General features: G+C 32.3%; 4 protein-coding genes across 6 annotated transcripts; 1 reads left to right on the top strand and 3 right to left on the bottom strand.

Annotated features, from left to right (window-relative positions):
- Window positions 1-7,206: 7,206 nt before the first annotated feature.
- LOC124539794 lies at window positions 7,207-8,433 on the bottom strand. The gene has a single exon (XM_047117150.1). The coding sequence runs from the start codon at window positions 8,421-8,423 to the stop codon at window positions 7,626-7,628; it is 798 nt and encodes a 265-aa protein (XP_046973106.1). The 5' UTR covers window positions 8,424-8,433; the 3' UTR covers window positions 7,207-7,625.
- A 31,196-nt stretch (window positions 8,434-39,629) lies between these two features.
- Window positions 39,630-53,481, bottom strand: LOC124539817. The gene is made up of 3 exons (XM_047117175.1): window positions 52,843-53,481; window positions 46,880-46,995; window positions 39,630-39,850 (listed from the first exon to the last, which is right to left on the bottom strand). Exons 1-3 carry the CDS (start codon window positions 53,129-53,131, stop codon window positions 39,668-39,670), a joined length of 588 nt encoding a protein of 195 aa, XP_046973131.1. The 5' UTR covers window positions 53,132-53,481; the 3' UTR covers window positions 39,630-39,667.
- Window positions 53,482-75,911: 22,430 nt separating this feature from the next.
- Window positions 75,912-97,381, top strand: LOC124539894. 2 transcript variants are annotated; one of them, XM_047117253.1, is made up of 5 exons: window positions 75,912-76,428; window positions 84,337-84,423; window positions 93,732-93,927; window positions 95,104-95,351; window positions 96,787-97,381. In XM_047117253.1, the coding sequence occupies exons 1-5, from the start codon at window positions 76,089-76,091 to the stop codon at window positions 96,864-96,866; spliced, it is 951 nt and encodes a 316-aa protein (XP_046973209.1). In that variant the 5' UTR covers window positions 75,912-76,088; the 3' UTR covers window positions 96,867-97,381. The 2 variants fall into 2 exon arrangements, with proteins under 2 accessions (XP_046973209.1, XP_046973210.1); XM_047117254.1 differs by lacking the exon at window positions 95,104-95,351 and having other exon boundaries at window positions 75,921-76,428.
- An 8,041-nt stretch (window positions 97,382-105,422) lies between these two features.
- LOC124539788 lies at window positions 105,423-130,526 on the bottom strand. 2 transcript variants are annotated; one of them, XM_047117141.1, is made up of 5 exons: window positions 130,350-130,526; window positions 115,762-115,922; window positions 113,683-113,882; window positions 106,704-106,918; window positions 105,423-105,822 (listed from the first exon to the last, which is right to left on the bottom strand). In XM_047117141.1, the coding sequence occupies exons 1-5, from the start codon at window positions 130,413-130,415 to the stop codon at window positions 105,817-105,819; spliced, it is 648 nt and encodes a 215-aa protein (XP_046973097.1). In that variant the 5' UTR covers window positions 130,416-130,526; the 3' UTR covers window positions 105,423-105,816. The 2 variants fall into 2 exon arrangements, with proteins under 2 accessions (XP_046973097.1, XP_046973096.1); XM_047117140.1 differs by having other exon boundaries at window positions 105,423-105,837; window positions 130,350-130,525.
- Window positions 130,527-144,179: the final 13,653 nt, after the last annotated feature.

The raw sequence follows: 144,179 nt of genomic DNA, 5'->3' as shown, positions 1-144,179 counted from the left end.
GCTAAGCCTACCACCAAGTAATAGTTGGTGGTATTACTATGTGCGATTACTCAAAGATAAAATCCATAGAACCTTAAACTCGTTCCCTTGAGTTAATGTATCACAAAGAGTTAAAAGAAATTCAAGCTCAGTGAACATACAGTGTACTTAATTGTAGGTTGAATTAAATAGTCTTGCTTTAGCTAGGGTTGCCATGTTTTCTGTTTTTAAATATATTATATTTTTTATTATTTTGTTGTTTTTTTATTATTCGGATAAGCAAACGAGCACTGTTAATAAGCTGCTGTTCGTCTGAGTATTTATGATTGACGATTAAATAAATGTAATGGCGTCGTTAAATATTTTTTACGTTCTATTGGATAAATTGTATTAAAGAGTTCGTAGCAGGCAAATCTGGAGTGTCCTGTTCACACAAGTCCTTGGTTTTGAGACAAAAGCGACGTGTCAAAGTTTTCACCATCTTCTAGACATTACGATAAAGTTCTATATAGTATATACGATTTTAAATTATGTATTTAATAATTGTAGCAATAAAAAAGAACCATGTTGATTTGGATATACCATATTTATAATTTTATTTGATTGAACTCGACATTTCAACACTATTTACGATTTTAATCATCACTGTATAGTATAAAACTAAGTCGATTTGTCTGTCCATATATCCCTATGTATGCTGAAGTCTTAAAGCTACGTAAGGGATTTTGATGCGGTTTTTTTAATCGAGTTGTTCGAGAGGAAGGTTTTTGTATATAATAAATGGACAACATAGTGAAGAAACACTGATAATTTTAGAAGTTTGTAATGTGATAAAAATAGGATGTAAATAAACAAATTCTGCAGTATGTATACTTAGTATTTTTCAAGATTTTCGTAGATAATGTCGTTATAAATAAAAGTATAGTAGAAAAGTATGACACGTTCGCAAGTAAACTAAGGTTCTCAGGTCAATAGAATTTACTTTCGTTTTCTGGTAGCCCTACTTATAAGCACCACTTACACAGACACAATGGTTTGTGAGATCACACGCGTTCATTAACATCTTTTACTGTGTGAAAATGTATTTTTATTTAAATTCCCTGTGTAGATTTCTAAGATAATGAATTGGTTACTCACGCCATATCCGATCGAATTAGATGTAACATATTCTAGTTGATGTATATGTAGAACTACATACAAAAGGTGTTGGAGTTTTTTATTAATTTAACAAGCTATGCCCGCGAGATTAAATTTTAAAAACGAAAATAATTGTAGCCTAACTTACTCCTTATTATATCAGTTATCTGCCAGTGAAAGTCCCGTCAAAATCGGTCCAGCCGTTCCAGAGATTAGCCGAAACAAACAGACAGACAAAAATTTTAAAAATGTTATTTTGGTATATGTACCGTATATAAATATAAAAAAGCTTATTTTAATATTGCAAACAGACACTCCAATTTTATTAAATGTATAGATGACAAATTAAATTGCTGTTCGCTTTTACTAAATACTTAAAAACAATTTGACCTTTTTTTGTATTGTGCCTTTTTATACTTAGGTGGTTCTAAATAAAAATAAGACACACAAACTCAATATAACAGTTCAAAAGTAATAATTTTGTATGGTAACCGCCACTGTGAATTGCTTTTAATGGATAATGTTCGCAAGTGACATAAAAACATTTAATTTGTGGTAAGGTACACAGTGGGTAACTTTTTTTTCTGTTTCTTTCAATTCTGGTGCGGCTTTCATTGGAATATTGATTTTGATACAAAATTGCAGCGTGTTTATCATAGTTTAAGAGTGAGTGATATTTTATTAAATAGTGTAATAATAATTTACGTACAAGAGCTTTTTTAAAAAAAATGGAAAGTGATCCACTGTGCACCGTGAGACTTCTACAGTGGCTCATCCTAAAGTACCTACTACATTTCATATAATTATTGTTATTCTGAAACAAAAAGAGATACTATGTAGGTATCTACTTTGTTGAAGTTAAGACACATTCCATCGAAAGACTAATATAATGTATTCACTTTAGATACTCTGGGACGTATTTAATCCATGATCAAAAATTTAAGATAAAAAGTTTCATCGAATTCGGTTCACTGTTTTGGCCGTCAATGACAGATAGACAGACTGACATACAAAGCTACTTTTGCGTTTTAAAAGTAGTAGAGATACTCTTGGATCTGTAAGTCTAATTTTAATGTAGAATGTATAAATTCAATACAGTTTCATTGATTATGTATTGATTGTAGTTGCTTTACGTTCTGCGAGCTCCATCTGTGTTTTTTTAATAAGCTAAGCATATGCCGCTTCGTTACTTTTGATAATTATTGTTATAATAATGAATTTCATTATTAACTAGGTCACATGAATTACTACTTATGAATCTAATGAAGCTATAATGACTTAAAAGTAACTTTTTTTTTTGTGAATTACATAACTTATTTAGTATAATTAGATATTCGTTTTGCAAGATTAATTTATTTTAAAACTAATATATAAAAAATAATGGTAATATTCTATCGATAAATATGTTAGACAAAGAGGTTTTAATACATAATTTTAAATAAATTAACAGCGCCATCTATTACAAATATGTGGAACTATAGTCTTGTTTGTTTTGTTTACGTTGGTGTTGCGAAAAATGAATGAACCGCTTGCGATCAAGGTTTTATCAAGGTAACTTGTAAATGCCACGCTTTACGACCGTTCAATGAACTTACATAATAAACAGTTATTTATATACACATATATTCGTTTACACTTGTTTATTGATTTAATTTTTAACCTTGAACAAATATTTCAATCCTTATAAATATTCCAATTATGTTTTTAAGAAATATTTTAAAATGAATTTGCGTAAATTTAAAATTTTGTTTTAATAACTAGAAAATATATTGTCAACTATTATTATACAATTTGATTTACAGTTTTGATCAGCGCCATCTATGATTTTTATCAGTTACTACGTATAAGAAATATACTCGATGGTTTATATGAATGAACTCACGTTATAGTGGCCTTAAGTTCAAGGTTTTGCTTTCCGACGATCTGTCTACTGGCGTTAGTGAGTCATAATATTGTAATGAAGACATTTTAACTACTCCCTTAATTTGTAATTTACACACAAAACATAATCTTAATTTGCATAAATACCTCATTTAAATTTAAAATATATTTTTATAATCTATATCAAAATAATAAGCCAGTTATAAATAAATCACATATCTATAATACAATCTTAATCTCGAATAAAAGATAAAATAAGCTTGATGAATGAACCAATCTTCACAATTGCTTGTAAAACAAAATAAGAGAGTGAAAAAATTATAGTTTTTTATTCATTTTTCACACAATTCGTTTCTTGGTCAAGGTTACGCGCAGCGCCGTGCGGTTTCAACGTAATAGTTTTATTGTGTTTGTCAATAGATGGAGTAACATTCGCTTTGCTTTATTTTGTTGGCGCGGCGCGGTTGCTGAACTTCTTTTTTTTTCTTTTATTATTACATCTTTGCGCTATTAAGTAATAACAGTTTTATTTAGTCTGTAAAAACTTTGTTATTTTTTGTTATCTGTATTCTGTAACAGTGAATCTCTGTAATAATTTTTTTCAGATTAATGATTTGCTGAATTGCTGTTCATAGTGTTTTTTTTCTTTTAATTATTAATATATTTCCTCGTTTCAAATTTGTATGGTGATGATAAATTGTATTAAGTATACTTAATAGCCTTGCTAATTAGTTGGTACTCGAAATAACCGTTTCATTGCACGGCTAGCCCTTTCATTGAACAACACCATTCAACCACGCGCCGGCCGGGTTTTCTAGTTAGTAGTAGACAGCCGTTTGAAACGTTCAACGTCACACCCAAGATCATTATCTTCTTCCTGAGTTGTAGCGTAGAAAATAGCCTTATGACCTAGAGTAGTATATATGTTTAGTGTATATGGAATCAATTCATCAATAGATTTGTTCGTCTAGTTACATTATTAAATTAGATTTATAGCTTCATATTCGCAAAGTAAATTCCCTTTACAAGTAACTCAGTAGTTAGTCTTTTCAAACAAATAAGTTCTATAATTTTATAATATTAGTAAAGACAATATATAAAAGTTTTTGTTTTATTGTTACCATATACCAATAAAAATGTCCGAATACGGTGTGCCAATGTTATTTTTTTTTAATTTAATAGTGTCATATAAACTTGTAAAGTTGTACATACGAAAAGGACGTAAGTTACCAACATTATCAAGGTCAAAGGTTCTAATGGAATGCTAGCGAAATCAAGACTTTGTTGAATACTATTTATTGCGCTTAAGGCGAATGATTTCTCTGAACGACCGACTCAAAAGAGAGATTATAAGGGACGCACGCAACATTTATCTATAATACCTTACTTGGTGATGCTTTGTGTATGTACCACACTCACTCATCAGACATTCTACAGCACTACTTAGTGTTGTTGGTTACCAATTTGAAGAATAATCTTAATAAGTCTTCTTGGTGGTAGGGCTTTGTAAAGCCCGCCTGGGTAGGTACGACCCACTCATCAGATATTCTGCCGCCAAACAACAGTACGCAGTATTGTTGTGTGCCGGTTTGAAGGGTGAGTGAGCCAGTCTAACTAGAGGCACAAGGGACATATCATCTTAGTTTCCAAGGTTGTTGGCACATTGGCAATGTAAGGAATAGTTATTATTTTTTACTGCGTCATTGTCTATGGGTGATGGTGACCACTTTCCATCAGGTGGCCCATATGCTCGTCCACCAACCTATACCATAAAAAAATAAAAAATTATGGAGTCAGTGTAATTACAGGCAAATGTCTATTATATTTACAAAGATTGGTGAATCATTGACAATGTTAGGGATGATATATTATCCTTACGCCAATGTCTACGGGCGATATTTATTACCAGCAGATAACTCATGTGCTCTTCGCTTCTCTTATAAATAAAATCAGTGGTGTAGCTAGGTAAGGAAGGGACCCGGTGCATAGAAAAAAAAAAACGGGCCCTCACTCCTTCTTTCCCATCCCTCTGTAACTAATAATTACCCTTTAAAATTATAGATACCACACGAGAAATCTCGTGCGCAGGGTTTTGTTTTTCTAGCTACAGAAGGTTAAGGTTTAGTTTAGAGGGCCCCCTGAACTCCAGGGCCCTGGTGCACTGCACTTCCTGGCCCTACGATAGCTTTAGCTTTCGATTACGAGAAATGTTTTTTTATATCATTTTACTTTATATTCAGTAAAAATTGTGTTACACACATATTGATGTGATACAGACAAGCATATATTTATTGTTTTGCTTTGATTTTTATTCCAGTTTTCTTGGTGTAGGCGTGTGTAAACTTGTTTAATTAATATATCAAGCCCTAGTATTATTGAGTACTGGTTTGGTGGAGTGAGCCAGTATAACTATAGGCAAAAGCATAGCCGAGAGGAAATAAATATCTCAGATAAGTATGAGAATGACACGTACAATCAAATCATATTTAAATTTTAACGTAGAGTTCAAATAATTTTATTGTAATTAATTAAAATTGAGATAGGTCACTTGTGTACGAATAGAAAATATTTAGGGTTTGGTCGGGAGGTGTGTTGTGTAAAAAGTAGTCTAAGTAAAGTTGCTTTGGGTTTAATCTTGTTATATAAAAATATCATTAAATTTGGTTTCATATTTTAACCGTTAAAGGGCAGTTGCTGGCTTATTGGAGGGGAATATGAGGGTTTATCTTGACATCCCATTTTTTACGTTGGAAAAGGCTCTTATTTATTTCTCCCACGCGAAGTGACCATGAGGGGCGCAAATACCCACTAAAGAAATAGCGATCCCAACTCTGACTACTAGGGGGCTTCACGGGATCGCTTGCGCATGCTGACTCAACGCCCCGACGACTGGGCCACCTTTGGGGGCTTCCAAGTTGGAGGAGTTCCTGTGTATTTCTTAAAGTACCAATGTCTACCCACCATAATATATTTAATATGAATTTGTTATTATATTTATGAAAGTGTTGCTTAAATCGTTAATTGATAGTCTTTTTTATGCTATTGGTTGGCGGACGAGCATATGGGCCACCTGATGGTTAGTGGTCACCATCACCTATACACAATAAAGCTGTAAGAAATATTAACTATTCCTTACATCGTCAATGTGCCACCAAAATTGGGAACTAAGATGTTATGTCCCTTGCGCCTGTATTTACACTGGCTCACTCATCCTTCAAACCAGAAGACAGCAATACCAAGTACTTTTATTTGGCGGTAGAATATCGGATGTGTGGGCAGTACTTATCCAGACGAGTTTGCACAAAGCCCTACCACCAAGTCTCCTCTTCAGGAAACGTATAACGGCCCGTATAATATCAAGCTATTAAGGTAGCCTTAGCCTGTATGTCATTGGAGTTCAGGCTTATTTCATAATAGATTAAATCAAATTTGATTCAATAGTTTGACTGTAAATACTAGTATATATATACCATAACTATTTACAGAATATTTAATGAACCAGTATCGTTCACAGCATCAAAAACCTGTAATTAGACTTTATATCTCAAATGATTTAACTTGTACTATCTTATATATCTTTACGGCTCATATATTTGAAGTGTATTCTACAATTCAATCGACTTTAAGCTTTAATATGAAGTATATAAGTATTACAATTCTATGATGAATCATCAATTATAATACGTTAATTCCTAACAGTAACCCTTGTATAATGAGAGTTACTTTTCTTTACATGGTATAAAAGGCAGTATCGTTATTGGAATGTAGTCTCTATTTTGAATTACCTAAGATATATTTTGCTATGTACGTTGTTAACAAAGATGGAAGGCATATCCGCTTTTCCTATAGCTTTTACCGTACCTTCTCTCATTAATCTCGTGTGCAATTTCTTTTAAATTAGCCTCATTTTTCCATCAACTCTATTAAGACTTATTCAAGGTGTTCTTGTATATAATATGTTATTATTAAAAAAGTACCAAGACCATTCGATTTGACTAAACATGTTTTAATTAACAATAGCATCTTCCTTTAAATATTATGATGAATAAATTTTAATGATAATCATATTATTTGTAACTTTTGTTTCATAATCGTTACTATTATTGTGTAATATTGATGATAACAACATTGTTATTAAAATAAAAAAACAAAACACTCATTTATCATTTATTATTCATAATAATCTCTTTGATTTTTATTAATAAATTAATATAAAGCGAGAAATACTTAAAAATAAAATAAATTATATCTTAAAACGTAGAAATACTGAATCGAAAAGATAAATAACATGAAATAAATGAACGAACGTAATGACTTAGTGTAGATAAAATAAAACTGAAAAAAAGAAAAAAAAAACATAAACAAAGAAGGTCTTACATATAACTTAAATACATTTACATAATTAAAGCCAGGTACGCGTTGAGAAAATTAAAATAAATATTTTCATCTAAATTAACTATGTTTAGTTAAATATATAATACATAAACTATAATATATAGTTACAAATCACCTATAAGGTTTACTTATATATAAATTCAGTCATAAATACGCACATCACATACACAAGAGGAATAAATAATGCAGAGAAATCGTCTTGTAAAGAGGTCGTTATACTAGGTCACGGAAAGCTATTGCTTCTGCGCGGAGTAAGCCAAGCTTTGCGCATCTATGGATCTACCCCACCCCCCGCTGTGCCCGCCACCGCCACCGCCACTGCTGTAACCACCCGCGTCACCACCGTAACCACTGGCACCACCGTAATCGTGACTTGATGTGTGACTCGATGTGTGGTGTGGGTGTGCTACCACTTCGTATGTCACATGCTTCTGTTGTGACAGAAGTTTCTTCAGACCAATAATCGCTGACAGCACTAACGCGAGCTTTCCGATCAGCAGCGCTTTTCCAGCAATCAGCGCGATAGCACCGATCGCGAGCGGCAATAGGGCCATCATTTTCAGCATAACAGCCGCTAGAAGTGGACCGAGGATTTTCTGTGCCTTCTTCTTTTTCCCTCTACCTTCTTCAGATAAATCATCTTCTGTGAACGATGAAACCGTGTCTTCTAACGCTCGACCGACACTCGACACAGTATCAATAACATCAGAACCTTTGACTTCGACTCTTAATGAATGCGTTTCGAGGTAATTCTTCATCTTGGTAACAGGATCTAGAGATCTAGGCGCGCCTGTCTCCGGAGGTAGGTCGTTCGCACGCACGACTGTCACCCCGTCGGTGAGTGAAAACGTTTCCCTTTGTCCTATCATCTTGTCGACGTAAGAGAAGAATTTGTACTTAAGGCATGCTGTCGAGTCTTTCTTGAGGCAGTCGGTGAGGCCATCGAGATCGTTGCTCGAATGGCTCGTATCTTGGGCGGGAAGAGCGAGGCAGGACGCCGCGAGCGTGATTAAAGCGACCGTCTTGAACATCGTAGCGTTAGAAATAGACTGTGCGCCGGCGCAGCTTGTATCACTTTAAATAGTCTCTCTCCGCACCCCTCGCTTTAGCCCCGTAGAAAAAACCGAAATAAGTTGGACTTTCACAGTTCGCTAGTAAAAGTAGAGTCCAGGTTTCATAATGTTGCATGGGCGAAAGCCTGTGCGATCATTGTAAAGGTCTTGAACTTGATCGTTATGACGCTAAACTATTTTAATAACACAGACAATTAGTGCAGTACTGTTATAAGTATTTACAACTATATACGTTACCGTAGAAACGGTTTTACATCACTTGAGTTATTCTAGATTACTTAAGTGATGTTAAATATATGAGGAAAATGAATCATTTAAATTGACGGACAGGTTAAGAGTTCATTCACCGTTATATATAACGTCGAAACAATCAATGTACATACACAATGAACTATTCAATTTATTTTGGGTGACAATTTATCCTGAGCTATGTGATATATTTTCAAATTTAATTTATTGTGGAAGATGAAAATATCTAACAGTGGGGTTATCTTACATTAGTCTAATGGTTAAAATATCACTTATATACATATATAATTGGAATTAGTGCCTTTATTACACTCTTCCCATATAAATCTAGGATCTTTTAAGAAAATTCATATATAAAATTACAGGTAAAAATGTTATGGAAACACAAATTATTATTTTATAGTTATTTAATATAATTAAATTAAGAAATATTTAAAGATAAACTTATTTAGCTTGATTCGAATACAATAAAGGGTTTCAAACCAACTCAAAGTATTACTTGCTGTTTCAATTATTGAAAAGAGTACTTTCACATAAAAAACATTATTCAAATAAACAAAATATAAATAATATGTTTAATAACGATATGAGTAAATGTTATTAGTGGTTGTTGAAAAAAGCCTCGGTAAAGGTTTATTAACGCCTCTAATACGCCTCATTACGCCTCATTATTATACAGCTATATAGATGAGATTAAACGTTATTTAATAACAAAAAAATATTACAATATAATCAAGCAAACCTAAATTAAAAAAAAAAAAAAAATTGTCATTGTATTGTATTATTGAAGAAAGCAAGTACGTTGTAAGCAAGTTTTGAAAAGTCGTGAAGAATCGAATTTGTATAAGACGAACACAGGCAAGGACGATTTTTTTATTATATGAATTTATTAATGGTATATATTACTTATGCAAAAATTTGAATTCTCGGTATAACATAATAAACATAAATTATAATGTCATAATTTTGAGGGATGCCGTTATTTATATATGTGCTAGTGTGTGTGAGTTATGAGGGGGTCAAAGGTGGCTCCAAATGGTTCTTGCTATATAACACGGTGCTGCTCGCCAGTTCTGTTAATTGAACTTGGCTATCGAGTGGCTAGAAGTAAAAACAAAGTACCATACAATGCTTAATCACGAAATCTCAGAAATCATAAGACCTATAGACTGGAAATTTTGCAGTTAGGTCCCTAAAAGGCGTAGAAAACTGCACCCCTAAGGGGGTGGGTTGGAAGTTTATATGTTTTTGAAGTACAAGACTTGAAATTCAAAATGTTTGTTCTACATATAGTGCAGAGGATTAATAATGTATCTGAAGAAATCATACTCTTTCTGGGGTTAAAACCGGCGTTAAAACGAACAATACTAGTTCACATATGTACTTTTTACTGGACTGAATTTTTTGAATGGCAAAATTATTTATTGTAACAAGTTTAAATACAAGTTAATTACTTGTACTACAATACTGTAATTAACGAAAAGTTATTTACACATATATATTATATGCGATCCGTATATAATATCTATCTCTTTCGAGAAACTTATTTTATCCCCTATGATAAATATAACAGAAAAAAATCAGAGGTGGTTTGAATCCACAATCTTCTCTTGAGATTCAAGGATAATTCAAGAGTAACCTATGCTTTGACTCATAAATATTCTTCCGTTTTGATAGTCAAAATCTTGAAACAAGACCAGTTATCCAGAAGGCTGTCTCAATGTCTGTAGTTTAAACTGAAATTACCTCCAACTCGACCTCTATGGTCGAGTGGCGTGCACATCGGTTTTCATGGGTACCCCACTCCGAGGTACCGGGTTCGATTTACGGCCGAGTTGATAAAGATTGTCATTAGTTTTATATGTTGCCTTGGGTCTGGGTGTATGTGGTACCATCGTTACTTCTGACTTTCCATAACACAAGTGCTTAGGCTACTTACATTGGCATCAGAGTAATGTACGTGATGTTGTCTCATATTTATTTATTTATTTTGTCATCCTCACACATCACTTACACATACATCTTGTAAGAAACAAGCAATCAAACAATCTAAATATATTTTATTCAAGTAGGCTTTTACAAGCACTATTAAACCTCATTTTACTAACAATATTAAGTTAAGCTACAACCGGTTCCGGTAGATTCTACCAAGAAGAACTAGCAAAAAACTCAAGTCAATAGTTACTCTTTTTCAAGATTTAAAATAAAAAGTTATATTAGTTAAAAACATATACACATTCTGCCTGTAAGTCAAACCGTTCGACATTTCAAAACTCCTTTATTATAAGGCTTAAGAATATTTTCGAAAGATTAATCGATATCATGAACGCTTGCAGAAACAAGCTGCTCCTATAACATACCGTTGTAATATAGCGTGATTGAAGCGCTTTCTGGAATATATGAATTTGACCAATTAAGCTCCTCAAGCACTGGAACATCAACACCGCAATCTTGAAACTAAATATAGTGCATTTATATTTATTTATAGTTACATAGTTTTGGTTACAATGTTAATGTTACTGTTACTAATTCGTAACATACAACAACATACACAGATTTTAACAAATAAAGTAATTTCAATAGGAAAACAGGAATTAATTAATCATTCTACACAATAATAGATATGACAACACCAAAATAATCTATCAATTAACTTAAATAAGGGCGATAAACCCACAAGACTGTAAACTTAATTTATTTATTCGCAAGTACCAAATTTCATTATTCAAACTTCTTCGAGAAAGTGCTAGAATATAAATTTCGTCTCAAAAAAGTAAGAGTATCCAGTGAACTTAGTCACGGATCGCGGAACTGAGTGCGTATTCGAATCACGCGCGTGTTTCCTTCGATCCGTATTTATATGTCAATTTATTATACTATAGATTCGATACACGTTAATTGAAATGAAAAACTATGTCAAGTGCTTTCCAATTTAAATGAATTAAATTCGATCGTTTGAAACGAGTATTTGAATAAGAATAGTTTTGCAGAAGTACTTGAGACGATACACACGATCAATATAAATAAAAAAAAAACATGTTTCAGCAAATGGACGTCCGTTGAGAAGAAGAAGACCACCACCACTACCACTTGGTGGTAGGGCTTTGTACAAGCCCGTTTGGATAGGTACCACCCACTCATCAATTATTCTACCGCTAAATAATAGTACTCAATATTGTTGTGTTCCGGTTTGAAGGGTTAGTGAGCTAGTGTAATTACAGGCACAAGGGACATAACATCTTAATTCCCAAGGTTGGTGGCATATTGACGATTTAAGGAATAGTTAATATTTCTTACAGCTTCATTGTCTATGGGTGATGGTGACCACTTTCCATCAGGTGGCCCATATGCTCGTCCGCCAACCTATACCATAAAAAAAAAACAGGAAGACAGCGTTTTTGGCACTGGCGATCGTTCCAACTAACCATTCCTGGGTAATATTTCTTACACTACCATTATCTCTCTGGTGACCACTTAGGTAACTCACACGCTTTTTCACCATCATATGCCATGATATATAGCCGCTAGACCAATCGGTCCGTCAATATGTTATCTTGTAAATAATATATGCGACATAACGCAGCAGGTTTCTCGATTATGCATTTAGCCGTAATATTTGTTCCACAAATAAAATACAGTGTCACACAACTTGTTCCAGTTACACTGAACTATTGATCTACATACGGGCACATTTAATGCCTTTATTGCTTTCTTGTTCAACGTTTTATTTAAAGTTTTTCCATGTTTACTATTAGATCAGACATACGGTCTGTCAAAGATAATATTAATTTGAAAATTTGTGTTAATCTAGCTGCTAAATTTATAGATGTTTTTCTTAGAACTACGTGTGCACGCGACTTGATGTTTTCTTTAATTTAGGAAAACAGTTTTTGTTGTTGCATAAGTTACTTATTACATTAGCTGTCTACAAGTGAATGTCCCGTCAAAACCGCTCCACCCGTTTCAGAGATTATCCGTAACAAATAGATGGACAAGCACATTTCAATCTCACTAGTTATACAATCTTTCAAACGATGTAAGTTACTTAATGTCATTTAGTTGACTTTTTATGGGATCTTCATAACTTGTCATGTGTATGTGGTACGATGTCGAAGGTCAGTAAGTTAATGTGATTCAGTAATAAGACACAATCGACATACAAGCCCTGATTCTCATGTTGTGAAGAATTTACAATGTATATCATGGTCAACGTTCTTATTTTTTGAAAATATACTAAGAAACTAGCACTTTTTAGATGTAAGTAGATATATTGGTAAATGATTCGCTTGAAGGTAAATAGCTAGTCGCCAATTCGTTAAACAATGTGAGTTTCAGTGGAGTAGCGCATTGGAAATACAGCAGAAGACTTTGTTGGGCAAGTAATACGCTTGATATTTAATGATCAATACCGTCCATAGACTTTGCTGTAAGATTAATTATCCACTCCTTGCATCATAATTCTCCACCAACCTTGGGAGCTATTATGTTACAACCCTTGTGACTGTAGTTACACTGCCTTACTAACATTTCAACAGAACAATTCAAAGTATTGCTATTTGTTAAGATAATATATGATGAGTAGAGTACCTATCTGAGGAGACTATTCAGGTAGGTATTCTAAAGGCAAACCAATAAAACATACTGTAACTGACACGCTTACAATCTTCTTCTTTATTCCTTCAGGTTAGCTGTATATGCATTTAGTGATAAACGTGTTCCAAAGATTACAGACACGAAACGCTTACCGGGTGCTTACTTATACAGGTGATCTATAAAGAGCCGAGATGGCCATTGGTTTCTTTATGGTATAGGTTGGCGGACGAGCATATGGGCCACCTGAAGGTAAACGGTCACCATCACCCATAGACAATGACGCTGTAAGAAATATTAACTATTCCTTACATCGTCAATTTGCCACCAATCTTGGGAACTAAGATGTTTTGTCCCTTGTGCCTGTAGTTATACTGGCTCACTAAGAACGGGTAAGAACTCTTATTCCAATAATTGCAGGTTCACACTCAGACATAAATTCTAAGACAGTTTCCATGTTTTCTGTGTTCTTAATTTTCGATTCATCTCGTGGTCAGCGGTGAAAACATCGTAAGAAAACTTACATGTGCCTAATTTTAATTGAATTAAAACCGCATTGGATAAAGTTTTTGGAATAAACTCATCAAATCGTAAGATCATTGCCTAGCAAATCAATTAACAAAAAGGTTTCATGTAAAATGTACATCACAGCATAAATGTTAGGTTGTATAGATATGTATGCATTATATATTAATTTCAAAAATGATTCTCATCTGAAACAGTTACGTTGTTATTTTCTTTGAGCGAAATCCTTTCACTTTTCAAGTGTGGGTCATTGACACGGTCATACTTATTGTTGAAGATGATTGGTCGATGTGTGAAGGTAGTGAAGACGCTATTTGTGTATAAAACTTTATTAAACTTTTATATTAACCATTAGAGTTCGAAATAATGTTTTATCATTCTCAGCTGTTATCATTGATTCTGTTTAGTATATAATTTTTGCTCGCGTAGACAATGTGAGCTGAGATGGCCCAGTGGTTAGAACACGTGCGTCTTAACCGATGATTGCGGGTTCAAACCCAGGCAAGCACCACTATATATATGTATGTGCTTAATTTGTATTCATAATGCATCTCGTGCTCGGCGGTGAAGGAAAACATCGTGAGGAAACCTGCATGTGACAAATTTCATAGAAATTCTGCCACATGTGTATTCCATCAACCCGCATCGGAACAGCGTGGTGAAATATGTTCCAAACCCTTTGCTTAATGGAAGAGGAGGCCTTATCTCAGCAGTGAGAAATTTACAGGCTGTTACTTTACTTTACTTTTACTTTAGACAATGTGAATATATTTTTTAATTCACTGAAAATATTACATTGATGTAAGACCTCTTTGTTAACAACATTTTTTTCCAATTAAAAAGTAGTCCATGTCCTTTCTCAAGCTCTAGACTATTTGTGTATCAAATTTCATTTAAATCAGTTCAGTAGTTGAAAACGAGACAGACAGTCAGACAGAGTTACTTTCGCATTTATAATATTAATATGGATAAATATTGTATAATGTGATAGTGCATGGTGAGACTACCTGTAAATAATAGAAGGTTTGCCAAGACTCGAGATGGCCCAGTTATTAGAACGCGTGCATCTTAACCGATGACTGCGGGTTCAAATCCAGGCAAGCACCGCTGATTCATGTGCTTAATTTGTCTTTATAATTCATCTAGTGCTCAGCGGTGAAGGAAAACATCGTGAGGAAACCTGCATGTGACAAATTTCATAGAAATTCTGCCACATGTGTATTCACCAACCCGCATTGGAACAGCGTGGTGGAATATGTTCCAAACCTTCTCCTCAAAGGGAGAGGAGGCCTTCAACCCAGCAGTGGGAATTTACAGGCTGTTGTTGTTGCCAAGATAACTTTGAAATGTATTTTTTATGTAATATACATATTGTATCTACTTGAATAATAAAATAAAATAAAATAATAATATAAAGCAATCTTTTTAATCTCCACAGAGGTCTTATTGTTGTTGACTGTATATTACCATAACGTTTAAAGTAAATATCGTCCGACACTGATTAACTAAGTTTCAGTTATATACCAACAAAATATTATGCAATTCATCATGATCAACTGACAGTTCACATTTGTTACCACTGTGACAGCCCACGATAGATGCAATGGATCCTCAGAGGTGACGTCACTTCCTAGACCACCTATTCCAAACCTCAGTTCTCCTTCTACAATAATATGATATATTTAAACTAGTCACCAGCGGTTTCGTTCGCGTTTTAAGGTGTTGTTATGAGTTAGACAAAAAAATCTTTCTTGGAGTTCAAGTTTGCTTCATACCAAATTTCGTTCAGCGGTTTGGTCGTGAAAGAGCGACAGACATTAATATAGATTACTTTATCGAGCGTGGTAGTTTGGAATTTATATGTATTTTTGAAATAAAGTAAAAAATAAAAGTAGCAAGTAGAGACCAGACTGTTGTTCTTAGAACAACTTTTTCGAGGTTCCACTGATGGACAGAAGCCTCTTTTTTCGAGACCAAAGACGAATGCTGATTGATAGATAATCAACGCATGAAGATATCCTGACGATATTTTCCTTCACCCTTCGAGCACGATTTGATTTACAAACAAGTATTATAGGCCTTAAAGTGCAGCCTTGTTAGGATCGCTGTTTGATATCACTGGTTAAAGACATGGTACCATCTATAAATCTGACGATAAACCTTATCTACATAAATAAAAAAATTAACAAAAAGAAAAATCGACTTCAAACAAAACACTATTTTAAAACAAATGATGTGCACTAAAAATTAATAAAAATAATTTCGTTTTTAAGACATTTTTAAAGTCCTCCTAAGTAAAATGAAATTAAAAAATTTATACTTAAAAGTCGATTTACGATTATATAATGTTGTTATAGTTATTGCAATATTTGGAGACGGTGTCTGGCCAACCATTTACAGACGAGTTGATAACCTCCTCCTTTTTGAAGTCGCTTGAAAAGGAGAGGAAGCTTTACCCAAATATTTAACGATTGTTACTTTTGTTTTCTATACAGTTCATAGTGTATTTTGTTCATAGGTTCAATAACACTGAGTGTTTCCACTTACAAATGTATAAAAAAACATACAGTTTTAACACTTCATACACGTCAACTTAGGACTTAGATAACCGTTATATTCCAATATAATGAGCGAATACTATTTCGAGATCAATGACTGTCGATACAGCGAGCGATCTCATCTCTTTTCACTTGCTCAAATTATTGTCTGAGTTTACTTTTTTTATGATGTAGTTTGGAAGACGAGCTAATGAAAACCTTCAAACCGGAACACAATAATACTGAGTGTTACTGTTTGGCGGTAAAATATCAGATGAGTGAGAGGTACGTTCCCAGGGTTTACTCAACGCCAAGCCACGGGCACGCGTCTCAACAATCAAAAGAAAGAAGCGATACGAGCCCCTTGATCGACCCAGAACATTATCGTATAAAAGGTAATTTGTAAAAAAACATATTTGTTAAAGTATTTTCGTATTGTTTTTTTAGAAATATACTGTAGGTTTTTCTTGGCCAAGGAGTATAAATCCATAAATTAATGTTGAAAGAACTATTTCCTAACTCCTAGTAATTGAGGACTTACAACTTCCATCATCAGCTCAGCAGCATAACATTATGATTGCTAGAAGCAAATGCCAATATAGCTTCAGAAAATATGTAAAATATGTAAAAATATGTAAGCGGTACATATGTCTATAAAATTTGAGGGTTTCCCACGATTTCTCCTGGATCCCATCATCAGACCCTGATACCATTCCAAGAGTATCTTCTTTCTAACTAAAAAATCATCAAAATCGGTTCAAAAATATACGATCGTATTATATACCCTTTTTTTGAAGTCGGTTTAAATATTTTTATATTTGACGAGGTCTGCACTTAACCTTAATGAAATTACTTCAGACAATTCATCTATAAATAGAATTCGTGTGATTAATTTTTTTTTCACTATCTCATGCTTAACAATAACAATGAAATTCTGCAAAACTACCAACCCGGATTGGTTCTAGGTATAATGGAATACTTTCGCTGATTTATATGATTCAGCTTTTGGCTAAGAAGTTTAGCATGTATAAGTTTAATTTTATGAAAATTATTTTTTCGGATAAGTACCGAAATTAATAAAAAAGGATGTTCACTCAAAATTAAAATAAAGAAGCCTCAATCTTAAGAAGAACCGAAAAATATGTAAGAGGATTTCATTTAATAATTATTGATTTCATGAAGTTTCGCTGACAATTTTTTTTTTTTTTTTGCTTAGTATGTTTTAATTTTTGACCCCAATATATTGGAGTGATATTGTAATATTTGGTGCTTAAATATGTGGCGAAAAAAGCAGCATAGGCCGCAAAAACTTACTCGTGCACAATATCAACCAATCGGCATTGAAGTGCCGTGGAGATTTTGATTCAAGTGCACTTTTACAAGAACCTTTGAATAGTAGTTTTACAAAACTACATTAAAGTAAAGCTACCACAGATTTGGAACCGAAAAGAAACCCAGTAGTATCATCAAATAGTAGAATCAGAGATTGTATGTCCACAATCATACTTGATGAACAAACGATTGCCCTTGATGGTCCGGATGCAATCGTATTAAGTAAAAACTTACAACTTATATTCTTAAGAACATTAACCAAGAATATAGGACAAACACACTGACATACACACATTCAAGAACGATGTTTTTATAAGCGTGAAAGTTGTAAGTACGATAGAAATGACGTCAAAGAACCTGACCTTTAAAATGACTTAACTAATGGCTTTTTAAATAATGCAGTTGCTGTTATTGAAATGATCACGTATAATTTAACGACATCGTAATTTGATTCGTTAGTATCCTTTATGTGTGAACACTTACCGTCGGATTAATTAATCTCGCGGCAAATTATTTTTTTATATACAACCATAGATCTCAATTTCTTGGACTCAAACCAGAACTCTATTTAAAATATTAGGTTATAATTAGTATATAAAACCTTTTTTCAGTTTACCTACTTTTAAGACGTCAACCAAACACTTCTAAATTTTTATGTAACAATTTGATATCTTTAAATCATGCTCAGTAATAACCTGTATATTTCTTACTGTTGGGCTAAGGCCTTTTCCTTTGAGAAGATTAGTAAGTTAGAAGAAAGTCCTTTGAAGGATAGGAGCATATTCCAACAAGCAGAATTTCATTGAAATTATTCACATGCAAATTTTTCACGATGTTTTACTTCACCGTCGAGCTTGCGACGAATTTTAAAAACATATTAAGCTCATGGAAATTCAGTGGTGCTTGCCTGGGTATTCTGACGAAAAAATCATAGGTAAGCACGAAACGTTGCTGGTCTCTCTCTTCCTAGCAAGTCATGTTAGATTTGCCGTCTCATCGGATTGTGAGAGAGTGAGGGAATGCACCTGCGTTTGCGCATATACTTTTGTACTTCAGCATGCCATTTATAATTGACTATAAAGTCAAAAAATATAAGTCTCTATAAGATCTCGTGGTCGAAAAAAAATATATATATATATATTTTTTATGGTGTAGGTTGGCGGACGAGCATGTAGGCCACCTGATGGTAAGTGGTCACCATCACCCATAGACAATGACGCTGTAAGAAATATTAACCATTCCTCACATCGTCAATGTGCCGCCAACCCTGGGAACTAAGATACCATGTCCCTTGTGCCTGTAGTTACACTAACTCACTCACCCTTCAAACCGGAACACAACGATACTGAGTACCGTTATTTGGCGGTAGAATAACTGATGAGTGGGTGGTACCTACCCAGACGGGGTTGCACAAAGGCCTACCACCAAATATGATATATAATATTTGGTATAGCAGATTTTATACATCAAGGTCAAATTCAAAAATCTTTATTCAATATTGACGGTTTGTTGAGCATGGTTTAAATTTCAATCACACTTTTACCATCACTTAGAAAATTCATAAAAAACACATTATTGAATGTAACTTTCCTTTATTTGGCTAGAGCATCATTCATCATATTATGTACGTGCTTAAAGCTTTAATAAACATTGGACTTTAAAGGTGAAGCATCAAAATTGTTTGAAGTCAAAAGCTCGTGTTGTTGAGAGAAAGTTTTAATGTGTTGGAGATGTAACATCATTGAAAATTTCATTTTATGATATACTAGCGATCCACCCTGGCTTTGCACGGGTGCAATGCTGGTATGTACTAAATATAAGATAGAATATCTTTATTCACGACATCACATTAGAAACTTGAAATATTATCAGCGTTCCTTTACTTTATTTTCCATGTATTATACAAAAACCTTCCAAAAATCTGTTCCAAAAAAGATATAAGCGTACATAGGGACAGACAGCGGTAAGCGACTTTGTCTTATACTACTTAATTATTATACAGACATCGACTATGGTCGTTGCTTGGTGGTACAAATCGCAAAAATACATAAGCTTTGTTGACGATATACTCATAAATCACATAGCTTTTACAAGTAAATAGTAAGATACTAGTGTACTTCTATAAATAGGTACAGGAAGTGTTTAATATTAACATTAGAATACTACAACAATATTTTTAATCGTGTTTGGTTTTAAAATTGCGACTTGTATTTATACTCGCAATAGTTTAGGTGTGTTTGAGGAGTATAAGATTGTGTGCGTGTGTCTATGAATGTGTGTGTATTATAAGGTGCACGTATTGCCAGTCTGAAAAAAACTTAGATCTTTTTATTTTTTATCTGCACATGATTTTTTATTGTTTCTATTAAACTAGCATGTGGAATTTCTATAACATAACGAAAAATTCAAAATAAAATATTGAAACAATGTTATAAAATGTAATTGATAAAAAAAATGGTACTTATAACATTAAAAAGGTCATTTATTTTTAATTATTCTAAAAGCTCTGTGACATGACTGTGATAATATATTCATAGTTATGTCATATAATTCAAACAAAGGCTTCGTTACTTCACCTCGACCTTGTTACCTTATGTGGACCGAAATATTTTTTAGACTGTCTAGCACTATGTCTAGCGACTGGGGGTCAATTCCACTAATAGTAGTTTTTTGCCCAGAGAATCGCAATTCCGATCCTCTGGGCAAAAAACCGAACCAGCTCTCCTGTCACCAGTGGAGGCAATGAGGCGAGGTATTATACTTGTGATGAAGCTTTTTGCACCACTATTACAAGGGCCAAGCGTTTCGACTTTTTTTGGCTTCAGCTTTTTCCGCAGCGGCACCGGCCCTTAGAATGTTGTAGAATAACTTAAATTTCCATTTGATTGATATATTCACATCCCACTCATCATTATTATATTCTACCTCCAAGCAGCAATACTTAGTATTGTTGTGTTCTAGTTTGAAGGGTGAATAAGTGAAGTGTAACTACAGGCACAAATGACATATGAGGTCTCCTTATTGGCGCATAGGTGACGTTATGTGTGGTTAATACTATATATTAATTACCGTGCTAATGTCTGTGGACAGTGATGACCGCTTACCATCAAATGGATCATTTGCACGCCCGCCACACATTAACATATAAAGTCTATACATTTGTTAGTAGAATTGACCAGATTATTACTTATGTAAATTATTTGTTTGAACGCTGGATTTTCACGAGAGATTTTGTCGTTTAAGGCTCATCTGACTAATTTGACTGCCCTATTTCTTTATTTAACGAATCGAAATGTATATTTTTAACCCGATTTTTTTTTTTAATTACGAGTAACTAGCTATAACATTTATGTACATGTCTTACGAAAAGTTTTATGCACGAACCGCTTATGAGTAACTACTCATAGACAATTCTATCATTCGTAAGGAATTGGAATCGTTTTTCGAAAATTAACAAAATATTAAGTATTTAAATTCAGATTACTATAAAGGTATCATATCGTTTGCAAATTATTTAATGAAGGTAGACGAATAAAAGGCCTCGTTAGTAATAAATCGGCTGTTAATATTGGAATTGCAAGAAATTTTAAACAAATTTGTGACAAATAAACTAAAAAAAAATGTTTTTGAAACTTTTACAATCTTAGTGTATTATATTCACAAAATAATAATTGAATCCAAATTTACTAACACTCAACAACTGAGACATTACGTAAACGTTCTTCATCGAACACAAATTCTTAAGTGAGAAAAGGCAAAGAAAAATTTACTCATTTAAACAAAGGAAATAAAATACATATAATTAGATAACCAGTTGCAGGATTAATAACTTTTAAAATTAATTAATAATCATTAATAGCCCAATTGTTTACGGGCCACTTAGCGGTGAAAAAGACGCAGATTCCACCCAGACTCCTTGGGCTATTGTCGTGCATACTCCTAGAGGGTTAAAATATTATGTAATAGTATAAATATTAAAATTGAAAAATACAATATTTCTTTTTCATAAAAAATATAACAACAACAACAAACAACACAATTCCCACTGCTGGGCTAAAGCCCTCCTCTCCCTTTTTAGGAGCCCAACAGTGGGAATTATACAGGCTGTTATTAAATAGTAATAGTTAAATAGCATACATCGCTCTTGTAATGTATAAAATATTAGTACTGTATTGAAGTTATCTTCCTATACTTATACTTCCTTTCCCTTTTGAGGAGAAGGTTTGAAACATATTCCACCACGTTGTTCCAATGCGGGTCGATGAAATACACATGTGGTAGAATTTTTGTATAAATTGTGGTAATTTTTATAGATGTTTATTTGATTATAAATACAAATTAAACATATGAATATTCAGTGGTGCTGGCCTGATTTTGAACCGGCAATCATCGGTTAAGATGTTGTGTTGATATCATGTTCAAACCACTGAGCTATCTTGGCTTTTGAGTCGCTTCGATTGAAATCAAATGTATCATGTTTGTTTCCAAAGTTCTTACCGTATGTTTGCTAACCAACTGTTGCCGAGTTGTTTGTATTCAGTGGCTTCCTACAACCGTCAACCGTCTTTGGCGACTTCATCTTGTATTTGAGGTCGCCAAACTTTGTCTCCAAATGTAGATATAGCTGAAGCTTGCAAGTATAGATAAAATGCATTTAATTAACATAATTTTAAAAGGGTATAAGATCTTATTCTGGATCAGAATCTATTAGGTTATGACATAAGATTTTATTTTTAAGTTTTCAAATGATGAAATAACAAATAATGATAATATTTTCTCTGGTTTAAAGTGTTAGTGAGCCAGTTAACAACCAGAACAACGTGAATTACAATCTTACATATGGAGTGCTTAAAAATAAATGGTTCATTTACCAAGAAATTGTTACGTCATATCCCAGTTGTTGAGCTGTGTGACGTATTTACCAAACATTTGGACCTAGGAATAGTAGTGCAAAAAGGTTTATCAAAGCAACTCACCTCATTGCTTCCTGGTGACACGAGGGCTTGTTCGTTTTTGCCCTAAAGATCGGATTGCGTTCCGAACGGTGCTGCTTGCGATTTATACAATAAAAATGTAATTAATATTTGTACATATTCGAAGACTTTTTTATGGTATAGGTTGGCGGACGAGCATATGGGCCACCTGATTGTAAGTGGCCACCATCACCCATAGATAATGAAGCTGTAAGAAATATTAACTATTCCATACATCGTCAATGCGCCACCAACCTTGGTAACTAAGATGTTATGTCCCTTGTGCCTGGCTCACTCACCTTTCAAACCGGAACAACAATACTGAGTACTGTTATTCGGCGGCAGAACAACTGATGAGTGGGTGGTACCTACCCAGACGGGCTTGCACAAACTCATCAAACACTATATATTAAAAGGACTTTATTGTTTTGAGACACAACATAGTGATTGGTCAATTCATAAATTTGAAAATCGATCGTGTTCCGATCAACGTTTTCTAAACGATTCGAGATTTAGTTGCAATTAACGTTCAGTTTCTCATAACCCAAGGGCCTAAAGGTGAGTGGTCACGATGAGTCCTCACTTTCGCTCACTTTCGTTCGTTCACAGGTCAGTGGTCACACGTGATAATCCTTCTCGGACATGCACTGTTTGTTCAATCGATTGAAGACGAATGGAAAACTATTTATATATGTGTGAGTATTCAATGTGTGCATTTTTTTTTAATTATAGCCGATTTGAGCAGAGATCGCCTACTACAGGAACGTGGTTTTAAAGAAGATTACAGAGGTTTAATGTTCTTAATTTTGTGTTAAACTAGTACTTGGTGATTAGGCAAATAATCGTAGGGAAAGTTATCTGCTACACAATCCACGACTTCACATTTGAGCTGTGTGGTGAAATGAGCTCGTCAAAAGAATTGAAACTATTAGCATATATATCCTAGGTATCCGTTTCTACAATAAAATTCCGCAGACATTTTTAACTTTGCCGTTTCATAAATTTAAATCCTTCGCTTCCTTCAAATTTTTTTTTACATTGGTATAAAAGCATATTATACAAGATTGCACTTGCAATAAAAAAGCATAGTCATAATTCTATTTAACTAGCGTGACTTTGTATTTTAAATGTTAAAAAAAAGATCTGAGTTTCTTGCCGGTTCTCCTCTGTAAAATTTAAATTTCGAACCGGTGCCAGCTTCACTTAATATAGGTTAAATGACGATTCAAAAATGCTTGTAAAAGCGTACTTGAATAAAGTATATTTTGATTTGATTTGACTCATCATAAACGTTACGTATCAAACGTTTATGATAAGTCTGAATATGAGAGAAAATAGTTTCTAACAAAACGAATAACAACAATATATTATCCAATTAAAGTGTGTATGACTGGCAACAATAACATTTATAAGGTCATTTTAAAAATTATTTACGCTCCGTCAAGTCATATTTGAAGCGATGAAAGTCTTGAGAAATTTCTCACGCACTTGTAACAAGTTTTGTGAACAATTTTTAACGATATTATCATTGAAACAATAAAATCGTCGTTCACGACAACGTGCTAATATATGATCCTATCGAGAAGTACAGATTTCTCTAGAATTGATCATTATCTCTTTAACATCTTACTTGGTGGTAGGGCTTTGTGCAAGCCCGTCTGGGTAGGTACCACCCACTCATCAGTTATTCTACCGCCAAATAACAGTACTCAGTATTGTTGTGTTCCAGTTTGAAGGGTGAGTGAGCCAGTGTAACTACAGGCACAGGGACATAGCATCTTAGTTCCCAATGTTTGTGGCACATTGACGATGTAAGGAATAGTTAATATTTCTTACAGCGTCATTGTCTATAGGTGATGGTGACCACATACCATCAGGTGGCCCATATGCTCGTCCGCCAACCTATACCATAAAAAAAAAACATATTATATATAGAATTAAGTTACAGCTCATTCCACGAAACGAGCTCCCAAAGGAATCTGCCTGTGAGTGCTTATTGGTTAATGTTAGTAACTTCTATTAGCCAAATCATTGTTTTGGATTGTCTAGCACGCCTGATTCGTCTCACTTACATCTAGCCGCACGCGTTGACCAATGATGAGCAAGTTTTTTGTTCCTTAGGAGTTCGATTCGTGGAATGGACTGTGAATGCTTTAGTTAATTTCTTCCAATGTCAGATGATGAAGGCTCTAACGGTGCTCTAGAAAATGTATGATAGGCAAGTGACGTAAGGCAAACTTTTCATTAAGTATTATTTCGTGACATATCTATATTCATAGATCTATAGTTTTTCAAGTATTTTAGCAAATGACACAAGTACTTAAAGACATAAATGTGCTTTAGTACTTTTTAGAGCTGAGCCACAGAGTATATATCGAGCGAAGTTGTCAGGTCTAATTCAAAACAAATGAATTCAATAACATTGTTGTGGCATAAACATACATACGAACATCATAATTAAGGGAACTAATTCTCATTATATTCCAAAAGAAAAATGCGTTTCCTTAAGAAATATGAATGGAAAAGTGGAATGCAAATTTTACATGACTCTTGTTTGATATTCACATGATTAGTATCTGAGATATGAGAATTGTAACAGTGTAGGGTTGCCACAATATAAATATTTGTTACTTTAGAATATTTAACACTTGAAAATAATACTTGGTTATCTGTGGTTATTATTATTGTATAATGTATCCCATAAGAGACGAGTTTAACTCAATTCATCACCGAAACCGCCCTGAATACCCCATTTAACGTAAAACTATTACCTATAGGAAAGTGTATAAAATAATTGTTGTTTTAATTCAAAGTTATTCGATCTATAAGGTTTATTGAGGTGCCGTTTTTATTTTTCAAAAATAATGAATTGTAAAAACTAAACATACTAAAAGCAAAATTTTAATTTGGAAAACATAACTGTCAATATATTATGGTTTGTATGAATGAGCCAAATTAATCACAGGTTCCCTTAGTGATACCTACTGGGTGTAGTTAGTAGTAGTAGTAGTAGTGATAGTTAAAAGCAGAGATGATCGCCATCAAATGGGTAAATGATCTGCAGCCATGGTCAAAGTAATAATTAATATTTCATACAGATAAGAAATATTAAACCACCGCGAATGCACCACCAACCTTGGAAATTACCACTGGCTCAAACACCCTTTAAATCAAACACATGCTGTGTTTGATTGGCGACAGAATATATGATGAATGCTTGGTACATCTCTGGTATTCAGACTAATCACAGTGACTTACCACCAAGTGAATTATTAACAAATTACAAGTCGCGCCAAAATTAACCTTGCTTTCCAAAAACAAAAACAAAAAGCAATGGCGGTTCAATTCAAATTAGCGGGCATTTTTTTTCAAATCAGTTCTACGGGTATCTCCTAAGTATATATTGACAGACAGCCCTGTTTCATTGTCAATGGCGTTTATATGCGTCTGATGGGTTACTGTGTTAGCATGTCGATTGTTTTATTCCGTCCATTGTAATATGAGAAATGTATGACTCGGTTAACATGTGTTATCATGTTATGGAGAGTGTCCGCTCATTGAAAGTTGATAGTTTGTTGAAGATACGATGATGAATCAAGTGTCTCTTCGACAAAGGTTCCCAAATCTCCTGAATTTCGAACAAGATACCCCTTTTTCAAAATGAACTGCTTAAAACCCCACCATTAAATTACTTTACAAGTATCTTATCTCTAGTTTTTTTTTATTTATTGTGTTTTTTAAGTGGACAAACATGAGATCATTGTATTATCAAAATTAATTATTAATACTAATATTTTTTCTACAATAGACACTTACGTAGTCCGTTTTCATTTATGTCAACCAACTCTTATTTATGAAGAATATAATATTCAAATCATTAAGTATCATTTTTAGATTGTACCAGGTTGGATTGTTGGATTAGGTCAATGACCTGAACCGGCAATCCAACCAAAAAAAACCCTTAAACCAATGTATATGGTATTTCTTCTGGTTTCTGCTTAACAATTGTCAATATCAAACCGCAATTAGGAAGCATTATTATATTGTTCTAGAAAGCACGTGAAGCTGTGCCTGTCACTGATCTCTGCGTGCGTGCCGAATTGGATACTCTCTATAAAGTGCACGTATGTTTGGGTGCTATTATAACGAGCCTCGTTAAGTACCATGAGATATTATACTGCAAAATGTAATTTTCATTGCTGCGCTTAACTTTGAAGGGTGGAGACAATACATTTATAAGTATCAATATTTCATAATTTATAGCGTACGTAGAATTTTAGACTAAATAATTTGGGCGCAGTGGTTACAAATTAGATTATACTTAGAAAACTTATCAATAAGTGACAAATCTTTTATATTTATAAAAGGAATAACAACTAATACAAATGCTTCCCATTTGTATTAAAACCTTGACAGCCCTATCACGTATTAAAAAAAAGCATTTACTTGTTGGTAGGGCTTTGTCTCGATAGTTACAGTCCACTATGCCTCAAAAATACTTAGTATGGTAGTATACTAGTTTAAGGATAAACTAGTCAGTGTACCTACAGGCACAAGTTACATAAGATCTCAGTTCAAAATTTTTTTTCATGTTATATGGGGCAAACGAGCAGGAGCCTGATGGTAAGTGATTACCACCGCCCATGGACATCTTCACCACCAGGTGTGTTGCCGGCCTTTAAGAAAGGAGTACGCTCTTTTCTTGAAGGTTCCCAAGTCGTATCGGTTCGGAAAAATCACCTTCGAAAGCTGTTGTGGATTTTGTATTTTATTTTAAAATGTTGGTACAATAAAAAATCCAAAAGCGCCAATGTGGGCATAACTATATGGCTATGGGAAGTAGTGGTCTTATCATAAGGTGAGCAATGTCATTTGTCGTAAATGTCCTAAATAAAAAAAATCACTATAATTGAATAGCAACACTGGCAGTTAGGTCTTAAATGTTAAACCATCATACGTCGAGACTTTTAAAGCTAGTTTCACATAACTTTCTCTCTTTATCAAGTACAATAAATAGTAACGTTTCATAACACAAACCAACGGATAGTTATCTCCGTAGAAAGTAATGGTTGCTCAGTGTGTACAACTCTTTACCTCGAAACACGGATTAAAGAGAATTGAACAAGTGCATAGAGTGATGAAAATTTAGAGGCGATTTATTATTTATATTTTGTATGTTTCACATTTGTACATACAATTTGTCTGGTTTTATATTTTGATTTACTACTGTGTATAAAGAAAAAAATTGTTGTTCAGGTTGAGTCAACGTTGAATAAATTAAACAAATAAATTGCATTATATTACACACATAAGTGTAGTATTCTTTGCAATACATAGAACAGCGTTACGTTATTGATTCTGCATCAGAAATGTTTAGTGTTTTTTGGTTTGTCATCGCATTTAATTATGAGGTACTTGCGAAAATACTTGTCTACGTGCGTTATAAATTCCGCCCCCCCATTCGGTTAGTTGGCAACGGCCGCCTCGAAAGCGATCTGGAGCACAGAATTATATTGCACTCTCTGTATCAAAGTTACTCTATATATTAATGTTATACCCATCTACATTAAACGAGTGAAAACTTCAAAAAGCATGCATGTATTAATCTTAATTTAAATTTGTAATTGTTCTTTACATACATTAGTAATAAATTAACAAAATACCAAACATAATTTATATGTATATGTACTTTTGTTTAAACAAGTAATTATATACGTCACATATACTAATGATAAAGACTTTAAATAAATTTATAGAAAATTTTTAATTTTTTTTAAATAATTATTTAATCTATGTATGTATGTCATATTTAATTCCATAATATGTAGAGCAATTGTTTTTATATGTATAGTGGACATAACAATATATATGTCATATTATATAACAAATAAAAATCATCATAATTATTCCCCTCTAAAGAGAGGGGAATAATTATGATGATTAGGGAAAGCCCTATCACTGTCTCTTTCACACACTATTAATCGGAATTTAAAAAGATATGTTTTATTTTTCGTCAACGGATTTTTTTTAGACAGTTCATTTATATTTTAAAGTTGCCATCTATGTATAATATACGTACTAATAATTAAATCAAAGAATACATCTATCCATACATAGTCAAACTATGTTATTTTCTACTTCCCCTGTGAAATAGGCTAGTTCCGCTGTAAAACCGCGGGATTGCCTAGCTTGTAGTTAATGTCACTATCGGTTACTATTAGTTGTATGTAATAACTCGACGAACGACGTAACGTGCTCTCTGAAGCACGGAGTTAGGACATTATTGTCCTGTAGACCGAAACAATTGTCTATTAAATTGATTAAAAAAAAACTTATATATTTGTCAAATATGTCTAATTTACTAGACAAAATATTTTTCTTAAGTATGTGCAATATATTTGTTACATATCATATATATGTATTTTTATGTACATACTCAAGGCTCCACTGTTGCAATACCTTTGCCCGACTAAATTCAGAAAAAGTTTTTGTTTTTTTTTTTATAGAATTTTGGTCATTTCCTTTTATTTTTGTTTTGATAAAAGTTCTTTATAAGCCTCAGCGGAAATGGCAATTGCCTGATTCGTATAATTCAAACCGAACTTCACTCTTACAGCGATCACCTACTTTTCCGGCTTCGACGTCAATAAATAACGTTTTATTTTTATTTAATAAAACATCAATCAATTCGTTGGTTTTCTGTTTATTCGATACAAATATAACATAAATATGTCATGTTTTTATGGTATAGGTTGGCGGACGAGCATATGGGCCACCTGATGGTAAGTGGTCACCATCACCCATATACAATGACGCTGTAAGAAATATTAACTATTCCTTACATCGTCAATGTGCCACCAACCTTGGGAACTAAGATGTTATGTCCCTTGTGCCTGTAGTTACTCTGGCTCACTCACCCTTCAAACCGGAACACAACAATACTGAGTACTGTTTTTTGCTGGTAGAATAACTGGTAAATGGGTGGTACCTACCCAGACGGGCTTGCACAAAGCCCTACCACCATGTATAATTTAAAAAAAAAGTTTTTCGTTAGACAGTCTTTTGTTTGAGATGGGTGAATCTAAGCGGATCTGTTCGGTATGATTAGAATATTGTTTACAATTATAAATTAAAATGGAAATCAAGTGCATGGATTCTTAGAATCGGATATCCTCAGCCAGTGATTATGGAACGGTGACATTTTCTATACAACCGGACCTTAGTACCGTCGGCAGAAAAAACAAAACAAAATTTTTTATTAAAGATAATTTGTATATGTTACTGAAAATTCTAAGTGCAAATTCGCTATGGTCTATCTAAAAAATACTTCACGTGAATTTTTGACGTTTGATTGGAAACTAATTTGACATAACGATACTAAAATTTGAATGTATGTTTTGTGTGAGAACTTATGTGACATGTGACTTTTGTGAAATGAAACTTATCGAACCGAAAGTTTCACTTTCGTCGCGTGTTTTGTGTTACTCACGCTGTTTTCGTAACATATTATCCTTCTTTGTTAGGTTAGGTTAGATAGTCAACTCTATACGAGTAATATTAATAAGCGTCTCCGTGATGTGACATAATGAGATTAATGGTTAATAATATCGGTAATATGTTAAGCATTCATTCTGGTCTTATCATAGATTGACTGACAATCCAAGTTATCTAGTTATTGTAAAGTTTAGAAAAATAAGCACCAAACCTAAGCTAACAAAAGATATATGTAAAGTACGAATGTGATCCGATGATACAACACTTTTTGCGTCGTGTTTTAACCGTGTAGCAGTTTTTAAGGTTTTTAAATTTTCAATCTTGATTATATCCTTTTTAAAATATTTTTAAAAAGAAAAGATTACTTATATGTAAGAATAAATTATAATATATATAGCTCGAACTAAAATTTTACGTAGTTGACAAATCTAACAGTATTTCCAGGTCCAATCTAGAAATGGAAATTCACACAGGGTAAAAAACCTTATCAGCCTCAGTATAGAGCCTCATCTCCTACAAAGAAGATGAACCCAACTGATCATTGAAGGATTACGTAAATCATGATTTCTTTATAAATTGACAGATTGATTGAGAGATTTAGACATTAAGATGATCATTAAGAACACAAATTAAATCCGTGAAAATTTCGAGCATTTTGTATTGCAACTCATGATTTCTATTCACTTGACCATCACCTCTCTGTATAATTTGGTAGTTATAAAAAAGTATTGGAGAGTTTATAGCGTGTCAAGTGCCATTCTCTCAGATTTCTCCTCTTGGTCATCACGCTGTTATGAATATGAGTGTTATTGTTAATACTTATGGCAATAAAAATAACGCATAAGTAAACGTAAGTCTTCATCATGTGAAATAACTGGCGATTCCACATCGTCATATAAACTGTTTTGATGTTACATACGTTCTAGGGCTTTGCACAGGTGCAATGCTCATACGAAATATACTACAAAATGTTCTTGTTTCTTTACTATATTAACAATGTATTATATACAAAAACCTTCCCCTCGAATCACTCTATCAATCGAAAAAACCGCATCAAAATCCGTTGCCTAATTTGAAAGATCTAAGCATACATATGAACAGACAGTGATGAGCGACTTTGTTTTATACTATGTAATGAAAATCTCAAGTAGATAAATTTTAATGTGATATGATTTTCTCTTCAATTCTTCGACAAAAATAATATGAAAAAAAGGTATAAATGTAGAGATTGAAAAGTAATTAAAATAAATATTAATAATGTAATGAGGTACAGAGTGATCATTACAAAATATTTGTCTGCGAACCGTACACCAAACGGCTGTATTAGAAACTGTCCAAGCAGCCGCTACTTTTTTATATATTACCGGCTCTGCCACTTGATTCCTGCACTCTCTACAATGCAAATTGCATTTTTCAACAGGTTCACCTATACAATGACGCGAAACCGTTTCATAGTATACCCTGCAATAGTGAAGTAATTATACGTCGCGATGACATTTTTATAGCGAGTCACATATCATTATGGAGTTTTTATTTACGCTTTGTTAAACAAACACCGCGTAGAAAACAAACACATAACTTAGACAAGTAAATCAATAGATCCGTTAAGTATCTTTTTTATTGAAGTTATCTACTGAACAGCTTAAAATAACAATCTTACTTTAAACATTTAGGAATAGGTGATTAATTAAAGAGAGATAGCTTTTATATAATATATGCTTAATTTGTGTTTATAATTCATCTCGTGTTCGGCGGTGAAGGAAAACATCGTGAGGAAGGTTTCCTAGGCATGTGTCTAATTTCATCGAAATTCTGTCACATGTGCATTCCACCAACCCGCATTGGAACAGCGTGGTGAAATATGTTCTAAGTTCTCTCCTCAATGGGAAAGGAGGCCTTAGCCCAGCAGTGGGAAATTTACAGGCTGTTATTTTACTTTAGCTATTTCTGCCATTATTGACGTATTGTTTTGTATTGTAGTACTTTGTCGTTGTAAGGAGTATATAACCAATACACTACATCTGTAGTTACATGCTTCAGATTGACTTGCTCTAACGACATAAGATCTTACTCTGTGTGCCTTCGAAACGGAACACAACAATACTTATTATTGCTGTTTCGGGGGAGAATATATGATGGTGGGTAATCATGTAATACAACTTAACATTATAAATAACACAAGATTGCTAACTTAAAAACTCACAAATTAAAATTTATAGGTAATGTTGATTATAATATATCAAGTCGTAAAAATATTTCCTTCAAAAGTTTTTACTACTGAATATATTATAAATTTATGCACTTAAGTATCATGCTGCTGAAAAAGAGCTGTCACTAAAGTCTTGTAGCTTTATCTAACGTGTTAATCTGATTGTTGGTGAATATAACTACACACCAGTCCATCAATTTCAATACAAATAAAACTCTAATATAACATAAATCTTATACAATAATATTTATCCAGCGCTTATTAAGCTTATTTTAAGATTATATGAAAAATAAAGATATTTTTTGTTTATAACATCAAATGCTTTCCTTTAACGTACAAATATCACTCATATCTTATTAAGTATTTTATTTGAGATCATAATTATTATGCATGATCAATCTACAGAGGCATGTTACTGGCAAGAAATAAAAACTCTCTTTAAGAAAAAAAGTGAACGTATTATTTACAAAAGTAGAGCACGTTCATCTTATAATGATTAGTAACTTCTATAATCACAGTAATAAGGCATTAAAACTACAAAATATAAAAAAAAAACAGGTTGATATCATCTAACAGCCAACTTAAACATCACGCGCTCTCATTGGCCAAACCAAGCGCTCACCCGGCTTCCTGTTACATACTTCCGTCCCAATACACGATATCACTCCTATAGATTCCTGTAGATTCTAGAAAATAGAAAAAATAAGCACTGATAGCGTTCTATCTTCTTCTCTCGGACTTCCAATCAATGATGGCAGAAAGGGACAGCCAACATTAATTATAAAAACCGTTCTATATTATAACGAATTGTTCGATTTTTATATTTTATTCGATGATTGAATGATTTGAATTTATTTACAAAATAAAACTAAAACATAGTATGAATATTTTTTTAATTTAATACTTGTCAAATAGCAATATTACTAAGTTCTGCCATCTATTGGTGGTTTTATGAACTACGTGCTATTCGTCAACATCATTGCATGTCGAATACGATTTGGTTAAGTAAGATGACGATAGATGGCGCTATACTAAAGTTTTGTTTCAAATGAATGAATATTAATTGCACTAACAATATTTTTAAACGCAGCTTTATTTTTGAATTGTTCTTAAATTATAAGAAAATATTTCGTTAAAGGTGGATAATAATTAAATCAATTTAGAGAAGATAAAAGTAAAAATAGACTTGAGTTGGCCCAGTGGTTAGAACGCAGGCATCTTAACCGATGATTGCGGTTTCAAGCCCAGGCAGGCACCGCTGATTCATGTGCTCAATTTGTCTTTATAATACATCTCGTGCTGGGCGGTGACGGAAAACATCGTGAGGAAACCTGAATGTGACATATTTCATAGAAATTCTGTCACATGTGTATTCCACCAACCCGCATTGGAACAGCGTGGTGGAATATGTTCCAAACCTTCTCCTCAAAGGGAGAGGTGGCCTTGAGTCCAACAGTGGCAATTTACAGTCTGTTGTTGATGTTTTTGTTAAAAGTAAAAATAAAATACTCAGTGAATCACAATCTACTGGATGACAGTCATGATGACCCTGTTTCTAGTGTGGCAAACCTTCCATTTTACATTCCGCATCCAGGTTCCATCACCTTCTTCGAGTTATATTTGATACTAGCGACCTGACCGGGCTTCGTACGGGTGCAATATTTGTACTAAATATACTACAGAATGTCTTACAAGTTACAACGTTAACATTTTTTCAATAATTAGACAATACAAACCGCTATTTCCCTGCGTTTTAGATCTGTAATATATTCGTAAATATTCATTAATGAGCCGAGATGGCCCAGTGGTTAGAACGCGTGCATCTCAACCGATGATTACGGGCTCAACATTCATGTGCTTAATTTGTGTTTATAATTAATCTCGCGCTCGGCAGTAAGGCAAAACATCATAAGAAAACCTGCATGTGTCTAATTTCATAGAAATTCTGCCACGTTACATACGTGGCAGAATTTCTTTCACTAAAATTTTATCAGTGTTTCTCTACAATATTGTACATGAATTATAATGAATTAATGTACCTATCTATTGAAAAACCGTATCAAAATCCGTTGTATTATTATAAAGATCTAAGCATGCACGGGGACTTTGATTTTTATTCTGTAATAAATATTGTCAAATATTCTTCTTACAATTCACCAAGTTTGATTACACAGGTCTATGCTATATAATACCACCATTGGGACAAAACTATGACTGCCCCTAGTGTAAAATTAAACGCAAACTTTTATTTTCGCGTTAACGTGATATCATGGAAAAATATTCAGCGGTCTCGACGATAGTTTATAAAGCGACATTTCTGTGAAATTATTCATGATACTTTACGTATAAAACTCGGATCAAGGGATACATACGACGCTTACAAACTTTTCAATTCGAACCACACAAAAGGAATCGGAATTATTCGGGAAATTCTTTTAAAACAAAATCCAAATTGGAATTATAGTAATCTTTAACATTTTTAGTACGATTTGGAGAAATTCATCACATCAAAACCATTTTATGTCATTTAGTAGAGGTGCAGGAACCCAGTTAAAGTTGATTTTTTTTATTTTTTGTACATATTTGCCGAAAAATATCATATTAAAAATTCCATATTTAAATTGCGCGCGCTACTTGGACAATATGGAGTACATATACTAGGAAAACAAGGATAACAAGCAAGTGACTTCATCATAAATCCGGCCAATCAGGAACGTTTTATGTCACGTGACAAACGTTTAAAAGATGCATTTTTATTTATAGATTTTTGAATAAATTAAGTATTCATTAAAATCATTAAATATAGTGATTACAATAATTGAGACTTTATTTTGCGCATTTTTAAAAAGGCTATTATTAATAATAATAATATACCTACCTACCTGTACCTAAGTACCTGTACCTAAGTTACCTGTGACTCTGTTACCTATGTTAGTTATATTCACAATGTTATATTTAACATTTTTTCTTTTTAATAAATATTATTTTATACACAAGAATCACTGCTGTATCGTCCCGTTTGCAACTGAACAGCAACGATTCTTGTATATGCAATCCAGTCTATTAGCTATCATGTTCAGAATTCTGTTGGAACTACCTCGTACCCGACGCTCCAGGGAACCGCATCATTATTAACAACGGTTACAGATTCATTATAACATCACGAAACGCACCTTGGATGATCTGTGTTTGTCTCTTTAGTCTTTAATGTAAATACATATATCTACTTACATACATACTTTCTTTTCCACGTGGTAGAGCTTTGTGCAAACCCATATAGGTATCACGTACTCATATTGTACCATAATGCAAAAATAACTAAGACTGTTGTGTTCCATATAAGAGGGCACATAGTCAGCGTTACAGACAATAGTGACAAATACATCTTAATACTTAAGATTGGTGGCGCATTGGTGATGTAAGAAATGGTTTATGACTGGGCCAATATTTGTATATTGGCGACCAACAATTTTATACAAACGAAAAGATAATCTTAATCGCATATAAAGTTATTTTAATCGCATAAAAATGTACAAGAAATCGATGTATTCATTAAAATACGTACATCTCGATTAACGTTCAAATAACTTACTCGTACTTTCTTAATTGGCACGATAACGAAATTCTAGCATATGCGTGGATAACATGGATTTGCAAGAACTATTCATCTATGAAAATATTTCGACTGAAGAAAGTCGAAAGTAATTATTTATACTCTGTTTTAAAATTAGAACAAGCAACATAGCGGGCGATACTTTTTGCAAGGACACCGCTGTACCCAAAACAATCTGTAAATTTGCCACTGCTGGGTTAAGGCCTCCTCTCCCTTAGAGGAGAGTTTTGGAACATATTCCATAAATTAGATTGGAAATTAGACACATACAAGTTTCCTCACAATGTTTTCCTTCACCGCTGAGCATGAGTTGTATTATAAACTTAAATTTGTTTCAGTTGTTTATTCACTTGTGCTCTCCTGGGTTTGAACCCGCAATCATCGGTTAAGATGCACGCATTCTAAACAATGAGTCATCTTAACTCGCCACTGTACACACTCACTATTGTTTATAATATTGGGTAGTTTGGTCTGAAGGGTGAGATAATTTTAAATACAGTTTATATATTATATTATAGCACACGAGTTCGACCCGAAGTATGTAGATGTCAGAATGTCCACAGCAGCGCGATTTCGAAGGCATTTCTGCCTCGCGTAACTACTTTTTTGCTTTAGCCAGCGGTTTTTCCGAACCGATACGACTTCAGAACCTTAAAAAACTTACGCATTTCTTAAATATCAATTTCCATCAGATGAGCTTCGTGCCTCTTTGCCAACTATACTTTAAATAAATAAAAATTTTAACATTAAGAAAAACCGACTTGAAGTAATACACTATTTCAGAACAAATTAATATGAACTAAAAAGTAAAAAAAAGTAATTACGTATTTAAAATATTTTTTAGAGTTCCCTTAAGTAAAATGCAATGAAAAATATTGGATTACTAAAAAGTCGATTTACGATTATATAATGTCAACACTTATCGTTATTTTTGGAGCCGGTGTCAGCCACGGACACGCGCATCAACAATCAAAAGAAAGAAGCGATACGAGTCCCTTGATTGACAAAATTGACAAAATACTGTATGAGTGGAAACTTGATTGGCTTGTGATTTAATTTGTATTTGTTAATATTAAGACTTATTGTACTGTTTGTTTCCCAAATAAAATAAAAAATAAACATTATTAAAGTTATTAAATTCGAAGTATCGAGCTCCACTGAACAAAATTAAAAAACATGTCAACAAAATTTAAAAAAATAATAACTTCAATAATAAAAATAACCATGTTAATTTAAAAAATCCTATACACTGTATATTGTCGTATAAAAGGTAATTTGTTAAAAACATACTTGTAAAAGTATTATTGTATTATTTTTTGCAAGATATTTTACAACCACTTTGTGGAACCAGCTTTCGCCGGCGGTTTTTCCGAACCGATACGACATGGGAACCTTCAAGAAAGGAGCGTATTTCTTCCTTAAAGGCCGGCGACGCACCTGCTAGCCCCCTGGTGTTGCAGATGTCCATGGGCGGTGGTAGTCACTTTCCATCAGGTGAGCCTCCTGCTCGTTTGCCACCTATATCATAAAAAAGGGTTCTCTTGGCTATTCAGCAGGTTAGGTTCCAATGATTAATGATAAACGTAAAGATGTAATAAGGGTAGTCTTTTTCACAGATCAATAGCGTCTATTTTAAATTAATTGCATTCAAACGACTTATCCGCCTTTGTGTAACTTAGACTCAAACGACGTTTAGCTTATTCAAGTTTTAAACTTTAACCGAGTTAGTCTTCTAGGATAAAATAAAATTAATTTATCAAAGACGACAAAACACGCCGCAGTATTCCACTTCGATCTCTCGTCGAAAGTTTTGTTGATCGATCCAGAGATATATTTTAAATCAAATTATTTATTCGAATAAGCATATTTTTTTTATAATTAACTAGCTATTCCCGACCTTGTACGCGTTTGAATTTAATAAGAAAAGAAATATTATTTTAGCCTAAGTAACTTCTTATTATATTGGTTATCTTCCAGAGGAAGTCCCGTCAAAATAGATCCAGCCATTCCAGAGATTAGCCGGAACAAACAGACAGACAGACAGACCGACAAAAATGGTAAAAATTGTTATTTTGATATATGCACCGTGTATATACATATGCATTGAGTAAAAAGGGCCTATTTTAATGTTAGAAACAGACACTCCAATTTTATTATATGTATAGATATTGGACAACATCACATACATTAGTCTGGTCACAATGTAGTAGTAGTAGTATCCCAGTAGATAGACGGTACCACAAACACTCAAATCAAATCAAAATAAACTTTATTCAAGTAGGCTTTTACAAGCACTTTTGAATCGTCATTTTACAACCAAGTGAAGCTACCACCGGTTCGGAAAGTAGATTCTACCGAGAAGAACCGACAAGAAACTCAGTAGTTACTCTTTTTTAACATTTAAAATTACTAAGTCATGTTAGTTAAATACAATTATTTAAATTAATATATCCTGCTTGGAAGTCAACAGATATTAGCTCCACGCTTTTTTATCATCTATAAAATCTTGTATTGAATAATATGCTTTTTCTACCAATGTATTTTTTACAAACCATTTGAATTTACTAAACGGCAATGTTAAAAAAAAATCCAAGTCAACATAGAGAACTAATGAAATTTGCCTACGTCAAGGAGTGGCGTACCCATGAAAGCCGGTGTACACACTAAACGACCACGTCGTCATAGTCGTCAATTGATGTGTCTTTTGGTAATTTAAGTGTAACAGCTCTTTATTAAGTACATAGGAATATACGTTATTTTCAACATAAGAACACATAACAACAATTTAAATTTATGTATGACTGTTCCGGCTATTCTTGAAAACGACAAGACCGCTTTTGTTGAAATTCATTGGACTACTTTTATTTGGAAAAGTAATTACAATTTCGGAGATAAAATTTAATAAAAAAAAATGTCAGCAGAATCTAATCCAACCTCCGCGAGTAGGAAGCGAGTTAGTATACAATTAAATTAATACTGTAAAATAATCATTGAATTATATAACCTTTTCATAGAGGCCATTCCAATGAGCTCAGACGTGATATCCCTGCTGTCAATTGGTGAGGAGTTTATTTATTTTTTTATAATTTTTCAAAACACCATCGCCACCACCAAAATATTCAGAAAAAGTAGGAAATAAATTCAAGTAAGGTGTGATACACCACCACATAAGTTTACAGTTGGGTACAGCATCAGGTGAGCTGAGATGGCCCAGTGATTGCGGGTTCAAACCCAGCTTAGCACCACTATATATATATGCTTAATTTGTGTTTATAATTCATCTCGTCCTCAGCGGTGAAGGAAAACATCGTGAGGAAACCTGCATGTGACAAATTTCATAGAAATTCTGCCACATGTGCATTCCACCAACCCGCATTGGAACAGCGTGGTGGAATATGTTCCAAACCCTCTCCTTAATGGAGGAGGCATTTAGTCCAGCAGTGGGAAATTACAGGTTGTTGTTGTGTTAAGCGATGTCTTTCCTTGGAGTTTAAATTTGCTTCATACAAAATTTCATCAAATTCGGTCTGTGGATTGGTAGTAAAATACCGACAGACAGACAGACAGAGTTACTTTCACATTTATAATATTAGTATATATAATATTTCAAAATAATACATCAAATAAAGTTGAAAATAAATATTTATTTACAATAAATTAAATAAATAAGTTAGTTAAATCTATTGCTGGTATTCCTTCCAGCCCTGGTACGGTAGTGGCGTGTTGATGTCCCGCCGTCGCCTGTGGTGGCCGTGGTGACCAGCATATATAACCTGATGGTCGTCGTGGTCATCATGCGAGGTAAGCTTCTTGATTCCGACGATCGCTGACAGCATCAAAGCGAGAGCTGATACCGCTAATGCCTGAGAAGAAAATACTTAGATAAATAACATTTCTCATAATGTTTTATAATAATTTATAATTATGTGGTATGAAATTTTTTTTGTAATCGTCACGTAAAAAAATGACGTATGTATGTTGGTTTTCTAAATTTCACGAGTGAGACACGGAAATTTCTCACAGATTCGAACTACAGTTTAATTATGTTTAACTTATATTCATCTTAAACATATTACAATTTCCTACCCATTAATTGTATATAAGTTATGCATATGTCAAGAGTTTCTCTTATAAATGTTCTTGTCATCTTTTCTCTTATGTCAAATCAACTATGACAGAAAGAGACAGATAGATTGTAACTAAATAAGTAAGAGTTAACATATAAGGCTGTAAGTTTCCAAAGTTCTTGTCGTACGATATTGTACATATATACTAATACATTTGTATGTAGCTGTATCTATTATCAGTTAAGGGAAATTTGATGTAGCAATAGTTTGAGTTTCAAGGAAGAACATTCATTTTTTAAATTCAACCCATCGGTTTGCGAGAGTAATGACATTATTCCTGTGTGTCTACACAATATGCTCTAGACATATTATATGAAGTATATAAATATAAATAGTTACAGTTAAGAGTAGAAAAACGATCGTTTTTTTTTTTAAATCCTTCGACGCCAGTGATACAATCCAAAGGGCAATTTTTATTCACTATAGTTCATTAATTAAATATATTGAATATGAATACTAAATTCTTATAGAAAAGTATTCTAAAACTGTGATGCAGCTCGGTAATAAAAAAATGTAGGGACACTAAAACAATAAGTACAATAATGTACACTTAAGGCACAAAACTATGACCGTTATGATAAAAAAAATTAATTTTTTTTTGTTTTCGAATACAACTTTCTAATTTTAATTTGTAACAGTTATTTCCAACTATCTGTGACCGCGACTTCGTGCGTGTTTGAATTTAACAAAAAAGTTATTTTCCCGTCTGGGTAGGTGCCACCCACTCACTACACCCACCCACAGTTATGCTACCGCCAAATAACAGTACTCATTATTGTTGTGTTCCGGTTTGAAGGGTGAGTGAGCCAGTGTAACTACAGGCACAAGGGACATAACATCTTAGTTCCCAAGGTTGGTGGCACATTGACCATGTAAGGAATAGTTAATATTTCTTCCTCTCGCCAGTGAAAGTTCCGTCAAAATATGTCCAGCCGTTCCCGAGAATAGCCGGAACAATAACACAGACAGACGAAAATTGATTTTGGTGTAGTACCGTGTATATGTAACATATATATTTGCATTTAGTTAAATAAATAAATATTGGACAACATCACATACATTACTCTGATCCCACAGTAAGTAACTAAAGCACTTGTGTTATGGAAAATCAGGAGTAAGGACAGTACCACAAACAAGTTAATTATGGTACGGTTATTTTATTATTACAAATAGACACTCCAATTTTATTATATGTATAGATGAACTAGTTTTCATATGTAACTCTTACTATAAATTCAGTTATCGTGAACGGATTATAATTAATTATAGTCGCTAGCATTATTAGCAATCAATTAAGTCGAGCGCTAATAAAGGAACGCTGGACGCCTCTGAGTTTTATTTCAGCGAGCGTGCTGAAACATTTTTTATACTTCGTTGAAAACTTAACGAAGTATAAAAAGTAATTATAATTCGTCACTTATTTCTCGAGAAACAATAAACAACTTTGTTTTATTTTATCTGACAAGCGTCACTCGTACAGTTTTGGATAATTAAAATTAGTAAATTAAGAAATAAAAAGTTGTTCTTCTTTCTTTAATATTTCTTATAACAATTTAATTTAATATAGTTATGAAATTTTAGGATTGAATTATCGATTCGAATCGAATATAATATCGTAGTGATAGTAAATAAATCGATTTTGATGATAAATAAATTACACTAATTGATTCGATTTTCAAAACGAGCGGTTATTTAATTTCTTTTTTTGTTATTTTATTATTATCTATTACTCGAAAATAAAAATAGTTTGATTCTAAATATTAAACAATAACCTCTTTAACATGGAATATGCTTTCTATCCTGTCGTAGTGACTTTCGTAATACAACTGTGAATAAAATTACTGAGTTTTATTGACTTTATCGACTGTTTAATTCAGTCGGAAGGGCAAATGTATCACCTGATGGTAAGTGGTCACCACCCATATTGACACAATCACACAAATCTCACACACAGTTCTAAATGAAACAACAGTAAGTATTATTGTTTGGCGGTATAATATCAGATGAGTATGTGTTGTACTACACAACTTAGATGTAGCATCGGCAAAATTCGTAAAACCGATCAAATCCGAATTAAGTACGCTATCACAAATTATCAATATTTATTTCTCATGTGAATATGATCTTTACACAAACGTACTAACTTGTAATATCATATGACCTAATATCTTCGTCAATTTGACACGTCGATTGCTTTCTCGTGTTGAACTGGCGCGAGAATCTATAGCGACGAATAGCGTCGAATGGCGCGATAGGGAGCTGTTTCTATTGGTTGTGTGAATCCGCATTAATCGGTTTTATTGCATTTTCCGATGCTACATCTAAATTGTGCCGTACTATACTTACCAAGCGGGCTTACACAAAACTTTAATACCAAGTAATCTTACAAAGTAAGCTCAATTTATTGTTGTAATTGTAATCACCATTATTATTTTACCTGAGACGAAAGTACATAAACCCTTTAAATAAAATTAATCAGTAATAAAACAACACCAGACGTCGTTCTTAGTTTTATTTCGGTCTGGCGTTCGGATAAAATTTTATGACGTAGACGAAACAAGAAATGATTTGTTCTCACCACGAAAAGAAATTAGGTACTTTCGAGCAGTGAGTCTATGGTTAAGATAGCTATTATCCGATATGTATTACCGGCACTCACTAAAAATGGATGTATTAATATAAGTTAGGTTTGGATACTGTTTTTTGTAATAAAAAAAACTAACCTAATCTATAGTGGCGTATTCGCAGATATTTTCTGTGGTCATCTTAATGTAAATAATATATAATGACGACTTACGTGATCGAGTGTTGTCTACACCGGTTTTCATGAGTACGCTCAGTGGTCCTGGGTTCGATTCCCGGCCGAGTCGAGTCGTAGACAATGCATATAGGTTTTAAAGTATTTTATTCTGGCTATTAAAAGAAAGACGCTTCATAGTTCAATTCCACTTCATTCATTCTATTTGAATTGAATCAATAAGGAGTGCAAATTTGTTGTCACAGTGTAAAAAAATCAGTATTTCAAAAATTCAAATCGTATCTTATTCATGAAATGTTGATAACCAAGTATGGATTCGCCATTATGACCTCTATTTATATAAGTTTTATAATGATTCAAAGTCAATGTGGCATATCTCATTGTGATAATTTACATTCTTGTTCTACGATGAGTTCCGTATCTATGATGGAAACATAGAACATGTTCTTTTTTCAAAAACGATTCATTATTTAAACTTAAGTGAGCAGTAATAATTTATCAATGTGTAATATTTTTTTGAGTTTGTTTTTTAGCAATGAGGCTTTGTATACTTTTTTTTATTTTATTTATTATTGTTATTAATTATTATTTAGGTTATTTTAATGAATTAAACGTTGTTTTCTTAGTAAATAAATCAAATAATCTAAAATAACTCGAAAAAGGTTTATTATATCTATAATTACAAAAACCTCCTCCGTTTCAGAGAATTTGAAACATGTATCGTATATCTCGTGACCTACGATGTATTCCCGCTGGGTGTGAGTTGTCTCTGTACAAGGAACGGTTTTCACGATATCACAGATTGCTTAAAATTTATGCGAAGTCAAGATAACAAGGTTCCAATCCATTTAAAGAAAAAAAATATCTGTGTTCTATATTTAAAAACAACATTACCAGATTTTAAATTTTAATTGTCGATCATATGATACTATATAATATTGCATTTTCAGGTTCAATAAATCCTTTTTTGTTTTTTTTTGTAGCTTTTCAGCGACTTTGCCATCTCTCTCGGTGTAAGCAGGCGAGAGTGTGTGTTTGTAAACGTCTTTACACACACGCACACACACACACACACACACACACACACATTCGTACACTATAATATTATTTGCCGCGTAATTTTTTAATATTAAAAGATTGCCCATCGTGGGCGGATTTGGGAACATTTTTATTATTACTTATATTGTTATAATTTGGATGTATTTAACGTTCGAAATTTAAATTGAACGAAAGATTTTAAGATTATATAGGTCTTTCAAAATGTATTTTTAATTATTATATGCTTTAGTTGCATGTACTTTACAAAATCATTACCGCGCGGAATAGTGAAAAGATTTCGTGCATTCATGAATAATTTATATATTTAAGGATGTTCTGAGTTAAATAAATAGATTTGATGCTTCTCCATTGTCGCTGTTCTAAGTTAATAGAATCAGAAACTCTCCTTACAAACGTTGAAATGATTCCCAACGTCGCCGTCACGGCGTCTGAACAAATAGTGAAGTATTCACTTTTTCCAATTAGATCGACAACCAATTATTGGCTATAAAAAGCAAATTGTATGTATTGATTACAATATTATACATTTGTGCAGTGTCTCTAAATGTCGTGGATTTCCGTATAGGATTATTTACTTTAGCCAATTGACGACCTCCGTGGTCGAGTGGTGTATACACCGGTTTCCATGGGTACACCACTCCGAGGTCCCGGGTTCGATTCCCGACCGAGTCAATGTAGATTACCATTGGTTTTCTATGTTGTCTTGGGTCTGGGTGTTTATGGTTACTTCTGATTCTCGATAACACAAGTGCTTTAGCTACTTACATTGGGATCAGAGTAATGTATGTGATGTTGACTCATATTTATAATTGCGTACACTAATCAAAACAAAACAATATAGGATATTTTCATATGTTCTGCAATAAATGTTGATAAAAAAAAAGCAATAAAAGATCGTTCTTTACGGTAGTCGTTTACAATGTAAGATGTGACATTTTACTTATTATTAAACAAATTATAAGCAACACTTTGTCCTTTCAGAAAATGATTTCTATTGGACGGCGAAATCTAGCACCGCGCGCTCATTGGTCAAATCAAATAGCGCGCGTTTACATGCTTTCCTGTTACATATTTCCGTCCCCTGTACACGACATCACTCACATAAACTGTGGATAGGCGAGAGGAAAGATGACACACACACACATCCATAAATACTATATATAAATCTTCTATGTAAATATATGACATATTGAAACATCCTATTATTATCTATGTATTAATTGAGGCGTGAGTAATCATGTAGTATAACAATAATTTTCTTATATACTTATTAGGTAATACAAATTCTGGCGTAGAAAACAGACTGTTTTAAAAATCTCCTTTTTTTTGTACCTCAAGCATTTTTTTTACGAAAATAATTCGCACTTCAGAGTCGATTGGATTATATACACACTTAGTATATAATTTGTTGATAATTTTGATATACTAATTTAGCTTCAACCTCATTGGTTGGTTATTACGTCATCTTTTGCCACTAACCAATAACCATGCAGATCATTGTCACATTGATGAATAACACTTTAATCAGTGTTTTAGAATCTAGAGGTAAGGCTTGTAGGGTAGTCATTCTATTAGGACATTTTGGGTTGTATATATAATAATACAGTGTAATTTGTAAGTTTGTACCCGGTCTGTATAAATTTGTGTTGTATCTCATGCTTTGCCATAAGCTACAAGATTGTGAGGAAACTTGCATGTATCGGATTAAAATCTACCAGATTTATAACTGGCATTGGAGTAACGTGCTGGCAAAATCATCAAACTTTCTCTTCAAATAGGAAAAAAACCTTAGTCTAGCAGTGGAGAATTATCAATTTCTCCTCAAAAGGCCTTTACCCATTATTGGAGGGCTTACCAGCTGTTACTTAATTATATTATTTCTTATAAATACAGTGTAAGCGAATGTACGGTACGTTTGTTCGTAAGCATGCGTGTGTTGCGAATGCTCTCATTTGCGCACGTCATATGCAAATTCGACTTAAATGGTACAGCGATTGTAATTAACGCGCTACATATAGATCTTGTCGCACATTTTTGTTTCTAATTTACATACCTACTATATATTATTACAATTTATTCAATATGTTATTCTTGTAGCATGCTTATAGCAGGCATATTTTGTAGTATATAAATTCAATGCACTTCGGACTTTAGTATATAAGATAATAATTATCATATTTATATAAATTGTTGGCTGAAACTTCAGGTAGTTGTGTAAAAAGCTTCTTAAAAGAATTTATGGAACTCTTCAAATCTATACTTTAAGAGTCGAGATGGCCCAGTGGTTAGAACGCGTGTATCTTAGCCGATGATTGCGGGTTCAAACCCAGGCAAGCTCCAGCAAGCTGATTCATGTACTTAATTTGACTTTATAATTCATCTCATGCTCAGCGGTGAAGGAAAACATCGTGAGGAAACCTGCATGTGACAAATTTCATAGAAATCTGCCACATGTGTATTCCACCAACCCGCATTGGAACAGCGTGGTGGAATAAGTTCCAAAATCTTCTCCTCAAAGGGAGGCCTTTAGCCCAGGGAATTTACAGGCTGTTGTTGTATACTTTAAGAAAGTAATAAAACACACAATGGTTAGCTCGATCACAAAACACCATATGTTGTGAAAAGTAAGCTAGTTTCTACAAGTCATTTGACAGTTGTATCCTTTACATTTTGAACTCATTGAAGTGAACGATTTTGTTTTATTTAACCTTTTCAGATCGACAAACATCCTTCGTCTTTTTTAAATTAATTAATATATATCAGTATGGAATTTCTCATTACTGCATGATAAGTATAAGTAAGTATGAAGTTAGTATCTGATATTTAACAGTCGAGATACCAGTCTACCGCGCGTTTCGAAATTATTCATATAGATAATCTTCTATAAGTATATGTACTTGCATCTACAGAAGTCATGGAAGTAGATAATATTAAGAATTAAGGATTACCTTCATAGTCAATAGACCGAGACCTCCTATACCAGCAGCACCAATGGTTTTGGCAAACATGAGGCCTAGTAAAGCCAAGGAGCCAGCTCCACCATCGCCCTTACCTCGTCCGGTTCCTGAAAACGTAAGAAAAGTTTCTTGAATATGAGATATCTTAGACGATTCTTATGATGATAAGCCGAAGCGATATACGATACATATATCCCTTAAAAAAGACGTTCTAATTTCAAAATATTGATTCAATATTAAATTATGTCTGTTATTGTTACGATCAATATCGAAATCAGACTTTTAAAATAATGCCTAAGTATTTGAATTTGGATAAAATTTACTTTTTGAATTAGAAGAATATACTCTTAGAAGGCAAGCCTTGTGAAATTGAGATAGTTAATTCTCCAATGCTATGGCAGACACGTACGATAATCTAAAGTGGACACTTTGGATTATCCTAGATTTCTCAGCCGATGTTCGATGGGAATCGGAAACTGTAGCATTTATCTTAAATCGCATTCATGTCATAAGCTTATAATGTGATTCGAATATAAATAGAAATACCAACATTGCAACAAATATATCGTAATTTTTATTTTATATAAATACTTTTTGGTTATTAAATCTAAATTAAAAATAATATATGTAAAAAAAAATGTTTATGTATTGTTTCGTATTGCTCCCTTAAGAAAGGACTCAACTGGTTGACGTCACAATTTCAAAGAAAGTTCGTTCGGTTGTTTTTCTTGCCTTTTTGAATTACATAGTATAGATAACTCAGGTCAGTAGATGTCGAATTGCAAAACATAATGTCGCTGTGAAAAAGGGCGTCTCAATAATATGAGACCCCTTTTCCTTGTTGTTGTAATCAAAATCAAAATAAAATTTATTCAAGTAGGCTTTTACAAGCACTTTTGAATCGTCATTTAACAATTAAGCGAAGCTACCAGCGGTTCGGAAAGTAGATTCTACCCAGAAGAACCGGCAAGAAACTCGGTAGTTATTGTTTTTCAACTTTAAAAAACTACAATAATATTAGTTTAATACAATTATATAGGTATATAATGTATCCTGCTTGGAAGTCAACAGGTATTAATTCCAGGCTTTTTTATCATCTACAGAATCTTGTATCGAATAATATGCCTTTTTTACCAATGTATTTTTCTAAACGATTTGAATTTACGAAACGGCAAAGTTAAAAATGTCAGAAAATGTCTAAATATGTCCTTACACTAAATCACAACAGTACATAGCTGTTTAATACATAAACGAGACATATATAATGTTTTTTTAACAATAATGCAAGTGGGAGACCCGATCGGAACAAAGTTGCTTTTTGGAATAAAGTATTAAATAACAAACATAATAAAATAAATTAACAACAAGATAATTCAATGACATTGGCATAATTATTTTTGGCTATTTCTATTCATATTCAATATATGTATGTAACTAGTGTGACAAAACAAGGAGACCCACTGACTTTTTTTCGACGGTTTATCTCAGGTGTGGGTGTGTCCTTTTACGAACCGGTGGTAGTTATGTGATTATCAATAAGTAAGCTACTATTTTGAATAAAGGAAATTAAGAATTTGAGTTTCAGTTTCATGTATACAATAGATAAAGACAGAGAACAGAAAAAAAGAGAAGGAAATATCGAAGGGAAAATAACGGTTTTTCCTTACGTAGATTTCTAACTGTAACACTGTAAGTCAAAATAACTTCTTTCGAAATGAAAGGTGTATACAAAGCAAATAAATATATCTTGAAGGGTAAACTTTACCAACCAGAACTTCTATTATTTTTCGTAAACACAAAGACTTATAAGTAATTGACAGCCGCTTTCCTGTGATTTATTTGTACAGACAGACATAACGAAAGTTTATTCTGGTTATAAATATTTGTTAGCTCACTAATGATGTAGATTTTTATCTAACATAGAAGCAAGTTGTGTTCTTTCGAGCTGTTTATATATGTATATTTCTAATCTAGTATCGTTGAGTATATATGTATATGTATGTATGAAATTCGTTACTATAAAAATTGCTTGAAAATAATTTAATAATATTTTCTTTCATTAAAATATGTTAGGGTAGGTAGTCCCTAAATTTAAAATATACAAGATTTCGCCTCGGGTAGGAGCGAACGTTGTCCGCCATTATGAATAACGTTTATATAAATATGTCATAAATTGCGCGTTTTACGAAAATATATATTAAAATCAATTTGGTAGAAAATTGTATCGTTTTTAAATTTCATTAAGAACTTTATTTTATATTTTAAGTACTTCTCGAGTTAGAGATGTTATTATTTGGGGTCTACCTTCGAAAATATTCAATTTAAAAATCGAATATTATGTTTTTTACCATTACATATCACCTGAATAGGTTGTTAAATTATCGGTCTTACTTAAATATATTGTTCAGCAATTTTCTGTCTTCTTCTCTCCAATATCAAGATGTCCATGTAAGAAAGAAAGCGAGAACTTTTTAACTACACACACGCTAAGTAACAACTGTTACTGACAAATGTAATAGCTATATCTATTTTAACAAATTAGGATATCATTTGTTTCGTATATCCTTATAGTATCTGTTATTGTTTTAGCGATAAGATCTCTTGTACATATTCCTTGTCAATATTCTATGCGAATTACATTGTAGTATCATTTTATAGAGTTGATCTGTTCGTCATAGTAACGTATACATCATACTTGTCTTATTTATTGCAAAAGTTACACAATCGACTTATCACTAAACACTTAAAAATATAATATAATATGGGTGATATTCGAGGTGATACATCTTTATAGGTGTACACAACAATGACGTTCAAAAATTGATACCAAACAAACCTATATAAAATCAAATTTTAAAGTAAATTATATAATAAATTTAAGACATAACTAAAACAAAACACAAATGCTGCTTATAAAATTAAAGAAAAGGAAAACAAAGACAAATAATACGACGAATATTTGGATAGACAGATCTACGGTATAAGGCATACCTTTTTCAGCATAACTCATAACATTGCTTGGGTATTCGAGCGGTTTTAGTAACATTTTTTTATGGTGGACGAGCATATAGGCCACCTGATGGTAAGTGGTCACCATCACACACAGACAATGAAGCTGTAAGAAATATTAACTATTCCTTACATCGTCAATGTGCCAACCATGGGAACTAAGATGTTATGTCCCTTGTGGCGGTAGGTACACTGGCTCATTCATCCTTCAAACTAAAACACAATAATACTGAGTACTGTTATTTGGTGGTAGAATAACTGATGAGTGGGTGGTTTCTACTGAGACGGGCTTGCACAAAGCCCTACCACCAAGTGATAATATAATTTAAATCTGCAATAGTTTAAAGAAAAGAAAATATGAAAATATGGTTTTCACGTATGTGTATACGTGAAAACCATATTTTCATATTTTCTTTAAATAAACAGATTTGAACACGCTAATAGTCTTATCATAATTGAACTACCGCGCATATATGTCGTCGTGTCTTTAGTTCCGACGATTTGCTTTGATACATTCGAGCGCCCACACGTGAACCATGGCTCAGTTCCGACGTCGTATAATGTAAAAAAAAAACAAAAAATGCTACAAATTTCCGACGCAAAACGTTGTAACACAGAAGTTGCGACTATATGCGTGGTCGCCGTTTGTGGATTATACGCCGTTGCTAAAACTTACGATTATATGCATCGTTTCGTAGTAAAGACTTTGTGACAACACGAATGAAGTCGTAAGGTTTTACTTCTTACCGATTTTCACTAAAATATAAATTTTGAAATCAATGGAAAAGTTTTATTATACTCTCTTACTGTGCTGAATAACAAAATTAATCACAAACTGTATTTGGTGGCTGAACAATGTGAAGATGAGAGTTAAAAATCGCTCTCCTGAAAAATCACTAATTCTGTCATACGACTTAATGCGTTGGAGGTATCGATTTTTGCTAGCAAGTAGATATCCTCGTGCTACTAGCAAATATTCAATGTTCTAAGCGTTCTCTCAACTGCAAGGAACATTTGTAATCTAAATGTTACAATCAAACTAACGACGTCATAGATAGTAACATATACTAGGAATGAAACAATTACCATAGAGTCTTTACTGTTGAATTGGAATTCCATGTTTAAACTAACACATTAATCCGATTATTTTTAAACGAGTCATTACAATATTTCTTTATATATATTATTTATTGTACAGTCAGAGTAAGAAAATATTCGTCAGTTTTCAAACTCATTCCTTTATCAAGTCTTAAACGCTTAGTACCTTTTGAATCTAAACATTAAATCATAGCGACGCAATATGTCATTCTCGATCGGTAAAACAGATTATGGTTCATACTGAGCACACGAAAATAGATCTTAAGGTGACGAACCTTTTCTTACCCCAACTATACGCCTAATGTCTAAAGCAGTGATCGCTTCAAAATAGCCTTGGGCAGACAGGTCACAACATATATGCACATATTATAATAGCAATAACATCTGAAATTATATTGACGTAATGCTGTATAATGTATATAAATGTGATAGCTTCAGATATCAATTATATGTAAATTAGAAACCGCCTTGTGTTTGAATGTATTATATTTGAATAAAGAACGTGAATTAGTTCGCAAAATATATAACGGTTTTTTTTGCTTGTTGCCACATTTGCAACCAGCGGTAGTTTCACATTTGATTCACATTATTTTTTTTTTCAGAAAGACCCAAGCTAATGGGTTAACTCATACAGACAATAAAAAGAATTAAAAAAACTACTTCCTAACTCTGAATCCGTACTGCTAATAATGTAAAAATACTTTTGTAAAGAAAGCATATTATTTAGTACAAGATTATACAGACGAAAAAAAACCCGGAATTAATACTTATTGACTTCCAGGCAGATACATATATAATTGTAATGAACTAACATGACTGTATTTTTAAATGTAGAAAATAGAGTAACTACTGAGTTTCTTGCCGGTTATTCTCGGTACAATCTACTTTCCGAAACTGTGGTAGCTTCACTTAAAACAGTTGTCAAATGACGATTCAAATTGCTTGTAAAGCCTACTTGAATAAAGTAAAATTTCGTTTCGATTTTTGAATGTATGATATTTAATTTTAATACATTATACTTTTCAACGTTGTCGGTTAAACTTATACAAGGAAACGTACCGTTCAGGAACTCACTTGTAAAGACAATCGCATGCCGTATTGCAAATAATTTTGTATTTACTTCCCTATGCACAGTTGATGACTGCGATGACTTTTGTTGTTAGTAAAAGTTATAACGAATTTATATTTTTTGTCTGTTTTAAGTGAATGACGTGAATCACATTCAGAAGTGACGGTTTAATGAAATGAAAGTCACATCGCGTATTTAATATAGAAATAATGTTTTAAACATCTGTACTGTTTTTGCTTAACACGATCTCTCGATAAGTAATACAAGTGAATATCCATCACAGCTAGGCAATGAACATGGGATGGAATTTTATTTGAATATATAATACCTTTTTGCTGTATGTTTTTAATTTGTTATTTTTTATTGGGCTCTACAATTCGATACTGTGGTTAGTTAATAGTTAATCAAAAAAAAAAAAAAAATGAGATGGACACAGTTAGTTAAAACAATTATGAATTATTTCGTTTTTAAAGAAATTACTTGTTTCATGTTCGGAATATAACAAGCTGAACTTCGTAATTGTCAAAATATAATATTCCCGGAAATGAATTTGTTCCAATATTTTCGTAAGGAAGTTATCGTGTTCATTCAATTCATTCATTAATCCAATTAAGGAGTATAGAATAAATAATAAACCGTCTGATTAAAATCGAACATATTCACTATAATCGTATTATCATTTCAATAAAATATCGAATTTTTTCTATCGATTTAAAATTAATTAAAAAAAGAACTTTGTCATTTTATTTGAATCATAAATATTATTTTATTCACTTACCATTGTTTTCCTTATTCGAATCGTCGATAATTTTCATCGATTCCGAGAAGATCTGAGTGATCTTGTCCTTCTCGATTAAATTCGGCAATTTGACGTGTAACTCGTGGTTCTGGAGGAACTTCGCTATTCTGTAAAGCGGCTTGTTTCCGAGCGACCTTCCATCTTCTATGCTGTTTGAATTTCGAACGGATACCAGTTTAACACCATCAAGCAGCTTGAAATCGCCATCGAGAAACGAAGCGAATGCCACCTCGAACAGGGCAACGGTTATAATAATTTTTCGATACATTTTCGTTAGACGATCGTCAGGAATTAAGCAAGAAAGGGAAACAAAACGCTTTTATAGTGATAGCTTTCGAAAAAATGAACACCAAGATCTGTTGCGAGCGAAGCGGTGAGATGAATAAAAAAAGTAAGGCGGTATTCTGAGATCGTTCGATATACTAGATAAATATCACTCGTTTTATTATTGTAATCGCTGTTGAAAATACATTAAATAATAATAACTAAATATAATGAGAAGTTTACTTTCTGTTCGTAATTGCTACCTAATAATATTCAACTTTATAAATACTGACTCGGTATTCACGATGTCTACTGTCTATATTCATTAAAATACGATAAAATCTTTTAAGCAAAAAATAAAAATCTATTTCAAGAGATATTTCTATCAAAAAATTAAGTAGACTTTGTACATCCGGGCATGATTTAACAAAAACATATCGAATGATAACAGAATAACCTCACGAGACCACGACATTGAATCCGGGCAAATAAAACTATAACAATACTTTACACTCGTAACTTCAGAACTAGAAACGCTGGAAGCGATAAGTATATTTAATAAAAAAAATGGAAAAAATAATTATAATTCTTTTTTCAAAAAGACTAAAAACATTTAAACTATATTGGATATTCCTTACTTACTCTGATTCCAAAGAAAGTAAAGCTAAAGCATTTGTGTTATGGAAAATCGGAAGCAACGACGGTACCATAAACACCCAGACCCAAGACAATATAGAAAAGTAATGAACTTTTTCTACATTGATTCGACCGAGAATCGAACCCGGGACCTCGGAGTGGCGCACTCATGCAAATCGGTACAAACTACTCATTATCTTAACTCTGAGAATCCGAATGGTATTCCATTATTTCAAAAGGTAAATAATAGTTTCACTTGGTGGTAGGGCTTTGTGCAAGCCCGTCTGGGGTGGTACCATCCACTCATCAGTTATTCTACCGCCAAATAAGGGTACTCAGTATTGTTGTGTTGCGGTTTGAAGGGTGAGTGAGCCAGTGTAACTACAGACACAAGGGACATAACATCTTAGTTCCCAAGGTTGTTGGCACATTGACGATGTAAGGAATAGTTAATATTTCTTACAGCGTCATTGTCTATGGGTAATGGTGACCACTTACCATCAGGTGGCCTATATGCTCGTCCGCCAACCTATACCATAAAAAAATGCGGTATTTTCGATAGTGCTCTTGCAAATTATAAATTCCCAGTATATAAAGCACATTTAACGTTAATGTAAGCATAAAATAACTATCCTTGCAACCTTTATTTTCCAGGTATATTAACTATCATAAACGTTAATGGAAGTGTAAAAGCCGATACGGGATAATATCGGTGATATCCTGGAAATCCATCATTATTCTTTTATAATCCATTAAGCTTTTAATTTAATTTGTCCTACTGATATCATAAATGTGAAAGTATGGGTCGATGTATGTTGCACACAAAAACTATTTACTTTCTTCTTTGTATGAAATTTAACAGTAATATAGGTAACACATTGGAATAATATATAGGCCACAATTTATAAAGGTTTTATGAAATTTGCTCATAATATATACACAAGTACCCGTGCGAAGTCGGGGCTTGATAGCTATCGCGTCGGCCTTAATAGGTATAGGATCGATCTTGATAGGTAACGGGTAGCAAATTATTAATATTTGGTATCACTTCCATCATCATCATCATCAACAGGCTGTAAATTTCCCACTGCTGGGCTAAGATCTCTTCTTCCTTTGTCATCAAAGGTTTTGAACATATTCCACCACGCTGTTCCAATGTGGGTTGATACACATGTGGCAAAATTTCTATGACAGTTGACACATGCAGGTTTCCTCACGATGTTTTCCTTCACCGCCAAGCACGAGTTAAATTATAAACACAAATTAAACACGAGAATGTTCAAAGGTCTAGGTTTGAACCCGCAATCATCGCTTAAGATTTAGTAAAATTTAGCTGTAGTAGTTTATTTTGGTTGTTATGTGATATTCTTTCTTCTTTTGTTATCTGTATTTTTTTCGTAATATTTTTGTAATTGAAAATGCTTTTGTTATCTTTATTTTTTTTCGTAATATTTTTGCAATCTCAACAGATAAGTATTATTATTAAGCAGCTAGACAGTAATCTTCAGCAGTAATCTTCATAAGTGTCAGTTTTAAATGTTTAGTTTTAAGTGTTTAATGTATGTACTGTTGATGTGCCATTCAATTAAATAAAAATAAATAAGATACACGCGTTCTAACCACAAGGCCATCTCAGCTCAGTATTAATAATAATGTAGCGATCACTTCCAGTATTAGTATTAATGTAGAGCGTTGTACTTGGTGAAAAACTTAGAATTTTCGCCGTCGGCTGTAACGAGTTGTGTTTTGTTTTTTATAATTCGCTACCGGACGGCGTGTGGAAGGGATGCAGCGATATAGGGACAGTAGGGATCTAATCGTGACAATGGAAAGCAATTCGGTTTGTTACGATTAATTTCGTACGACACTTTCACTGATGTTATATCTCTTAGCTAATATTTATTGCTGTTATTGTATAATTTTTATGTTAAATTGAATATAATAATAACCAGTGGAAGACTATCAATGAAAAAAGCGTTAGGCGTTATCCTCAAGTCTAGGGGGGGGGGGGGGTATGTAAATACCCACTAAAAAACCAGTAACCTATCCGTCTCTTCCGAGGGCGCCACGGGATCCCTTACGCATGCTACCATAACAGGATGCTACTAACATAGTTGTGTCATTAATGACATCTCGTACGAAAAAAGTTGGCAACTTTTTGTCACACATCCAAAAATAGAAATCTCTACCAGCTTACTAGTTCGTCTCCTCTTATAACCCGGATTCCTTTAAATGGTCTTATTATGAGCTGGATTGGTGAGAGCGACTGGTGTAGTTCATTCTTCCTGACTGAACTGGCCGTATTCGCGTTTGGATTCCAGTACTACTTACGATGAAGGCGGAGAAGACTCAAGTAGCTACCCGATATATTTAAAACGAATTTAAACAAATGTTCATTGGGTTTCACAATATTCGTAGTAAATATGAAGATCAAAATCGTTATGAAACCTCTGTATAACAGATAACAATTTGCATATTTTGTCAGGTGAAATTCTGGTACTTATGTATTAGTCAACCTCCACTACTGCGATATTTTACTGTAACATTTCACCATCGTGCTTATCTAGCTAGTTTTAGTTACAAATAGCTGTAAGAGTCGAAACGATATTTGAAAATATTGTCTTTTTATTATGAATAGAACGTAGCGAAAATTAAAATATATTGATTACCTAACATTACGGTTTTGGAAAAAGAACTACTATTGTTTATTAATTTGTAATGATGTGTGTAATTATTTTCTCATTGTGTGATCGTTTCAATGACTACCTTTCATAATTGATTACTCTTGCATATAGACCATATTTTTTATTAATTATTTTTTTACTTAGTACAATAAATATGTAAGACTAAATTGAAGAAGAAATAACTGTAATAATTTGTTTTAGTTTTTTGTTGTCAATACTACATACAATATACCTTTCTTTTCGCTTGAAAAAAGCGTGACTAACAAAACCTGTTTTGTCATATTAGTATTTATATTAAGCACAATAAGGGTGAAGATTACGGAGGTAGAGTACCTCCCTAATCTTCGTACCACTTTTACTTATAACCTATTTTATTATTAATAGAAAAATAACACTGACGGAACGATAAATCAACCAGTACTATTTATGTTATAAAATAGCAAAGAGGTAAACACAGTAAAGAAAAATAAATAAATAATTGTATTTCTTGGCTAACAATTCAGTGAGGAATGCTTAAGCGGGCGTTTAGAACAAGGATCACTCCAGAACCTCCTGAGACAAGCTGAGTAAGACGCTTTTATAATAATCGGCTCATTCCATTATTTTCTTAATCTATCAAAAATTTTCGTAGAAAAAAAAGTATTGAATTTTTTCGGACGAGCATTCGAATTTCGAATTGTAAGGAAAATTAAAAACCACTTAGGTTAGGGACAAAAATATACCCTATTCGAGTAACTTACGAGCAATTTGGAACGAGCACGACCATCAGAAAATGGATTTACAACATCCGGTATAGAACTCAGTACCTTTTCATTTCAATTAAACAATTATAATGATAGTAAAAATATAACTTAATTGCGTGACTACGCATTTTCTATTAACCGACTTCAAGAAATGATATTGTTTTTTAGCAATTAACTTTGAGTAATAATAATTATAGGTATAATTTGACGACCTCCATGGTCGAGTGGTGTGTACACCGGTTTTCATGGGTACGCCACTCTGAGGTCCCGGGTTCGATTCATGGCCAAGTCGATGTAGATTACCATTAGTTTTCTATGTTGTCTTGGGTCTGGGTGTTTGTGTACTTCTGATTTCCATAACACAAGTGCTTCAGCTACTTACATTGGGATCAGAGTAATGTATGTGATGTTGTCTCATATTTATTTATTTATTTATTTATTAATATATAACTACGTACATACATATATAGCAAACATTGAAGCATTTGCATTCGAAATTTAATTCTTCTTGAGAAATAACGTACAGTCAGAGTTAGAAAATCTTCGTAATTTATCTAATTAATTCCTTTATCAAGTCTTAAACTCTTATTACCATTTGAATCTCAACATCAAATCATTGCGACGCAATATGTCATTCAAGCAGTAAAGCAGATTATCGTTCATACTGAGCACACGAAAATAGATCTTAAGGTGACGAACCTATTCCCCTGATACATATAACTGAACTATTTTGTATGAAAATTTTAAGACAAACATAACCTGTCTAATATAGGAATTAATAATTATACCTCTCAGAATCCATTGTCATATTGAGCTATATACTAAAATAACACATACGTTTCATAACAATCGGCTTTTAATATTTACGTGATTTGGAAATAGTTGAACAAAAAACCCCTTTTTAGATTACTAAAAAGGGGTTTTTTGTTAATAATAATGGTTATATATTACGTTAATGTTAATACATTAACGTAATATATAACCATTATTATTACAATATAAGAAAAAGGAAAAGGTATAGGAAAGATTTGTCTTTATATAGCATTGGCAAGTAGATGCGCTCTTTGGTCACCTGATGGTAAATATCATTATACATTGCCTCTTTAAGAACGTTCCTGTTACACTGGCTCCCTAAGTCCTATCACTAAGTAAAGACATTTTTTTTTATTTTTTGTTTATGAAATGAATGTGATACACAGAATATCTAATTTTATATATAATATAGTCTTAGAAATGTTACCATTTATAACACTTTAACAGGCTTACTCATCATATAAGACAAAAAAAGAAACAGACATAAAATAGTACTGTGCGTACTAAGGAAGAAATAGATTACAAAAAAAAAAAACAATTGTTAAGATAATATATAAGAAAAATAACGAAAATATATAATTTGTCTTTATAATTCATCTCGTGCTCAGCGGTGAAGGAAAACATCGTGAGGAAACCTGTATGTGACAAGTTTCAAAAAAAATCTGCCACATGTGTATTCCATCAACCCGCATTGGAACAGCCTGGTGAAATATGTTCCAAACCTTCTCCTCAAAGGGAGAGGAGGCCTTTAGCCCAGCAGTGGGAATTTACAGGCTGATGTTGTTTTTGTAACGAAAATACAATTTAAACAAATGAATGGTTTGTAAGTAATATGTATAGATTACCAATTAATCAAATACTAAATAAAATATATGTCCTTATAGAGACTTGACAAGTTTAAATTAAAACAATATTTGAGCATTAAAATTTTACGCTATGCATTTTAAATAGATAGTTGTAAAGATAATCTTATTTTAAGAGATAAAAATTGGTTGTTACAAATTACCGTATGTTTTAAATCGCGATTTCTAATGTGTATAGTACGATGCTTGGTTTGATACTTATTACATCTTAGTAGGTCGCCCGCGAAACTTCGCTTTTAATTCAAAATATTTTTTAGTCAAAATTTATAACAGGCTTTGTTTTGATTTCATTTCAAAACTAATGGAAATTCTTTGAAATGTTTTTTTTTTTTTTTTTAATATGAAATACATTTATACCCGGCCAGTAACTTTATGTCGCTCTCTGAAATTAATTATTTATTTAATTGTAACAATTATTAAATTGTTACAATTAAATTAAATAAATAATTAATTTATTTAATTTTTTATTGTTTAAATCAAGAACTCTCTTGAATTTTCCCCTCAGCTAAAGCTAGAGCTCTTCAAAATGATACTATAACTGACTGTGCAGATATCCCATAATCACTGAGACAAAATAGACTTACGTTGTTAATACCTGTTGACTTCCAAGCAGGATATAATTAATTGAAATAATTGTACTTAACTAACATGACTTTGTATTTTTTAAATGTTGAAAAAGAGTAACTACTGTTCTTGTCGGTTCTTCTCGGTAGAATCTACTTGCCGAACCAGTGGTAGCTTCGCTTAGTTGTAAAATGACGATTCAAAAGTGCTTGTAAAAGCCTACTTGAATCAAAATAAACTTTTATTTTGATTTTGATTTTTGAATATGTATTGATGATATTTCAAAGAGTATGTTGTTGTCACAAGTATGTAAACATCGTAACTTACATTGTAAAGAAATATACATATATATTTAACACAAAAATAAGTTAATTTAAAATAAGTCTTAGTCGTATTATTAAACTACAAAATGTTTTACATATTTGCTAGCTTTTTATACTTATTTTTGATTTTTAATTTTTAATATAAGTTGTCATTTGACTCTATTAATTTTAAGTGGAAATTTAATTGAGTTTTCTAGTAAGTGTAATTATAATTGTTTGTTTTCCAAATTAATAAATGAATATACTCGTATAATATATGGTGATGTATATTGATGTATTCATGTACATTTTAAAGTTAGATTTTTTTTAATGAATAATGAATGAAAATGAAAATTTATCATTTAGCACTTAATAACGTTATATTTTCTTAACATATGTATATATATATATATATATATGTATATATATATATATATTAAATTCGCCAACCTATACCATATAGGTTGGCGAACGAGCATATGGTTCACCCTGATAGTATTTGGTCACCATCACCCATAGACAATGACGCTGTAAGAAATATTAACTATTCCTTACATCGTCAATGTGCCACCAACCTTGGGAACTAAGATGTTATGTCCCTTGTGCCTGTAGTTACACTGGCTCACTCACCCTTCAAACCGGAACACAACTATACTGAGTACTGTTATTTGGCGGTAGAATAACTATTGAGTGTGTGGTACCTACCCAGACGGGCTTAAACATGAAAATTATTACTCTGAGCTATCTATAAAATAATGCTGGTTTTTTCATTTAGATTCTTTCAGATAAAGTTTTTGTGTAATTGTTATGATTTTACGTTCATTTTGAATGCAGACGGACAGACTCCCGCAGAATCCATTGTCATATTAATCTATATAAAATACTACATGTTGCCCGTGACTTCGCTTACCTGGAAATTGATTATATTACCTGAAATTTCAAGCCCTATTTCACTCCCTTAGGGATAAAATTTCCAAACATTTTTCCTTCGTGGTAATCTATTCCATAAAACTATCCTACTGATATACCAAATTTTTACGCTGACGCTTGACGATGATGAGGCGATGATGAGTCAGTCAGAACTTGTTATTATATATGTGTGTGTGTGTGTGTGTGTGTGTGTGTGTGTGTGTTTGTGTGCGTGTGTGTGTATAGAAATGATACACACAATTCAGAAATTTTCCGTTCTGAAACTTTAAACTAAAATAGTACGTGTTTCATAACAATCAGGTGAATAGTATTTACGTGATTTGGATAAAAAATATACGAACAAAGCCCCCCTTTTTTAGTGTTACATTGATATGAAATACAATCATTCCGATAATAAATGTTTGATCAACTTTCGATAAAAAAAACAACGCAAATTCAATGCTGTTGTCGAAATGTAAATAAAAAAAAAACTCCTCGCTTTCTACGTTACACTTTCACTATCAAATAATAAACTATGATCGATACTGCTGTCTCTTTTGTGCATGTGACGATTATATATCTCTATCCTTGTTTAATTTATTTTTGTACAAGAACAAAGTGAAATGTTATATAATTTTCAGTTACGATTCACATGAAAGAAGTCACATTGTGTAATTAAATAATTTATTTTAAATTTAGAATCATGAATGTGTTTAGTAACTCTATAGTTATAAAAATATAAATACTTTTACGTAGAACGAAACATTTTTCTTATAAAATGATAAGGAATTTTTAGTTATCCAATTATTTTTTAAAATTAATTACTTAAATTTGAAGCGAGCGAACCAACCAATTACATTTTAGAACCCATTCGTTTTTTTTTAATACCGCACATTGTTATTGTAAGGCCCAATTACCACAAAAGTAGAGTAACGGAAAGAGATGTGTTTTAAACAACCAATCAGAAGTAACCTAGCTTTTATGGATTATATTCAAACAGTTCATTGGAGAGATGTGTACTACATTTCTTCTACCATGACAGAATGCGCTACATTTTTATTTGGAGACACCTTGCCTCGTTCATCCTAACTGCTGGCCGCTTTGATGGAAGCCAGACCTTAAGATTTGCACATAGTAATGCTTTTATATTCATATGTGTTTATATAGGGCTAACGATCAGAAGAATTATTCTGTAATGAAAAATTTGAAACAAAATGAAAGTAAAAGCTATGTATACGCTAAAATATAACAGTTAAGTCTGTATTAAATATTTCGTGTGGGAGATACGAATTCTTATATACTGTGGAAATATTTGCTCGTTTGCCTTCGTTTTTAATAATAAATTATATAAAAAGTAAATAAGATTTCTTTTACAAGAAAACGACGTTTTTAAAACAAATTCCAAGTTTGTTTTTCTAACTGTACCATTTCTTTAATTAAGAATTGTTTATTGTACAATTGTTTGACCTTGACGTTAGATAATATGGAAACAATTCATGTTTTTGCAACAATAATGGCCTTACTACAACCATTAGTAAAGATACTAAGTGTAATTTCAGTAGGTCGGGATGGTGAAACAAAACGATGTATTACAATGACGCTCAAATCTCTCTATCTTTTGGTACAATGCCACGTAATCGTCCCAATTGTTTACTAATGTATTAATTGGTATGCCATATAAAATAATATTAATTACAGTTTTACAAATTATTGATCAATTAATTACTATAATATTTGTTTATAATGAAGTAAATCCAATAGCCCCTGCCATTTATTTTATTTATTTAATATGGAACTCCAATACCGGTACATATGTAATATAAAAAATACAAGTTTAGACAGTAAAATATTAAATGTACCTCCAATTATAGGAGAACACAACATGCACTTACAAAGTATTGAACTTTAAAACAAAACTTAAGAAATAAAAATAAAAGAAAAAAAAACTAAAACTAATAATTACAAAACAATGAAATAAAATAATTTATCGAAAACTATTTAAAAAATCTAAATTAAACAAAATGTAAACTAAACAAAATGCAAATAAGTTCAGAAACAAATTTAACTATATTCATAATATGCAACCCAATGCTTAAATATATATAAATATGCCCTAGTTGCTGTATAAATTTTGACAAGGTGGCAAGAATGCTAGTAGCATTTCCCCGTTGAATCGCAATTCCGATCCTCTGAGCGAACGAACCTGTCACCAGTGGAGGCAATGAGGCGAGGTGTTATACTTTTGATGAAGCTTTATGAACCACTACTCCAAGCTTAATATACTCAATGTCTTATTTATAATAACACATAACCAAATGACAACACCGTATCGGAGGTTATGGTTACTCTCTAACACGAGACTCAAGTTGAAATCATTAGACCATATGGAAAAAAGCAGTTACGATCTTCATACAGTTTTTTCCCGGATACAATTTTCAAACACTAAATTCAATTGATTATCATACTGATTGCATCAAAGAAGAAGATTCTATATTCAAGTTACTATTATATTCGATATTCAAGTTATTACTTTAGAATATGTGAGCTGAAATGGTCCAGTGGGTATCACGCGTGCATCTTAACCGATGATTGCGGGTTCAAATCCAGGCAAGCACCACTATAAATATGTGCTTAATTTGTGTTTATAATTCATCTCGTGCTCGGCGATGAAGGAAAACATCGTGAGGAAACCGATTGAAATTCTGCCACATGTGCATTCCGCATTGGAACAGCGTGGTGAAATATGTCCCAAACCCTTAATGGAAGAGCAGGCTGTTACTTTTACTTTACAATGTCGAATACGTTTATAGAGTAAATATATTTAGAGTATTTATATACAGGATATTAATAAACAATTTATCATAAACAATAATTTTTCTGAGTGAATTATTTCCTAAAACATTTATAGTGCATTTACGACTGGTTACTTCGGTAGCTTTCTTTGCACGGACGCGGTGTTTCTCCGACGCATACACGTTTAATAGTCCGTATCTACTTTGTTAGATTGATATCCGCTTTTATATTAGAGTTTATGGGAGGAAATATATTTCGTGAAAAAACTTCCTTGATATTACATCCTTTTTGTAACCTATTTATGTCGAATCGTCTACTTAACTTTATTTTAGCTTATTCATAAATTCAATACATTTGTTCAAAATAAACTTTATTCAAGTAGGCTTTTACAAGCACTTATGAATCGTCATTTTACAATTAAGTGAAGCTACCACCGGTTCAGAAAGTAGATTCTACCGAGCAGAATCGGCAAGAAAATCAGTAGTTACTCTTTTTTAATATTTAAAAAATATAAAGTCATGTTAGTTAATAAAATTATTTAGATTAATATATCCTGCGTGGAAGTCAACAGGTATTAACTCCAGGCTTTTTTCTCCATCTATAAAATCTTGTATCGAATAATATGCTTTTTTTACCAACGATTTTTTTTAAACGATTTGAATTTACGAAACGGTAGAGTTAAAAATTTCTGCGGAATTTTATTATGGAAACGGACACCTTGCTCCAAGAAAGATTTATTGAGTTAAAATATATTATTATTAAATACGACACATTCAAAAACATTATTCAACAAGATTATATACATAGACACTTAGTTACTTTACGCAGGATATATTAAGTAAATTTAATGGTTTTTAACCGACTTCAAAAAAAGGAGGAGGTTCTCAATTCGTCGGGGCCTTTTTTTTTTTTTTTTTTTTATTTTTTATGTATGTTACCGAATTACTCGAAGATGGCTGGGCCGATTTTGAAAATTCTTTTTTTGTTTGAAAGGACATGTTTTACAGGTGGTCCCATTGTCAGGAGATCAGGATCTGATGATGGGATCCTGGAGAAATCGAGGGAACTCCTCAAATTTTATAGGCACACCTATAGTGATTTCGGTTTTATTCAAAGTGCCTTGGCCATATGCTCACGAAAAGTGACATTTGATGAAGTGGAACTGATGATGAAGACCACAAATGGTAATCAGAACCTATTAGTAAGTAACTATTTTACGGGTTTAGTTCTATTTCTTTAAGATAGTCGCCAAGCAATTGATGTTAGTAAACATGCCTATGATGAAGTCTAGCTATGGTGGATTACCAGGAGAATTCCTCAGTGATTAACGGCATTGCATCGGGAAAAATGGTATTGTCTAATTGGCGATGAGCAGTTAACATTAGGCTATTGTAACTTAGGTAACGCTTAATTTGAGTTGCAGTCCACATCGTATTGAAACGGCGTTGAGTTATGTTTAGAGTCGAAAGCCGAAATGTACTGAATATAATAAAGTGAATGACAAACACTACCAATTGTAATTATAAATAACAAAAAAACACTGAAAAGAATTAAATAATTTTTTATAAATAAAAAAAACCGCCTTAAAAATGAACTAAAAAGAATAAAATAATCAGTTACATCCATATCCAATTTACGATTTTTTAATCACCTTTTGAAGTCGGTGCCAATAAAGTAAATAAATTCCTATATTGAAATCATTTCATTTGCATCGATAGTAAGGTTTGTCTAATGGTGTCATCTATACAATAAATAGATTTACTTTTTGTATGTATGTATTATGTATTATGTACCTATGTTAGCAATGTTGGCACCGACTTTGAGAGGTGATTAAAAAATCGTAAATTGGATATGGATGTAACTGATTATTTTATTCTTTTTAGTTCAGTTTTGAAGGCGGTTTTTTTTTATTTATAAAAATTTATAAACTGATATAGATTTATTTAAAATGTTGGAAAATAGTGTCTACTGAGTTTGTTTCCGGTTCCTCTTGATATAATCTACATTCAAAACAGCGGTATATTTAGGTAAGTTACCAAAAAATATTTAAAATCAAAATTCTTAAGTTAATGTCATATTTCTACTAACGTTCAATATATCGATCGGTGTTTCTTCTTAAGGCTAATTATAAAAAAGTTTCGAAATGTCGAAAAGGTTTAATTCCAGACAGGATGTACTTATTTATATAATTGTATTTAACTAACATAACTTTGTGTTTTAAATGTTGAACAAGGATAACTACTTTACTTACTTTACACTTTATTATACATCACACAGAGAAATGACAATGAATGAGTACAGCATAGATTTGGCCTTTATTAAACGTACGTAGGCGTACAATTTGCTCGACCTTATCGCTACATGCCGATCTTTTCTAGGCAACTCACGGTGTAGATTAGGATAGCTCATAGAATATAAGATGGTGATAATAATAAATACAGAACATGATTTTTTTACTAAATTTATAACTAATGTGTATATAATATTTCTTGCTAATTTTTCCCAGTAGAATCTACATTCCCAACCAGTGGTTGCTTCACTTAATATTGTTTGTAAAGCTTATTTGAATAGAATCCATTTTGATTTTGATTTAACTGCACAGAGGCCTCCCGAATAATGATGAATACGAATTCAAAGTAATGATTCAAATTTATACATACTAAACAGAATAAATTTGACACATAAAAAACCTCACCATATCTTTCATAGTGGACCACGAGATCAATTTTAAACAAATATTAAGACACCAACAATATCCAATGGTTATATTGCGTGCATCGTAATCGATGGATGCAGGTTCAAACCCAAGCAAGCACCATTGTATTCAGATGCTTATTTGTAACCTGCATGTGTCTAATTTCATAGAAATTCTACCTTAGTGTATTCCACCAACCTGCATTGGGAAATCGTGGTGGAATATGTTCCAAACCTTCTCCTCAAATGGAGAGGAGGCCTTGGCCCAGCAGTGGGAATTAACAGGCCTTTTTGTTATACTAAGACAATAATAGTTTTCCTTCAATTTGCACCGTCACACGTAGTTTACTTCTACTTTCTTTATTAATAATCATTCTAATTAAATAATTAATAATTGCACGTGTTCTTTGTATTGAATGTTTTTATTTCCGTTGCGGAACAGACGGAGTCAGGTTTTGTGTTAGCTCGCATGAGTCTATCGTCACGTATCGTTTATCACGTTTCGTCAAAGAATATTTCACAGACGTGTCAATTGATAAATATTTCGAATTATTAAAATGACTCGTTCTAAAGATTGATTCGAAATCAGCAGCATATTTGTCAAATAATAGTAATGATATATTAATTTACATAGTATGTAATACGTAGCACGTGTGCACACACAACTCGACCACGGAGGTCGTCAAACGAAACAAATATATATAATTAAATAATATTTGGAACACACTTTCTGAACGCACATGTAAACTTCAAACATGGCCGCCCTTTAAACTATCATATCATTGAATTTCATAGTATCGAAATATCTCGATTATATGAATACATTTTGATGTTATAACTTATTATGTCAGAGTAAACCGCTTTGTTACGTAACGCGTTACAGCGTCAGTCTGTCTGGCTTCCCTTTTCCTTACGCATACGATAGGAATAAGTTTAAACAAGTTATTTATCAGCCGTCCCGAAGTGCCAAGTTTTTTTTCTTGTTTGTTTTTGAATTGGACAACTTCTAAAAGAAAACAACTATACTAAGTTATAACTGAATTAAAAAGTATTCATTATAAATTTTGACTGTTATATTTATTAAAAAGTAATAAAATGGTTAATAATTCTTCTGTAGGAAGATTTTTTACCGTTTATTACAAACCTGAATTTACGTTTTCTAGCACTACTAAAAAATAATAATCTATACTTAATTTCATTTCGTACAAATAAATAAATAAAATGAGTATAAAAATACTAAATTGTTTTTTTTTTTTGAGAATATGTTCTTAATACTTCTAAGCTGTGTGCAAAGTAATACTTTGAATAATTTGAAATGAAACTAATTTCACTTCACGAAGCCAGCTCTGCGTGTTATTCTTTGAAGGAAATGGTGCATTAAGTAGGCGAGTGTCGTGCAGCGATTTGTTCCTATACACTATTTGCACTTCCTAATTAACCTATTCGTGTCTTGTTACACGTAATTTGTTTTAATATATATTATGATAATGTTGGGTTTGACGTTTTTGACTTAAATACCCACTTCGACGAATCGATTATGTAAATGTGTTACAGGAATAATTCACTGCCGGTCAAAGTTAATTTTGACTCGTGTAAGATTTTCTGAATTGGTATTTCGATCACCAGAAATTCTATTTTAAGAAAGTGATCTATACTAATATTATAAATGTGAAAGTATCTCTGTCCGTCTGTGTCTGTCGATCTTTTACTACCAACCACTGAACCGAATTTGATAAAATTTGGTATGGTTGCTATTAATACATGACAATTAACCCCCTGAAACGAGTGAAGACGCGGACGTCAACTGGTACTATATATTTTTTGTTACAAGTAACTGTGATTCTGATGCACAAACTAGAACAAATATCTATAATATTATATATAAATAACTACTACGATATTTATTTTACACCTTAACATGTAACAACGAGACACTGATGATCTAGATTACCTCGCGAACTCTCTCTAACAATCTCTTTGCATAAAACACATAAGACCTTATTGGCAGGCGGCGTATTGGAAATAGAAGGTGGTTTCTTTACTTGTCAGATTTCTCAAATCGATATCAATATAATTTTTTTCAAAAAATCTGTTATTTAGTATTTTTCAAATTTTTATATATATTCCACATCTCTTAACATTTTTTTTTAATCTGTACTTCGCTCTACAAAATGAGTACTATAGAACAATATTTAGACATAATTACAATTCCAGATAATCCAGTTGAAAAAATATTAAAATAAAACAATCACGGTGGCGCTTTAAGAGACATACAAGTATCTACAAACTATTAAACACTACACAAATAAAATAGAATATAAAGATCCGATTGATTCGTTTACGAAAACCGACCATACGGCCATGCAGCAGAACATATTATAGTCCACAAGACTATATGTAAACACTCTCATAGTTCGGTATAATGGCAAATTCAACACAATCAATAAAATAATAATTATTAGTATTAATAATATTTTGCCGGTCATAATTAGTTATGCCTGGAAAAGGATTTTGACTGTAACGTAATATAATGAAACGAGATAAGTTTTCACGCAAATTGCAAGAGAATTGTTTACATAATATCGATATTTTTTCCTTAATTTCTTATTAAAGTAACACATAATTGATTAATTTTATAATATAAACTATTTCCGTTCGATGAAAAATTTAATGGAAAAAAAGTTGTTTAATAAAACAGCCTTCTTAGAATGAGTAGATTTCTGGGAACATAGACTAAGTATTTATATAGAATAACAAGGTATTACGTTGTATTTTCCAAAATAATAACAATAAGAAATAAATATGAGACACACATACATTACTCTGATGCCAATGTAAGAAGCAAAAGCACTTGTGCTATGGAAAATCTGAGGTACAACGGTACCACAAACACCCAGAGCCAAGAAAACATAGAAAACTTACGGTAATCTACATCGACTCGACCGGGAATCAAACCCGGGATCTCGGAGTGGCGTACCCATGAAAACCGGTGTACACATCAATCGACCACGGAGGTCATATAATCATTTAAGTATATTTTGTTTGTTTTTTAAATTTGTTTTTTCATCCGTTATAATACAGCCCGTGATGTAGCTTGTATGTGTTATACATAATATTATATATAATTATACATTATACATGTAAAGAAAAAGTATTTTTTTATTTGAATTCCATGTATGAACTGTCATCGAACGCATCATGACAACTAAATTTTGTTAGCTATAAAAATATCAATAGAGAAGCAATCTTAGAAAAATAAATAATCTGGTAATTTAGTAGAAGACATTGTTAATAGTAACATTAAATGTTTCTCTTACAGGTGCGTAAATATGATTTTTTGAAAGCAATACAATCTTATTTTATTTTTATTAATTAATAAATTAAGCTAATCAATAAATTTTCTCTTATAGATAAACTCAATTTTGTTTTATTAACCGTGTCATCCTAGTAAAAAGAATATAATCTTATATACATAATAGCTATTATATATAAATAAATAACACCTACATCGTAATTTCTACACCTTACCTCACGATCTCTCACTTAATATGACACGATGATTATTTTATGGTATTGGTTTGCAGACGATCAAATGGGCCACGCGATGGTAAGTGGTCACCATCACCCATAGACAATGACGCTGTAAGAAATAGTAACTACTATCCCTGTGCCCTTGTGCCTGTAGTTACACTGGCTCACTCAACCTTCAAACTGCAACACTTTTGTAACATTGAGTACTGTTATTTGGCGGTAGAATAACTGATGGGTGTAACCTACCCAGACGGGCTTGCACAAAGCCCTACTACCAAGAATTCGTTGTCTGTAATTCCCTTATTAGTTTAACGAGTGGTCGGTCAACTGTTAATGAAATGAAATGAGCCACATATATAAGCAATATTAACCATTTCTTATATCACCAATGTAACCTACTATAAGAACTAATATGTGTGTCCCTCGAGTCTGTAAAGTACAGCCTGTACATTTCCCACTGCTGAGATAAAGCCCCCTCTTCTATTAAGGAGAGGGTTTGGAACATATTCCACCACGCTGTTCCAATGCCGGTTGGTGGAATGCACATGTGGCAAAATTTCGATGAAATTAGACACGTGCAGGTTTCCTTACGATGTTTTCCTTCACCGCCGAGCACGAGATGAATTATAAACACAAATTAAGCACATATATATAGTGGTGCCGTCACTGGCCCTTAAAACTTGATCACAACAGTATCAAGTATTGGTAATAGTGGTATATGTGACCAGTGGGTGGTACCTATCCAGACGGACACACAAAGAACTCACCAAGTAAAGTCAAAGACAAAAATCTTTATTCAAAATAGAAGTGATTACACTTTCTTATTGATAGTCAAAAAATCTCCCACCGGTTCGGAATTTAACACCTCAGATCTGAGAAGAACTGGCAAAAGAAACTCAGCGTGATCATTTTTTTTTCTCATCATGTCACATATACAAATTTTTAATAGTAATTCAAATATATATTTGTTATTTGAAATAGCCTGGAGGCGATCATCTCATTCCCAAGGTGTGCAGTCAACTTGAAGATGAGGATGTGTTTGAAGAATTATGTTAATAGAAATACTACACAGCCTGAGGATAGTTTGACAGTTTAATTTTATAAACGGTTTATTGGTAAAATCAGCCATATGTGATGACTGATGTAGTTAATTTAATCATTATCATTACGTAGTGTAAAACAAAGTCGCTTACCACTGTCTGGCCCTATATATGCTTAGATCTATAAAATTACGCAACGGATTTTAATGCGGTTTTTTAATAGATAGAACAATTCGAGAGGGAGGCTTTTATATATAATACATGGATAATATAGTAAAGACACACTTATAATTTTAGAATCTTCAGATTTTATGTCGTAAATAAACAATTTCTGTAATATATTTAGTATCAGCAATACCCGTGCCTAGTCGGGCGGGTCGCTAATATTTAATATTTTGTAGTCAAAAAATAAAAAAATATATCAATCGAACTATAAATTCGTATGTCTTAAGTCTGAACTCTTTACGTTCGTATTTGTTCCATCGGATTGTGAGAGTGAGCGTGAGTATGGGAGTGATGTGGAGTACCGGGGTACTGTGTAAGTAATCTCCCTTGAAAGTGGCCGTCGCTACCGATATCACAAGTGTGACTATTTACATATTATACTAGCTGTGCCAGTGACTTTGTGCGCGTTTGAATTTAACAAAACAATTTATAGTTCCGTTCTCAGATTTTACTATAACTTATTAATCGTGTATTAAGTAGCTCTTGTTGTGTGCGGCGCAGCTTTTGTGGTATTATGGTGTTATTGCGCACGGTACTGGACGGTACTTAGGCATTACAGAGTGACTTTATTATTATTTTATATATAATTCTAAAATAAAGGTAGCTAACTTACTTCTTTTTAGATCAGCTATCTGCCAGTGAAAGTCCCGTCAAAATCGGTCCAGCCTTTCTAGATGTCATGATTAAACATGCACAGCTATAAACCTCCTTTGTGTTTCTTAACGTTTTCTTTATATGAAATTGTCATGTTTAGTTCTTAGGTGACGCCTAGATGGCATTGTTCAATTTTTATAAGTTTTTGAATGGCGCAATCGTTTGTTATTCTGTATATATGTATAATACATTGTGAAAATTTTCGTTTTGTGTGTCAATCGTCTCAAGAAGTAAACGGAAGCTTATACAGTACTAAGTGTTTCATTTCGTGAATAAGGAGCCTACCGGAGTTTATTCGCTAGAGATTAACCGGAAGGAACAGAGAGACAAAAATACATGCATATGCATTTACTAAAAATTGGTTATTTTATTGTTACAAACAGACTCTCCAATTTTATTATATGTATATATTTAGTGTGTACGTTACCTGAACTTGACAGCATAAGGAGACCCACACATTGAAAGCATTCGGACTTTACGAAACACTCACACAGACATGATTTACATATTATCTTAAAATAGTATTTATATAATCCCAGCTTAGAATAGTCTTTATGTAAGAACTCTATTGCAGAGTTGATAGATGAAAAAAGTACACATAGTATAAATTACATAAGTATATAATATAGTGTTACTACTGCAGTGAGATTCTGTAAGAAATCACTTTGTTTCTCATTTTTGAAATGTGACAACCGACGTACGTGATAAGGCATTTTGATACGTGTATTTTATTAATGTTGTAATTCTATCTTATGACTATATGTCGGAATGAATCTTATATCTGAATCTTATACGACAAAAAAAAATGATCCCGCTGAGTTTCTTTCGCCGGTTCTTTTCTGGTCTGATTTGTTAAATTCCGAAGCGGTGGTAGATTATTTATTATTAATTATATTTATTATTGCCTATCAATAAGAAAGTGTAATCCCTTTTATTTTGAATAAAGATTTTTGACTTTGACTTTCAATTTGACATAAGACATTTCAAGGTGGTTTTCTGCGGTGAGTTTCGATTTCATTGTTAGAACTAGCGCGCACTGGTAACGCACGTTACGACGTGACAATTGGGTGACATATGTGTCTGCATCTATATATATTCACGGATTTGACAAGAGTGACGAAACAGTCACCGTGACAAAAGTTACCAGTGCGCGCTAGTTCTTATGGAATAGCCCTACTGTTCTCGAATGTACAACGAATGGTGAAATCACTTCTGGTTTTTGTGCCACTAGGCATTGTTTACAAATATATTATCTATGAATAGATATAAGTGTCAAGATAACTTAGTATCATTATTGGAAACCGTAATATTTACTAATGCATGTTGTTAAGACATATATATTTTATATGACATAATTAGGTACGAGCAAATGTACCACCTGATGGTAAGTGGTCATTGTCGCCCATATAACTATGTTAATATTAACCTTTCTTTACATCAACAATGCGCGCAAATATTGAGAACTAAAATGGTACATCCTTTATGGCTATATTTCCACAGTCCCATACTGAGGCATAGGTGGTACCCAGGATATCATTTAAATAAAACTAATTATAACGGATGAATCGCGTATATTAATTATTTTTATTTTGAAACATCCCGACGTTTCGAGCACTTTGCAGTGTTCGTGGTCACGGGTAGACTATCACTTAGTCTGACCACTAAGTACATAGCACATCTCACATAAACCAACGTTATACAATAATAATATTGATCTTTTGATAAAAATACATTTTTGTATTATTTATACAATATGTAAACGTACTGTATGTAATGAGTATATTACAGCCAGTATGTTTACGAGCACGAGATGAGGGCCAAAGGCTAGGTATCTATACATAGCAATTTTGAACCGACTCATCAAGTCTGACACTTGCCTCGGGCAACGTATCAGATCGTCAGCATAACGAAGTAATTTCGGACGCAATTTGGTCATATTGCCTAGGCTCATATTGCTTAGGTTTTGGTGATTAGTGATAGTCTAAGCCTTAGACTATATACAAGATAGTAAATACCTTAGAGTCTAAGTATCTATGTGTCTTGTATATTAATAGCGTGAGTCGATTTTTGATTAATTATGAGACGATAAATGCACATACAAATTTTCATTTTGAAGAATACAGCCGTAGATATGCAGAAAGAAAAAGAGGATTGTTGATTGCAAAGTTACAGGCCGGTTAGAGTGCGACATAAGAACTGTATAAGAAAAAAAAAAGTTTCATGGGAGACCTCCTAGTTTTATTAATTTGTTATTTACCAAAACGACGTCGATTCAAAGAGATGAACGCGTGCTTGTTTACTCATGATTGCGGGTTCAAGCCCAGGCAAGCGCTACGGACTTTTGATATTAATTAAATATAAACGAGTAATAATCTCGATAACATATTACATCCTAACAGAGATACGGTATTCATTTGTTTAATAGAATAATATTTAAATACATAGTATTATATTTAATTAATCTTGATTTAAATGTTCCCGTTTTTTTTTTAAATATATACAAGACGATGGTATTACGGTAAGACTAACACCGGGTTGTCTTTATAATCGATTCAAAATGGCGATTGAAAGACAAACCCTATAAAAACCTTCTTTAATGTATACTAGCGACCCGCCCCGGCTTCGCACGGGTACAATACTGATACTAAATTTACCGCAGAATTTGTTTATTTACGACATCACATTGCAAACTTCTAAAATTTTCACTATTTCTTTACTATATTGTCCACGTATGTATATACAAAAACCTTCCTCTTGAATCACTCTATCTGTAAAAAAAACCGCATTAAAATCACTTGCGTAGTTTTAAAGATTTAAAAATACAAAGGGACATAGGGACAGAGAAAGTTAGTTTGTTTTATACTATGTAGTGACGGTGTAATTTATTGTATTTTCCAACTACGCGGAGCAGTGGTGGTCGGTAATCTAAAGAAAATAAAAGCTTAGTATTTAAATGAACGCTTCAACTCATCTCTAAAAGTGGATAGATCATTTAATTTCAAAATGTTACGATTTCATATAAATTAAATTAAATTTTAATGAAACTACAATAATGTCAGAGATAGCGCGTGTTAATTAAATATCCTTCGTATTAATAATGAGAAAATCGCAGACAGGTTTAATTAATTTCATTAATCTCTTTGAAAAGTCAAATTATATACGCTTTATTTGTATAATCATTTGATCGTGGACGATGTTTGTTTAAGATTATTTATTTTATATTTTAAAACTTGTTAAATCGTAATCACAATGATGATAATAAATTTTCTTTGATTTAATATATAAAATACTAGCTGTGCCCGCGATCTTGTAGGTATCCGTTTGAAGAAATATTGTAGCCTAAGTTAACTGATATAATAAGGATAATTATTTATCCTTATTATATCAGTTATCTGCCAGTGAAAATGTTTTTTTGATATATGTACCGTGTAGATACATATTGCATTGAGTAAAAAGGGCTGTTTTAATATTAACTGACACTCCAATTTTGTTATATGTAGATATGGGTAAAGAGAATTATATTGCAGAAGCGTGTGCGTGTGGACAGATATAGTAGATATACTCACTCATTTCCCCTCCACATTGAATTACACTTAAAACTTGAAAAAAGGCAATCATCTAATTATTTTTTTATTGCTATCTGTAAATATGTCCATATTACGCACACTAAGACATTTTATAAACGCGAACGTCACTCATTACTAATTAACGCCGATAACTGATAACGTGAGGCGTGTCTTCGTGAGTGAATAGATCTACACACTCTATGCTATCACTCTGATTTGCTTGGGTTGCATTCCCATCGACTAAGATTGAAAGGCATCAGCAGATGCAGACAGACATAATTTATTTGCAAAAGAAAGCTTAAAATATAAATCGTAGACATTTACTATAACACATTAAGATAGAATAAAGTGGCAAAAATACGTTTTTGAAAAATACGTTTCATTCTGAAAATTCTCTCACCCTTATTGTATGAAAGTCGGATGTGTTGGCCTCTTGATAGGGCTTAGTGCAAACTCGCCTGGTTAATTTCCATCCATTCAGTAGATATCCTGCCATAATTCAGAACTACTACTTTTACATTCAATTACTCCAAAATAAATTCTAGATCACTTTATCCTGTATCCAGTACGATTGAAAGTAAAATACAATTTTTCCAGACCTATTAAATGAAACAATTTAACGTATAACGTGAAGTTTTTGCGACAAATGTATTTTCAATACTGTACCTTAAATAACTTCATGTTAGATCGATGTAACACGCAACGTGGAAAAAGTATATCAAATACTGATAAATAAATAGGAACACACAAGCAAACGGTTAGTTAAAAAATATATCGCACACACGGTTCGTGGAGACCAGTGCAGCGTGACGGAGAATAAAAATCATAGGCGGATCAGAGCGGGACTCATTGACGAACAAACCACCGATGTAGGTGGTCCGGAGCCGTGACCCACAAATGGATTTGGTGACAACGTGTGAGTGCTGGTGATAAAGACAGTGAACATGACTTCCCTTATATACGTCATCGCCTTTGCGCTGCTGGGACAGGCTAGGTCAGGACTCGTTGAACTAAACTGCAGTGATAACGCAACATGTATAGATCACATGGCTAAAGAGTTTGTAAGGAGTTTGAGGCAGCAGAAAACGATAAAACTATTCGATATATTAACGATAGAACCAATAGGTAATAAACAAGCGAGGTCCAATCAAGACCCGCTAACAAGATTGATAACAACACACGCGATAAGTTTCGACTGGAACGACTTTACGTTCAGATTCTCCAATCCTGAAGATCGAAGTGATGCATTGGATTTAGAAGTATTTGAAAGCAGAAGTGTTAAAGGTTGGTAACTATTTAATAATTTAAAAGTAGAACTTCGAAACTTATAAGATGTTATTTGATGTGACATCGAAATTTTAATTGAACAAAGTAATAATACTTATACACAATATCTAAGATGACCAAAATTTCATATTTTCATATAAAGTTTAGATGTTTTTAAACTAATCCACAATAATGAAAATAATTTGAATTTCGAAGACAATCATCAAATCAAAAAAGTTGTATCGTTTTTATCTGTTAGTGTAAAATTCAATTAGTTCCTAGCAAGTATTGCAGATGTATGTTTAAGATTATTAGCTGTTAATTCATAACTGTCAGAACAATGTCTCAGCTAAGTGTATCTTCACTTTTCTGCAATGGAAAAGCGTGAAGATATAATTTGTGATAAAATATTCACTTATAAGATATCTTGTTAACACATCAAAAGTAAAAGGGTGTAAGTAATACCGTAATTGCTAATGAAACTGATTGGTTTCGACTGATACCGTTGAATACTTTATGACATGAAAATAACGTTCTTAGCGCAAATTTTATGAGACGTTATTGGAAAATGTATTTATAATATAAATTAAAATACACTCAGGAATATTTAAATTACGTTATTCAAGTCGGTAACACAACAGAACTTTATGCTTCTATCAAAGCATACACTTCTCTTTGTATATTTCGTTCGTACCAAAAAATTCCAATATATTTTCCATAGCGATACGATTTACATTCTTCCTCACATGAATTCATACATTTTAAATCGTTTTCTTTATCGTATTTTCTAAGTATCGTGATGCACATAATTTCTGTTAATTAATAATGTTCCTACTTTCATCGGCGTGAATTCCGATTCAGCGGTTTTCTCGCATCTCGTCGTAGAGAAATCTCGTCAAGTTAATTTCTTGATAACAGTCTTATTTGTAGCTTGAATTGAAAATTGAAATCAATCATTCGTATGAATAAGAATTATAATGCTTAGAAATTTTATTTTATTACATTATTTATATACTTACGCTTAAACGGATTTACTGATAGAATGAAATTTAGAATTAAGGTAGTAAAAGTAGTAATCCTGAACTTACGGATTCGTCGGTATTTCCTGGTTGAAGTTTGCTTCATCAATTTAAATCACATTTTTCAAGGAGTCATTTAATATAGGGACGTCATTTGTAAGATTTCATTGCATTTTAATTTGCGAAAAATTAAATTTTATTTGACATTTCTAACCATTTCTAACTCTACGTTTGAGCTGAATCAATATCATTCATCATTCATGAATATAATTCGCCCAATGCTTTACATAATTCTCTTAATAAGTTGCTAGATTATCTTGTTAATGGTTTTATTATAATTTAATTCACATCAATCAAATTGAAACATTTATTCTATAACTTTTTTATTTTGTCGGATGCAAGCAAGTCCACCCAGGATATCACCCACTTGTCGCAATATATTCTATAGGCAAGAAGAAACACTTAGTATTGTTGTTTTCCGGCTTGAATAATAAGAGATACAAGAGACTCTCAGCTCCGAGGACTGAGGCCTTGAGGACATCTTGTGCTGACCATATTTTTGAATTATTTTTAACAGATGTAATTAGATGTATAATAAAGTATTAAAAATGTCTCGTTAGTCTAGTGGCTATATATAAGGCCGCAATTCCAAAGACTGGGGTCTGACCTATCCGGACCACCGGACAGTTCGCCAGAAGATTATTGGGTTTCTGTTCAAAATTCCAGTAGTAACCCAGAGTCTGAAAGTAATTTATGATGATACGTCTGCACTTGAATGAGCATTCTTTTAGATTAATAGTTAGAGCATATTTATTTTGCTAAATATGTCCTATATAATTGGCTATTTTATCGGCACGACGACGACAGCACCATCATCATCAGTAAGAATAATGTTAATTTTTTTTACATAAATACTTTCGTTAACACAAAAAAAGTTTATTTATTTTATTTATATACTCTTTATTGCACACCAATATAGACAAAAATAATAGGAACAATTTTACAAAAACAAAGAATAGAAAAATGTACAATAGGCGGCCTTATCGCTAAAACAGCGATCTCTTCCAGGCAACCTTTGGTAGAGGAGAGAGATAGGATGGTAGGGGTGTACAAAAAGTTCTTTTTTTCTAATCATTTTTCAATTCGAGTTATATTTGACGTGTATTTCTAACATTCATAATTAGTCCACTTTCCAACGGATATCCTATTTACTCATCGTTTGGACAATATATATATAATATGTCAAAATGAGACATTTATATGTGAAGCGGATATAGCTTTTCCGTAGTATTATGATGAATTATTCAAAACGTTTTCTATTTATTGCGTTGTATCACGCGAGCTTGTTACGATAGAGACACAAGTGGTACATTGATCAGATGCTGCGGTGATAGCATCCGGTTGATTTTTTTGTTTCTTTTTTAAAGGATTTTTTATCTCTATTTCATTTACACTCATTCACTTGTTTATAATTAATTGACAACTTAGATCATATCTGAACACATATGTATTGTAGAGTTAGGATCTTTGACTATCAATATAAGACATTTTTTTATAAAGTACTAGCGACCCGACCCGGCTTTGTACGTGTGCAATGCTTATACTAAATTTTCTTATTTCTTTCCATATATTATATAATTTATACACAAAAACTTTCCTCTAGAATCACTCTATATATTAAATAAACCTCATCAAAATCCGTTGCGTAAATTTAAAGATATAAGCATACATAGAATAAAACAGTAAACGACTTTGTTTTATAGTACGTAATGATAATGATTTATGAAATATTCTGCTTCCCAAGGGTGTCGTTAACCTTTCTTAATAAATGGGTTACTTAGGTCTTTTTAAATCAAATCAAATCTTAATTTTCATACCATTACTGTAATATCCTTACATTTTATAATCTAAATAAAACATGCCCACGGTATCGCCCACGTTTAAAGTAGGGGAATGGAAAGTAGGTGTACTCTTTAATCCTTACAACGTTAATGCAAAATGTCAGAACCAATCGTGGTGATCATAGTGACGGAATGAGTAGGAAAGAAAACAAAAGGTTTATTTATGATATCAGTAGGGGGACGATCAAATGGGCCACCTGATGATAAGTGGTCACCAGCGTAGACAATGACACTTTTAAAAATAATAACCATTCCTTTCATAAAAAAAAACAATACCTCATTATTGAAATTTGAAGGTCAAACGAAAGAAAAACAAAAGTTTTTGTGTGTGTGTGTGAACTTATTAGTTTGCGTGCGGTAATATACTTTAAACAATATGAGAGTAAAGCCTGAGCTTTGCTTCTAAAAGGTTTTTAATATATTATAAAATACTGATAGTAAAATTTGATGATGTCGTAAATTTTACGACCAATACTCTTATGCTAGTGTTAAGGTATCTTGTGTTAGGTTTTAAGTTAATGTATGTTGTTATCTAGGTGTATAGATAGGCGTTATGCCTTTGACTAAGATATGCTGTTTAGTCATTGATTTAAAAAAAAATGTTTTTCTGTTCCTTAAAATAATTGAGATTGCTTATTTGTTAAAAGGACTTAATGACTCCATAACTCGCGATCCATAAGAGTATTCTGCACACCAGAATACATAAGAAGAAAAAAATAATATAGACAGATATATCCAGTTGCGACAAAACTTTTATTAGTAGACTTCCCCAAAAGTTGCCTGATAACCAATTTACCTATTTACCAAATACTTTATGTTGTCTATTTTGTGTTGAATTGAGACAACATCCCAAACATTATTGTGATCCCAATGTAAGTTAAGCTAAGTACTTGTGTTATGGAAAATCAGGAGTAGCGACGGCACCACAATCACCCAGATCCAAGACAACATTGAAAAATAATGGTAATCTACATCGACTCGGTCGGGAATCGAACCCGGGACCTCGGAGTGGCGTACCCATGAAAACCGGTGTACACCCCACTTGACCAAGGTCGTTATTTAATTATTGGTGAACAAGTCATCCAAGAAAGTAAAAGAAATATAAAAAGATGCATAAAAGATAAACACGAACAGTTCTACAGAATCTAATTGCGGTGAAGCCACTCATTATTTAGCTGACCATGGCACATGATTTTGTTAGAATTCACCTCGTATCTCATTAGTGAAATATTGACACACAACAGCTATAGCCTGAAAATGCTCTGTAGTTCTCCACTGAAAATATGATCAAATGAATGAATCAAAACTAATTCTAAATTTAAATTTCCTTAATGTAATATTAACTTGTGTGCATAGACAATTATGATAGGCAGCAAACGAAAACATCATCAGACAATATGCTGAGCTCATATAACATATCACAGAGATTTTTCCCGTAGGAAAATTTTGTATGTTACTGTAACATAATATATTTTTTTCATCTTTATCTCGTGTTGAAATGAAAATCCAAAAATAAATTAATTGATCTTATTTCGGGATAAATTCAATAATATTAGAAATTGAGTTGATTTCCTGTATCTGACGGCCTACTTTTGTATCGATTAGGTATCAGTTCGAAAGTGAACCATGATCGAAACAAGATAAGAAAATAGTATATTATTGGCAATCAAATCAAATGATTTCCTTAACTCAACTTGTATTTGCAAAAAACACGCCTCACTTTTGCGTGACTTTAGTCGATGTTAAGAAAAAAAACAAGGAAATCAAAAAAGTTTGCTCAAAAGGCACTTTTATTGCTACGACTGTTCTTTCAGGCGAGATAATACTAACAAGTAAAAAAACAATTCCCATTATACAAATGCGTACAGAGAGAACAACAGTCAGATGAAAAAGCTCGACCAAACATAAATAGTAAAAAGATCCTGTGACAAAGTAGTTATCTCCCATATTCATACAAATACAAACAAACAGACGCACAACAACAACAACAGCCTGTAAATTTCCCACTGCTGGGCTAAGGCCTCTTTTCCCTTTGATCAGAAGGTTTGCAACATATTCTACCACGCTGTTCCAATGCGGGTTGGTGGAATACACATGTGGCAGAATTTTTATGAAATTAGACACATGCAGGTTTCCTCACGATGTTTTTCTTCATCGCCAAACACAAGATGAATTATAAACACAAATTAAGCACATGAATATTTACTGGTCGATTGGGCTTGAACCCGCAATCATCGGTTAATATGCACGCGTTTTAACCACGCGACCATCTCAGCTTCGCAGATGCACAAATGTATTTATTTACCTGATGCATTTTGTAAGTACAGTTACCGTGTCACTGATTGGAGAATTAAATTTACTTGATGTGATTTAAATCAGTTAAACTAGAGCTTAGATGTCGTTATATTGTAAATAAGCTTACTGATGAGTTCTAGAGCTCAGAAGCAGATACACTTAGATAATGTATTCAAGCGGTTTATTTGCTAATTAGTTCTAGATGAGTACTACATTGGTATAGAAACGGCTTAATCAAATATTTACCCGGTTTTAGTTTTAAGTACGATCTGATTAAATCTCATAGATAATATTATTTATGAGTATGTATTTACGGTTTAGTATAGGTATATATGTATCACGTCGGGGTCATCACTGTATTTACGGTATAGTACCTTATTTGGTAAGCGTGAAATAACTAGACGCAGCAGGAATCAAGTCTGTTTAATTGAGTATCTATTACAACACTGAATAATAAAAGTATTTGACATAGTATTTATAGTAGGCACAAGTAAATTATGATATGTATAAATGTTTATAATTCATCATTATTATCAGCTCACTGCTGTCCACTGCTGAACGTAGCTCCCCCAAGAGCGCGCCACGTTGCTCATTCATCTGCGTCCCTCATCCAGCTTATACCGGCGATTTATAATTATTGTTCTACTAATATTTTAAATGTGAAAGTTTGTGAGGATGGATGTATGTATATTAATTACTTAGATTTGGGTGAAATTTTACAGTAATATAGGAAATAAATAAGAGTAGCAAATCGATTTCAATTTATAATGATTGTATTTAATTACGTCAATATATAACGATATATATAAAGCTCCCTTGCGAAGCCGGGGAGTGTCGCTAGTTATATATATTTAATTATTTCCTCGTTTATGATTTTCTTAAATAGTTATTAATAAAGTTAGTTCTTTACCAATGACTTAAGGAAAATAAAGTTTCTGATTGGACGTGACAACAGACATATATAATATATATGTGAGTTGATTTAAGCCACCTCTTTATCGAGAAAATGGTTTTCTCAGAAGTATAATTTTAGCGGCCTGCTTGTTTCTTACTAAGATATATTTTAAATAGTTGCACGTACTCAAATTAAACTTTATATAATCGAACGATTTTTTTAAATATTTTTCTCATCAGTTGAACTTTTTAGATACATATATTTTTATTTATTTAAAATTATAGAATAGATTTTTACATATAGCTTTGATATCGCTTTAGCATCTCATAGTGCAGTCAAACAGCATCCTAATTAAGAGGATAATTCGAGGAATTCTTAGTATTACGATTACGTCTGTCACTTTTCGTTTAGCTAAGTCGTTTGAATTTCAAAGGATTCAATCCTTTAATCGAATTTGAATACATCACGAACCAGATAACTTCGCCTCAAAGATTAAAGATGCTTTATTTAAATTAAAAATAACCTCTAAAAATAGTCTTAGCCATAAAATATATCATGAAGAATTTCGATAGATATCTACGAACAAAAAGGCAAAGAGATTTGTTTTTGTTTCTATATTTTTATTATGCCATTCATAAATTCAAATAATTGGCTAAAAATACTTAATAGACAAGGCATATTATTCAATTAAAGATTAAATAAATGATAAAAGAAGAGCTACTATTAGTTGACTTTCAGACATTTTAAATACAAAGTTATGTCACTATTTTTTTAGATAGCCGAGTGGTTAAACCGAGTGCATCTTAACCGATGAATGCGGGGTCGAACCCAGGCGAGCTCCACTGAATATTCATGCGCTTAATTTGTGTTTATAATTCATCATACGCTCAGGGTGAGGGAAAACATCGTGAAGAAACCGGCATTGTCTAATTTCTTAGAATTTCTGCAACATGTACATTCCACCAACCCGTATTGGAACAGCGTGGAGGAAAATGTTCCAAACCTTCTCCTCAAAGAAAGAAAGAGGAGGCGTTAGTCCAGCAGTGGGAAATTTACAGGCTGTTGTTGTTGTTGTCACTATTTTAAATCTTGGAAAAGATTAACTAACACGTTAAGAGTAATTACTCGATAAAATAGTGATTCGTTTTAAATTTAATGCTAAATGATTATTCTAAAGTGCTTGTAAAAGCCTCCTTGGTTTGAGTATATTGATTTTGAATTTGACTGTGTTTGTCGACAGATTTTCATTTATTTTAATTGTTTGTTAGCTCTTGAAGAGTTTGTGTTTAAGACGAGTCAATTAATTGAGAAGTAAGAGATGGTAGAGAGAAAATATTCCATCAAAAACATAAACTTAAAATGAGAGCCAAGTTCAATATTATGGTACGTACCCTGCTATGTAAAATTCGACCGCTGATTTGACTGGTTAACTTTGTTGACTGTTAATTTTGAAGTCTATGACGTCATAATGATTGTAAATTTAGTTTTTTCACGACTTATAATAGTGTGGGTCAAATCTTTCAGCTGTGCATTACTCCACGCAATTAAGATAACATTCGGAAACTACTCGCTGTTATTGTTGATGACAATATTTTTTAAATGTTCGTTTTATCGAGACGCTCTGAGAACATTCATGTCGATTTTTCGTAACATAATCAAACGATAACCTGATATTTTGTTTTTTTAACTGAAATTTGAAAAATGAACACATTCGAATTTATTACATATGTGTGTGTAAAAACCTAGTATGTACTTATTCAATAGCATGTTTGCTGTAATGACTCTTAATTAAAATAAATAAATACTTCTTTTTCAGATGTTTCGGATGAAGTTCCGAAAAAATCTAAAGGCAAGGATGAGGAAGAGGTCATCGAAGATAAGAGAGTCCACATACGGCCAATCAGTAAGTATTTGAACAGACCATCATCAACCATTGTTTCTTGACCTCCATATCCCTTAACTGGCGATAGTGCTGTGAGTTTTTCTTCCTTGCAACTCAATTTCTAGTTTTTCTCAGCATTGTTGACATATACTCCTCACAGAAAAGAGTTATACTAAATATTTTATGTAACCCTTTCTAGTGACTATACATATATACTATAAAACATATTTATCTTTAATAATTAATTTTAATTAATTAATTAATTAATTCCTTACTCAAATCTTTATTAGCTTTTTTATCTTATATTTTGTGTAAACAAGCGAATTTATCTAAAATCTATTAATTTTTGAATAAAAAAAAAATAATATGATAATCATAAAATGTACCACCTATATGGCTCGTATTTTCATCAAGAATTCCAAGATAAAAGAAATGTACTACCGTTAAATTGATTAAATATTTTATTTATAGTGTAATGAAATTTCACCATCGTAATATATTGGATCAATTGGATGGAATAATCTGACGATTCGAGATCCCGTTTCGAAGAATTTGATTCTAAGAATTCGATTCTCAGTTCCGGCTTGTGAATTCATTCATTCGTCCAAAAATATATACGACCTTTTTACGGGATTTTTTTCAAATTTACATTTTGTATAAAAAAAAACTTTTTGACGTTGCAAGGGTTGAATATGTTTGACCCGGATGTATTCGTATAGTATTGTGCCGTGATGGTGCAACTGTAAAATAAAAGTCTGTTGTTTTTTTAATTGTAAGTTCAAATCGTCGAATTACTTACGTAATTGGTCTGAAAGGTCCAAAAGAAGCCAATGATCATCATTACAAATACAACCATTAGCGTGGATTCGTTTGTGGACTATCTATTAATCTCAAATCAATCTAATTTAACATTAATTCCACATACCAAACTTTATAAAAGGATATATTTAGCAACTTCTCATACGTGTGAAAGAGATGAAGATTATCAATATTTTTAAATGTGGTTTATGGTCCTTATGATCTCTTATAATATATCTACTAACTGTAAGTCTATCACATAAGAACATACATCCCACGCTTTTTTTCATATGCTTATAAAAGAACAGGTCCAAGTTTTTTTAAAATAGCTTTTTTGAATTATCTAAGATTGCTCCATTAATAATCTGTAATAATATTACAAATATGAAAGTAACTGTATGTCTGTCTGTCTGTTGCCCTTTCACTGTCATATAAAATAGTATAAATTTGAATCAATTGTTTTTCATTTGTTTTTTTTATTATTATTTAAAGAAAAATAACAAAGCCTATGTTCGCTCGCTCACCCTTCAAACCAGAACACAACAATACTGAGTACTTTTATTTGGCGATAGAATAACTGATGAGTGGGTGGTACCTAACCAGACCGGCTTGCACAAAGCCCTACGGTGGTTGGTGGTGCAAGTAACAAAGCCATCAGATACTCCGACGAATTTTAGCGGCACGACTGCCAAAACTTTTAGCTCTTCGTTCAAGTAGAACAAATCTATACCTAGAAAGTTTTCTTTTTACTAGCTGTCAAACTCATTCTCAGTCAAATAGGCACCGTGCAGAAACAATAGAGGGCGTTATAATCCCGACAGTAGAGACACCGTGCGAGTAAAAAAAGAAACTTCCCAGACACATTGGTGGCAGGCTGGCAGCTGTCAAGTCTGTAAATATGATTTTACAATGATCAAATTTATAAAACATGGTTTTTTACCAATTAACAATGAAAGTAATGGGCGCTACAGAAGGTGGTATTTTTAGATGGGAACCAGTTATTTAGATGTCTATTAAAAGAAGTAACGGTTATAGATTAGATTCAACGATCGACGAAAATTAAACTGTCTTCCATAACAGTTACCCACAAAATTGGTGATTTTTATATTAATAAAATCAAATAGTACTTTTTAAATACTTGAAGGTATATTTACGTGTGTTTTATAACTGCATTTATCCATTTCACTCTTTTATCCCTAAACCATGGCATGTGAATACTATTAGTAGGGTAATAGTAAAATTTTACACCCTTAAAGTTGTTTTTGTGTGTATTACGGCATCCAGAAATACAACAATACATTTCGATACTCAAATTATCAAAAATTAACATGATAATTCAGAAATATTTTCCGTTGTTTGACAGTAGAATTTCTGAAATTGAAGGTAAAAGTTTTGAATATGAGTCACGAGATGGCAGAGTCATCGCTACGCACGGTGCCTATAATCTCTAACTTTTACACATACAATGTGATTTTGTTCAAGATATCCCAATGTTTTTAAACAAATGCATTTTCTATTTTAATATAAATGTGATGAAAAAATCACACCCTTTCCGACGAGTGTTAAATCAAAGCATGTGACAGAGGACCGTTATCAACGTCACCTCTCGCTTAATTAAGAGTTGTATCCCCTTTTTATAAGCTTAACAAACTGGAGCTACACACACACATACATAATTTTAACACATATAATATGTTTTAATCAAATCTGCCTTTGGAAAAGTTTTGTTATTTCTATGTCATTATCAATATGGAAATTTGTTCTTCTCAAGATGCGTCATCGCAAAGGCACACTTTGGTTACGCTGACGCATCTTATAAACTAAAATACAACAATGCTAAGTATTGCTGTTTGACAGTTGAATATCTGTTTTTACTTATATTTAAAATAAAGTTTTGTTACCATACAAAATATTTCACCAGATTTACTATAAAAATTAAAAACTGAGGTCTTTATATGAAATGAATCAAAAGAAGGGGTAAATAGGAATAGTAGTTAGTGGTTCCTTGATTGATTAGCTATACATTATTCTTTCAAAAAAATATAGTGACTTTAAAAACCAGTCGTACTAAACCAGTCGTAAGAAATTTGTATGATTTTCATTTACAATTTAACCTCTTAAACGTGAACACAACGTACTTAAAAATAATTATATTTTGATTATATAAAAAAAAATAAGTCAAGCTAAATTAAGCTCTATCAAAACGAATTACAGTTAAATTTTGTATGTGCTGTCGATGTACATAGGATGAAAAGTGAGCTACATTATGTCACAAAGTCCGATAGTACATGAAAATCTACTCAACTCCTGTTGGTTTATGAAAATGAAATAGTTTGGAAACATTATTGGTTATGTTTTCTTGAAAATTTAAGATCTATTAAGAGCTCATACATCATTCGATAGCTCTATTTTAAATGGTTATTGAAATGACATTTAAGTATATTATATATGCTACGTGGATACCTGACTAGGACATCGCCCAACATACGCTGAAAGTTTGCCCCACATATGTCGCGGAGAGGCAAAGTTGGTCCGCAAAGTTGACCGAGAACTCTCTTTGCGAACAGCCAAGATTTCACCTGCAAAAATAAAGTGAATTATAAGAAAACATATCTCAACGCTAATAGTATATCTGTTACTGAAAAGTAATTCGGTACTAAATTTCTGTACTTTAAGAAATCCAATAATTTGGACATTGGAAACGTCTACAACTTGATCGCCCTAGTATGTTAGGCTGTTCCTGTTTTGAACTCTCTCCAGTTGATTTCGTCTTATTGGATTCTGAGAGTGGCTCATATATTTGCACACACTAATGTACTATATATATGCATTAGCTTACCTCCGGTTTGGTTGTGAAAGAATGGCCGCCTAATATCAGCCTTTATATTTAGACTAGTGGTTTGATTATCAGAAACAGACGTCATCAATTGAATGAGGGAGACCAATAAATTGGGCCCATTATGTAACCTGACACAAGTCATCGATTTTGAATGAAGATAATATTTATAGGAATTGTCGAAACTGCAATAGCTAATGATGAATTAAATGTTCAAACCTGATCCTAAAATGAACAGTCCTGAAAAAGTACTCTCCTCTTAAGAAGTTATTATCTTATTCCACAATTGTGAGTTGTCCAGAAGCCTGACATTATTTCGTTGCCAATGATGGATAGACATGGAATTAACTAGGTTTCTCTAAGTTATATTAATCAATACGACCATAAACTCATATGATCGCCTAAATTTGACGAGGTTTTAAATATTTAATAAATAGTCTGTCGAGCTGGTCGTTAGGTATTACGCATAAAAGAGTATCCTATGTACTTTGTTATGGTTGCTCATACCATTATTTCACTAATACCAGCACTAATTCCATCTGTTTCAGTTGTTAGACTTTGATTTGGTTTGATAATATTAGTCTATATTTAAAAAACAAATAGATTTTTCAATGTTCTGAAATCCATCATCATTTAAAAGTGGAGTATGGAGAATGTTCTGAAGAAACATTTGAGAAACGCTGCACTTTGACGATGAATATATTGTAGTGTGTGTGAGAAGTTACGATATCTAAATGACTTAACGAGGTAACTTATGTATGTATCGACAGTCTCGTAAGATCGAATAGATGCGTATCAATTTTGCTAATGAAATTACTCGAACATCTATACATGGTTCAGCCTTTGATGTCATACCTTTGGGAAAGTTAGGGTAACTGTACTGGTGAATACACATTTGTCTATTTCGTGGTGTTTGTATAAGCCAATTAAACAATATAACTCGAGCAATTCATCTCCAAATTTGTAAATGTATGTTGTATTAATGTGTTGTACATACTAAACAAATCGATGAATACGATTATTATATTTTAAGAACTTAACTACAAAAGGCCATTTTAGCAGCCAAGGTTGGTGGTACATTGGTGATGTAAGGAAAGTTTTCTTACGAAGGTAGCTAGCCCACCCGCCTATCTATAAATTATTAAAAAAACGACTCATTCTATATGCACAAATCTAGTGTAGGAATATAACTTATTGGATAGCCGATGTTCTAAATAAGCGACAATTCTCTACCATGTTTGTTTTCACCTATTTCATATTGATAGCAATTCATAGCTTAGTTAATATACATATATAAAGATTGTTAAAGGATGCTTGACATATCTCATAGACTACAGGCCCATATCCAAAAAATGGATGGGTCATATGAACCACTAGGTGACGTATATAGGACGATATAAGAGCATAAAATAATAAGATTCAACTCTATGCCGTCACTTGTAAGCTGTCCAACTGAGTGGTGGTGAGAATTCAAAAGCGCAGGTAGTGTGAGTACCTTTTAGGTCATTTAATTTTGGACGGCATTTTTACCATGGGTAAATCCATGAAAAATAATATGAAAGCCCGCAGTGCCGTAAAAAATTATGCGCCACGAAGTCGGTAATTTTTTTGATTTTCTGACAATTTCCAGGGTAAATTTGGTCATTTTATTCTGTACGGCATCAGTTTCATTCTGTTTCAATACAGCTTCTAATCCATTATTCCGCAACGCCGTACAAAAATCATGCGACATTAAAAATTTTTGGTCATGGACCTGTAGTCTATCAATATTTTATTATGCTTTTCATAATAATATTATGTATTCTTTCTGTCCAATATATTTGTTTATTTTCGGAAACGGTCGTGATTAATCCACGAACACCAAGAGTTAAAACTATTTTGATATTAGCAATACCTAACACATCTAATTAGATAATTTTCTCTTATAATACCATTATGATTATTGTCTAGTGATAACAGTTGTAAGAAATAAATGTTCCAATAAATCAAGCTCTTTAATGTATTCATAAAAAAACTATTACTTTTATCTTTTTGATGGAATATTTTCTATCTCAAAACAAAATCAAATAATATTAACAACGATGATCGTCTTTTATCGTGCTGTTTTATTGTTTTACGACCTTATTTGTTTTCCAAATACTTTTGTCTATAATTTAATGATTTATTTATTCACTATACAAACGATTTAATGATTGGAACTCCATTATATTTTCAGTGATACATTTACATCGTTTAAATAATATGACTGTTATGATTACAATAAGTTTCTAATTATTTATTTGTAATAAAGCAATTGGAAATCAAATGTATATTTGTAGGATTATCATCAAGCACGATAAATAATAAAAATAAAAAAATAAATAAATATGAGACACCAATCACATACATTACTGTGATCACAATGTAAATGACTAAAGCACTTGTGTAATGGAAAATCAGAAGTAACGACGGTACCATAAACACTCAGACCCAAGACAACATATAAAACTAAATGATAATATACACCGACTCGGCCGGGAATCAAACCCAGGACCTTGCAGTGGTGTACCCATGAAAAATGGTGTACACACCACTCGACCACGGAGGTCGTCAAAATATTACATTATAAAAAATAATAATTCTGAAACCTAAAATCCTCGTTTAAGATTTACGATAACACTAGACTCAGTTCAACCATGATAAAAAATTACTTATTAAAATGTAAGATATTTTTATTGCTTGATACGTTTATAAATCAATAATAATAAAACGAGGCTATAAATTATAATAATTTACGATTGTTCATGTCACGGCGTTTTAACTTCAAGCCGTAAATAACAATGAACAAATATCGACACTCCGATATCTTTTATTGTTCTATTTGTGGCTTTCGAAGTGCGAAAAACAAGTCAAAATTTATAATATTTGAATTTCTTTGCCATTTTTATTGGAAAATAGTGCTTTCATCCATACTTTGTTGATACTTTGGCTCTATATTTTCCATGTTAAGAGGTGTCTTATTTATTGACTAAGAATAAAATACGTATTTATCTGTGTCAAGTGTGTTAGCAATTCATCATTAATAGTAAAGGAAAAAACATTGATGTATAGGACGTATTTATTAAGTTCGTTGCCACATTTATCAACATTCGTATTAAGGGTCGATGAATTAATGTTTGATAATTTTAATCTATATTAATTAATTATATATTTAATTTACATATATCTATTTCGTAAAAATTGTACTGTGTTAATTATAAGCTTTATATTTAATTAAAATTTCAGACTTAACGATTCAAAAACGCTTGTGAGCTTAAATCCTGTCTAATTGAAAAGGTTATATCGATTTTTATTACGATATGAACGAATTTTCCAATATATTTAAAAGTTTGCGGTAAAAATCCCGTATTTATTGGTCTAAAACGAGGCTTGAACCCTCGTTATAATTTTATTAGCATTTACACTCCAAAGAGATTTTGCTAATATTTTTTATCAGGCACAGTATATTAAAATAGACCGTCGAAGGTACTAATTGAAGTAATGAGTGAACAAACAAATGCAAATCACCGTTGAGCACATATCGACCTGTTTGTTATATCAAGTGACCGTAATTACTCATTTGATTTATTACTCTGTGTGAATTTTGTAATTTACATGTTAGTAATTTTTTTTTTTTATTAACATAAGAATTAACAACATTAAATGCTTAAATATATATATACAAATATGAACTAAAACTAGTTACTGTATAAATCTTGACCGCGTGGAATGGTGGCAAGAATGCTAGCAGCATTTCCCCGTTGAATCGCAATTCCGATCCTCTGGGCAAAAAACGAACCAGCCCTCTTGTCACCAGTGTAGGCAATGAGGCGAGGTGTTATACTTTTGATGAAGCTTTTTGCTCCACTACTCCAAGGGCCAAGCGTTTCAACAGCAAATGGAACAAAAAAAGTAATTAGATATAATACACGAATATTTAGTTATTTTTTTGGCTTCAGCTTTTTCCGCAGCGGCACCGGCTCTTAACATTGTTTCCCGGATATGAGATGGGGCCAACGTGTCAACACATGTAGCGTCCCACACAAGGGCCCGACCTCGTTCCCAGGGAACCAATGTTAATCCATCAGGTCTCTTACCATCATCACGACTAATTCCACGAGGCTCAGTAAGAGCAGGAACGTCGATGGTGGCAAGAGCCCTTTTTATTATGTCATTAAGAGAACCGTGGCGGAAAAGCCTACCTGAACTCCTTGGGCAAGAGAGACCATGTAAACCGAAAGAGTCTACCTCCTTTCCATGACATAATTGTTCTGTGAAAAATTGTTCTGTGTAGGCGGGGGCGGAAGCACAGTTGTTGGGTATGGCAAAGGATGCTTTTCTTGCAAGAATGCGAGCTGCATTCTTAAAATCTCCATCCATTGCTTTATTCTCAACATTTTTCTTTAAATCAAATTTTTGAGGTCGTGATGAGTATTTTGGAATTGAAATTTGTTTATCTAATAAACTATTTTGGTCGATAAGGAACCATTTTTGGTTTTATCGACATGAAAAAACTTAAAAGAAAACGTAAAAAGATTTTGCCATGCCGAATTACTATTAGAAAGACAATTTTGAAGTACAATGGATAAAGATCTAGCTAGAGATATTCTCGCTCCCCTAGGGATTCTTTTTACTAAAGGTATATTTTTGTGACATTTTGTTAATAGATTTTCAAAATTAATTGAATCTGTATCACTGTTCGAATTAGTAGGTAAAATAGAAAAAGTATCATTTGATTTTTCTAATGGAAGGCTATGACAGCGGGTTGTATGAATTTTTAAGCCTTTTTGGCTTCTGAATAGCCTCGCATTTTAATTTATTGTTAGTAATTTAGGTATGAAAAGACCTATTATAGTTTGATTGCTTAAAATGATTTTTATTATGGAATACAGCCAAATGACTGACCATTGAGATGGTAAGTGGTGGTCCTCAGCTGTATTTACTACACATTGCTTTGAAATATTACCACTCCTTACCACCAACAGTTTCAAACAGGAACCTAAAATACTACGTTGGTGTTAGGCAGTAACATGTAAACATAGATTATTTTTCGTCATCAGCCTCTTCTTCGGCATTTGCGTAGATTTTGATTCCTTTATGACCAATAAGGCTTTGAGAAATAGTTTGGTTTTATAATTTATGAAATTTGGCTAGATGTTTCCATGTATGGGTAAAGCCAAATTAATCAATTAAGTCATTAAGCCCATTCATTGAGAATGGTCTAGACTATGGAAATCAAGCTAAAGAAAACAAACGGAGCGGATAATAAATAATAATTAAACTTGTCTATAGTTTTATTTTTAATAACAAGTATCAAATAAAAAAAAATGTTTTAGACTATTGTAAAAACTAGTTGAATACGATAGCTTTACCTCAGAAAAATAAATTGATGTAGTTTTTCTAATACGAGTCAAACCCCATTTTACACCCTCAAGGGGTGAAAGATAATAGCAAAATATGCTTTCTCACTCAAATTGTCTCCATACATAATTTGATCTAATTTAAGTTTCGTAAATTATGCGAATAAAAGTTACAACTCTAGTAATTGCCACTTAAGTAATACTTCAACTGTATGTACTCAGAATTGAGAAATTTTAAGACTATATTATGATAAGGTTGAAAATTATAGCTTGATGAATGTAATTGAAATTGTAAAAAAATCTCATTGTATCTTCAGAGAGAAGACGACACAGAAGAAAAGTGATGCAAGCGGTTATCCCCCTACTTTTCGGCATGAAGTCCGCTGGTGTTGTCATATTCGCCCTGTTCATGGTCTCAGTGATCACCATCAAGGCGTTCCTGGCCAGTAAAATGGCTCTCATGGTTACCGTTGGCATGGCTATAAAGAAGTTGTACGAAAGTTATGGTGGCGGGTAAGTTGTCAATGTTTACTTTTTTTTTAATTTTCATGATGAGTTGAGCTATATAGATAGATAGCTAGTTTTGTCTCAGCTGCTCAACTTTGTATGAATACCAAAATTTCGCATTTAAGATCGAAATATCGACCAATAAAAAAATATGTATTGGTACGACGAAGTTTCAGATGATTTGATTTTGAAAATTGATGATATTGTGAATCAAACTCTGACTTATCACAAATGCGACATCTGTATCAAGCTATTTCATACTAATTATGATTAGTTAATGAGGCAATCATCCCCCTTTCTCTTAAAGTTATAGTACACAGTATTGCTTCGACATAAAAAACTTTCATTCCAATTTCTGTAAATCATGATTGAGACCTTTGAAATGCTTTTATTATTATTATAATTGCTTGTAATGTATTATTTATTGTAAGTCATTGTTGCTTGTTTCGTAGTGCTATTGAATTTATTATTATTGTATAGACGGCGATGTTTTTTTTTTCTGTTGCTAATTAGAAAATATATAAACGCTTAATTTCTAAAAAATTAAAACGCAAAATAATGTGTTTAATGATTAATGAAAATGTTTTCTTACCGCTTCAATTAATGTTAATAGGAATTTCTAATAAATCATCCGATCTGAAATCGGAAAACAGTAGGAAAGCAATAAGAAAAAAACACATCGATGTCTATACTGTAAGGAATTTTAATAAGTTGCTCGCATGACTGTACTGACGTTTTTACTGTACTGACTATTTGCAGACACGCACATGACTGTATATACATATTTAATTTATGTGATTTCACCGGACTTCTTGACGTGACGGTACCATTCCTTTGCTGAATTTTAATTTAGAAATAATTACAATGAAGAATTTACTGATGTTGAGATATTCAATAGTTTTGAAAAAAGAACAGTTGTTAAAATATATATAGCTCTCATTATTGAATATACTTTATGAAATTATAACGATTGCATCTAGACAACGAATACCAAAATGTAAATAGCATCAATAAATTATTTGAATTACTCATTATATAGTACACTACACTAAATAAAATACATTATCAGCGATCTGGGACTTAGACATGAATCTACGACGATCGACCAAGACTCGACTGGTAAGAGCAACAGTAATGTCTGCTCAACATTCCTCACTCACCATACATTTGTTTGCATTCCAGCGTCGGTTTGCAAAACCATCCATACCTTTACTCGCAATATCCCATCGATTTTCCGAGCGCCTCATCGCACGCATACTCCGTAAGCGGAGTGAGCCCACAGTTCGCATCTCCAGAGATGTATAGCCCCACAGCACTGGCTACACACTCCCATTCACACGAGTTGCTACAAAACGACGCGAGTGCTCAGCAGTCGCAACAGGCGCCCACTGTACTTGTTAACTCGACACGAGCAGCGGAAAGGTGGGACGGTAAGTCGAAACTGCTCAGATATCTTGAACCAGTCGTTGACAAAATCAGAAGCTTCGTCGACCCGATAGCGAGCGTTTTTTACGATGCGATGCCAGCGACATTCAGAGGTCTCAATTCTGATGTATCTACAGCTAAGAATGTAGAACCAGAAGTTGAAGAGAAAGTAAAACGGCCAAGGGAGATACTGATACCACAGCCTAGACACATAGCACAGAGGAAGATGTCACGTAGAAAGTCACCGAGACAAAGACCAAAGAAATACGTAGAATTTAAAATAGACTTAGATAAATTGAAAAACAGTAAGGATTTCCTTGATTATATTAAGACTAAGAAATACAAATATAACTATCCAAATACGTACTACTATCCTCGAATGAAATACTACATTAATCCGAATACATTCACACCAAAACCAAATAATAACAGACTCTTGCCATATAGAAAACCAATTCTAAGACGTAATATTTATGTCAATCGTAACAATGTGTCCATGACCACTCCCAGCACTGACGTTATGTCATTAGAGCCAAGTGATTGGAAGCCGATAGTTGTATTTAATATTAGTAATTCTAATTTGCACAGTAATAAAACTAAAAAGATACGTAGAAAGAAAATAATGAAAAAACGTAAACGAGTTAAACGAAGCATAAATAACAACGCGTCATTAAAATCGTTTGAAATTCCAAAAAATAATAATTTCGAAACAAATGCCAAAAATTTCGTAACAAACGGTGCAACAACGAGCAGAGGTTTCTTTGATTTCTTTACTGATCCATTCACAGCTTTTATAAAAAAAGCAGATGGATATTCCAAAAAAGTAATAAATACTTCGTTACATACTGAAAAACCTCCAAAATATTACACAATCACATACAATTTACTAATGTTTTGCTTAGATGCTATTGATGGTTTATTCGAAGTTCATGAAGTAATACAAAACCATCTTGACGATGGAATCGATGAGAAAAAAAAGACTAAGAAAAAGATAAAGAAAAAAAAGAAACCAATCGCACTCCACCAACACCACGTTCCGCATAAAAACGATACGTCGAAAGTATAGTAGAGTCATAAAATTTTGGATATTCTCTGATATCCCATACGTTATTTCTAAATATTTATACGAGTTTCTATATTGGTGACGGATTATTACTTTTCTTATTATTATTTAATTTGAATTTGTATTTATAAATGTGTAGTAAATATGGGTCTTTTGTAAATATCAATTAAAATGTATTTATTTGTTTGTAAAGGAATATTATGTTGATTACACTTAATGTTTTGACTAATTAATTCAACAGTCTTAACTTTACCTTTCTTATGTACTTCAAATATAACGAATTAAAAATCAAACGTATTAAGTGTAATAATATTTTATAGTAGTCAATCATTTGAATTGATATTTGCATTGTTTAAAATCTTTGTTGTATTATGCAGGGTACCGGCGACGTCCAATGTTTTATGGAACCTCGCGCGCTACTTCAGAATCCTATTCGGGCTACCAGACACGCCGCTAAGTTCTCCATCAATGACTATGCCTATGTATGCTTTACCTCAAATGCAGAACGATATGCAGAGCCAAATGTTTAGCCCAACGATGGCTATGCCAACAGCTCAGTAACAAAATTGGACATTGGATCAAATTTATTGGATCAAGTGGCGTCGATTAGTTAACATTCTGCTAAATGTCAGATTACCACGTAAACTATGCTTGATCCTGTAAAAAAATATTGCGTGGTGATCTGACATTTAGCAAAGTTATCGCAGACGCAGTGTTTTAAGTTTCTGGACTGGACTTAAATCATTTCTCTCTGCTTCTTATACTTGATCGTCCAGTTAATTTAAGGCATTGCGTTTTGCTTGACAATGTTTTGAGACTGATTCTTAATTCTATAGTTTATTAGACTAAATCTGAGGTATTATAAGCGCGAGCCCGTCGACTTTATTTATTAATAATAGATAATTTATTTTAGGTTGTTGTAATAAGGCTTATTTATTCAGCACTATGTGGAATAAAAAATATAAAACTGCATTTTTTGTTTTTCATTTACACGACAAATACACGTGTTTAAGCAAACGCTGTATTAAAAATACCTTCATCGTATAACATAAAAGGCTTGTAATATTAAATATAGGAGATTGGTATAAAACACCTAATATACATATTTTCTATTCGATGTAACAGAATTTGACAAAATTGACAAGGCTATGGAGTAATTTAATGTTTTTGAAATATGGACTTATGTAATAATAAATATTAGCGATCATTATAAAAGAGAAGAAATGTATGATGACTTAAAGAGATATCTTAAATGACGCATTCTCGAAAGCTTGTTAAATTTACATTTTTACTGAATTAGCAAAATAAGGAAAATACTATCAAAAATGAACCAAAACTCATTATTTACTACATTACATTTAAGAATTCGTTCGTATTGAACACATGACTACATATTTTAAACATACTTTCACATTTTTTAAACAGATGCTCTACTTCGTAATTGTCATCATAAATCATTTTTAAAAAGTGTGAAGGAAATATATCTTGGAATTTTTACTGCATTGAAACGAACATTTAATTTTCAAGTCCTTTATTCATGATGTAATGTATCTGCTCATCTTCTCCAGGTCGTTTTGTTCTTCCCACTCCTCGTCCTGGTATCGATGGGAGTCAGTGAACACCTCATAATTCACGTCTTTCAGCTGCATTTACAATCATTTTAAAAATTACATTACATTTCAAAGATAGTTTTAAACAAGTACTAATTATTTTGTAATTCGAACAATCTATATTACGACTCGAGATGGCCCAGTGGTTAGAACGCGTGCATTTTAACCGATGATTTCGGGTTCAAACCCAGGCAAGCACCAATGAATATTCATGCGCTTAATATGTGTTTATAATTCATCACGTTCTTAGGGGTGAAGGAAAACACAATGAGGGAACCTGCATGTGTCAAGTTTCATATAAATTCCGCCACATATGTATTCCACAAATCCACATTAAAACAGCGTGGGGGAATAAGTTCCAAACATTGGGAAATTTACAGCCTGTTTTTGTTATATTAAGACACTTAAATTTTAAAATTAAAAGTATACTATTACTACTACTACTAATTAAAAGTATACTATATAGTATAGGCTATTAGTTATCCTCTTCAGTAACCCTAAGTAAAGTTCTCTTTACAGTTGAATGTCCTTTTTGACACATACCCCAATGCAAAATGCTGTGTCACTTTTCCCTGGGAATTGCGGAAATACTAGATAACTTTTATCAATTCACGTTACTTTCCTTTTGAAGTTTCCTGTCATCGTTAAGTTTGATGGATTGTCTCTCTGTGACATTGGTGCTTGGTTATTATAGTATATATAGCCTTATTTCTCTATTAATTATTTTTGTACGTAATAACTTGTTAGAGAACAACTCATTATAATCATATTTAGTTCCGCTGTTCAATAAAATGGGAGCATTTATAAAAGGTTTATACATTACATAAATCGCTGGAATATACATTTCAATGAAAGGTGTCCTAAGTAAATTTCTAGTGACAGTTGCTAGATGTGTAGTTAGAATACAAGTCCGACTATGTAGGTACCACCTACTCATCTGATATTCAAACGTCAAACAACAGTACTTGGTATTGTTGTGTGATTTGAAGTGTGACTGAGCCGGTGTAACAACAGGCACAAGTGGCGTTGTTTTTTTGTTGATAACCACTTGTCATCAGGTGATCTATTTGTTCAATAATCTTTAACTTAAAAAGGTTATAGGTAGGTGATGGAGATTTTAACAAACCTGCTTTTTATGATTATTTTTACAAGCTTGCTTATAGATTTGCTTTAAAGAGTGAACCAATATAATTACATTCACAAGAGATATAACGCCTTAGTCACCAATTTTGGTTGAGCATAGACCATATGAGGGACCTTAAATATTTCTTACAGAGCTGATATCAATGTGCGCTGGTTAACAGCACAATATACTTACAGACTTACCAAAGTGATATCATGTTAGCTAGAAAAGTGTAATTACAAATTGACTTAAAACGACAACAATTATTTACAAATATATAACATTCAATAAAACAAAAAATTAATACTTTATAATAAAGTACAAGAAATAATAATTAAATATAGATTTGTAAAGCTATAATTGGTTGAATAAAATTTATTTTATGGAAGTATCTTTTAATAATAATAATACCTTATACATTATTCTACATGATTTAAAAATAATAAACGTAACGAGTCTCTTTATTTTAAATCGATAATAAACGAAAAGTTGTCAACAATGTTTATTAAGAAATACGCCTCTTAAAGAATAGATGTCAATATGTGATGTAATTGGAATCATTCATTCGCCAATCTTGACCAACGATTTCAGGCAGTTATTCCAGCTTAAGGTTTTTGGTACAGGAGTTCCTGCTATTGTGAGCTATAGAAAATAATCCTTTCGAAGTAGTCGTGATGATGGCAACGCAGGTCTATTGTTAACTAATTGGACTGTCACAGATTCCTTGGAAGCCAAGTCATGTCCTATACAGCAAACAAATTGGTAGCAAATGCTGAAGCTAACAAATTGAAAATCCCTAAATCCATGATGTGTTGGTACAGTTTGCAGTACTTTTACCTTTGGCCTTGAAGTAATATTGTAAAACTATAACACTGTGATATTTTACCTCCTGGTGACAAGCGGGTTAGTTCATGTATTAACCAAAATATTGCGATTAAGCAATATCCATTATAGCCGTTCATATTAATTTGGATTTATGTATAACATAGACAGGGGTATAATATAATAATTCATATAAATAAAATAATAAATGAATAAATATTCTACATCAACACATACATTACTCCGATCCCAAAATAAGCAGCTGAAGCACTTGTGTTATTGAACGTAAACATTTTCTATATCGACACAGCCGGAATCGAACCTCGAACCGGATCTGGAACCTCGGAACAGCGTACCCATGATAACCGGTGTACATATCACTAGACCGCGTAGCTTGTCAATAATTGTAATATGAATATCGCGTCATGTATATTCATTTTAACAAAAGCTTAAAAACGTTTAATCTGCTCTGATTATGATTAATGCTGATTTAATAACGACGGTTATAAATTCACGGAACGTAATGTTTTTGCTACGTAATGATTATTTTGAGGATTACTTAATGAATCAATCTATTGTGAAAACAATATATTATAATAACCGAAATCTGCTTGCTATTTAAAGAACAATTTTACGCCTGTTAAAAATAAATAGCAAAATATCATTTAAATGATTTTGCTATTATATATTATATCTATTTATAACTTGTATTATTATTTTAGAAAATAAGCAAACATAGTGATTGATATCTTTTCGTTCCAAATTATCGATATTATATTTATGTAAGACTAACTTTCACCCGCAAATATTTCACACCTTCGATAAATGTGATATTGGTTACTGTAAATAAAGTTAAATCCACGATATCAGCATTTGAACACGCATTGTAATATGACAAAGGAATTTGAATACATTCACATCATTGGATATCATTGTTAAAGCAACCCTGTCGTAATAACATTTTTAATAAATATATCGAATGGCTTAGCTGAAAATATTCAATCTTATAAAGATATGTTTGGAAACTTTTACTTGATATTTCATTTCTGATATTAAGATATTTTTTAAACTGTGGAGAGAGATAGTAAAATTTAAATCTGTATAGAATTAATTTTTTGTTTGAAAGGATTTTTTGTTATTATCAAAGAGAAGATCAAGCTTACTATATAATGAAGATACATAGTCCTTTAAAATTTGTAATGGGCTGAACATTTTACAGAGGACGCCATTCTTTTATGAAACATGTAGGGGGAGGGGGAATACAAGCTTAACCCCAAGTTTATGGGGCTGCCGCTTGTCCCCCAGGCCGCCATCTTGGAGAAAGTGATACAGTTTCTTCTCAATATCTCAGTACTTATCAATCTTACAATTTTTAAAGAAATACATATTGTTACGAGTAAAAACGAGAAAAAATGTCGTAGAAAAATTCCTTTTTTGCGTAATAACTTTATTTCTATTGGTTTCACCAAAAATTGACATCAGATCACTTTTGTAGAGGATCTCTTCACGCAGTATTTTCTCTATTAGGTTGGGGAAAAAGTCTTTTCGCATATAGTATGAATGATATATGTATGAACTTGTAATAAAATCTCTTTGGCTATACCATTTGTATCTGGCTGGTTTTGGTAGCTTTAAAAAGTTTTAATTTTAAAGAAGGCACTTCCAAATTCAAATTAGGAATTTGTGTGATTTTCATTTGTTTTTGTTGTTGTTAAAATGAGTGAATCTAAAGAAGAAATTTGATACATTTTAAAATTTTACTATAAAAAAGGTAAAAATGCAACTCAAGCCGCGAAAAAAATTTGTGATATTTATGGACCTAATGCAGTATCTGTGAGAGTAGCGCAAGTTTGGTTTAAGCGTTTTCAAGCCGGAAATTTTGATATCAAAGATGCATCTCGCTCTGGTCGCCCTGTTACGGACAAAATTGATGCCATTTTTGAAAAAATGGAGCAAGATCGGCATATTAGTAGTTACGATGTAGCTGAAGAACTGGCAATTGACCACAAAACGGTTTTGACTCATTTGAATAAAGCTGGGTACACAAAAAAGCTCGATATATGGGTGCCTCATGAACTCACTGAAAGAAACCTAATGAACCGTGTACTCATTTGTGACTCTTTATTACGACGTAATGAAACCGAACCATTTTTGAAGAAGCTGATAACTGGTGATGAAAAGTGGATCACATACGACAAGAATGTGCGAAAAATATCGTGGTCAAAGGCCGGTCAAGCTTCACAGACTGTGGCAAAACCCGGATTAACTCGCAACAAGGTAATGCTGTGTGTATGGTGGGATTGGAAGGGCTTCATTCATTATGAGCTGTTACCGCCCGGCAGGACCATCGATTCAGAACTGTTATGCGAACAATTGATGAGATTGAAGCAAGAAATTGAGAGAAAGCGGCCAGAATTGATCAACAGAAGGGGTGAGGTTTTTCACCATGACAACGCTAGACCTCACACATCTTTAGCCACTCAACAAAAATTACGAGAGTTTGGCTGGGAGGTATTAATGCATCCGCCGTATAGTCCTGACCTTGCACCTTCAGATTTTCATCTGTTTCAGTCTCTGCAGAATTCCTTAGGCAGTGTCAGGTTAACATCACGAGAGGACTGCCAAAACCACTTGTCGCAGTTTTTCGATCAGAAGCCCAAAAATTTTTACAGCAATGGGATCATGTCACTACCAACAAGATGGCAAAAAGTTATGGAACAAAATGGCACCTACATACTTTAGTCAAATGTAAATAAACTATAAACAAAACTTTTTGAATTTTCATATAAAATACGAAGAAACTTTTTCCCCAACCTATTATATCTCTTTTAAATGACATTAATTTAAAACGCTGTTTCAGTGCTCCAAAGTGGACCGAGTTAGTCAATGCTTACGACAACACGGTCAGAAAAACATGTTTACGTTACTTTTATGTTTATTTTTTATTGTATACCAATTTTCGACTTCTTTTTCAATCCCTACAGTTTCACTTTTTAGTGCTGACTTTTTGAAATTCAATGTGCTACAATTACCAGTGTTGTTAGCGACCTGGAATAAGCAGACATCAAATGAAGATTTAGTAGTGGATATCTATTGCTCATTTGGCATTTATTATTACATAATTCGTAATAAAAACGGGTAGAATCGAGAAGCACAGATAACGTATGTAAGTTCTTTCATAATACCTACCAAATTAACTTAACTGAATTTAGTTATATCTGTTTTATTACTACTAAATTAACTGACAATGCTTAAACACACCCTTAATTGAATTTTACAAAAAGTTTTAAAGTTCTTACCACACAGAAATATATTCATTGGATGTTTTATTTAAGCTGTTTTTTTTAGATCGTTGGATGAAAAACCCTTTATACGATAGCATAATAATGCAACCTTAAAAAAAATACTCATATACGAATTATATTTTAGCCTTCGCATGTGCTAACGTTGTTACAAATATAGGCACATAAGTACTACACTTATATTCATAAGTACAAAAAACAATGGTACTTGTCTGGATACGCAATATTTGTTTAAGATTCATGTTTTCTAATGACTGGATCATAGCAGCTCTTAATGTATCTTAATAATAACTATATACAGCAATACGGAGCTGTCCTCAATTATTCTTAGATTTTCTGAGTTATAATTTGTTAGTACAAACTTATTTAATAATTCGTATTCATAAACATGTAAGAACTAGCCAAGTTAGACCTTGGTCTACAATACATTATTCTTAGTTATAACGAAAAATGTTATTTTATGTAGTATTAAATAAATTTCAGTAAGGGTAATGGAACTTGGCACCCATTTAGATCTCACTTCTTTTGTCGTTGAAGTCAACAACCACGGTATATTTCAAAATACTGTACTTGGCTCTCATTTTACATTTATGTTTTTGATGGGATTTAATATTTCATAAGTTGTTTAGATACAGTTACATTGAATCAGAGCTGAGATGGCCCAGTGGTTAGAACGCATGCATCATAATCGATGATTGCGGGTTCGAACCCAGACAAGCACCACTATATAGACGTGCTTAATTTGTGTTTATAATTCATCTCGTGCTCGGCGGTGAAGGAAAACATCGTGAGGAAACCTGCATGTGTCTAATTTCATCGAAATTGTGCCACATGTGCATTCCACCAACCCGCATTGGAACAGCGTGGTGAAAAACAAACCCTCTCCTTAATGGAAGAGGAGGCCTTATATCAGCAGTGGGAAATGTACAGGCTGTTACTTTTCTTTACTTTACTTTACATTGAATCAATAATACAACGAGGAGATAAACAGTTTCGCTCAAAATATTCCAGAAGTCCAATATGATGGCCGCAATATGGGTGGCCGTGATTTGTCAACGGACGTCCCTTTAATATTAAATTTTCGGCCTGAACTCATAATTATCGAAAATTAGACGTCTGTGAAGTATATGATGTTTTAACATCGTTTAAAATTAGTGTTACGTTTTAGTGGCATTTAGTGTATGTTGGATGAAATAAAATTTCAATTGAATACTTACATGTACATATCTATATACATATATAATAAATCCATCTATGCATGTAATAAAATCTGTACATGAAAGATATTTAAGAAAAATTATCACTGTAGGTATTTATTAAAACAATATATCACACAAGTATGATTTTAAATGTTTTGTCTGTTTGGCTGTCTATCTGATCGTTTGTTACCGCTAATCTCGAAATCGGTTTAATCAATTTGGATGCGATTTTCACTGATGTTCTGTAGTAATCTTGGTAACATATTGTATATTGTTTTATTACAAACAGATTGTCATGGAATTAAGGCTTACGAGGTTAAAACCTTTTTCCATCGGTATTACATCATCCGGGCGAGATGAATGTATATTTATACCCCGGCTTTTTTCATTATAAAATAAAATGCTTTTACTTTGTACGTATTTAAAGGCGTAATTGTTAATGGGTATACTATGTTAAAAATATATTTGAAACCACTTATTCTTCGTGTCAGTTGAAGTTCATTTTTATTTAACTACATTGTAAATTAAGGAACACGACGATAAAATGCCCACTGAACGCTACATATCAATCTCTTACTACTTATAATGAAATAAATATGAGACAACATCACATACATTACTCTGATCCCAATGTAAGTAGCTAAGCATTTGTGTTATGGAAAATCAGAAGTAACGACGGTACCTCAAACACCCAGACCCTAGACAACATAGAAAACTAATGGTAATCTACGTAGACTCGGCCGGGAATCGAACCCGGGACCTCGGAGTGGCATCCATGAAAACCGGTGTATACACCACTCCGACACGGAGGTCGTCAAACTTACACATCTCAAGTGTGTTTGTTAATATAATTTTAGTAACTTTATTATTAGTCAATATCTGCAATAATAATTAATAGGTATATAATAATAAAAACAATTAACAGTTAGTTAATCAAGGATAAAATAAAAATAGAACTATAAGTGAATATTCCATTTAATCCACAATAAATAAAAATTAGTATATTAATTAAATAAATTATTAAATTATTATTTACCAAGCAACCGCTCAGGTTATTATTATTTTTTTTTATAAATGCGTTATCAGCTACTGTACAGGGTAGTATAAGTATATAAATAAATAAATAAAAATTATTTACAATCATTACCGATTCGTTTATTTTGACAAAGTTAGCAATAACTGTGACTATACAGGCTTCTGTTGACGGAATGTGACTTTTGTAACCATGTCTAATTAAGCTATAGTTATAGTTGATTGTTAACTTTGTCATTTTATCAGCTGTTTCTTTGTTAGTTGGGGGTTAAACCTTGGGGGTTAAAACACTCCGTCAGGACCCATTCACCAATATGATTTAGTCCTTTTTGATGATAGCCTGAAAAGTATTCGTACATTAATTCTTTAAGAAATATAATTAAAGTTAAAAAATAGTTTCGACTTAAGTCTATATTCATATATCGATTCGTTTTGCTTACGGATAGTTGAATATCTATTATCGTTTTTTATAGAAATATTGATTACTCGACTACGCTATGTAGTCATAGAACGGTTTTATTGAAGACGTAAGTACAACTTATGAATTTCGTAGCAATCAGATGAAGGATCTAACAAAGCACAGCATTCATTTTATTTAGACGGATACGACTAATGTGTCTTTGATGTTAACTACCACTATCCGTAACTCGTAGACATTAGATCCGTCAGTTTATAATGGATGCTTTGAGGATTAATTATAGTTTTTATATAATTTCATTATTCGTAAGCGAAATGATTCATTTCAGAAACATCGAAACTGAATCTAGATTGAAAAACTAGCAAAACATTTTTCGTTTGGTATTAAAGTTTAAGCGAAAATAAACATTATGGCATAACAATTTCAATATTTAAAAAACATAAGTTTGTATGAAAGATATTGAATAAAAACAAAAATAATTTTAACATAAAATTTACTCATGCATTCGGCAGCGTTTATAAAAAGACATGCGTTCAACTGGTAAAAAATATACGACGTATTCATTAAACTAACTCGCGATTAGTCGAATACAATCAATAAATTACAATTAAATTATATGATAAACGATTTTTTATTAATATAATAAAAAAACGAACACGTTTTTTGATAAGTGTTATTTTTTACCAGTTATTATTATTTGCAAAAGAAAACACTCAATATAATAAGTGCATGCAATAATACCATGCAAAGATCATTTTATCTCATGCTGATAATCTTTAGTCGGTCACCTGAGGAGAAAACAGTTTCTTCAAGCCGATGATCGTGGCTAGCAGGAGAGCGATCTTGGAGATCAGGAGGGCCTTTCCAACCATCAGGTATAGACCCTTGAATGTCAAAGCTCCGAGCAGACCAAACTTCATCGCGGCAGCTGCCAGGAAGGGACCCATGTTTTTGTTCCTGGCTCGTCCACTCTCAACGGCCTTGTGAGCTTTCATTGATACTCCTAAAAATAATTCAGTGTTATATATTATAATTATAATTGTATAAAGTTAATGTAATCCTTACTAATGCTTTAAAGGTGATAATTGTAACTATGTATGTTTAATTACTCTTTCACGCAATGTCAATAGGTATTGAATGGTTTTTAATAAAGTAAAGTAAAGTAACAGCCCGTAAATTTCCCACTACTGGGCTAAGGCCTCTCCGTTAAGGAGAGGGTTTGGAACATATTCCACCACGCTGTTCCAATGCGGGTTGGTGGAATGCACATGTGGCAGAATTTCGATGAAATAAGACACATGCAGGTTTCCTCACGATGTTTTCCGTCAACCCCGAGCACGAGATGAATTATAAACACAAATTAAGCACATATATATAGTTGTGAAATCATCGGTTAAGATGCACGCGTTATAACAACTGGGCCATGTCAGCTCCGGTTTTTAATGAAACTTTAAAATAATTTAAATACCTGCATTGAAAATATACATGAATGCAAAAGGTAACGAATTAATAGAAATTTGTAATTATGAACCTTGGTGTGATACAGTTCTAAACAATAGGCCAATTCATATTTATAAATCCATATCGTAATAACTAAAATATTCATTAAATATTTTCTTACGAAGCTTCTTGTATTATTTTAAATTCAATTACGTTTAATTTTCAACGAAAATAAATTGTCTTTACATCTAATTAGGGAAGAGACAATCGCCTTGACAGCTCGTAATTCAAGTTGACAAATTGTGTTTGAAAACGATAATTATTTAAAGACAAATAATAAAGAACAAGAAGCAATTACGAAATGGGAAATATTTTTTTCTCATTTCGTGTTGAACGAGTACACTGACTATAAAATGATTGTGAACATCCCGCTGAAGGGCCTACTACCTCGCTGATCCGAAAATCAACCAGGGTAGTTAGTACTTTTTTCATCCGACACTTAAATGTTTCTCTACAATTTTCCTTTCTCGATGAGATTAAAAAACACAAAAAGGTACAAGTCAATGCCCAGGTTTGAACCCGAGATCTTCGGTAAAGATTCACGTGTTTTTACCATTGACTCTTCTGAGATTAGTACTATATTTTATATATTATTTGACGACCTCCGTGCTCGAGTGGTGTGTACACCGGTTTTCATGGGTACGCCACTCTGAGGTCCCGGGTTCGATTCCCGCCCGAGTCGATGTAGATTACCATTAGTTTTCTATGTTGCCTTGGGTCTGGGTGTTTGTGGTACCGTCGTTACTTCTGATTTCCATAACACAAGTGCTTCAGCTACTTACATTGGGAACAGAGTAATGTATGTGATGTTGTCTCATATTAATTAAGTGTGTATGTTGTTTTGTACGTATGTGAAAATTTATGGGAGAAGAAAAGAAGACGATCACTTACAGGAAGGAACAAGGGAACAGTCTTCGCAGTCAGTATACACCTCTATACCAACTACAGGCACAAGGGACATGACATCTTAGTTCCCAAGGTTGGTGGAACATTGACGATGTAAGGAATTGTAATATTTCTTACAGCGTCATTGTCTATAGGTGATGGTGACCACTTACCATTAGGTGGCCCATATGCTCGTCCGCAAACTATTTCATAAAAATAAATAAAAATTTTAACAAAAAGAAAAACCGACTTCAAACAAAACACTATTTTAAAACAAATGAATATGCACGAAAAAGTAATAAAAATAATTGTGTATTCAACATATTTTTTAGAGTCTTCCTAAGTTAAATGAAATGAAAAATATTAGAGTACTTAAAAGTCGATTAACGATTATATCATGTAGTTATAATTATTGGTATATTTGGAGCCGGTGTCAGCCACGGGACCCTTGATTGATCCAGTATATTATTGTGTAAAAGGTAATTTGTAAAAAACATATTTGTTAAAGTATTCTCGTATTTTTTTTATAGATATACTGTAGGGTTTTATTGGCTGACACCGACTCCAAATATAACAATAATTATAACTACATGATATAATCGTTAATCGACTTTTAAGTAGTCTAATATTTTTCATTTCATTTAACTTAGGAAGACTCTAAAAAATATGTTGAATACACAATTATTTTTATTACTTTTTCGTGCATATTCATTTGTTTTAAAATAGTGTTTTGTTTGAAGTCGGTTTTTCTTTTCAACCGACTTCCAAAAGGAGGAGGTTATCAATTCGTCTGTATTTTTTTTTTTTTTTTTTTTTTTTTTTTTTTTTATGTTTGTTACCTCATAACTTTTCACTGGGTGGACCGATTTTGATAATTTTTTTTTTGTTTGAAAGGTAGTGCTTCCCGTGGGGTCCCATTTTTTTTTTATTTTTTTCCGATGATGGTATCCATATGAAAACGACATAAGTCTCACATTTGCATTATGTATATGCGCGACAAATAGGTAAATAACTGAAAATCACGTAAACCAATTTTGATAATTCTTTTTATATTATAAAATATATACTTCAAGGTTAATTTGGTGAAAGTTTGGTAAGGTTCTGAGCACAGGATCCATGACAAAGTAACGGAACGGAAGGGAACGGAACAATTATGAGGAGCACGTTAGCGATACTCAGTCGAATCTTTTATTTATAGGTTATTTGGATATTTGAGTCACCTTCCGTAATGTGGTTATGTTTATGTAATTATCATTGTCGAATATTATAATCAACTAGCTACCCACCCCGGCTTCGCACGGGTGCAATACTGATACTAAATATACTACAGAATTTGCTTATTTACGACATCACATCGCAAACTTCTAAAATTATTAGTGTTTCTTTACTATATTGTTCATGTATTATATACACAAACCTTCCCCTTGAATCACACTATCTTTTAAAAAAAACCGCATCAAAATCCGTTGCGTAGATTTAAAGATATAGGGACAGAGAAAGCGACTTTGTTTTATACTATGTAGTGATGGAACTCCTATACGGCTCGCAGTTAGGGTGTGATATGGGGCAGAATTTCTTACTATCTTTAATCAAATTTTGTGTATTTGATGTGATGTCATATGATGTACGAAATATAGTCTTTTTCAAAGTTTTTTTGCTGAGTTCGATTACAGCTCTTTCGAGGGATCCTTGTAGTTTACGCCGCGTGACGTATTAAATCCGCATTTTCGAAAGTCTATTTTTGCTTTATTCGCAAGTTTCCTTTGAAATTGTCCTCGAAGTAGTTTCTGACTCATATAAACGGAACGCTTAATCTATCCATATTAAAAAAAATTAGTTAGTCAACATCAGCTTCACTTAAAATCAAAAAATAAATAAAAATTTTAACAAAATGAAAAACCGACTTCAAACAAAACACTATTTTAAAACAAATGAATATGCACGAAAAAGTAATAAAAATAATTGCGTATTCAACATATTTTTTAGAGTCTTCCTAAGTTAAATGAAATGAAAAATATTAGACTACTTAAAAGTCGATTAACGATTATATCATGTAGTTATAATTATTGTTATATTTGGAGTCGGTGTCAGCCAAAAAAACCCTACAGTATATCTATCAAAAATCAATACGAGAATACTTTAACAAATATGTTTTTTACAAATTACCTTTTACACAATAATATACTGGATCAATCAAGGGGCTCGTATCGCTTCTTTCATTTGATTGTTGGGGCAAGGGCAACGTGGCTGACACCGGCTCCAAATATACCAATAACTATAACTACATGATATAATCGTTAATCGACTTTTAAGTAGTCTAATATTTTTCATTTCATTTAACTTAGGAAGACTCTAAAAAATATGTTGAATACGCAATTATTTTTATTACTTTTTCGTGCATATTCATTTGTTTTAAAATAGTGTTTTGTTTGAAGTCGGTTTTTCATTTTGTTAAAATTTTTATTTATTGTTAAAATTTTTATTTATTTTTTGATTTTAAGTGAAGCTGATGTTGACTAACTAATTTTTTTTAATATGGATAGATTAAGCGTTCCGTTTATATGAGTCAGAAACTACTTCGAGGACAATTTCAAAGGAAACTTGCGAATAAAGCAAAAATAGACTTTCGAAAATGCGGATTTAATACGTCACGCGGCGTAAACTACAAGGATCCCTCGAAAGAGCTGTAATCGAACTCAGCAAAAATCTTTGAAAAAGACCAACTACATTTCGTACATCATATGACATCACATCACATACACAAAATTTGATTAAAGATAGTAAGAAATTCTGCCCCATATCGCACCCTAACTGCGAGCCGTATAGGAGTTCCATCACTACATAGTATAAAACAAAGTCGCTTTCTCTGTCCCTATATCTTTAAATCTACGCAACGGATTTTGATGCGGTTTTTTTTAAAAGATAGCGTGATTCAAAGGGAAGGTTTGTGTATATAATACATGAACAATATAGTAAAGAAACACTGATAATTTTAGAAGTTTGCGAAGTAATGTCGTAAATAAACAAATTCTGTAGTATATTTAGTATCAGTATTGCACCCGTGCGAAGCCGGGGTGGGTAGCTAGTTGATTATAATATTCGACTATGATAATTACATAAACATAACCACATTACGGAAGGTGACTCAAATATCCAAATAACCTATAAATCAAAGATTCGACTGAGTATCGCTAACGTGCTCCTCAGAATTGTTCCGTTCCCTTCCGTTCCGTTACTCTGTGATGGATCCTGTGCTCAGAACCTTACCAAACTTTCACCAAATTACCGTTGAAGTATATATTTTATAATAAAAAAAGAATTATCAAAATTGGTTAACGTGATTTTCAGTTATTCACCTATTTGTCGCGCATATACATAATGCAAATTTAAGACTTATGTCGTTTTGATATGGATACCATCATCGGAAAAAAATTAAAAAAAAATGGGACCCCACGGGAAGCACTACCTTTCAAACAAAAAAAAAATTATCAAAATCGGTCCACCCAGTGAAAAGTTATGAGGTAACAAACATAAAAAAAAAAAAAAAAAAAAAAAAAAAAAAAAAAATACAGACGAATTGATAACCTCCTCCTTTTGGAAGTCGGTTGAAAACCTCAAATAATGTCATTTCCCAGATTAATAAATATGATTTTGATAAGATCTAAGCTTTTTAGAATACTAGACTTTGTATAAATACTTTTAAAGAATTTTATATTTATAATAAAATACCATAATCCGTTGACAACAATTAAGAAGAATAGAAAAAAATTAAATGAACAAGAAATATTTTGTAAAGAATTAGTGAATTAATTTAAATGTAAGGCAAAATATATACAATGGCTAGTTTTTTTGAGCAAGATAATCGTTCAATGAATACTTGATAAGTTTATTTTTTTTTATAAAACTTAGAAGGACTTGTAAGAATAGTGTTTTATTTGAAAATGGAACAGTAAACTATCAATTTCAAGAAATATTAGATATAGTATGACACAACGTAGATGTAGCATCGGCTTCAATGGTACAATACGACACAACTTAGATGTAGCATCGGAAAATTCAATAAAACCGATTACTGCCGATTTACACAATCAATAGAAATAACTCCCTATCGTGCCATTCGACGCTATTCGTCGCTATAGATTCCCGCTTCAGTTCGACCCGAGAAAACAAGTGCATGTAAAATTGACGAATATATTAGGTCATGTGATATTACAAGTTATTACGTTTGTGTAACGATCATATTCACATGAGAAATAAATATTGATATTTTGGGATGGCGTACTTAATTTGGATGTAATCGGTTTTACGAATTTTACATCTAAGTTGTGTTGTACTATAACTAAGTATAACCTATCAATTGGAATGATTATGTGCGCAAGCGTAGATAAGTCAATTCCATCACTAACATAAGTCAATGGGATGGAAAACAAATATGACCAAAGAAACTTAAAACTCAGGACCAATTGCTTTACGTGATTTCCGAGGTATGGGATTGTCAAATGATAGATTTCGCTATAAATTTGATGAAAAAATCCAATACTATTTTTTGTACCGTTTCAAGACCTAATATCTCGATAGCTATCAACTATATCAACGAGTAAATTGGATAGAAGTTTGAATATAGAATAATAGAGCCGAATTAATGAGGGCAAGAATAAAAATTGACAAATATTATGGAAAACTTTCTACCCTTGCTCATGTCAATAACTTTGATACGTGATAGTATTTATTTGTCGCCAATTAAGAAGTAGTTTCCAAAATCGATACTATCTATAGTAGAGCTAAAGCTGATGAATTATCAACACAAATTATAAAACAGATGAAAATTCGGTGTTTGCCTGGTTTTGAACCCGCAATCATTCATTGTGATGTACGTTCTAACCACTGGACTATCTTAGAAGGTGACATGAGAATTAATTCTATTAGGACTAGAATAATGAATACATGGTATTTAGGAATATATTTTAACACATCGTGTATTTACACAGTTACAATGTAGTGACTAAATGTTGGTAATTAGACTTTAAACTAAAACTAGCATTAGAGCGCCTAATCGTAGGCAATTATGCTTGGAACTAAACTACTTTTAGCACATGAAAAGTCATTAAAGTCCAGTGAATGTTTAGCACGCTATAGTTATGACGTCATCATTAAGCTGAAACGGACAATCTGACAAAATTATTTCGATTAATGAAATAAATGAACTTAAGTTCTTTTTGTAAGAAAGCGCTGAAATAACACCATCAAAAGCATCCACTTACTTTAGAACCACAACGCAATATGTGTGAGGAAATATCATCCCTAAAGGCCTTGCAATAAGCATTATTTTGCCTTGTAATCCTGTATATAATCATTATATAACAAAGATAAATTAATACACACCAACACCCAAGCTGCCATCCTTTTCCTTCTTTCCAGCGATCACAACATCAGCATTATCCAGAAGTCTGTATCTCAGCGAACGAGTTGTGGCGAAGTTCCAGAGCTTGTCTAAGATGACCTGTTGCGCCTGGTCTTCCAATGTGTTGCCAGCTCGTGCCAAAGTCTCTGGCCTAATTGGCATTTCAGCTGCGGCACCATTACTGAAATTAAAATTTATTAATTACAATACGAATTTTAATCGTTAATGGTCGTTTTAACACCAAATTCTCAATTCAAAAATATTGTGTGTGATGCTGCCTGGCAATAAAAATGTAGGCACGTTAAAATGACTGTGGTAAAACAACGGTACAGACATAACATAATATGACATAGCATAAAAAAACAGCAATAGACTGTATCTTATTTCGACGTTTTGTATGGTCAACTATAAGCGCGTGTATGACCGTCTCAATTTTGTTTTCTTACAAGTAAGCTATGCAACATACATATATTTTATATATGTATATTTAACAACATGCTATATCTTTTAGTTACTTAGAGATGACTGAAAGATATAGCATGTTTACATTATACCAATCTGATTATTTGGTTTTACATAAATTGGGAAAATAAACAAAAATTAGTAAATTGTAAAATCAACTCAATTATTACTTTAAAATCCAATCAATAAATGTTGTCTCATATTTACTTATTTCAATTATTACTTTAAAATCCAATCAATAAATGTTGTCTCATATTTACTTATTATTATATAAATAAATATTGACCAATGTCACATACATTACTCTGATCCCAATATAAGTAGCTAAATCACTTGTGTTATAGAAAATCAGAAGTAACAACGGTACCACAAACACCCAGATCCAATACGACATAGATAACTAATGAGGAATCGAACTCGGGACCATACCCATGGAAACCGGTGTACATACTACTAGGATTCTATCACGGATGTCGTCATTATAAAATAAATCTCACTTAGAGCAAAGATTATTAATTAATTTTACAAATTAATAGTATAAAATCACTAATTGACGTTTGAGAATTCACATTCAAGTTACGTAAGGCAAGGATCGAATGATTACCGATCGTAAAACACAAATACAATCACGATAAATACGAGCGACGATCGTTACCAATTAATTCAGTAACGAATTACTGTATTAATTGGTAACACTACCATATATAATCTGGAATTATTACGTCACACTCCCCGATCCGATTCCATTGTTATAAATGGATATTCAAATTGAGATTGGACTGTAATAATCGTTATAGCAACGAGAAAACGTTCTGAAGACCATCCATGTATCTTTAGGACTATCGAGTAAAAGACTCCCGTGGAAATAGAGCCATCCAATTTTGTAGTCCTATCTTCTAAGCCAATGAGATTGAGTTTTCCGAATCGTCAGTAATCGAAAAGTTACTGTGACTAAAATAATATAGATTATGTAGCTTTTGTCTGAGGTAGATGTAATGAATAATTAATACATTTTACTAGATGGTAGAGTTTTGTGCTAGATATGAGTTGGTAGCAACCGTTCTATATGTTACTACTAAGTAGCAATAGTATTATTGTGTTACTGTTTTAGGGTCTGAGCTAAGATCTCAGTTCCCAGGGTGGTGTATCGTCGATGTAAGGTTTTAAAATTTCTTACACCACAATATATGTTCAGTGGTGACCACTTACAAATGTTGTGTACCGATTTGAAGAGCGAGTGAGTTCGAGTAACTAATCAGTTCCAGAGATCGATAGAACATTGACAATGTCAACAATGGTTAAAATTTCTCACGGCTAACTAACTTATGATATGAAAAAAATATATTGTAGTCATTTTAAAACATTTGAACGAAATTTAAATCAAATAGAATTAACAGTAAACTATTCCATAACATTTTGTAACCAACCCACGATGCTGTTTTATTTTTTTTCATTTCATATTTTTGTGTTTGTCTTTCGAGTCTGAGAAACCTATGTACATATGGTGTCATATCATAATGTGTGTGTTATCGTAACTTAATATGTTGTAAATATAATTGCTAACTAGAATTATTAATCATGTATGGATGAACCTTTACCTCTCATCAATTATCATCAGGTCATCAGACAGTTGGAAGGCAGCGGTTCTCAACATTCTGTCGACATATCCAACGAGCTCGACCGCGATACACGAGGACGTCTCCCGTGATGCGCATTTGTTTGTGAGACCACGCTTAAGCGCTTCTTCAGATGTTGACATCTAGAAAAGAAAAATGTATACATATAAAAAATATCTTTAACATCCGGTTCCTATATTTAACAAATCATTATATATTAATAATCGATCCGATGATGAAGGAGCCTAACGATTCATTTCTATAAGTCATATATTTATTCTACGGGCAAGTAGCAGTAGGTATTCTGCACTTTTGCGTTCTGATTTTAAAAATTAGTGAGTCAGGGGAACTTCTGACTATATAAATATAACATCTTAGTTTACAATGTCAATGGTCTATTACCAATATTAGCCAATAGTGGTCTTTAGGTAGTGGTTAGAACTTACCATGAGTTGGGTATCTACCTTCTACCTTATGTTATAAAAAATTGGATGGGACTCGAATGTACTGTAAACTTTTTTATAGACGATTTTGAATTACAGGCAATAACCTTCGGCAATTACCCTACTTCCGGTTAGCTAAACGAATATTATATCTTGTATATGATATCAAGGCATAAAGGAACTAATTAAAAATCCATTTCCCATACAGAGTATATTTCTAATGAGTGTTAATTAATATAAGTTTTAATTCCCGGTTAATTTCAACAATTAAAATTTAAGATCAATTTTGGTGTAAATTGATACATACTACATAAATTATATTTCAGAAATGTTTCGAACAAATAAGTTTGGGAGGAAACTCGAGGAAACTTCTAAAAGTACGAATTAATTTTAATAATTGCGTATAAGATATTATACTTTATACAATATTGTAATTTTCAAGTGTATTTGTATACTTCAATTTCATGTACGAATACGTATAATTATAAATTAATGTTCTTAAATATTTTAACAATCAACTTCTTCAATGAAATAATTACACAGAAATATATAAATTAACTTTATATAACCACAACAACAACAACAGCCTATAAATTTCCCACTGCTGGGCTAAGGCCTCCTCTCCCTTTGAGGAGAATGTTTGGAACATATTCCACCACACTGTTCCAATGCGGGTTGGTGGAATAAACATGAGGCAGAATTTCTATGAAATTTGACTCATGCAGGCTCACGATGTTTTCCTTCACCGCCGTGAACGTGATGAATTATAAACACAAATTAAGCACATGAGTATTCAGTGATGCTTGCCTGGGTTTGAACCAGCAATCATCGGTTAAGATTCACGCGGTCTAACCACTGGGCCATCTCGACTCTCAACTTTATATAAATTTATTATTTATACTAGATGCTTGCGTTGAGGGTCAGGCGTTAGGCTTAAAATGTGTATGTTGTTAACCCTTTCTGAGGGTCTTTTTACCTACCCACCGTTTAAACCCGGTGCATTAGTTTTTCCATGAAAGAGCAACAGACTAAGAGACGGACAGTCTTATTTTCGCAATTATAATATAAGTATAGAAGTTCTACACATACATAGTCATACATTGGGTATAAGTCAAAGCAAGCACCATTAAAGTGAGAGGACTTTGACCATATCTAAATCCTCCGTGGTCGAGTGGTGTGTACACCGGTTTTCAAGGGTACGCCACTCCGAAGTCCCGGGTTCGATTCCCGGCCGAGTCGATATAGAGATTATCATAAGTTTTCTATGTTGTCTTGGGTCTGGGTGTTTGTGGTACCTTCGTTACTTCTGATTTTCCATAACACAAGTGATTTAGCTACTTACCTTGGGATCAGAGTAATGTATGTGATGTTGTCTCATATTATTAAAAAAAGCTGTCTGGTCTTTAAAATAAAAAAATAATAATCTCACAGACACGGGCAATAATTTATACGGAGTTTAGTCGACTATGCATAACACATAACAACGATCAAGTGTGTGCAAAGAACACAGGTGCATTTTCAAGTTCAGAGTTCAGGACCAAAGGCTCTCTGTGAAGAAATTCTTGACAGAATCAAATTATAATATTTGGTGGTTGTGGTTCAACTACTAAATAGTAATACTTATGTTTTACATTTGCGTTCTTGTTTGAAGAGTGAGTTAGTCATTGTAAGGTATTATAACCGTAGGTTTTCTATGTACCATGTATACTAGTATCTAAGTACCATTAGATAGGAATTTTAAATTAACATGGTTATTTTTATTATTAAAGTTATTAATTTCGGGATATTTACCATGTTTTTTATTTTTGTTCGGTGGAGCTCGATATTTCGACATTGTCTACGAATGTCTTGTTCACGAGACTGTAAATATCCACCGAACAAAAATAAAAAATATGGTAAATATCCCGAAATTAATAACTTTAATATTAGATAGGAATACCCAGATCCAACGACCCAAGGGTCTTGGAATTTTGCAGTACGCTACTAGTCCCATTATTCAGTCGTACACTAACATAACTGTTAGTAGAGATTCATCCAACGATAAGTGAAATTTAAACTTAATTTCGAAATAATCTGATTTAAAAAGCACTTTATATAAAGCAGTTCTAAAGGATACAGAAACGTTTCAAATAATTCATTTAAAAATGTACTTTACATTCAAGTATTTTAATATGAAAAATGTTTAAAATTCTGTGAAGGTATTTTGTTTCGAGATTTCTTTATCGAATTAGTTTTGAAATAGTAATTAAGATTTTCATTTATTTTTGTTATGGAATGTGTCGCTTGTTAATTTTTTTTTCTTGTGCTTCGTGTCATTAGTCTTGAGGCTGTATATTGTAAGATCATGGGTAACAAGGCATTGATTCATAAAAAAAGAGAAGTAGCCAGCCAGAATCGATGACCTGTAAAATGACCTGATTGGTACGTAAATTGCACTTTGGGAGAGGTCTATGTCTATGTCTAGCTAATGGAATGTGATTGACAAGATAACATAATATATTAAACAATAATTCCAAATATACATCCGAAATTTGTACAAAAAAAAAAGAACTTTACGACGGTAAAGCTAGACGTAGCTACTTGACGAAATGTAATACTTTTATACTCTTGGATAAATTTTAGTTAAAATAAATGTATCTTTATAATTAAGTCTACTTAAGTAAAATACTTAAGAGATTATGTTATATTTATTATTTGCTATAAAAACATCTTTAGGGAGACATTTTATAAATAACTAAATTAATTTGACTAGAGTTTACATGTCAACGCACTTAGACGGTAGATTATGATCTCTTGCAATTTAAATTTTTTATGAACCTTCGATTATCTTGATAAATTTTTAATTAAAGTATTTTTTAAAAAAAATAATCTCTTATCATTGTAATGGTCTATACTCTATAGTAATAGGAGAGAATAGTTATGAAATTAAAGAGTGTGGAATATAGTTAGCTTGAGTGCATTGATCTGAAATCGGATAAGCGGTAATCAGTAACATCTGGTTTTAACTCCGCATAGTAAAGTCCTCGTTACTCAAGATGTTCGGTTTTATAATAAAAATTCCTAAAATACCATTTATAATAATAAAAATGTTTCAGCTTTATTAACCAATAATTTAAAATCATATGTTAAGAAAACTATGATTCATTTAAGACTTACTAAATAAAAATCCGTTATGATAAAACCTGTGAGTATTTATTTAAATGCTTTATTGAACACCATGTATATATATATAAATATATATGGGACAAAAGGCGGAAATGCCTGAAGCCATTCTCTGCCAGTTAACCTTTAGGCTAATCAGAAAAGCAAAAGAAGGCGGTGATTAATAAATAAATAACAATATAAAGGAAGCATAGGAAAGGCGGGTATTCGTTGATTTCCATGCAATTTCAATTTCTAAAAACAGTTTCTATTGAGTTTCATTCTGGTAAGATCTCCATTCCTAAACGGCATCACGTTAAATCTAAACTAACATTTCAATAGTTCACTTGATGGTAGGGCTTTGTGCAAGCACGTCTTGGTAGGTACCACCCACTCATCAGTTATTCTACCGTCAAATAACAGTACTCAGTATTGTTGTGTTCCGGTTTGAAGGGTGAGTGAACCAGTGTAACTACAGGCACAAGGGACATAACATCTTAGTTCCCAAGGTTGGTGGCACATTGATGATGTAAGGAATAGTTAATATTTCTTACAGCGTCATTGTCTAGGGGTGATGGTGATCACATACCCTCAAGTGGCCCATATGCTCGTCCTCCAACTTATACCATAAAAAAAGTTTTACACTTTTGATCGAAACATTTCACGGCGTGATTTGGGAGGTGAACCCCACTTGTAGATTGAGACTTATCTGCAAAACGGCGTAACACTCTCCTATCCATTTTTCCCTAAGTCACTGTCATACACATATGTTTCTCTTAGATCCTTGTATATACGTGACTCGTAAATTAATATAATGATAGGATATAGCATTTTAATTATTAACATTATTTTAATTATTAATTTTCTTTTTTTAAACGTCAAATCAATTTCAAAAACTGGCTTTATTTCACAGACATCACAAAATTAAGGCAAATAAAATCGTCAAATATATTCGACGATAAGTAATTTACAAATATGTTCTTATCGAAGTTTTTTAATAAGTGGAAATAAGTTAATAAGTTTTTTAATAGGAAAATTCAAGTAGTGGATGGCATTGGTGAATTGAGCACTACTCATTCGATAAAGAAGTAAATTGCATTGACAAAATTAAATAAGGAAGCTACAATGTGAAGTCGAAGAGGCCACAGAGTGAAGAATTTGATAGAAGTGGCATTTTTAATTATACTAATATGTCTATTATTATTATTGATAGAGTTGAATTTAGTAGAAATTTGAAGTTTACTTTGTATTAGTAGGTGATAATTTGCTTAATAGTCAGTCAAGAAGTATCGAAGAGTATAAATAAATATAAATATTAGACAATATTACATACATCACTCTGATCCCATTCTGATTAGTTAAAGCACATGTTGTTCTGAAAATCAGAAGTATCGACAGCACCACAAACATCCAAATATTTGCTACATCGACTCGGCCGGGATCAAATACTTATAATCATAAAACACGTGCAACTCAGTTCATGGATTCGAAATACAACTTTCTTTTTTGCATCGTAAACGATATATTGTCTTCATGTAGTACATGTGATTTAGTCGTATCTAAAGAATTTTCAGTTGAATGACGAAGATAATAGGGAAAGTTGGAAAAACTTATAAAGATTATAATAACATAAAAATGAATCATTGTAAGCGTATATAGTTTCTATATTAATAAAAGTTTACAGAATAACTTATGACCTTTAATATGCTTAAAGGTTATAAGTTATACTAAGCTAAGTGTGTCCCTTGTGCTTGTAGTTACATTCGCCTATTTGCCCTTAAAATTAGAACACAATAATAATAAGTATTACTGCTGAGTGGTAGAAAAAATACGATGAGTAGTTGGTACCTATCTACCCAGAGAGACTTCTATAAAACTCACCAGCTAGATTGAGTGACTAAGTTAGTTTGATATTATTATGCATGCCACTTCTATAATAATTTTTATCTATATGAATTTAAAACAAAGTAATTCAAAGTCAATCGAAACTCAACTAATTTTAAAGTCTTTTGTAAGAGTTTCTTTGTATTGAGTTGAGATCGTGAGAGTTGATGGAAGTGAATCGACTTTAAATTCATTTCATTCATTCAGGTTAAACGTACTCAAATTAGATATTTATTCGATTCTATTTTATCTTGTTTCAAGTATATTTTATATGGAAATTCCTTTTTTAAGTATGTTTGTATAGAGAGAAAACTACGCGAGTACCAACTAATTACCAGTTGAAAGACATATAACATATGAAAGCGCTGAGATAGCCCAGTGGCTAGAACGCGTGCATCTTAACCGATGATTTCGGGTTCAAACCCAGGCAAGCTTCACTATTTATATGCGCTTAATTTGTGTTTATAATTCATCTCGTGCTCGGCGGTGAAGAAAAACATCGTGAGGAAACCGGCATGTGTCAAATTTCATCGAAATTCTGCCACATGTGTATTCCACCAACCCTCATTGGAACAGCGTAGTAGAATATGTTCCAAAACCCTCTCCTTAATCGGAGAGCAGGCTTGAGCCCAGCATTGGGTAATTTACAGGCTGTTACTTTATGAGAAATATCCATTATTTAAATAATAACTTCGTTTTAACGACATTTATGTCAGCGGTGCATTCTGCATGTAAGGAATTGTGTGTGTATATATATCACCGTAAAATTATAAATACCGTTAGTTAGATTTTTAGTAGTTAGTTAGATTAAAATCTATCTAGTGTAATTGTAAGCTGTTGAAAGATAGTGAACGTTTATTTAACTTACAATGAAACGTGTACAAGTACGATAGATCATAATATTTTGGTGAGGTTAGTTTAGAGTTTTTATATTTTAACAGAAATTTATTTCGATAGATTATAATATACTGAAAAATATTCCAGTCAATTGTGTGCTTGGTAGTTACGGTACGGTACGAAAGTTTATAATATTTTGGTGAGGTTAGTTTAGAGTTTTTATAATTTAACAGAAATTTACTTCGATATATTATAAAATACTGAAAAATATTACAGTAAATTGTGCGCTTGATAGTACGGTAGGCAGGATTAAAAAAAAATAATGGTTCTTTACTGATGTACTCTATAATTAAAAATTAGGAAGAGTTTTTCCGGTTCTTCTCTGTAGAGTTATTTTTGGAACCGGTGGTAGTTTTACATTTAATTGAACATTGTAATTTTTCAAAATGCTTTTTTAAGCCTACTTGAATAAATTGTATTGCGATTTTATTGAACACAATACATTTTCTCACCTAAATTTTCAAATAAAGACCTAGCCCCGATAAACTGCTATCTGCTGTAATTGTTTCATCTGACTATTAATATACTAAGACTAAACACTATTAGTCAGTTCTAGATTACTTTTGGACTTTTAGGCTTCTATGGATATTTAAATGGTATATTCATTGTATTAAAACTGCCTAAAACAAAATTATTTTAAAGTTAGCTCCGAGCTATCTTATACCTCGGGTACAATGTGTACAGGTTAATATTAGTATATTATAGTAATCATGTGTGTTAGTATATTATGTTTTGAAATCCAATGAAAACCCAGCTGCCTGTAAGTAGTGCTAGGAAGCTTGTGGAAATTTCTAGAAAAGTTTTTTGGTCACGAACTTAATAATTTACTATTTTTTTTTAATTGTAATAGTGTACAAACAGCAAGAGAAAGATTATGAGGGTATAAAAAATTAAAGAGATAGCTATATATGTCATATTTGAGAAATTTGGTATAGGAAAAACACAAGTTTTCACGTGATCAATAACGTCGTAAGTCGTCGTAAGCCGGTAAATATTCTCCGTCTCATCTCTCTCCGGTCGAATCGAATTAAGAGGCTTCAGACTCAAATTTGTTAATGATTATCATAAATCTACTACCTGTTAATTTCATTAAATTACAACTGTACCATTAGTAGTGCTAAACAGATACTAGTATCTGTATGTGTGTGTGAACAACCAGCGCACTTTCATATGTTCTGCGTAGTTGGTAACACTTTTGAGATTAGACGCCGTGTCAGAAATCGGATCATCATCATCATTTATTTATTACTTGTTGTCTCGTCATGCTATTACACTTATCATTATGTTTAAGTTTATTTATGATAGAGGTCATTGACCTTAATAATTTTGGTAATGTTCAATTAATAAATTACTCCGAATACGACAAATAAGAAAAGATGATGACGTGATGCGTGTCTTTTTTTTAAAATCCCTTTGTTACAATTTTTATTGATATTTCAATAACAAAACAACATTGTAATTGTTAATGTTATATTTTTTCGAAAATTCTAATGCTCGCGTTTCGTTCTTTTTGTTGTTGTAAAAGATCCATTAATTCAAAATATGGCCAGTTATTAGTTGATTTGATTCGAAAAGTTAACAGCACTTAAGTTATCAAGTTCTGTTGCTCTGAAAATGTTTTATTTGTAAAGGTGTTGAAATATTTTTAAATCTAGCGTTTTTAATTAACGTTTATAAATACTATTAAAGCAAGTGACAATGCCTACGCGATGGGAATCGGAGAGTTCTAGTTTTCCACTTTCCACGTTAATGTGACTGCGTGACATCCTCAAGGCATAAGCGACAGCGTTTTTATAAAATTTTCGAAGATTTATATACATTATTCAGATAAGTTTTGCAAAATATACTGATTATTGTCACCAGTGTTACAACATGCAGGAGGGAAATAACAGCTTCATTCTCAATATCATTTGCAATGTAAGGAATAAGTAATAATTCTTACAATGTTCATGCCAATGTTAATTGGCAGTGGTGTCCCATTTACCAGTATATCAATATATATGATGTATGAGAAAAAGATAAGAGAAGCTTTCAAGGAAAACTTTGAGTGTAAATAAATGCGATTAATTTATTTATTAAAGAATTAAAGCGTCCTGTAAGCGATGAAAGCGCTTGATGATTTAAATGACTTAAATTTTACTTGTGTATAAATATTTTTGTTGAAAAAAATTGTTGCAATAACTAAATTAGTTTAATTATCAACAGCTTATATAACAAGTGAGGCAGTTTTGACAGATTGGAATCCCATAAGTTGTGTTTGTATCGTATTATATGTTTGATGTATGTCTTTCTATGTGTTACATGTTGTGAAGGCTATTTCCCGTTCCACGATTTGAAACCATATCACCCTGATCTCAAATAGCGTTACTAATATATATTTTAAAATTGTTTTTTAAGCCCGCTTCCGCTTATGGCTTAATACTGAGCTACAAAGTGCATCTCTAGGGCAAGAGTTTTAATTACAAACGCCACTAACTATGTATTAATTTAAATTAGGTCAGGAGGGAAAGCGATATCGGTATCCCATTACCGTATCTAATTGATAGATACGTTAATATGCGTTTTCTTTACCTCGATAGTTTTATATTAGAAACGCTTGAGTTCATAACGTTAATTACGACATTTGCGTTATGACTTTTTTTTTTAAATTGTCATTCGAAAATCAAACTACCTTCGCTATGATTTTATTTTGTGACTGGCAAGTTGTACTCTATTTCTTTCTCATATCATTGACACGGCATAGTTAAGCCAATCACTCATCACATTTATGCCACCTTACAAACATTAATGAATAATAATTTTATTTGAAATTGCATTTCAACTCATATTATAAAGCAAAAGGAAGCTAGAGCGCCTGGTAGATTATAACCATATACAATTTCTCTACAGGCAACATAACCAAATACAATTTCTCTACAGAGCCATTGTAGTGACTTGTGACGTGTCTTTTACTTAACATCTTCTACATTCATCGTTTTATAATGAATGAATGAATTAATTATCCTTTATTGCACACCACAAACAAAAAACGACAACAAAGAACAAAAGAAAGTAACACAAAATTAATAAAATTCAAAAATAGAATATTAAAAAAGAAGTAGATATAAGTAGATAATCTTGAGATACCTAAAACGACTTGGGTATCATTTTACAAATTGATAGTTTCGTTATGTAGATTACACAAAGAAGTTTAGTATGAAACTCGATAGCTAATCTTTTCTACCAAATCAATTACATCATATGACGTACTGTTTTTTTATTTATAAAGGTACATTTATAAAGTACATTTAACATGAATTAAAAAATAACAGTAAATTTATAGTCCAAAATTAAACTGTCCATAATAAATTGCCGTTTAGATACAGAACTTAGATAGATAACCATCTATATATTTGAAGTTGTTTAAAGAAATTAATATTTGCTTCAATCATAATTTAATTGTTTGATATTTAACCTTTTCTCTTTTATAAATAAAACAATTGTTTTAAACGAAAATACGTCCACGTTTTTTATATATTCTTTCAACTGTCGACATATTCTTTTATCAAGTAAAGGATAATTGAAAGAATAGCCTGAAGGCATACTTTTACGAATAATATTTACAAAGCGAAAATTAAATAATAAAACGATCTGAATGTTGTCCATATAAAATGATTTAAATAATTATTTATGAAGAGATTATTTATTTTTTTAAATAGTTACCACCCACTAATCAGATATTATACCGCCAAACAACAGTAAGAAGTATTGTAAATACAGGCACAAGGGACATAACATCTTAGTTACCAAGGTTGATGGCGCATTGACGATGTAAGGAATAGTTAATATTTCTTACAGCGTCATTGTCTATTGGTGATGGTGACCACTCACCATCAGGTGGTCGTCCGCCAACCTATTCCATAATAAAAAATAAATAAACACGTAGATATATATATCTAATCATTTTAACGTTTTATGATAACTACATTTGATGAGTTATTACCTCAAAAGTTGATTACTAATAAACATTATGGTTTTATTTTCCAAATTACTAGATGTTTCGGTTTTATTATGTAATTATTCTAAATGTATAAAAGCTAAGCAATCAGTATTATTACAATCATAATATAACAATCGGTATGAATCAACTAATTACGATAGACCTAATAATAGATCAGAAGTGGCGAATAAAAAAAATATGGAAATTAGAATGAATTCGAAATTTAAATTTTGAATTATATATAATTTATTTAAATACAAATTATGTTTACTTACACACTTTACATTAGTCTTTGTATTTGTGAATGGAACAGCGTGATTTTCTGTGAAAAGAGTTTCTTCTGTAACGTAATAGAAGTTAAGTTAAGGACTGTTGAAAACTCACATCAAAAGAGATTTAAATGGGGGTTAAAGTTAGTATGTAAGTTTATTTTAGTTTGAGTTTATTTTATTACGTTTAAGAAGTTATAAATATGAAAATTACTGCTCCGTTTTATTTTTATTACGTAGGCTTTGGTTGTTATAGCAGTTTACATGGTAAGTGACATAAATACAATAATTTCTTTTACATTAATACTTGTGTTCGTTCAGTGTTCGAAATTCAAATATAATTCTTGATAACTTGAAAGTTACAACGTTAAATGTCAGATTTTGAATATGTTTCTTTTTTATTTCCATTTTTTTTATTAATAACACTACCCAAAATTAATAGAGATGAGAAAAAGCTATTAGTATATTATACTGTTTTGTTTTTATTCTTTATGTATGTTAATTTCAAGCCATAAGATATCAAGCTCTTGAAATATGTTGGAATTTTTAAAGTATTTCCTTGATAAAAATATCTACTTGTAAGTTATCCAAAGGTTTGATAACTACAAATAGATATATGTGTGCGTAGGATGTTTAATTAATTAAATATTTGTATGTGTGTGTCACATAGTTTGACAAATTATTATATTAATGGAAAATCAATTTCATTTAACGCGTAATTAGTTCATTATTACTCGCTTAAATTTTCTTTTAATTTGAGTTGTTTTATTATATTATAATAAAATGTTTTATGTTGACGGCTGTTCAAAATATATTCAGATAAATTTACTTCAAACAGGAATATTTTTTTATAACTTTTTAACGCTGTTTATTTATGGTATTGGTTGGCGGACGAGCATATATGCCACCTGATAGTAAGTGATCACCATCACCCATAGAAAATGACGCTGTAAGAAATATTAACTATTCCGTACATCGTCAATTCGCCACCAACCTTGGGAACTAAGATGTTATGTCCCTTGTGCCTGTAGTTACACTGGCTCACTTACCCTTCAAATCGGAACACAACAATACTGAGTACTGCTTTTTGGCGGTAGAATAACTGATGAGTGGGTGGTACCTACCTAGGCGGGTTTGTACAAAGCCCTACCACCAAGTAGATGATGTATTACCAGTTTAAAAATATATTTGCAATTAGCGTATAAACAACGCGGCTTAATTCGCAGTCGTTTTTAAACGCGATAATTTATTCGGATTTAAATTCCCATATTTATTCATAGTTATATATTAATATATGAAAATAATTCAAATTATATTCATAATATATGTATATAATGTGCTTCATTGCAAGAAATGGGTGAACCGATTGTAACAGTTTTAATTGCATGGAACAAGTTAATTACAATAAATAATATTTAAAAATAGTAATTATCAAAATTATAAATGTTATCTTGTAATTAATTAGTCACAATTACTTTTACGCTAAATCAGTAATTCAATAATTCACTTATTTTATTTATAGCAATATAAACATTTAAAAATGATAGGCATGAAGTTGTCTGTATTTTTTATGTGGCAAACGAGCAGGAGGCTCACCTGATGGAAAGTGACTACCACCGCCCATGGACATCTGTATCGACTTCTCTCTTAATTGACGATTTAGCGAGCGATTCTACAATAATTTTGAAGATAACATCGAAACGCACACAGCGTGCTAATTCAATGTAATGTAATGTATGTAATTATATTATAAAGAAGTATAACTTCGACAAAATCAAGGGTATGTAGAGAACCGGTTTGATTAGAAATTAATTAAATAGCAGCCTCTTCCAGACCACCTTTGAATAATACATATAAAATTTATAAATCACTAACATATTAAAATCTTGAGCGAAAATTGCAGGTTCAAAACCAGATACCACTGTACCTTCATATGTTTAATTTGTGTTTACAACTCAATTGTCCTCTACATAAGCAAATCTGTCGAATGTGTATTAAAGTGGCGAGGTGGAGTATGCTCCAAGCCTTCTCAAAGTAGACTTTAGACTAGAAGTAGAACACGTACACTGTAAAATAATTACTGATTTTAATAAACATTAATTCTAAAACTACTAGAATAATTAATTTAATGTAATAGCCGATAATGATACAGACGATACTATCTTAACGCTAATTAATTAGTATTAAAAGCTAGAAATCATATAAGCATGCTCATTTACACTTCAACGTACGTGAAACTGGAGTTTGATACACACTGCCATTTAGTTTCGCTAAGATAAATATAATTTTATACGAGCACTAAATTAAATAAATCATTTAATATACTGGAAACTTCTAACAAGATTGAAACAATGATATAATTTATTGATAAAAAAATATCACAAAAATCCTATGTAACTAAAATGTTTCACAGTAAAACGTTGTCAAATCTTGTCTGAGATTGCTCCCAATGTGACATTGAAAGAATATTGTCAAAGTCAAAAACTTTTATTCAAAATGGAAGTGTTTACACTTTCTTATTGATAGTTGAAAATCTACCACCGGTTCGGAATATAATACCTCAGACCTGAGAAGAATCGGCGAAAGAAACTCAGCGGGTTCTAATTTTTTTTGTAATATCAATTTCCAATATATAATAGCATTCAATAAGAGTACATTGTGATTTATTACTTCAACATACATATATTTTTATAAATAGTGGAGCATATGTATATTGAATTGATGTACCTAATATGGTAGGTGTTGCAAATGGTTCCTGTAAAGTTTATTTTATTTGTGTTATGATATTAAAAAAGTTATTCGAATTTCAGTATTAAGTACGACACTAATTCTGTTTCATTAAAACATTTAGAATGTAATATGTTTATTATATGTTTTGTACACTAATTGCCCGACCCGGTTTCACGTGGGTGGAATAAATATAAGAGTGTGTACCAATTTTTTTGGACTGAAGAACAAATATAAAAAAGGAAATTCTTGTTTTGTTCCGACTATGAAAGTTTAAATTCTGGCCTTTCCTTATTATAATAAAATGCATGCATAAAATCATTCTTTATTGTTTAAAAGCACTTTAAAATCTGCTTAGATTTGAGATAAAGAAATAACTTTGTCTTACCCTATGTACTATACATAAATATAACAGAGTAAGTAGTAAAGTAAAGCAACAGCCTGTAAATTACCCACTGCTGGGCTAAGGCCTCCTCTTCATTAAGGAGAGGGTTTGGAACATATTCCACCACGCAGTTCCAATGCGGGTTGGTGGAATGCACATGTGGCAGAATTTCGATGAAATTAGACACATGCAGGTTTCCTTACGATGATTTCCTTCACCGCCGAGCACGGGAAGAATTATAAACACAAATTAAGCACTTGTATATAGTGGTGCTTGCCTGGGTTTGAACCCGAAATCCTCTGGGCCATCTTCGCTCATATTACAGAGGATGCATTAAAATATATGCTTCTTCACTGAAGTGTACGATCACGAATATACGGTTGTCTTAATTTTACTTACACAAAAAATCAGTACGAAAATTAATTCATGTAATGTTCAGAGCCGTGAGTATCATTTTACATCGCGTTGATATTATTTATTTATTCATTCATTAATGAAAGAAATCTGAGAAAATCTCTTGTTCACGCATGCGTAATGAATCGATCATTGTTTTTCATTGTGCTTTTACGTTTTCGTGATTTTACATTTTCGTTTATGACAATTTAGTTTTATAATAAGCCGATTATTATTTTTATGTGTGTGTGTGTTTTATTTTGTTTATATAAATATTTTGTGAATATATTAAAATCCATAATTATATTATTGATAAAATGGAACATTACGCACGCAATAAATTCTCACAATTAATAACGTTCCATTTTTAAACTAAAAATGTAATGATAATTTCATAATTTCATCAATATTTTCATTGATCTTCCGTTCATTATATAACAGATCCAACTCACCTCATTCTCAATCTCCATCGATCCTACGATCCCGACAAGCAAAACAGTTATTAAAAAGCTCTTCATTTTTTATCGGTAAAGTCCTTCACTTCACTAGCACCGTGTGCTATCACTATCGATATATTTTAACACAGTTTGACAACCGCTGCACTAACGGCAAATGCAGAAATGCGTAAAGTTGAACTGTTTTATACGTGCATGCATGGATGAACAAAAAGTGGGGAAGCGGCTAATACATGTCGGTTTCTCGTTAGTCTATGAGAAAATCTTTAAAAAAAATGTACACATATTCCCAAAGTTAATGACATAAAACCCAGTACACAAAGAAATTAAAATTAAACGTACGTAATTACAATTTTTTTATAAGATTCGTTGGCTGGCAATTGGCGGGCAAATGCGCCTGATGGAAAGTAGTCACATCTATCAAAAGGCTTTTGAACTGTAATAAATTTAACCATTCCTAATGAAAACACCAAAGCACATTTTTAACTTAGTAAAAAAGGCATATTATTCGATACAAGATTTTGTAGATGACAAAAAAGCTTGGAATTAATACCTGTTGACTTCCAGGCAGGATACATTACATACATATGTATATAATTGTATTTAACTAATATGATTGTATTTTTTAAATGTTAAAAAAGAGTTACTCCTGAGTTTCTTGCCGGTTCTTCTCGGTAGAATCTACTTTCCGAATCGGTGGTAGCTTCACTTAATTGTTAAATGACGATTCAAAAGTGCCTGTAAAAGCCCACTTGAAAAAGTTTATTTTGATTTTGATTTTGACCAACTATCATATCCTTACTTCCTATAGATGAACATGCTCATTAACCTTTCAAACCAGAACACAACAGTTATTATTGCTGTTTGGTTGTAGAATATATGTATTTAAAATGAGCGGGTTGTACACAGATGGGCTATGATGATTTAAAAATACCAATGACATATGACATTATAGAATACTTTGAATCGCGTTGTTTTGTTAAAATTCTTCTCGTTCTCTCATCAGAAAACTAACATTCGAAAGAAGAAGACACAAAATTATCTCTAAACACCTCCTACAAAATATTAATAGGTAAGGTCACGTACAATTTTGGTATTTTAGTAGTCCTTCATTTCCACTGACGATATATTTGTCTTAATTATTAGTAACCAGCGAAATAAAGCGTCAATGAAAAGTGATCTTTAGAAAAGCAGTTGCAATGTCCTGATGCATATACACTTATTTCTAAGTAAGATTCAATTCACACACACACATAATTAAAAAAAATGTGATCGATATCATTTATTTATTATATTTATTTTTATTAAAACAAACAGTACGAATTCAATTTCATAATTAACAATTAATAAATGGTTACGAATAAAATTTTCCGATGACTGATTTTCCAATTAATTTGTCATAAATATTTTAAACGGACAAGCTTGTATGATAATTTAAATGAACTACTTTAAATTATTTAATCGCGTTAACATAGCAAATATTATATATGTTATGAAATATGTGCATAATGTCTTATGTTTTAACTATTTTAAATAAATAAATATAATCTTTTTTTATGGAATAGGTTGGCGGACCATATGGGCACCTGATGGTAAGTGGTCACCATCACCCATAGACAATGACGCTGTATGCATGTCAATGCGCCACCAACCTTGAGAACCATGAGGCTATGTCCCTTGTGCTTGTATTTACACTGCCTCACTCACCCTCGAAACCGGACACAACAATACTGCGTACTGTTGTTTCGCGGTAGAATATTATTTTATTTCGATTATTATACACATATGTATATAATATTAAATATTCTTTAGACAATATATCTATTTGTATATTCGGGAACAGTATGATAGTAGATGATGATGAAATACATATGTAATTAAATTTATAGAAAACTGTTTGATAAGCTTCGGAGTGGCAATTGTTTCACTATAATTATAATCATAATTTTTTTTTAATTTAAAAGATAAACATATACATACGGAATGAATTTTAGAATTCTAGGTTATGTATATGTTTTACATTTCCAAATAGGTTTATTAGAAAAACATGAAAATTAAAATTGCTTTTATGAGCCAAATTTAAAAGAAATTATTTTGAATCGATCCATTCAATAATTATATAAGACTATTATAGTTAAAATCTATTTGTGCAGACGGTGTTAATGGACTTTATTTTTACTAGATAGAGATAAAAGTGTTAAAAGATATGCAACTTTTGTACGAAGCTTATTCGATAGATACATAAAGTAAAAAAAAGTAAATGGAATGCACATGTGGTTGAATTTCGATGAAATTATATACATGCAGGTTTCCTTACGATGTTTTCCTTCATCACCGAGCACTGGATGAATTAAAAACGCAAATTAAGCACATATATATATAGTGGTGCTTGCCTGGATTTGAAGCCGAAATTATCGATTAAGATGCACGCGTTTTAGCCACTGCGCCATCTCAGCTTTCAGTCGATAGATACGTGTAAATACATTATTCCTAAGAATCCCTTTTTTATTTAATATATATATATATATATATATATATATATATATATATATATATATATATATATATATATATATATATATATTATATAACTGAAATAATATTTCGAAAAAATGAAATTCGAAAATCTAATATTAAAAGCGAACTTTACATTTATTTAAATACTGTAACATGAAATTAAAAAAGTGCTTTTATATACTCAGTTAAGTATAGAAGATTATGAATCGGTCCATTAAATAATTTTATAAGAATATTAATATTACAATAAAATGTTTGCTATGAAAAGGAAAATCAAAGATACACGATACATGTTTCTTTTACTTCTTAAGTTACGAAGCATCGAAGAAATTTTTATATAGAGGACAAACGGACTTGCCTCGTCTCGTCTCACAAACATGACCTGAATTTTACACTTTTTATTGAAATTAAATCAATATTAATGATGTTTTAGATTTTAGCGATTATTACACATTGAAATAAAACTAGTTTTAACGGATTTCAGCTCTAGAGTCTACCCGTGACCACAAACGCTGTAAAGTGCTCGAAACGTCGGGATGATAAAAATAATTAATATACGCGATTTAAATCCGTTAAAACTATTTTTATTTTAAATCAATATTTCAAATATTACATTATATATTATAGTCACACAGGTATTTTTAACCTATAACAACATATTTCGTTTTGTATAATTTCAATATAGAATTGCTTAAAATCGCTTCGTAAATAAGCCATTATTTAATTCAAAAAGTTAATTGTCCCTTTAGACTAAGAGCGGCATTATATGCCTGGCAAGATAAAGGAACTACTGAAACTGTCTGGCTATTGAAAAAACATTATTTTATAGTTATCCAAATAACATATATAAATTACAGCTTTTATACTATACCGTAAGTATAGTAACAATTAAATATACTTTAAGGGTGTCTGGTAAAGGGTTGGAACCGTACGAAGTGTCTGGCTTTCGGCAAGGTGACTTTTGGGATTATTATAAGTAAAATATGTAAAAACTGAGTTTTATACTTTACCAAATTTAACACACAATTTTACACATGATACCTGCGAAAGCCACCGCGACCCAAGTTACATACACGGGATTCGTTCTCACCTGTGTTGGGGACATACATTGAGAAACTTACAGCTTTTATACTTTACCGATGGCCTGCGGGCCGCTGGCTCTTGCTCTATTAACTGTTTACGAGAAATAATGGCTTGAATAGATATGGGTTAATCCTGAAAGATAGATTTCTATGTGGATTTTTTTGTCTGCGCTGCACAGACAAAATTCAACAGAAGTCTTTGCCATATTTGTGTAATGCTACCAAAAGATCGGAAAGATACATCGGTATCTTTCTTGCAAGAAACTCAGAAGTTACCCTTTTGCCCATTTTATTTTTTTAATGAGTTAGAACCCTAGAAATCAATAGGAAATTCACTCTTTAATGGGCCATGTTAAAATAGCTATGAAATCTTATTATAGAAAATGATACCGTCTACTGAACTATCTCTCAAAGTGTTAAGTAAATTATGTAAATAACTCTCCAGTATTTTATACGTAAAAGAGTTATTTTAGTTTGACGAATATTCCTTCACATTTTGTGCTTTTCATGCCATTAAGATTCCGAGTATTCAGAAAATACTCAACGGATCCTTTTAGCGTTAAACGAATTATTTTTAGTGCTGTTTTGTTTGTGCCTCGCGATAAATAAAATATTCAAATTATTTAAAAGACGTTTTTGGAAACTTCGTTATTTATGTAAAATATCATGTCAAGTGAAAAGTTTTGAGTGAAATGTCACATTAATATTTTCATTAGTTTGTATAACACACTGCATTTTGCCCGCGGCTTCACTCGCGTGGTAATTGAATATATTTACAGGTTAACATAAAATATTATAATTTAAGATCTTTTTGTATTTGCACTTCACCCCTCAGAGATTCTAGAATACAAGTAAACCGTGTCAAACCAAAAGAAAAAAAAATATTAAAGACCTATTTATTGCTAAGTCATTTTGTAAGACCTTATGACATTGTCAGAGGGAGATTTACAAATTTGCCGCTAGTAGGCCATATTATTCAATTATTGCCGCCCCTACTAACTTCTGAAATTCGTTCTAATACGTTAGTTTAGTTCACAATCGTATTAATTACATTTATTCTGAAATTGAGTCGAGATGGCCCAGTGGTTAGAACGCCTGCATCTTAACCGATGATTGCGGGTTCAAACCCAGGCAAGCACCGCTTTTTAATGTGCTTAATTTGTCTTTATAATTCATCTCGTGCTCAGCGGTGAAGGAAAACATCGTGAGGAAACCTGCATGTGACAAATTTCATAGAAATTCTGCCACATGTGCATTCCATCAACCCGCATTGGAACAACGTGGTGGAATATGTTCCAAACCTTCTCTTCAAAGGGAGAGGAGGCCTTTAGCCCAGCAGTGGGAATTTACAGGCTGTTGTTGTTGTATTCTTTATGATTTGTGTTCTCTCGTCCTCGTTACATGTAATGATGTGCATATAATGATGTTTTTTTTTATTTCTGTAAGATAATAACAAATTTGGTCTTAATTTGTCGCCTCTCTAAATCTGCCGCCCTAGGCTCCAGCCTACTTAGCCTATTGGTAAATCTGCCACTTAACATTGTGTTAGACAGCTCTAATAATATATAGTTAGTTTTAATGTAAACGAAAATTTTAATAATATATTATAATAATTTTAATAATATTATATATTTTTTTTTCTTGTCATTCAAGTATTCCCAAACTTTGTTTTATTCGTGTCTGTTTATAAATATACAACTCAAGGCAAAAGCAACTTCTTTTTTGTTTTAAATCTTTCCCGAAATATTTTATCTATGATAATGAAATTTAACATACATCAGGTATGTCAGGGGATCAGAAAAGGATTTGACACCTGCTCCCTCTTTACGGACTAGTGGCGCTGCAAGCAGAAATTAGTCCTTCATACATGTAAATCTGATATTTCAGTTAATCGACAAAATAAAGCTATATTAATTAGGTATACATAATAATATAATATGAGACAACATCACATACATTACTCTGATCCCAATGTAAGTAGCTAAAGCACTTGTGTTATGGCAAAATCAGAAGTAACGATGGTGCCACAAATACCCATACCCAAGACAACATAGAAAACTAATGATAATCTACATTCCGGGAATCGAACCCGGAACCTCGGAGTAGCGTACCCATGAAAACCGGTGCACACACTACTCGAGCACGGAGGTCGTACATACATACATACATACTATGAAAATAACCTAAAATAATGTTCGAAAGGTTTTTATGAATATGATAAAAGTACTGTTACTTTAATTATCAATTACTAGTTGTTTCCCGCGGCTACGGTCACGTTTTAGGCGTTCAAATTCGACCTTACTTGGAGTTCAAATTTTCTTCATATCAAACTTCATCAAATTCTAAATAATCATAAATAGAAAACTAATGATATTAAATAAATTTTGTTATTATTTCTTCTAACGCGGTGGTGATCACTTGCCATCATGTTGCCCATTTCTGCGACTGTCTTTCTATAGCATTACAGAAATGTATTTCTAATTTTATTTATATTTTTTGGAAAGCTCACTGGATAGAACTCGTGAATCTTAATCGTTGATTGCGGATTCAAACCAAGGCAAGTATCATTGAATTTTCATGTGCTTGATTTGTGTGTGAAAACATCGTGAGGAAACCTGCATGTGTTTTATTTCAAGAAAGTTTTGGCACATGTCAATCTACCAAACCACATTGGAGCAGCGTGGTGGAATATGGTCCAAACCTTCTCCGCAAAGGGAGAGGAGGCCTTAGCCCAGCAGGGGAAATGTTGTTGTTGTTGTTTGTTGTTGGGAATTTGTATTCGCTTTTGTTGCTACACTTTTATATGCGATACGCTCCACCTGATGTAACAGATAATTAAATGTCGGAGCGAAACCAATAAAATTCGCTTGGTCTCATATTTATTTGAATGGATCGTTAATTTCGTTTAACAGTTTTATGTTTGATCTAATGGATACTAAACGTATTCTCTGCACTTATTATTTATAAATAATATAATTCTATGTGAAGTATAATTAAAATATTTTTAATCTACTTTTGAGGTTTCCTTGTATAATATTTTGAGCACTATACATCGTGCCTTTGTCCACTGATAATAAAAAAGCGTTTGTTCAGAGCAAATCGTTGTTCCAATTTCAAAAAAAAGAACAAATTCACTGGTTTGCTAATGAAACTGGCAGTTTAAACGAGTTGAATGGATATTGTTTGTAATAAAAAAATCTAGGTGTTAGGGCTTTGTACAAGTCTATCTGGATATGTACTATCTAGTCATCAGATATTCTACCGACAAACAATAGTACCTATCAGTATTGTTGTGGTTTGGTTTGAAGGGTGAGCGAGACAGTGTAACTATAGGTACATGGGACATAACATCTTAATTCCCTAGGTTAGTGGCGCATTAGCGATGCTATTGTCTATCTGGTAATGACCACATATCATAAGCTCGTCCGGCAACCTATAATCATAAATAAATATTAAAACTATAGTGTTAAGGCTATGAATGCTAATAAAATATCATTTAACACTCAGCTAATCTTCGAGTGTGTCTGTGATGCACTTACGAAATTAATATATTTGATATATAGGTATTACACAAGTATTAATAATAATAGGATTATAATTAAGTCCATTTCATACATAATCAGTATGTATCTGCGTTTGTACTACAATTTTTATTACTGTGATTATATATTGGTAAATTTATTCTCTTCCCCTGTAATCCAGTACTCGGAGAGAATTATGACTATTCAAATCAAATTTTATTCAAGTAAACTTCACAATGAAGCGTTTTTGAATCGTCAATAATTAAACACTACCACTGTTTCGGAAAGCAGCTTCTAGCGAGAAGAAACGTTAAACTCGCAAAGTTCTTTTCATATAAACAGATTTACAATGCTGTTCTTTATTCTGTAATTAGTGTCCTGTGATGGAACCCAAACCTAACTCTAAGCGTTTCTTTCTAAAAAGTACTCTTTTAATGAATTATATGATTTATTTATTAATTTTGTCATAATTAGCCGAAGTGATTCGCAATCGACTTATTGAACGTTGACGCTGCTACACAAGAAAGCTTAATGCATGAGCTAAAGATTATTTTACAAGATTAGAATTAATGCTTAGACGACCTCCTTGGTCGAGTATTGTGATAGCACCGGTTTTTATGGGCATGCTATCCGAGGACGATTCCCGGCCGAGTCGATGTACAAAAAAATCATTGATTTTCTATGGGTCTGGGCGTGTGTGGTACTGTCGTTACTTTAAATTATCCAAAACACAAATGCCTTAGCTACTTACATTCAGAATAATGTATGTGATGTTTTCCAATACTTATTTCTTTAGCATACAAAAATAAAGCTATTAATTTTAAATTGATTATAGTTGCTCCCGCCCTCTTATAAGAATAATTAGGAGGAATAAAAAACATTCTCTATGCCAAGTTTCATACAAATCGGTTCAGTCAAACTGGCGTGTTTAAGTAACAAACATCCATACAACGAAACTTTCTCATTTACAATATTAGTGAAATAAAAATAGTTTTATTTTTATTTTCAATGTCACCGTCACCAGGGATTTGCGTGTCCAACTGAAATCACCAATCAGAAGAGAGATTTGCTCGCATTTCAGTTTAATTACAATTTTACTCGAAATCTAATTATAACTTGTCATATGGATATGCTTTTTGTCGTTGTCAAATTATTTGATATGATGCAATGTTATATGTTTTAAATCGTATTGCACTATTGTTGTCTCGTTTTAATATAATTAAAAGAATATAAAATTAGAACCTTCTCGGATTAAGTAATACCACATGATAGTCGTAAACTCATTGAAATAAGTAATCCAAATTGTTGAAGCTACAGTGGCCTTATGCGTTATCTTGAATCTTGATAGTCTTGCAGATCTAAGCCGAAGATTATGGGTTCAAACAAGGAGCTGATGATATTGGCCTTACTGATTTTAGACATGGTGATCAATCTCAAAGAAGATTACTACGTATGACATATAATAGTGCACAGGTTGTGCACTTATTCGTGGTAGGGCTTTGTACATGTCCGCCTGGGTAGGTACCACCCACTCATCAGTTATTCTACCGCTAAACAACAGTACGCAGTATTGTTGTGTTCCGGTTTGAAGGGTGAGTGAGCTAGTGTAACTAAGACACAAGGGACATAGCATCTTAGTTCCCAAGGTTGGTGGCGAATTGACGATGTATGGAATAGTTAATATTTCTTACACTGTGATTGTCTATGGGTGATGATGACCACTTAACATTAGGTGTCCCATATGCTCGTCCGCCAACCTATTCCATAAAAAACAGGTATGTGTAACCCATACTGTCATAATTTGATAGGACAGCAAATCCAGCAAGACCTAAAAAGTTTAAGAGCAGAACTAATAAAAAATCAATCTGATAATGTAATTATTGTGTATATTCTCAAAAGTACATCCTCTTTTCTTTTCCCTGAAAATGTAGCGTGACCATTATCTACCATTCAAACACAGATAACATAAAGAATAGTTAAGGAACAATAACCAAAATGACATTTTACATGATTGCTCCGCTGCGCAATGAACCAAGAGCTGCGATTTTACGCGGAAATGCTACAATTCCATGCCATATTTGTACAGTTACTATTTTGTAATTATTATTAAGTTTATAATTATGGACTTTATATGAGTTATTCTTGTGTATATTAATTTATAGTTATATATGAGATCGGCATGAAGAGTTAACGTTGCCGAAATTGTATGCTACTTTTATTCCGGCTGACAAACACCGTGGTCGAGTAGGGTACGACACTCCGAGGTTCCGGGCTCGAGCTGAGTCGATGTAGAAAAAGTTCATTAGTTTTCTATGTTGTTTTGTGTATGGGTGTTTGTGCTACCGTCGTTATTTATAATTTTCCAAAGCACTAATGCTTTAGCTACTTGGGATATTTGTTATATATTTATTATTAATCCATGTTTTGTTTTTTCTAACACTTATTGTGGTATACAATAAAGGTTTAAGTTACGAACATGAACATCAACAAAATCACAATTGTGTAAAGAATTATTCGAAATTAAAAATAAATGAGAGTCAATACCAAATCATACATAATTCAAGGCACATAACAACAGGTGAAAATGTCACTAAAAAATTACTTTCAAGTAACGATGCTCTTATAAATAGCCAATGTGGAAAGTAACACGATATACGGTCACGCTAAATGCCGTTTGTAATTATTGCTGTATTATGTATACAGTGTATAACTCGCATAAGAACGAACGGCATCGGTTTGTCTTTACACTATAAGACAAAAATTATAACAGTTTCCTATCTCAATTACAACTAAGTATGCCAATTTCCAAAGAACCAATAACGTAGATCTTGGGATGTACCCAAATGTGCAATGTATCCAATTTTTATGAATAAACAAATGAGCTACTTCATGGTAAAAGGTTACCACCATAGGCGCTGTTAGAAATATTAACAATTCCTCATATCGTTATTGGCCAACCTTGGGAACTAAGATGCCTTGTACCTGTAGTTACACTGGCTCAATCACGATTCGAACCGGAATACAACAACTGTGATTACTGGTGTTTGGTGCTAGAATATCTGTTATGGTGGTATCTACCTAGTCGAGCTTGAACAAAACCCTACTACTAAGGACCACACAGTTCTTAAGACATGGGGTATAGAACCGACTATCTAAATAGAAATTTGTTTTTCTATTTGTATTTTACTCTACCTTAGTGACAACATCAACTGTCGTATAATCTACCCAAAACTGGTCGACATTGGTCGAATAATCAACGCTGAATGAATATAACACAGTTGGATCTATTGACTTTATATTTTTTAAATGTTGAAAAAGAGTAACTACTGAGTTTCTTGCCGGTTCTTCTCGGTAGAATCTACTTTCCGAATCGTTGGTAGCTTTAATTATAAAATGACAATTCAAAAGTGCTTGTAAAAGTCTACTTGAATAAAGTTTATTTTGATTTTATCAATTTTGTCACGATATATTTTGATACGATTTGTAAACTACTCCCACTAGTAAACAAAAAAATCCTGAATATCTTTGAATAGGGACATAACATTTTAGTACCCAAGATTGGTGGCGCATAAGCTATTATTAATATTTCGATTATTAACAATGTCGAGATTACTAACCGTGTACAAACGAACAAGCCGTAGCTTAATAATATCGTGCAGTTGTCGTGTAATGAAAATATCTTTTTAAACAAAAAGTAGAGATATCCTTAGGTTGTATCCACATGGAAGAAATACTATACTATAAAATAACACGCATATTATACTTCAATATAGTACTTGTTTATGTAATTGAGCCGAATTGATGGGCTTTGTATGTGTATATAACCATAGTATTTCATAGTGAGATTTGTTCCATGAAATGTTATATTCTTGTGTGTGAGCTAGATGTGATGATGGCCTTAAATCATTTGCGTGTTTTGAAATAAAATGACGAAACGCATTCGTCAATCAAAGCCGAGACGACAGTTAATTATTGGCATTATTTTGTAAGAAATTAATTATAAATATTTGCACAGTAGAATCTTTTGGCGTAATTAATTGGATTATATCATGAAAATTTATTGAATGACGTATAGTTGAGAATGAAAATGTTCATCTCGTTTTATATCTTCACCCACTTCTTCATCCTTTCTTCATATTTGAATCATTTAAATTCAATACAGATTATGCATTTGTGAATAACCAAAACACGTTGTTATTTAAAGTTAAATAGAGGCGAGGTAAGAAAAGGTTCGTCGCCTTAAGATCTATTTTAGTGTGCTCAGTATGAGCGATACTCTGCTTTACCTATCGGGAATGACATATTCCATCGCAATGTTTTGCTCTTTAGATTCAAAAGGTACGAAGAGGTAAAGACTTGATAAAGGAATGTAATTGAAAACTGATGAAGGTTTTCTTACTGTGACTGTATATGGCTATATAAGGCTGCAACACCTTTGAGAATAGTCAATTATAACACTCGTGGAACACTTTTTGTTATTTTACAAATGTCAGACCATACTTATTATTTTTTGAGTAATGTTTCTAAGTTAGATGTTGGTGGAATCTCATTTTTAGAATTTCGACGGATGACTGACATTTCTTTTACTAAAAAGCATGTTATAAATAAAAGGAATTCGCCTGAAACGAGAACCACCTAAAAGCACCCTGAATAATAATATTAAATAAATTATCTAATATAAACATAGCATGTAACGTAATTAATACGTAGTATTATAATCGTGTATTTTTGATAGGGGATTTTGGGAAATTTAAATGTAATTATTTACTGTTCAGAATTATTTAAATGATGTATATTGTGTGTGACCGGTTTTACATTTTAGATTATAATTTTTTTTTTGTTATTATAAAACGCAATGTTGTTGCTTAACCAATTTAAGCATTGAAAAAGACTGTACTGGAAATTATTTTGACAATTTCGCACCTTTCATTTGGTGAATTCTTAACCCATGTGTTATTTTCAAAATGTTATGATATATTAAAATGTTATAATATTTTATGATATATTAAACTTTTTAAAGTTTTGATCATGCTGGAAAACCGCGTTTCCTGAACGTAGAAATGGGGGGGGGGGGGTGGTTAAGGGAGACTCGGCGGTACCCTGGACCCCGAGAACGCCCTGTTACACCGGAATACCACTAAAAACCAGCGGTACCTTTTCCTTCTTTTTGGCGGGCGTTGGGGTCGCTTTGTATGCTACAATGAAGCCACTAATCTAACCTAACCTTACCTAGATGTTCATCATTCCGTTTAGTTCTAACTTTGAATTATTTAGTTACATTGTAATTAATAGTAATCTGTAATTCAGTTAATCTGAATATGTTCCAAACCTTCTCCTCAAAGGGAGGGGAGGCCTTTAGCCCAGCGGTGGGAATTTACAGCCTGTTGTTGTTGTTGTTGTAATTCAGAAGCCACTTCGTACATCACTTGTGTAAATCAACCAACTTATGGTCATGCACTATTCTGTTGCGTTTGATACATTAAATTTATAATTATTGTATATATCAATGTATATGCTGAGCTGAGATCGCCCATCTTAACCAACGATTGAGAGTTTAAAATCAGGCAAGCACCACTGAATTTTCAAATGCTTAATATGTGTTTGTATTTAAACATCGAGAGGAAACCTGCTTGTATCTACTTTCAATAACATTCTGCCACGTGTGAATCCATGAACCCGCATTGGACCAGCGTGTTGGAGTATGCTCCTAACCTTTTACAAAAAGGGAGAGTAGATCTTAGCCCAGCAGTGTGAAATTTATAGGTAGTTATTGTTATATTATATAATGATTATGACATTGAGTGGAAACTCGGTAACTTTGTGTTAATATGTAAGATTTTTAGTAAATGCTTTTATTGGGTCGGTTATAACTAACAATAGGCTTCCAATAAACCATAATAAAGGAATTTCTATCAATAGACTACTGCCTATAATATATCAAGTTTATATATGTGGAGAAAAAGACAAATTTTGTACATAATGTACGATTTTTTATTTTCAACGAAAGGCAGACTTAAACAGTCATGGCGTCATAAAGAACCAAACGCAATGTCATTCAACGTGAACAATGAACGTTGGGACAGAGTACAAAGCTTTTACTATGAATGATATGCGCAAATGAAAATGGATGTTACTATAATTTATGTACATGCTGAAACATAAAAACTTTAATTAGGATTTTTTTTATTGTACTCAACTAAAAACGGGTGTATGCTTGAATGAGATCGCCGCTGTTTCAGGATAACCTTAAAGAACATGTGACATTATAAGTGTCATATTTGATGGAAATATCATGGCAACATATAATAAAATTGGAGTGTAGTGTTTGTAATATTAAAATAACCATATGTATCATGTATCACAGTACACATACCAAAATAAGATTTTATTCATTTTTTGTCTGTGTGGCTTTTTGTGTGTGGCTATTATCTGGAACGAGCTGAGATGTCCCAGTGGTTAGAGAACGTGCATCTTAACCGATGATTGCGGGTTCAAGCCCAGGCAAGCACCACTATGTACTTAATTTTTGTATATAATTCATCTCATGCTCGACGGTGAAGGAAAACATCGTGACGAAACCTGCATGTGTCTAATTTCATCGAAAACAGCGTGGTGGAATATGTCCCAAACCCTCTCCTTAATGGAAGAGGAGGCCTTATCTCAGCAATTACTTACTAACATCTGGAATGGTTGGATCGATTTCGACG

The sequence above is a fragment of the Vanessa cardui genome, chromosome 23, assembly GCF_905220365.1.
Source record: "Vanessa cardui chromosome 23, ilVanCard2.1, whole genome shotgun sequence".
NCBI lineage: Eukaryota > Metazoa > Arthropoda > Insecta > Lepidoptera > Nymphalidae > Vanessa > Vanessa cardui.
This window is presented reverse-complemented; position numbering and strand designations above follow the sequence as displayed.

What these genes read in the sequence shown, in the direction of transcription:
- LOC124539894 (XM_047117253.1), top strand. Translation starts at nt 76,089, where the DNA reads ATGACTTCCCTTATATACGTCATCGCCTTTGCGCTGCTGGGACAGGCT. An exon ending in AGTCCACATACGGCCAATCA is followed by an intron (nt 84,424 to 93,731) that starts GTAAGTATTTGA and finishes TTGTATCTTCAG; the next exon opens with AGAGAAGACGACACAGAAGA. An exon ending in AGCAGCGGAAAGGTGGGACG is followed by an intron (nt 95,352 to 96,786) that starts GTAAGTCGAAAC and finishes TGTATTATGCAG; the next exon opens with GGTACCGGCGACGTCCAATG.
- LOC124539794 (XM_047117150.1), bottom strand. Translation starts at nt 8,423, where the DNA reads ATGTTCAAGACGGTCGCTTTAATCACGCTCGCGGCGTCCTGCCTCGCT.
- LOC124539817 (XM_047117175.1), bottom strand. Translation starts at nt 53,131, where the DNA reads ATGTATCGAAAAATTATTATAACCGTTGCCCTGTTCGAGGTGGCATTC. An exon ending in TTCGAATAAGGAAAACAATG is followed by an intron (nt 46,996 to 52,842) that starts GTAAGTGAATAA and finishes TTACGTTTTCAG; the next exon opens with GAACCGGACGAGGTAAGGGC. An exon ending in TCGGTCTATTGACTATGAAG is followed by an intron (nt 39,851 to 46,879) that starts GTAATCCTTAAT and finishes TTTTCTTCTCAG; the next exon opens with GCATTAGCGGTATCAGCTCT.
- LOC124539788 (XM_047117140.1), bottom strand. Translation starts at nt 130,415, where the DNA reads ATGAAGAGCTTTTTAATAACTGTTTTGCTTGTCGGGATCGTAGGATCG. An exon ending in CTGATGATAATTGATGAGAG is followed by an intron (nt 113,883 to 115,761) that starts GTAAAGGTTCAT and finishes TTTTAATTTCAG; the next exon opens with TAATGGTGCCGCAGCTGAAA. An exon ending in GGATGGCAGCTTGGGTGTTG is followed by an intron (nt 106,919 to 113,682) that starts GTGTGTATTAAT and finishes AATTATTTTTAG; the next exon opens with GAGTATCAATGAAAGCTCAC.